This window comes from Drosophila sechellia, chromosome 2L (genome assembly GCF_004382195.2).
Source record: "Drosophila sechellia strain sech25 chromosome 2L, ASM438219v1, whole genome shotgun sequence".
In the NCBI taxonomy this organism is placed as follows: Eukaryota; Metazoa; Arthropoda; class Insecta; order Diptera; family Drosophilidae; genus Drosophila; species Drosophila sechellia.
In genome coordinates, this window is record NC_045949.1 from 4178462 (window position 1) to 4289852 (window position 111391).

The following is a 111391-nucleotide window of genomic DNA, read 5'->3' on the forward strand; positions in this document are numbered from 1 at the left end:
TGTAATCGGAGTTACGAATAAAAGTCAATTCAAACTGTATAATTTGAATTTGTGTTAGAATTTGGATTTCAATCTGCAGCTTGGTTATTATTCGAGATGATTCGACTGTGAATGGAACAGAAGGGGAGTAATCAATCGACTAATAACGCCCCTGGCTACCATTTGCTATCCATTCGAAAATCATCCCACCTGACGGACTGGCCAAGTTGCGCAGCGTGTCCTTTTGCAATATCAACGTTCGTGGCAAACAACAAAATTAGTCAGCAAAACAGGGCCGCCCTGCAATTAGCATCATGAGCACCATGCAATTTTGATGACCAAATTGCCATAAACCGGTCTCCGAAAGTCCGGAGGACACTGTACTCAACGGGGCGATAATCACGGAACACTGCACCGCACGCTGATGCCAATCAAAATTCAAAATTTCGACAGTCCGTATACGGCCGTATGCGCCGACCACGCCCCCCTGTCCACCCAAACAAAGGGGGCGGACGCAGCGGAGCGTGGCTACGTCGATAAGTCACGGACAAAATGGTCAAATGTCAGAGGAGCAACGCGGTTGAGATCATCGGACCGACCACTGGGGCGGTCTCTACACTGGCAAAACAATATGTCAGTATCTCCAAAACAATCTTTAATATCTGGAGATATTTTGGAAATGTATATTTTGCTTCTTTTAACTGCATATATAAGGCATCTCTTCAGGTATTATTGTATTGAGTATCTCACCACTTTTTTTTCAGTGCATCGTTGAATTTCAGGTCACTCGTAGTATTAAGCAGATAACACATGCAAATAGGCGTCCGGGAATATTCAGAAGTCTGTGCCGTGGTTAAAGTGCAGTTTCGGTGACTTGAAAGCGCGTAAGAGTCCGCATACATCCGCCGGTGGTGGGTGTTTTGGGGTAGAAGGTGGAGGTGGAGATGGTGCATAAAACTCCATTAGAGCCATAAAAGTTAAAAGCATTTCGCCTGGCAACTGGCAACTGGCAACTGCCAACTGCAGATTCCCGACTCGACGCTTCGGGCCCCAGACTGCAGGATTCAGACTCCAGCATCCAGTATCCAGAATCCAGACTGTCGAGTGCCAAGAGCCGGGAGCGTTCGTTCGATTGTTGCTGCTCAGTGATTGGAAATGGAGGAGGACTGGGGACTGGCAACTGGGGGACAGGGGCTGCTCGGATGGCATTCGACGGGTAATGGCAAACGCAAACGAAATACAATAAAAATAAAACGAGTAAGCGAAAAGAAAACGTTTGCCGGCGGAGTGGGTTCTATGAGTAGGAAGACGGCGCATTAACCAAACACCGTGAGTGCCAGAGGCAACAATAACCGTGCTCCTTGGCTCCTACCCAAAGTTTTCAGCCCTCCACCCCACCCGCCGGTGACATGTGCATGCGAGCGAGAAGGATCCTAGGTCCTGCACAAGTGTTGCCATCTGCCGATTTCAAAAGTCAACAGAAACAAGCTACTCCGATAAATGTAAATAGTTTTATGGGTATTATATTAAAATTGGTAGATTTCTGTATTGCTTAATTATTTCTATGGTTTTAAAATCACCTTTGAAGGTGTTTAAAACCATGTGGTTTTAAGCTCTTTAAATACCTTGTAGAATCATTGCAGATACAGGATGAAATGAAACTGGCAGCACTGCGCTCGACTTTCACTTTGACTGGCTAGGCGCTTGACACCGGCGGCAGCTGCATCTCCGGCATATCCGGATTCTGAGCACCGTATGGCCGATGACAACGGAACTGGACACTTATGCGGTCTCGCTCCGTAATTAGGAGCTGCGTGACCCGGGTTGCTTCGCATTGCTTATGTATCGATCTGGCCCGGATTTCGATGACGGTGGCCATGGCCGAGCAGAGGGGGCACCAACGCACGTGATGCCGTCCACCTAGTCGGGTCCAGGGCGATGGAGCTGCGTCTGGAGCTGCCTGGAGCTTTTCCAACCCACATAATAAACGAATCCGACACGTCCATGCAGTTGCTGGTTTCTGGTCGGTGGCATCGGGTTGTCAAAATAATTAAAGACGACAGCCGAAGGAGAATGATTATTTTTTCGATACAAGCCCGCATCCACATAGAATACTGGTCAGCAATAGGGTGAAAGTACACCCAGAAAAAATAGGGCTCACTTGCTCAACTAAAAAATGTGCAACCATTCATCGTTTCAAATCAAATGTATGAATTGGATATTATAACGATTCAATCATGAATTTGAAGCGATTATAGATTTTTTCGAGTGCCAGCACTTTATTTTCTGCAGGTGTGCGATGCCTCGTAGGTGTTCCCGACCCGACCCGACCCGGCCAAAACAATTCCCGGCAGCGAGGCCATCCATCAATAACCACATCACGTTTTTGTTATAAATTTGTTTTATATATTTTTCCATGGCAGAGAAGCTCTCTCCGCCGCCCACGAATGCCTGCCGTTGAACACTTTATGTGCAAATTTATATGGCAATTCGGGCGAGCATTCACACACGCACACATGGAGGTGTAAATCCTATTGCCGAGTGTGTGTGTGTGCCTTTAATCAAAGTTCTTGATGCGTCAAATCCTTGTCGCGATGCCTCCAAATTAACTTTTCTGCCAGCGAGTCGCGAAGTCAAGTCGAAAGTTTGAAAAAAGAAATTAGCCCGATTGCGCGCCTGTTCATTGTGCGAATGTTTTTTCACGAAATGGGGCTCCTCAATGAGCTCTTCTCGGTAAATTAGGGGAGGGATCTCCGAGCAGCACTCAAACTGCAATTATGGAACTTGAAGTAAACTTGCTGGGAAACTCAAGCTGCAGTCACAAAAGCAGCAAGATGGGGCGATGTGGCACTGCACGTTGCATACATGGTAGTAACCATTAATGCAACATCACGGGGGGAAATACATTTGCAAGGAAACTTCTTCTTCGATGCATTAAAATTTACACAGCAAGAAATAGTATTCACATGGTATGCTTAGTAATATATTTGAAGGAGTGATATTCCTCTTTTTACTGCATACTTATTTACTTTAATAGCGCCTAACTATTAGCAATGCTCAAATGATTTCTTCTCAATCTTCGAATAAACATCGAGCGGGTTTTCCATCCGTGTAGCCCACTTTAAGGTGCCTTGCTCCATCGAGGACCCTCTTTAAGCTCACGTTCATTTGGGTAATGACATTTTATTCACATCGCAGGCATAATGAAAAATCTAGCGCGCAAGAAAGAAAACATTTCCTGTTTACATTCTCAAAATTGCCAAGTTGCAATTTATGGCGCGATTTGTTTATTTTCATTTTTTGCTTTGTTTCTTTTATCAAATGTGTGTACACACGCTGTGCCAAATGCATCTGTGTCTGCGTCTATGCCGCCATGCTTGTGTTTGTGAGGGGTGTCCTGCTTTTGTTGCTGTGTGAGTGTTTGTGTGTATGTGTGTGTGTGTGTGTGGGCGTGCCAGTCTGCTACATATTTTACAGCTTTGTGCGCTTAAAACGTGCCTGCTGGACATTAGTCGCCGTTCGCATTGAGCCCGGTCCACTTGTCGAACGACGCAGGACGCTCTGTCGGAGGATGGGCAGGGGAATGGGGAGGGGGGAGGTAGTTCAGGGGTTCAGGAGGTCACACACATTGAGCAGAAGAATGCAATAATACATGGAACGCAGCAGGGAAAACAGAGCGGTCAGACAGGCATTTCTTCTCGAGAGGAGAGCGCACAATAACCAGCTTGGAATAACATTGAATTTATGTTTTGACGACTAAGGGATACTTAGCACTGATTACCAGACTTATTAATATTATATAGATTAGCCTAAGAAGTACATATATTCCATACGATATTATTTATAGCAAACTTGAAGACAGATTTATATGTTGATTTCCTAACATTACTTCGAAACGAATTAACCTATTAGTATCAACTTAATCCTTCAAACATCTTGAATGACCAGTAGCTTAGCCAGGTTTATTGACAGCTTTATACCGATTGCTTGTACAGGAGGTGTGATTGATTGGCACCCGCTTGCCGCATTGCGTATACGCCCCGTGGAGCTTCTGGTACAAACGTCACTCATTATCTCACGGTCCATGGGGCAGGCATATGCACCACCCACAAAACACATCGCACCACTTAGGTATAACAACATCCATGGCACCACCCACTGGCCATTTTCTACACTCTTAGATAACTTTTCACGCTGCGCTCTGTGGGCACGTCTTTTTGTTCTGAATACAAAAACGCGCACAATGTGCAAAAGTGTAATGAATTTTTCCGCTGTTGGTGCACATAAAAGAAATGGACAACAAGAGGAGCCAGGAGCGCCAGCCAGGACAAGAGCAAGAAAATGAGGGAGAAAGACCAAGGACCCAGAGCAGCTGCATAGAAATATACTTTTTGTTTCAGCACTCACAAAGAGCGGCTAATTAATGTCATTGTTTTTTGACGGCGCAGCGTCCGTTGCATTATTAAAAATGCATTTGCCAGCGGACGAGGAGAAGAGGAGATGCGGGGGCGAAAGGGTGGTGGGATGGTTCACTTGTGAGGCTCCTTGGAAACCCTTTTGAGATCGCCTGTAACCATGCGTGTCCTTTGCCTTCGGTTTCCTTTCCTTTCGGCTGCTTTGTCTGGCCAAACATCACATCCCATCACTTTCCTGGGCAAATAAGCGGAGACTCGCATACAAAGGACTAAAAGGCTGTTTGCATAACAATTTCTATTGATTATTTTTGTTTGTATTGAGCCGCCCTTCGTGGCAAACAATGCAGCAAAGTATGCAGGGAATTTCTATTATAGCCGCAAAACAAAGGACACACAACACAGTTTCAATGGAAGCCCCATACTCAATTGCGTGAAAAGTTCGCAAATATTATCGCTCCGAATAATTCGTGCCGCCAGCGAATTTTCAGTGCCCAGGACATTGGCTAATTGAATTAGTTCACTTGACAACCCCATCCGCCACACCATCGCCACCACCCAGCGGAATTCCTTGGAACGGACGTGCAACAAATTCATTTTGCAACTTTAGTCCTGACTGTTGTGTCTGCTGACTCGACTGCTGGTAATTATAATAAACAACAACTGTGCCCTGTTTACTTCATCATAATTAACATAATGGGACTTCAAGTACAAAGATGTTGACAGTAAACAAGAAAAATATGACAAGATTTTCATGTTGCCGTCGCCGGTTTACGATGCTCCGCTCTCATCCAGGACCAGGACCAGGACCACCACCAGGACCAAGACCGAAGGAGTAGGAGCCGTAACTCTTTGCCAAGCTTGTCCTTGCGCCGTTTTGGCCATTTTTCCCTGTTACTCGATGTTTGTATTGTCATTGTCTTCGCCTGAGCCGCCGCGTGTGAGTTTGTCAAGTGCACTGCAAAAAAAAAACTCAACTTCAAGAACTAGAGCTAAGAATAAACTTTAAGCTCCATAGATAGGCTATTTACTCATAGCTAGAATAATTCTATCAGGAACTTAAACAAACACACTAGTTAGTCCTCCCCCCGGCTCAGCTGCTCCTGGCCACTTACGCCGATGACACTGCCATGCTGGCGTCTCATCCTTCACTGCAAACTGCCTCCAACGCGGTCCAGGATTGGCTGCACGCAATCGAAAAATGGACTGCCAAATGGAATGTGGCCATTAACTCCTCAAAGTCAGCCTGTGTAACTTTTTCCCTGCGACCCGGAACCTGCACAGATCTGACCTTCAATGGAAGCCCTATCACCAATGCTAGATCGCACTGCTACCTAGGAGTTCATCTAGATCGGAGACTGACCTGGGGGGCCCACATCACGTCGGTCAAATCAAAGTCACTGGCGAAGCTAAAAAAGCTCGACTGGCTCTTCCACTCCAGCAAACTTCAAATGAGCTCTAAGGCTCTTTTAATCAAAGCCATTCTCGCTCCAACGTGGAGTTATGCCATCCAGGTGTGGGGAACTGCCGCCAAATCCCAGCTTAATAGGCTCCGTGTGGTCCAGTCAAGAGCTGCACGTCACGCATCTGGGCTCCCCTGGTACGTGACGAACATAGTCATCGAAAGAGATCTGAAAGTTACCCTTCTTGGGGATCAGATTAATTTCCACAGCAGCCGTTATGCCGACAGGCTTATGGCCCACCCGAACCGACTAGCAACTATCCTAGCTGATCCCATCTCTCTCCGAAGACTGAAGAGGGTACACCCCAGCGATCTCCTTACCCGGAGGATAACATAACATATTACATTTTCTTTTGTACTTTATAATTAAGATACCACTTGGTCTCATTTATCTTTATCACACATTAGGTTAAGTTCAGAGGAATTACTGAACGATTCCTTTTGAAATCTTAATAAATAGAATTAGTTACTCCAAAAAAAAAAAAAAAAAAAAAAAACTAGTTAGTCCTGTTTATGCTTTCAAACGCCTGTTCAGTTTTGTTCAGTGTACTCTTATGTAAGTGTGTAAAGGAGTTACTGCTGCCCTTTCTGGATCTGCCGCCTTCGCCGGTCCTTTCTGCTCCTTGTGCTTCATCTGTGACGGCTTTGTTGCGTTTCGACCGTGCTGCCGTGTCCTTCCGCGTTGTCCTGTGTAACGCACTCAAATTAATGCGACTTCATTAACACTGTTTACCCGTAAATGTGTCTCGTGGTCAGAGTGAAATGGTGGCGTAGGTCACGGAAAGGGAGCTGTTGGAATTCTAGCATGCAAATGCTTTCACTTTAAGGCGCGCATATTCAAATTACACCGCAAAGGAACAGGCACGAGGCAGTCAAAAAACCAACAAAGCACTCTGAAACAATTTACCCACCCATCTTCTGTTTTATTATTTTTTATTCCCTTACAGGAGCCTGATGCCTGAAGCCTGGAGCCTAAATTCAGAATACTGAGGCTGACGTTGACGTTGACGCAACTTTAAAATGCGACATGTCATTTCGTACTTTTCAGTATTTCCCACCGAGTTGACGGTAATTTGGTTGGGGCCACGCCCCCACCATTTCGCCCCCGTGTCCCGTGGGAGTAATTTTGCGTTTTGTATTTTGCGGTTTTTGTGTGCTCAGATCCTGTTCAGCAGCTCCTTTTTTTCGCGCTGCCTTCGGCTGGTTTTTTATATCACAATTTCACAAATTTACCAAGGACTACATGTGCCCATATGCTAGTCCATATGTGCGTTCGTGCACTGCGCAAAAATAAAAGACATTTAAAGGTATATCATATTTCGTAATACGATATAAATTAGAATAACAATTATTCAAAAATGCTTAAAATAATATTAGATTCCATCATTCAAAATGTTGGAAAAAGGTATTATCTTTTCAGTATCCATCTGTTTGCATATCTGCCTGCACTGAGCGAAAAACAGGCGTACGCAGTTGAAGCACCAGTTTGGGGAAGTCTGCTAACCGCGGCGCTGGCAGATAGGCTTTAGTCTGTCGCACTAATCAAACTTTATCTGAGCAAGTTTATGCCCATCATACTAGTCACCACCCACCCACTCGTCCTTGTTGTCCTCAGCCTCATTTTGGCAGCTCCAAAAGCCGTAGTCAAACACAAAACACACACAAAATTTTGGCCATGTAATCAAACACATGCGGACCAGGACGAGGACCAGGGGCAGGATGGGCAGGACGAAAAGGACGCGGATGCTCCGCTCTTATGTAAGAGTAAACACACAGATACAGAGAAACCGGCGCACTCGCATGTATTTGTTTTAAGATGAGTTAGAAATATTCGTGCTTGGTTTGTTTTATGGCACCATAAATGCTTGTTTCATTGCAAAGTCGCACATTTATTTCCTTTTGGCGTTTTGCGGTTACAGTTTGCGCCAGGCGCCTCCTTCCCAACATTTAGTTACTATCTACCCGATAACCCCGCCCACTCGAGCGCCCATTAAAGTCACTGTGGATTGCTTTAAAGCAGCGCATGCAGGAAATCGAATAACCTTACTTTATGCCCGATTCGAGTCCGTATATTGAAGTTGATGTGCCGAGCAATCGGAGGTTGGGCACGGCCAAGTCAGCGCGTTGTGATAATAAACGCAAATGACTGCTACGGGAATTCGGGAACAAGCGACGCCTTTGCCCCTGGACAGAAAACGGAAACAGAACTGGGAGCTGGTTGCTGGAAGCTTGGGGCAGCAACAAAGGCAAGGGTGTCCTGGCGAAAAAGCGGGAAGAAACAGGACCACAACGGTAGCCCCAAGCTAAATACACAGCGAGAGAAAAAGTTCAAAAATAAATCGAACAGAAATTTAAGAGGTAAAAACTGTAAAGAGGTGCCTCGCATTTATGCAAATAATAATTTAAATCGGAAATCACGAAGTAGCAGAGTTTTATCTCAGTGTAACACGCAGTTTCGTATTTAGAGCGCGCGGCGAAATGATTTTGAAATTACAAAACAAGAAGCTGGCGGTGGAGAAACCCGAGCCGAGGCTCATTACGCATGCCAGCGTTTTGGGAATACGGCAAGTTCAAAACATAAGATGATGCCGCCGAGGGTCGACGAGGTGGCAGGAGGCTGGAGGAGAGTGTCAAGCAGGAAGCAGCACCAAAAGGACAAGGGCTCCGACTTCTTGAGAGGCGTTCCCTGTCCGTCGCAGTCGTTTGGCCGTAATGAGCTAAAAATAAGTTGCCTAGACCACAGCAGAAGCACTGGAAGCTGTATAGAAGCAGCCCGGACTGCGACTAAAAACCCGGACCACGACGACACCGATGTGATGTGAGTTGCCTGCTGATGTCTGTGCATGGTTTATGCATTAACAGCAGCAGCAGCAGAAGCAACAAGGCAGCAGCAGAAGCAGCAGCAAAGTAAACCTCAATCAAGCGCGAGGGAAGATAGTACAAGGGGCCCACTCGTTGGGTGCCATTAACGTCTTCAACTTCCTGTTAGTGAATATTTCAATTATTAATGCCGCCGCTCACACCCACCGCTCTTTTGGCACCCGGAATACGGAATACACACACATACATAAAAATGTAAAGCAGCGACGACTACCTGAGTCCTTTATCCTGCTGCGTCTTCGTCTTTGCCGGCTGCCTAGAAAACTTTAAGCTGATGACTACGGGGGCGTTTCGAGACAACCGAGAGCACTGATGACGTCGTTACAGTCGTCGTTGGAATTCCCCCCCTTCACCGCCATAGCCCCTTTCATCCTTCTAAGCTCGGTGTGTTGATGGCACATTGTGCATTTTTCATAATATGCCTGCAATCGTAAGTGGGAAATGTCGCCCGTGCCCATTAATGCAGTGGGGCCTGAATGGGGCATCTTCGGTGCGTCCGTGGACCACACAAAAGTGGCTTAGCGCAAAGCTGGAAGAAGGAGCGCTTCCGCAGACCACTCTCCTCCACTGCTCCTGTCTCCCGGGTACGGTGTGCTCCAAGCTCTGTGGTCTGTGCGCTTTGTTAACTTATCCGTCGGGATTGAAAACAAGCTGGGTTCCTGGATATAACTGAATGACTCACTGGCTGACTGAGTGACTGACAGAGTGACTAGCTGACAGATAGAAAACAGAGCAATCCGCAGCCGGCTGGCATCTTGACTGCCGTTGACATTTGAGGCACTGGCCAACTGGGAGAGAGTACTACACTGAGGAAATGGACAAGTACGTAGTCCTTCTGAAATGTGGGCGCCTAGCTAATAAAATGGTTCAAGGATTCAAGCCCTGACTTGTGTTATGGTTTGCTTTTTTAACATTAGCAATTGCTTTCCCAGTGTATCTGAGTAATTTCTTACGATCTAAAAACTGGTAACCGCCTTGGGATGCAGCGCTTTGAATTATGCAGATGGGCAGAGTCCGAGTCGCGGGCAGTGAACTAGGAGCAGAGCGGGAACGGTGAAGATTGATGCCCTCTCTCTGGGACGGACCATTGAAAGTCGTCGAGGCGACGGAACACGGACCACGTGCTTGGAATCCAACCGAACCATCCCTCATCAGTCATTGATACGCCTTCGTAATCGTTGTCATTGCCGCAATCTACGCCCAGTTCGGCAGTTCCACCTCGATTCCGGACTGTGGCATATCCCCGGACTTCATTACGGCGTAGTGTGCACGGCGAATTCATTTACATTGGTCCTCAGGTTAATTTTGACAAATGGCTTCGATCTCCCTAATGTATTGGAGTAATTTAGCAAAATTAATGCCCTAATTAATCAGGCAGCGTCCTCGTTTCCATACCCAGTACCACCCAGCCCATTCCACTGCCCGCCCAAAGACAATCTGTCCGTTATCTCGGCCTTATCGATGTGTATTGGCTGCCTGTCTATTTAGCAATCAGTGGCGCAGCTTGTCTATGTCTTACCGGTTCTCGGATTGGGTTTGGTCATGGGCACGGGGCTGAGGATGGAGATGGGGCTGTGGATGGGAGGTCGTATAATGAGGCTTAGTTTGTAGCTTAACTCGGGCACATGATTCCACCTCACCTAGAAACTCGGAACACGGGACTACGTGAGACCGTGAAAGGAAGTGTGCGGGCGGAGTGAGCACAATACGCCAATCAGTGTGGCAAATAAATTGGTATAGTTCGACCCACCTCCTGATGAGCACCGTATGCGTGTCGGCTTGTGTGTTTCTGGGCTCATCTAATACGCAAAGTTTCTGATTTAATGCAGCCGCCGCTGGCTGGACAGCTGGATCTCGATTACGGTCCTGATTCGAGATACCACATCCTGGTGACTTAACATAGAGCTCTGAATTTCAAGGGGGTTCGGTGGAACTAAAGAAGCTGTAGCTTTAAAGTACGTGCAGCTAAAGTCCATTAATATAATGCCTAATTAAATGCACACATTTCAATGTTCAATTATAAATCTTAAAATATAAGCTCAAGTTTATTTATGTTTGAATGTGAATTCTTTAATTTGTACAATCTGCACCTAATTATATGTAGCAGCATTTGAAATTTAATCTTATATTTGGGGCACCCTGCCACCCGAGTCCCGAGTCCTTTCCTAGCCCTTAGATTGAAATCAACAGAGATGGGCCCGGTATTTTATTGCATAATTATGTCATTAATATCGGAATCATAACAGAGCGACAGAGCGAGGAGATGCTTCCTGCAAAAAACTCAATTGGTAACAAAGATATTTAGCAATTTCCGGGTGCGCGTTGTGCCGCCATGTTGATAAATTCGCCTGAAAATAATTTAATTTTGTAATTTTGGCGTTACTACGACGACGACGACAAGGACGACGACGAAGATGGGGGCGGAGGTGTTGAGGAGGACGTGGGGCAAAGGAGCCGAAAGACTTTGCCTCCTCAGCCGCGTAATTTTTCCACTTTCGCTATCGACTTTTCCGATGTCGCGTCGTCGTCGTCGCCGCCGCCGAGAGTTGTCAGCTCGCCAAAACGCAAATTGGCATAAATGTTTTCAGCATTGACAAAACGGTTTTGGCATAAACACGAGGCCCTATCGCTATCCTTGATCTAAATTGTGCACAACCGCAAGCGATCAATAAGGACCTGGACTTGGATGAGTGTATTACAGGTCTAGGCGCCATTCGTCATTCGCCGAGGTCAAGGATGAAAGGATGAGTTGGTGGCGGGTCGTGGGAATTATTTGCATGAACTGGAACTCTGGCGCCGATAAAGTTCATCCTGCGCCCCGCACCCCTCGCATTCCGTCCGCATGCCCACAATAAAAGGCGGTGTTATGAAATTAACAACTTGTAAAAGCAATTTTAATAAGCATTTGTGATAGTAATTGCCGTTGTCGCTGGCTTTTAGCTGCAATTGCACATTTCGGGCTGACAAGATAGAGGAGTCCTGGCTGTCGCACGTATTCTGCTGCGCTGGCATACTCTTTTAATTTTGCAATTAAATATTTAATGAGCTGCGCCCGGCGACAGCAGACTCAGCATTGCGGCAGTCTCATTAGGAGGCCAGAGAATCCGGCGGAATCTACAGATCTGAATAATTGTGGCGCGTAACGAGGCAGTTGTGCATCATGTCGGGCCCGCTTTAATTGCCGTCATTTAGCATTTTAGCCAACTTAGAAGGCACCGGAGGTGCTGCAGCTCCGATCCGTATCATCGACTCACCTCGAATTCAATTCGGAAGCATCGGATGGCAGAGTAGCTCACTCATTCGCCATGCAAATGGGAAGACGAGAGTTCAAAGGTTGATTAACCGGGTCTGTACGCACTGTATCAATTGCATACTAGTATTGATTTATTAACTATTTTATGGAATTTTAAAATGTGCAGAAAATGTGTATAGAAGTGAGCATTTCTAAGTCTCTCTCTGCAGTCTGAAACACAAAGAAAGAACTAATTGATACCCTTTTATACCTATTTATTTCCCGTGTATGTACCTCGGTTGGATTCGTAGAAATGAGAACTGGGCCTGGTCAGGTGCTTAATTGTTCCCGTCGTGCATATGGAATGTTACTGCGAATTCGAATGCCATCGTTTTATGTGCACTTCACATGCAATTGCAGAATTAATTGCATACTCTCAGCTGGTCTGCTGACTTTAAGGCTCTGTTCGTGCCGGTTTCCAACCGCAAAAACTGGGCTTAAATCGCCGAACGACCGCGACCACGCCCACCCGCTCCATTTGCGATCCCCGATTTGCGATTCGAGGCTGGGAGACTGGCGACAGGCAGTGCTATGTGCAATGGTCTTGCAAATCGAATGTCGATTTTCGACTCATTTCACGGAACACTTGAATTGGTTTGCAGGAACAGGAGCCGCCGAGCAGCAAGGCAGCAAAGCAAAGGCAAGCGCAGGACTTGTGTTTGTGCTCTTTTCGTTTGGCTTAATCGCAGAACTTCTGTTTTCGATGGCATCGGCGACAAGTCCACCACACCAGTCCCTGACCCACCAACCAGTTTTGTTTCCTCTCCTTTATTACAGCTGCCTAGCTCAGACGATTGTCAGGGCATATAATGGCGAGGGTGGATCGAAAAGTAGGGGTTAGTTGGGATTAAGGAAATAAATGTGGAACCATTATCGTAGAGTTAGTGGTTTCTAGGTCTGAGTGAAGTATTCCTAGTCTTAAGTGGTAATGCGTTGCAGAAAGGTGAATGTCATCCCTTACTAAGCTGTATCCACATCCGTTTAAAAACATTTGCCCATCCCTCGCATTAATACGAATACCGATTCCGGCGTAATTGCCGCGCGGTTCGCTTTGGATTCCGCTGGTCCGGCGTTCGCTAAATGCTCTCAAGTTTCAATATATCGTCGATGGGCGGCCACATACTTCAGCTGCAGATAGCGGATAGCATATTCCATACGGCGCAGTTCAAGGCCCGTCGTCCAGTGGTTAAGCCCCCTAATTGCGTGGCCCGTAACGCCGGATTCTCGGTGGAATGTGTGTGTAAGTGTCCCAAAAGTGTGTCAGATGCGGAGCATCCGAGGGGCGGTGGGTGTTGGGTGGTTCGGGGGCAGCGTGTGTTGCAATTTCTGAATCGCTTAAGTTGTTGCTGTTTCTGCGGTCGATTTTCCATTAAATCGAATCGTCCTGGCATTCGTATTGGTTTTTGCGGTCATATCACCGCCGTCCGGTGGTCATCTCCCCCATTTCTCCATGCCCACAGCTCCCCATCGAATCGAGAGCCCCCACCGCATCATCGGCTGTTGTAATGGACGTGGTCTTGGCTATCGAGTGTTTACGGTAGTCAAGGAAATGGACTGGCTCGTGTCTGTGGGGACTCGGACCCTCAGCTCTTTCGAGTTATCGCAGGATACGACAAAGTTGCATGGTAATTCCGTTCGCTGTGCATATTTTCCTTATGTCTTTTCGTTCAATAAGCGACAAAGTTCAAGGAAAAAGTGCGGAAATGGAAATGAAGTTGTGCAACAATGTTTTCACCATGCTACATAAATTATTATATCGCTTGAAGAGAAGGAGGTTGGTCACAGTTGTATTATGATGTTTAGTGTTTAGTTTCAGCACGGAGACTACGCACGACTAAGGCCCACTCTCAACCCGTTTTCGGTGGCCTTGATGTTGCCGGTGCCCCCTGCAGTCTCCACCACTCCATGTCCTTTGTGCAGCCAAGTGCAAAACTTTTCAATGGGCAGCCGAGTGGAATTGACTGCACACGTAACCGAAACGTAGGAAAAGTGCTCTCGGCAATGCCAGCAGCTGGCTGCGGGGCTTTTCCACTCCTTTGGCAGGACTTTTAACGAATTTCATTTAACAAACTGGGGCTCCCCGGACACATAAAAGGTGTCGCACCAGAAAAGACGAAACAACGACCACAAATGCGCCAATTGTGTGTGTTATTTATGTGTGAGGAGCACAGAGAAAAATGTGAGGATGAGCAATGGCAGCGCAGGAAAAATACCTGTGAAATACATAAAACATTTCCATGTGTTGGTTGGGAGAAGGGCACTCGTTTTTTTTTTACAGTGTCGAGCTCCTGGAACGCTTGTTGATTATTTATGGGCCACCGAAAACGGGAACATTCATTAAATTTGTATACACAAGCAACGAGTTTGAGGATGTTGGATATTTATGCTGCGCCTGTGCTCGAAAATTGGTACATTCTATTTAGGGTCCTGGCCAAAGAATGGGTTACGAACGACCCTAGCCTCCATGCTGGGCCAACTCCCATCATCCCGTATACATACTCGTATACTCATTAGCGCGTTGCCCGTTATCATCAATTTGCATTAAATAACGAAACGCTAAAAAAGTTTAACGACTAAACAAATTGCCAACTCCCCAACGCCCAGTAAAAGCAACAACAACTGGAGCAGAGTCGGGTGGGGGATTCCCCATTTGCCGTTGATTAACAGTTTGTGTGCAATTCTGAACCGAAGGATGAAGGGTGAGCGTAGGAGTTGGGTGGTGGGTGGTGCCTCTTGATGTATTTATTTATGCGACACGCGAAATGATAGATTCTGCCCTCCACATATTTATCAAAATGAAAAGCAGAAAGAAAAGAAGAGAAGCGAAAACAAAGCTCAAGGGAGCTGGCGATGCCGCTGCTGCACTGAGAAAAATGAGGGTTCTGCAATATAGTCCGGCTTGAGGATTTGTCCAATATTGCATGTTAGATATTCCAGTAATCCGGCTAAAAGGATCACGAACCATACTCGTGTCTTTTACCTATCTAGTTGTTCAGATAGAAACTAATTTTAAGATCTAGATTAAATCCTCCGATTGCTGTCTGTGCATTCTCTCATATATGGTTAGTGGCGTTTCACTGAGTTGGGGCAGGCCATGTGCCACTTGGGTGGCACTGTTGTTGGCCTTTCAGAGCAATGTCAGGACGCAAGCTGAATGCCAAAAATGCGCTGATAAATTATATGACATGGCATCATGTGTCACTCCGGAGTGGGAGGAGAGTAGGCAGGGATTCGGGGACACGGGATTCGGGGAACAAACACAAATAGACGTGCCAGGTTTCGAGGCGGTGACTTCGAGCTGAGGTGACTTTGGCGGGCTGTCAGATTCGAGAAGTGGCAAATAATTTGAATAATCCCCATTGCTGGAAGAATTTGTCTAGCTTCGGATTCGGGTGCGGATGGATATGGATCACACCTGATTGCTGGCAAGGAACGCGCTCAAATATTTCATCTTTATGGCTTTAATATCCTGTGTGGCTGCAAGCAGCTGCCAATATCCTGTCTGCACTTTGCTAAATTTCGAGGGATCAAAGCGGAGCCATCCCCTGCCCCACCAGATCAAACATATTAACTTAATATTTCGCTACCCCCGACATTTCCAACAAAAGGGAGCGTTATATGAGCTTGTTTGTATGAGTATGAAATGACATTTTAATGCCACGTTATATTTTCATTGTTGTTGCTGTTTGTCACCGTCGTTGTTGTCCTTGTTGTTGTTGCCATCATCGTCCTGGCGCTGCGCCCTCACGTCCTGTGACGCAAGGATTCAGTCGGCGAGCGAGCAAGGAACGCTTTGTGGCAACATGTAAAATCCATTTATTTTGACATGAAACACATAAATCTATATTTGATCCATTCCTTTCTCTCCAACTTTGCCGAGGGTTGAAGGTGTGAAGTCATTTCCTCGGCTATAGAAATTTCCCGCCCGGCTTTGTCTGTGTTCGCTGCTTTAAAAAATCAAATTTGACGTTTGTTATAGAAAATGACATTTATGCTTTTCAATTTCACGTTGCGTACACCCGTCCCTAAATGAACTTAGACCGGGATAAAACCTTGAGTGCTCCAAATCGAATGGAATCGGATCTTTATGGTTCGCCTGCCATCGATGACGCTCTTCCGACTCCTGACAGCTGCACACTGCATCATGTGGGCGAGCGTCTGGCATCGGTGGCTATCACCCATCCGGCATAATTGATTGCAAACAGTGTTGCAGTTGCAGATAGTCGGCTGCATCAGCAGTGCATCTATCTGCAAAATATACAATACTCTGCCGAGTGCCACGCCTATCTGGGCCACGCCCCCGTGCCAAAGGCAAGTGTGTCATTAGTACTCTTCATTTCGGCCAGGATCAACCAGGGTACGAATATATTTTGGGCTTATTATATCGAAACCAAGGAATGGATTTTAATTCGTGTATCTAATTTTGAGGTTTCTGTTTTTTAGCTTTAAAATTGCATTTCAATAGCTGATAGTTGAGTAGTTGCTTGAAATAATCCGGTATAGAGGACCAAGATTCATATTTCTTTCAATTTAAGTAACAAACTCCTGACATAACGATGGTATGGGTAATCATTATTTCATGAGAAATAAATGCACAACTGCAGCAGAGCATTTCCCACTCGACTCGGCAAGCTGTTAATGTGAATTATGTTGTTAGCAATGTTGCAACAATATTTGCCCCGCAAATGTCCTTCCAAGCTTTCCACGAGGGAGGGCTCTAATTCTAGATGTGATCCTGATGGCGGGATGCTGTTTCTGCTTCTGTTTCTGTTTCAGTTTCTGTGTCTGTGTCTGTTCCTACTGCTCGACTGCTGCCTCAACAGCATGCTGTTTCTGCTTGGCCTGCTCTTCGATGATTAATTATATTGCTTTTGTTCTATTTCTGCTGCGTCTTTTGCAATCCAACTGAGTGTGCCACTATTTGTTATTGTACGCGTTCGTGTGGGTGTGACAAGTTTGTGGGCCAACCAAGCAACCAACCAGCCAGCCAACCCGCCTGTATCTCGCATAATTTATACGTACATATCTGCGTACTTATGTACTGCATGTTACATCCCTGTGCTCCTGCATGTGCAATGTACATTGTTCGCAGCGCTACATTCAAACAATGCGGTTAACACTCCACACTCACACGTTTATTGTATTTGACATTGTTTCAAAAGTTAAGTTGGGCTGTGGCCACATCGACTCACAACTTATGCAAGTCTGAAACAATCGTGTGCGTGCTGGGCACTGAAATCATAAATCTGGCACGGCAATTGTAATCATGTTCCCGACATTCAGCTAACGTGAGCAGTTAAATAGTAGTTGCATCTGCCCGCAGCGGCAGGTCCTTCCAATAAATATTTAACACGCAGAAACACGCACTTATAAATCCTCAAAAACACGGAGAAAAATATTCATTTTTCTACGTATGCAGTCGGCTCTGTGTATGCTTTCTCAGTGTCAGCTTAACAAACATTAGTATCAGGCAAAATTGGTTTGTGATACAACAAAATTTTTTTAAATATAATCACAAGACCATCATGAAGTCCACACGACGAGTTCGTGCCAAAATTGTGACCAAGAGAAAGATTACTGGCCGTAAAGTGCCCAGAACAGATCCGCAGCAGCAGTTTTACCTAAAGAACAGATTCAATGCAACTAGTCCTCGTCCAAAGCAAGCCACCGTGCCTCCTAGCCAGCGGATCTGGCGCAGGACAGTGGTCCAGACCAAGCCGAAGGTAAAAGCAAAGATTCCCAAGCTATTTCGCATGGATCGGAATACAGGACTTCCTGTGGACTACGAGAGGACGGTCAACCAGGTGATGCAGTACGTGAATCCCAATTTGCGCAATCCACCCAGTGCGGAAAAGGTATTGGAGGAACTGCTGACGAAAATGCTTACTGAGGTCGTACGACAGGGTGGTCGGTGTTGTCGAGAACACTCTCAAATGAGATCCTTGCTGAAGAACAGGTGCCACTGCCACAGGTCGAGCCAGTTCCTCAGCAAGGCAGAGAAGGCGAGGCTCGAGGCGAACGAGAGTCTGAGCCAGTTCCATAGTGCTTGGTAAGTTGATGAAGGACATGCTGTAAGCCCTAACCCCATATCCTTCATCTTTTATCAGCAAACGGGGACCCTGTCGAATCCCCAGTCCCAAACTTGGTCCCACGTACACGAGTAAGTTCAACTTTAACCAGCTGAAAATCAAGAGCTCTTAAAATAAGGTGGAAAACACAATGTCAAACTGTTTAATACTATAAGAAGGTCAATTAATTCAGTTGTAAATTTGGAATAAATATTTTTGACTTTTTTATGTCCTGAATCGGATAACAAAATATAGATTATTATTTAAGCCAACTAATAACTAAATTTATCTGTATCAATATGCCATCGAGAAGAAATCCAGTGATTGGTTATTGTTATTGACATTTCAGTTTTAGCTTTAGGTAAATTTAATTAAACGTAATTTTATAGCTTCGTTTGTGCGTTTTGGGTAATCTAGTTATGAAACCTAAGTCCTTAAATTGCAAACGCTGTCTAATGAACAAACTCCTTCGCTCCAGCGCTTCATCCTCATCCTCACCTTGCACATTTAAATGGCCTCAAAGGCAAACATCAGCATTGATTTAAATGGAGATTCCAGAGCTGTGGCCCAAATTAAATTTCGAAATTGCATAGAGCACAGCTACATTTTGTGTGGAGAGGCTCTCGTAAAACTAACAACTGCCGTAAATAAATTCGTTCAAAGTGCAATGTCGAATGGTCAGTTGGGGTCATTCGGCCGGCTCATATCTATGAATTTATTTGGAGCTCACAGTGCAAAAATAAAATGAGATTTATGGCCAGGAATTGTGTAGGGGTTGGATGTGGGTGGCTCTGATCCGTCGGGGTCACCAACTGGTGGCCGCAGTTCATCCGGCAAGCCAGTCAACCGCAGAGTTTCAAACCCTGGCAATTATCGCCGCAGACAATGGCACTCGAATGCATTTAACAAATTGAATATAAATTCCTACCTTGCCTTTCACCTTGGCAAACAGCCAATCAGTGGGCAAATCTTTTAATTAAGAAGTTTGCTCGATCGGGGCACAGCTCCCCATCAACCATCGGGCATAATAAAATTCACGCTAAACTTAACTAATTTCGCGAAAACTCGATTGAACGTAAATAAAACCCAAATGAAAATTTCACAGCAAGACGCCTTCGCCTCTGAATCGCCAAGGAATCCAGCTTCCTTGGTGGTGTTGCCTTTGGCTGGCAATGCGAATCAATGTGTTTGCGAATAATTCATAAAGGAGCAAAAAATAATATCAGTCGAGCGTGCTAACAACTTGGCTGCCACGCCCACTTCCATAACCGCCACCACCTCCGCCTTGCCCCGCCCACTTTTCACCTTCGGTTCGAATGGCAGGCGAAGCTGTCGGCTTTAGTTATTGATGAGGCTGCTGTGCGTGTGCTGAAAAAAAAAAAAACAGAAATGGCAGAAATGGCGCTTTTGCGACATTACGTATACGTAATATGCAATCAATTCTCGCACAAAGAAATCTGTTCGCCTGTATGCAGATTGCATAAAGGGTTTTTGAGCCTGCTCGGACAGTAAAAGCTGCTTTCAATATGACACGGCATGACTGCCATCTGCAGAGAGAAAAATATCTTGTATTTTGTTCGAAAAACGAGCTTATCTACAGGTCAGAGGAATTGTTTTCGAATAAAAGTGTATTCAATTGGATATGCCAGTAATATCTTTTGTTTCCGCAGAGCTGGCCAATAAATCCTTAATTTAAATACTTTTAATGCATTCAAATGATAAGACTAAGGGCATATACAGTATACAGAATTGTGGAAGGCCAATGAACCAATCGTGTAATTATGCCCATTGTACGCTAAATGTAAAATGAGCAAAAAATCTGATTTTGACATGGCCTATGGTCCATGGTGCTTCTTTTGTAGGCCAGTGCTCTGGATGAAGAGGGTATCGGTGGCGGGTAGTGGTGGTACCAAATGCGCTAGCCACGCCCATTAGTTATTCGCTGGAAATTATGCCAAAGTGTTTGGCCAACACCACCCACTTCGTCCTGCGTCCTTAGTCCTTTGCCCCTCATTGCTGCTCATTGGGAGCGACAGCTAAAAAGCCAGCTGCGATGCATTGATGTCAATGATGGCGACAAGTGCACTCCGCTTCCTCGGCCGCGTCCGCGTCCGCATCCGCGTCCACATCCGCATTGTGTCGCTGTCAGAGGCGGGAATCGATCGAGTGGCTGGCGAGGAGGAGCTATTGGCCAGAGATTGGGGGGCTTTGGAGAATTGGGGGACTGGGGCCACTTGAGCCAAGTTGACAGACAGCTCGCAACGAGCGCGCATTTAACATTGTCTGAACGAGTGCCATTGTGGAGCACTTTTGCCAGCGGAGTGGAGCTGGGAGCTGGAGCAGCCGCACTGCCAATATATTTTTCCAGAGTCCCGTGCGTGCGGAAAGTCGGTTAAGCGTCTGGTAAATACGCCAAGTAGCCAACTAGACCACCCATTTTCCATTCCCCCATCCGCCGGAGCTTTGTGTGCACTAATTTGAAGGGGCAGCTCCATTCCGGAGTGGATGCCTCTCGTCCGGCATAATTTGATGCGTTTTTAAAGGCAATTCCACGCCGTTTTGCGCAATACATTTGCCGGAACATTGCCAGCTAACTTTTGACCCGAGCGAATGTACTCGTCAACGGCTACTGCCAAAGGCTTGGCCAACTTGCGCGGGGGGGCCATCGTAATCGGGAGCTCGAACGCAAAGACGACAGGGTAAATATTGGAGTGGATAATAATGAGGGGGCTCAGCTTACACTGTGCAAAAAATGTTGAACTGATTGATAAGTATTTCTAATTATTACACCACATCCACATCTTAATTTTTAGAGTTGCTTTATACACTTTGGATGGATTTCTTTTGAGAACTACATTTTTCGCCAGTGTAGACATTAATTTCACAGCGGCCAAACCATAGGCTCTCGTTCATTTAGCACTTTTGGGTTGCGCAACTTAAAAATGTATAATTTAATTTTGTGGAAAATAACGCTGCGCGTGGCCGCTGAATATTCATGGCTAATTTATCAGCTGTCCTCCGCGCTGCGACTGTGACTCTTGCTCCTTCTGCTAATTAGCATTTACAAGAGCTAATTGGCATAAATGGCCAAGGAGCTGGACGGAAAAGGATCCTCGAGAGGTTGCTCCATTTCGAGCTGGAGTGCCAGAGCCTTTTGGCCTGGGACTTGGATGACCAGTTGGATGGCCCAATCTCCAAGAGATTCGCTCGCCGTCCACTCAAAGTGTGTTTATTTTGGACAAATGTGTGTCCACTTAAAGCTTAGCTGGAGTGTTTAAAAGTAATCTTGTTTGACCAGCGAATGAGTACTGCTCATTGGGCAGGACTTACAATCCGCAATCATCCTTATCCCCCCAGCGAAACTCGCTATTTGCTCGAGTCCTTCATATGGGGCGTGTTTCAACGTTTGTTTCTTGAGAGCTGAAATCTTGTACTGTCTTTTGAGTTCTGTTTAACTTGCCCCAAAGTTGATTTCTCACCCGAGTTACTGTCTTTTATTTTTTTTTTTTTGGATTGAGAGCAATCTTGCTTTTGCAAGTAATGATTGTATCAAACATAAAATGTGCAAGCATTTGATATGATGTCCCAAACGAAGGTTTGCCAATATTCATATCTCATACTCAGATCCCCCATTTCACTCAATATTTTATATTTCTTCTGGAAGGATGACCAGATGTTTACTCTCCGCGAAGTTCTGCATGATGGAATTACTTAGACAGCTGCTAATCCCCGCTGTTTGATGGCTGATACCTGTTCCTGTTGCTCCCCGTGTTGTTTACCTTGATTTAGAGGCCTTCCTTGAGCATGAGAGCTGGGAATAAAAGGACGTGGCGCTGACTGGTGGCGACAGATGGCTCCGTGGTTGGTTATCCTGGTCACTTGTGGTGGCAGCTGCGTGTTGCCGGCTAAATAAACAAGTAGTGACCCCCACATCGCCACCGTCAGCGGCATTGTCTAGTTGTTCAGTTGTCCAGTTGTCCCTTTGTCCTGTTGTCCTGTTGCTCTCGACAGCCCAGCATCCAGTTGATTGCTTTTGTTGTCCTGTTGCTGGCGTGCAACAATATTGAGATATCGTCTCAAGTGTAAATTGTTATTGACACTCTGCGTGGCCCTCCGTTCGGCAGAAATATCATCGATGCCAACGTTACCCAGTTATTTCTCCATGGTCCATGGCTTGTTTACTCCAAGGTTTGTTTGCTTTTTGCATTTGCGAAGTGTCTTGGTCTTTGCCCTGAAGTTTTAATTAAACTGCAAAATGTATTTTCTTCTCTTTATGATGCATGCAGTTAATTAAAGTCCAACTGAATGCAGCGGGACATGATACAAGTATTTCAAATCTCTTTAAGCCTTTGAATCTGATTAAATGGATGCGAGTGTCGGGTGACTTGATTAGGGTTCAATGCCTCTAAGTCAGGATCTCGACTTGTGCTGACCTTCATGCGTCAGACTTATATACTTATATACAGACTTATGTATCTTCCCGGAGACGGAAGACGAAAATGATTGAATGGGACATCAGCTGCCAACCCTCTCGTAAGATGGGAATTTCGCAATAAAGTGAATCGTTTCCCTGTGCTCATTTCAATATTCTGTTTAAGCATTTTATAATATTATCATTGTGCCTTTTATATTAAATTCCGAGGAGCGAGCAACCAGCAGATTCATTTTTTATGTGTCACATCCCGCCCACGTCGCCGACTCCAAGTCGTCCTTTCGGCTGAGTATATGTTAATAAAGTGCGTAAACTCGACCAAAATATGTACATTGGAGGCCTCGGAAATATACATGATTGTGTTTTCCCCATAAAGCAAACACACGTACTGGCGGGAAATACTCGCATGCATACGAGGAGGACATAAACCAGGCCGAATGACAAGAAAATCGTATAAAACCCGTCCGTTCTGCCCGCTGGCAGCCGTAAAGTGCAACGCAGTCACAAAATAAAGAAATATGGAGTCAATAAAGGCAAATGTTCCTCCACGGATCCGATAAGGGAGCTGGCAAATTGCAATTGGCTTAAGATTCCAGAAGGAAGTCATCGGCGGTGGAATTAAAGCCATCTCTTGATGGTGATTTTTCGTTAATACATATAAGGTGCCCTACACGATTATATGATCGAAATTATAAGCTGGCAATGGTGCCGTGCTAATCCCCATTTTGGAATCCCTCCCACAACGGCCAACAATCCCTCATTGTGAACTTAACCTAAGCCCAAACCCTAAACCATTTCCAATCCAGCAACTTTCTATTAAGCATAATTTGTTTTCATTACGCAAAAGTTGTGCTGAAAACTTTCCCTCTATTCACATGCGCAGCTGAAAATTTAATTGGGCCCATACCGTGGAGTCGGATGAAATTTATTTGCATGGGACCTCCTCCATCATCACAGAGGCCAAAATCATGCAAAATCAGAAGCCAAAAATCAAAAAATTGCCCGGGGCCTGTTATTTGTTCTACAATAGATGTAGGAGGGCCATGGGGTTTGTTTCAGCAACCACAACAAACTTACAATCAAAGTTAAGTGCAAAACTTTGCTGGCCGAGTTCAGAGTGGAATGGAAGTCATTTTCATTACTGTCGCGGCGATTACTCAGCGAGTGATTTGTGTTTGATCTCTGGGTCACTTTTCAGGGGTTGGGGCGTTGTTAAACAAATGCTTCGGCATCCTGATGGGACGGTAACAGTTCATTTGCCTCGTCTGCGAGCCAACTTCTAGTGCTCTAATGAACGATATCCTGCCAGATATCCTGTCGCTTGCTGTTGGCCAACTGGCAACTGGTTTTCGGCCCCAAAAGCGGGGCTAATATGCAAAGGCTCTTATCTGAAGTGTGACGTGGGTAGAGGCGGCTATGCTCAATGGTAGATTCTCAATGGTCGATGGTGCTGGCTCGGTCCAGTCGAAAACAAACCCGCACAAAGCCGGAAAACGTGGCAATTGTGTGCTGTGCCAGCATCTCAAACCCATGTCCTCCTTCCACTTTGCACCTGGAGAAAAAAGGGTCTGCAAGTTTTTTGCGAGGACATTCCTTTCTGTGCTTTTAGTTCAACATCTATAAATTGAATCGAAAACCAGCAACATGCTTTTTTTAGCAGTGTAGTCCGCCCAGTGGCTAAGGCGAAAATTTCCATTGTCTTCGACTCGTTGCCAAAATACAAATATTCATTTGTGTATAAGCTGTGAAGGTCGTTTTATGAGAGCAGCCAAACCGCAACAAGCCATTTCCACCGAATCCAGCGAAGCGTGTCGTCCTGTCGTCCTGACGTCCTGACGTCCTGTAGTCCTGTGGCCCAGACCCCAAAACCCAGACTCAAGCCCAGGACCCTGCCATTCATTTGGTTCGTTGTGCTTCATTCATTAGCTTGCTTTCCGTTTCCGCTTCATTCAATTCACCCGATGCCTTCGCCGCTGCCATTCCACTGACTTAATGCCGTCGACATCGACTCCGACTTTGACTTGGACCCGTAACTGTAGCCATACCCGTACCCGTACCCGTAGCCGTAACCGTGCCCGTAGCCACAGTCGTGGTCTATATCCTGCGTTAAATGTTGGCTGAATGTTTATTTCTATGCGGCAATTTTCGACTGACTTCTCAGGCACCCAATCCCCCTCAATCCCCAATCCCCACTTCGCAATTCATTTTCAATTTATCTTGCCTAATATCGACATGCTTTTAGGTATCGCCTTGGCCAGGATGCTTGGCTCCTTCGCCTCGGAGAGCGAAAAAGGAAAAAGGAGTCCCGTTGCTGTGTGTGCACCCCGCTCGATTGTGCGGCATTTGGTGTAGCTTAGCTGCCATTTCACTACTTGGCTTATCGACTTTTATTTGAGCATTATTTCAGAATTAATAATTCAATTTCGAGTTGCCAAAAGTGGAGCAGGCCAAAGACGTCGTTGCCTGGGGGAGCCGGCTTGCTAAACTTTTCCAGTTGGCCGTTCTGCCTTCGGTTTTGACCCGCATTCCGGCCGTATCGAAATCCCAAATTCCGATTGATTCATTTGTGTGTCAACTGCACTACACTCGACCATTTGCTCGTTCCCATTGTGGACGCTGTAAATCTTTTGTTGCACTGGCGTCGCCATCTCCACGAGATCCCCCACTTTTTGTATTAACAATTCCGGCAAAGTGCTCCTCCAGCCAGCTCAGCCGGCTCTGCCCACTTTCATCTATTTTAATAAAGTTAAAAGCCACCCGAAAATGGCTTGAGCTCAGCTACACTGAAAATAATTTATGCAGTATGTATTTTCGATCAGGGAATAGTATGGAATAAGCTTAGAGAGTCATGTTCAAGTCATGTTGATTTGCTACAGATCAAACTTCGATGTATATAACTTACTCCCAATATTTTTCTGTGTAGACTGTTAGTCTGCAAGTCTCCTGTTCCTTTTGGATGCTTGACGCACTGCCAGGAGGTCCTTGCAGTGCAGGATTCAAAAATTTAAAACAGTTTTTTGGTTATATTTACCGGTTTAGTATATTAGAGAGTGGCTGCTCAGCTTGGGGAAATCCTGGCCAGGGGTGGGATAAGCGGGGAAAGCAAAAGGGAAAGCAGCACACACAGTCATTCATAAACATGGTAGCGGTAGCTCCTGCTTTCTACCGCTTCTGCCAAGTCAGCCGGTTGAGTTTTTCCAGTTGCACTTTTCAGTGCTCCTAGTTCACACTGTTTCCCAGCCAGCCACCATCTTTTCGTCCTTTCATGCTTTCGTCCTGCTGGCAAGTGGAAAGTGCTTACATTTTTCTGGCAGCGGAAATGCATATTGCTTCCGGCCTTTTATTCATTTCCCCTTTGCATTTTTTGCGCATTTGCCTCTGCTTCTGTTGGCCAACATCTATTCCAAAGCCCCGCTTGCGATCCCAGTTTTGCTTTCGTGGGGTTAGAGAATAGGATGGGGCTTCAGGTTTTTGGGAGCCCCGTCGAGGGGCTCTTTACAAATTTTTATGCTGCGGTCATGCCAAAATGCATTGTAAATGGAATGAGTGTGTATGTCCGTATGTCTGGCCCAGTGTAAATAAGTTTTGAGTTTGTCTTTCGCTGATGTCGACCGCACACGGTCCTCCTTTACCTCTCTCCATTTCGGAAGGCCAGTGCGAAGAATCAGCGGCAAAAAACTGCAGATTGTTATGGCTGTCAGGACCCGGAGCGAGCTACACCACACTGAGCCAAATGCTTTACTACATATATAACCATTTTTTTTATATATAGCACTACACTTCAATAATAGGTAAGATAGGAATGTATTTGAAAAGGATATTTGAATGTTTAAGAATTAATATATATTTAAATTTGCCAGAAATGCAATAGATTTGATTCTATAAAATTCCGCATGGTTTTCTGTTTCAAATGTCCCCCTGCCTTCACTTTATTTACCATTGCAAAATACACAACATTCTATGGCGGTTGCTATTTCCATTTAAAGGCAAGACAGAAAAAGTGAATACTCTTACATAACTTCAAAGACATTCCAATGCGCTTGGCTTCCTTTTTAACATTCCAACATCAGCATTAGCAATACCATATCCGATTCTTAAGCAACATGACCCGTACATTCCGTTTTATGGCGGTCTAATTTAAATTTTTCCAGTGCAACACGGTTTCAGTGCCAAATTTCACACACAGATACTGAGCGGTTTTTCCCGGTCTTCTTTTTTCGTTTCGTTTTTCGCCTTTTTTCCGAGTCGACTCGCTTTTCTCCTGACTGCTGATGATGTTTTTGTCGTTACGCTTTTGTGGCGTCGTTGGCTGGAGCTGATGTGTTTCTGCGGGTCAGGGGTCAGGGGTCAGGGGTCAGCTCCTCAGTCGAGTGCCGTGAGAGGGTATCGCCATGAAGCGAGGCTCCTCCTGCAGGCCATCATTCGAGAGTGCTACACTAGAATTAATCTTTGTCAAACGGCGTGGCTTTCGAGTCCAGATGAGAGGCCCCGCCACATGGCAATTGAGATACATTGACTGGGTCCGCACTGCAAATCGAAGTACTCCAATCCAATACCTATAGCAAGATGCCACGACCAGGATACGTGCACTATCTGTCGATCTGGTTGAGTTGGACAGGCCTAAGCCTCTTACACGGCCAAAAGCAACCCTTTTGCAATGCCATCCAGCCGGCTCATATGCATAACGTTCTCTGAAATTCGCCCTTGCCCGAAAGGCCCGGCAAACAAATTTGCAACCAAAGTGCTTCGCTCCGTGCACATTGGCACATTTTTAATACACTCCACTCCCTTCTGTGTGGGCGGGATGTGGGGGGCTGAAGGATGTGGGTGCGGAAGGTGCACACCAAAAAATCGTACAGGATGTTGTTTTCTGACTTTGGATTGTTATACAAGGGCTTTGCATTTGTATAAATGGTGTAAGCTGACAATTAAAGGCTGCAATAAGTACTAATAAAGTTAAGGCTTATCCTACTTTTAAATGATTCAGACGAATTCTGAATCCTTATTTCTTAGTTTATTTTATATTTAAATAGTAGTATATAAATATTTTCATTTCATTCTCAAAGACTCGTTGAGCTATAATTAATGGATTTCCAATGATTTGGCACCCCAAGCATTTTCTTTCAGGGTTAAACCCCCCGGGTAAGTAACTCTAATCTCGTTCCGCACACGGAGTCGCCTCCTCGTCGAGTAACACGTGTCTGGTAGTTTTCAAGTGCTTGCAGCTTGATTTGATGTAATTTATTGAAAATTTATACAAATTTGTGCTTGTCTTTGCACAATAGCCCTCGTGCCCAAGGCCCAGACTCCAGGACCCACCAGCCGCCCCATCCCCACCCAGTCGCCTTGTCTGAACTCGTTTGTAGTCTGTTATTGGCAAAAACTCGCAACGGCCCGAGCCGGGAGTCTTGTGCATGTGGGTCACGTAGCCATGTGACTTATACGAAATGCAAATGAAATAGTATATTCGGTGGGTGGTGGCCCGGCGAGAGGTCCTCTGTATCCTGTGTCACGGGTGCAAGTGGCAAACTGCCCACATTCGCCGGGGCCAGAGGAGTCCAACTCCTAGTCCGAGTCCGAGTCCTAGCCGTGTCCGTGGACACTTTGTGTGCCATGGCCATAGAATTCGGAATCCATGCCAGCAGCTGTAATAGAATTGGTTTTCTTTCGCTGTTTCTTCTGGCTTGCATAAGATAAATGTGCGAATTTGCGCCAAGTGAAAGTGTTTTTGATAAATGTGCGAGGGACTACAGCTCCTGCAATCGTAAATCGTGCCATCGAAGGACGCCCACTGATCCTTTGATTATTCAACAAACACCTTTAAAGAACTCGCAGCGAGTGTTTCCTGCCGATTTGCCGACTCCATGGCTACGCCGCCCAGCATCCCATTGTCCGCCGTTTGATATTTGTGCCATCCGCACTTGTCCAGTTTGGACCAGTTCCGTGGAAGGACCTTCGTCCTTTTGTCCTCCCACCCGCCTGCTTTATGATTTCGTTTGATTGTTCGGTGGCTGGCGCTACTTTGTTGCTAGTCCAACCCAGCTGACTGTCTGCAACTTTGCTGATTTCATTGCTTGATTTTCTCTCGTTGATACCCTGCCTTGGGTTCCATAAATCATTCCGAAACAGAGTTTAAAATTTACATAGCTCAAGAGCTATTTGTATATTTCAATCGGATTCCATTCCAGACGCACTGGACAGTTTTTTTGTGGCAAGCAGAGCGTTAAGAGTTCTTCTGTCCCTCCTCATCATATACACACATATGCATATTTTTGTAGAAAGTGTATATTTCATACCTTTAGTGTACACAAAACGGAAGTTGCTTTCTTAGTTCTGCGTTTTTTCCTTTTATTTTCTATTTCAATTTCGTTAAGTTTTGCGCTTCTGGTGTCTGTCTTGGCTTTTCCTTGGCAGATACGTGTGGGTTTACGCTCGGACTCCATAATAGAATTATTTGTATCAAATTGTGGCAACCGAAAAAATGAAATGAAAGCGGAGCAGCCAGGCCGCAAAAGGAAGACCGGCAGGAGCAACGCCAACGCACTCTAACACAATTGGAAACTTGCACAAAGGCATTTTTATTCGCCTATGCCCGGCAAGACCAGAAAGCAGCGCCAGGAATTGAATTAAAAGTTCCCATTTTTTTGCTGGCTGGGATAGCTGGTTGGCTGGCTTGCTGGCTTATCTGGGCCGCAAACATTCTGGGCTTTCTCCCCTTTTGGCTTTCATTGGCAAAAAGTGTTGAGCTGTGAAAGTTGGCTAGCTGGCGCTGGGCGAAAGTAATTCTCAGTCCAAAGATTCCCAGTTGCAGTTCCCGCTGCTGCTGCTGTAGCTGCAGTGACAAATGAACTCGGGTCGGGGTCACCAGGCACCCAAACCCAAACCCCAACCACCCAACCATCGAACACCAGCCCCCAGCGAATCTGGAGCATATCTGGAGCATAACTATTCGATTTTGGCACGCGAATGCAATCAGCACCTGGCCGCATTCCCTCGCCGCTCCTCAGTCGCTGTCGTTATGACACGAGCTTTTGTGATCAATATGTTTTCGAGGACCAGGGAGCCACCTGCCACGCCTTGCAATTTGTTAGCATCGCGGGGGCCCTTCCTTTTCCCACAGATAGCAACTGCTGACAGGAGTGCTGTCCTCCTTCGCGCCATATCCTTTTTTTCCCCCAGCTGCTGACAAAGACGAATGGCAAGTGCGACGTTCGCGCAATCAGCGGCGGAATAATCAAAAATGAAAATAAGCATAGCATATTTTCCAGCGCTCCGCACGAGGAACGCGCAAAGAATCGTTGCCGTGGCAAAAAGAAGCTCGGAACACTGGATATATTTGCTCGGGGATTTCCAATGAAGTGTGTATTGATTAACCTTTTTTGCGGTTAATATTTCAGGTGGTTCCGCCGCAGCATAATCCCATTTGCGTAGGCTTCATTCCGACTTCAATTCTAATAGCCAGTTATTGTGGCAAACGGGTACAATGATTTATTAATATTTAAGCATTTCTTTCTTTAGAACTCTAGCTACACGGCTAAAAACTATTGCATATAATAAAACTATTTGTCTTGTTTCTATTAATAATAAGTTGAATAGAGAACAATTATCTGAGAATCTCTTTTTTTTTTGCTGGCGACGGATTCCACTTCAGCTTGGAAATGGGATGGCCCCCACCCAGCCACAAACGACATTTTGCCCCCATTCCTCTTCGATTGATTTATTGAGAGATTAATGCCAACGATTTCCTTTACTGCTGGCGCGTTAGTTTTTTTGCACTCTGCCATATTGGTGCCATGAAAGCGGTGCTGTCACTCCAGTTGCGGCTTTCTTTTCTTCCAGTGAGTCTGGATCCTGGGAAATCCTCGGCTTGCCGGCAGCGTACACATGAGTTATTGGCTCGATAGTGCAAACACTTGCAAATGCGGATTCTCATATACATGTGTGCACAGCATATATAGGCTAACAGGGGTTAAAACAAGACTTTGTATTGCACTGAAACATTCATAAGTTTTAGCGGGTCTCAGCTACCTAGCTTCTAATCAGTTCTGGGGCCTCGAAAACGAAACGACTAACGAAGTTATGCAAATTCCAGCCCACTGTCGGCATGAATCTCAATTTAGGGGCCGCCAGCAAAACTTGGGCATCCTTTGATGTTTGCTCAATTAACATAGGCGAGAACCTCACAACCTCTGAACCTCAGAACCGCCGGGCCTGCAACACTTAAGCGGATTATGAAAGCAGGCAGAGTCTGGCAGGCGTAAATCGTGATTTTTTAATAGCTAAACTTCGGCAGCGCCGCGAAAAGCGAAATTTTGCCGTGGAACGTGACTGATTCGCTGGGGAAACTCTAACCACAATGGCTCAGACACAATGTTTGGGTCTATCTGGGCGATGCAGAAGCGCAGACCTAGCTGCAAAAATGCAGTAGAAACAAGTTTATAAGTATAAGTCAAAGTTACGGATAAGAAATTTCGAAGAGATGCATCTATAGAGTTGGCATAATTTGTGTTAATTATTGATTCGATTATGAGTAGTAAGTACAATTCCTAAAGTTGATGAAATTCACAGTACATCTTCTTGCAGTGTACTTTGGAAAACTTTCGCAGCTAGAGCTTCCCAAAAACTTTTCATCTATAGCCGCAAAAAGAGTCCTTTTTCGCCTCCTGCAGAAATGTTTATTACGCGCACATACATCGAAGTACCGGGAGCACCGCATCTTGTATCTTGCCACCGTGAACCGCACACTTGGAAATGCTTAATTTGCTGCCAAATATACATATTCCCGCTATCTGCCGCCCTCCACGGCTAACCAGAAATGAGCTTCGATGAGTCCAAATAGTTTCGTATTTCAGTCGAGCCTGCCGCTGCTAAGTGCTGCTCCTTCCACGCCCGCTCTCCAGAATGCCGCTCCTCATCGCCGCCACAAGGATGCCACGTAACTTCATCAGCGCTCCTCAATGCCTTCAGAGGAAAATATATTACTTTACTTTTACAAAAATATATCGTAATGTAGATACCATGGTTGAATGAACAATTTAAACTTAAAATGCCCATATGTTTAATATTATAATATATATAACGTAGTATATGTTGAACATTTTTAGCCGTGTATCTGAGCGTTGCGGGTGTTGCATTTCAGCGTTTCGGGCGTTAAATGCATTTCGCCTGCTCCACTTCCATTGTAAGGAGTGAGTAAGGAGTGAGTAAGCAGTGAAGTGGGTGGTGTGGCTGCCTATGGGTAATTTCCTACGAGGAGCCGCCAGCGAAAGCAAAGTTTAATTAATTTTCCTGCGGCTTTTGGCTTCGGTGGCGTGGCTCTTAAGTGGTTCTCCTCCGTCAGATGCTCCCTTTTTGGGCCGCAGGTTTTATGTCTTTGTCAAAATACTGGCGCCTCGCATTTTCCAATTTTCACTGCTCTTTATTGCCCGCCTGGGGGGAAATGGCAGTTTCGATGGTGTCGGAGCATCGGCAGTTCATTATCTACAACAGCTACGTAAATTGACCGCGCTCGGCATAGTTGCAGAACTATATTTACCACAAAATTACACAAATCAAATGCATAATTCTGCTCTAATGCCCGGGCGATGAACCAGCACAAAAAGATCAAATGTAGTGACAGCATTTGTTTTTAGATTTGCGAACCGCAACGCAATCAATTGCATCCAGACGGACGGGGTGGGCATTCCAGACAGCCACCCATCCATCCATCCACTCAGCCATTTGCTTTCGTCATGTAGAATCAATCGACCACAATAAAGCATGTAAGTGGATTAAACTCAACCACTCATTAAATTACGAGTGCGCTGCTATGAAATGGGGACCACAGCAACCGCAAAAACATCCTTTGACTACGAGCCTTGTATTGATATGTCCTAATAACACAAATTGTCAAACAACCGAAAGAGCTAAAGTATGGGCCTGGCCAAAGCGAATCAAGATTAGGCCCCTGAATTCACACGTCTCGAGCACTTACCGTCTAGTCTGAAAGTCAAAGTACCAAAGGGACTTGGCCGGAGATGAAATTCGCAAAAATATTCCATAAACTGAATGGATTTGGTGGCCATTAATGCGATTGTAGAGCACTGCCTGCAAAAAACCGCAACGGCAAGCAGCTTAAAGAACTGTCAGCTTTTCTCAAAGGCAATAACGCAGACCGACTTAAGGCGGACCACACTCTAAAATATTTTAAAGACTTGCGATATACTTTTGTTCAGGTAAAAATTATACTTTGTTCTAGAAATGTTTGCATTCGACTGTAAAGTTCTTGTTTGTTTTATAACGATCTATTCTTAAGCGGGTCAGCTTAATTTAATTTTTGCAGGAGACATCTGGAGCAGCTATTGACGATGCGATTCAGTTACTGCCTTGCGAGTCAAGTGAATGGTGCAAAGGGTCTCAGCCATCCAATGGACATGTCGCACCGCAAGAAAGTATCCAGCGGGCAGTATCGGGGAAAAACCCACAAAGGCGCATCGGGCTGCCAGATGCCACAAACGACAAGTGGGTAGCCAAAGGTACATAGAAGGTACAAGGTCTTAGCCCCCGCAGTTGGAGCTGCCAGCTTGGCATATTGATTTTAGGTTTGGTTTTTTGCTCCACTATTTGACTTCCCCGTGGCGTGTTTACCCTAACTATTTGCGTTGACCTGTTGTGCTCGTAAGGTCGCCATGAATATACATTGTTTGCATACCGTAGATGGTGTATTGAGCCACAACCAACTGAGTCTCCTCTCTCATCAATTAAAAGTGGGAAGCCGAACTCCGAAACGTTGGTCTACACATTTAGGAACATGGAGTCAGGAAATCGAACAGTTAAAAACTTTTGTCCCGAACTTGTTAGGTTATTTTGCACACAGTTCTTTAAGTTTTTAAGAACTATTTGTAACTTGCATTTTGAAATTGAAAAATTAAGTGAGTCAGCGAGACTTTTGTTTGGAAGGCTGCTTGCGACGCCAAAAAAAAAACACAAAAGGCAGCCAACATTAATTGTCAGATGCCTTAATTGCCCGTTTTCGTTGCACCAAAATTCGCAGCGGTTGCAGCAGCATAATAAAAAGTATCTGAGGCACACGAACGAACCCATGCCTAAGTAGGAATCGCGCTGCAGATTGCTGGGTCGGGTCAGTTCGGTGCAGTTCGCTTCAGGTCAGGGCAGGATCTGGGATCCGGGTGTGGGATAGCCGGTTAAGGCCAGCCGCTTGGCCAGAGGACTCCGGTGCTGCAGCGGAGCTGACACGGTGACCTAAAGGCGACAACAGGCGCATGCTGAATGGAGCTTGGAAAAAGTACACGGGTAGAAACGAAACTCCATATAAATTGTATACTTATTGCATTAATAAATTCTAGATATCATTGAGGGTAAATGTTAAATCGAAAGTGATTTCCACCCGTTTCAATCTATTTTGCTGCTTCCCGAATTAAAAGCGATGAAAATCATCTATGAATACTGTAGTTTTTTCTCCGTGTGCCCGCAGCAGCGGCACAATGAAAGCAGCCCACAAACAACAAACTGAAATTGTTTGCTTTGTGCCTTTGGCTGGCTGGCTGGTTGGCTGCGGGAAAAGCCAGCAGTGCTAATAAACAATGGGCCACGGCATGGGAAAATGGGTCCAAGAGGGGCTGGGAGCTTGGGCGGACGCATCTGAGACTTCCTGGGCGCTACGAGCGCTGTCGCTACTAGATGTTTTTAGCTGTTTTACGCTTTTAGGGCAATTTGGGGACAACGCGGCGTATGCGTGTCGTGTCTACTGTCTACGCTGCCTTTGCAGGTGTCAAGTGCCAAGTGTGTAGTTTACCGCAAAGTGGTGCCCTGCATAGTGTATAGTATGTATGCATGTTTTAGTTTTCATAACCCGGAGCGCTAAAAAATAACAACAAAGGGCATTACATTTTCCATTCGAAAGGCACTGCGGCAGCTATAACGGCCACCGCATAACAGGCGCACACATACATTCAAACACACACACACACACAGAGGGCCGAGACAGGACCTTAAATTGTTCAATTCAAAGGCTTCTGCAGAGCATTTACGAGCAACAACGGGAGCAGCAGGCGAATCCTGGGCCAGGACCAAAGGGAAACTCGTTAAATGCCATGGCTGCCTCCTGCATATATTGTTTGTGGCAGCATGTAAAGATGGGCCTCCATTCGAGGCGACTTCAAAAGGGAGTGAAAGTTTTCTTTGTCATCTATTAAGGCATTTCCTGCGAATGATTTATCCAGGCAGAAAAACCTTTGCAGGCTTCAAAGCGAGCTGTTAAAGCTGGGAAAGTTGGGCCCAAAATCTTAGGATGTATCCACTCCTTTAACGGAGACCGTAATTTTGCTAACGTTTTCCCCAACTATACGACTCGGTGTGCCCGAGCCAACAAATTAATTAGTTTTCAACACTCGAGTTACTTTAAATGGCAATTCGTATAATTAATTTCGCACACATTGGCACGAGAAGTGCAAAGCAAATCGAAATCATCAGAGTAGTCGGAAGTGCTTAGTATGCTAAGGCCGAAGTAAAAGGACCTGCTGGGCCAGGTCAGGGGTCGCACATTCAGAGACACATATCCATATTGAGACTCCGAGCCATCGGCAGCCAAAGGAAGCAATTTTCCTGCCGAATGCGTTTGCACAAAGCGAAGATATTGCAGAATACACAGATCTATTTGTGCGAGTGTGTGAGCATTGGGATGTGCTTGCAGTGGCTTGGTTGTGGCCAGTCGACCAGAACTCCCAGGACTTCAAGGACTCCCTGTGCAATCACTCAAACGGCTAAGAAATCAACTGCCAAAGTCATAAATTTTCGGTTTGCAAACTGAAAATTATTTCAGCATCATCCTTCTCCCTTCGCTGGCAAAAGTTAAATAATGCAAGGACTGCAAGGACGGCATGTGAGTTTGTGTGGGTGTCTATGGCCAGTGAAAAATTGTGCAGAAATATTTAAACTGCAATTCCAAAGCGATTTGTTTTATGGCCCCCATGCTCGGGCATTGTTTCGTCGGCAGCCAGGACCTAAGCACTCCGGATCCGGATGCGGATACGGATCGACTTCCGGATTCCACTCCGCTGCACCAGGCGGCGCGGAAAACTTAACTCGGATTTGATGTGGCCAAGCAGCTGTTAATGCTGCATGATTTATGCCCCGTTCCTCCTAGTCAGCTCATTATATGCCACTAAATCAGGGCTGCGAAGGCTGTGTGACCACGTCAATGTCGTTGGAAATTTTTGGCAGTACCAGTCCTGCGAGGAGGATGTGTGGTCAATGCACTGCCACTTCCGGTCCGCCCCACTTCCGCCCGGCGGTCGTAAATTTTATGCAGCCGCTTTGCATATCCTCCAGTTATCCCCACTTCCCACTTCAGCTTGTTATTTTATCGGAGCGCAGTCTGCACTCCGTTGGAGCTGCCGATTGTCATCGCCTGGCCATCCTGACAGACCATTGTCCGCCATTGTATCCTTTGGCCAATGATTTGTTTGGCCGCCTGCAGTTGGCTTGTTTTTCTTGGGCACCGCGATAAATCAACACGGGCAACCTCCATTTTGGCGACCCCAAGCGAAATGGCCTGAGCTTTAGGATTACTATGCATTAGTACGAAATTAGAACTATTATATTTATGGCGCAAATAGTCTGCACATCATTTATGCAGCGCCCAGGTAAAAGGCAAAAACAGGTAGAGCTACAAAAATAGAGGAAAAAAGCCTAAGCCCTTGCACTGGAAACGAATTTTGAAAGGTATTATATCAAAATAAAACCTAGTTCATAGTTCACCATTCCTCATTCGTTGAATCGAAGTCTCCGCTTACCTAACTTATATTTTATAAAGCTTTTAAAAAACTTAAGAATTCACCTTCCGGGTTTTCTCAGTGTATCCACAGAGCCATTAGACACGCCTAGCTGTCTGGCGTTGGGCTGTAATAAAAACATAAAATGTTGCACATTATGCAAACAAACCCACATGCACAGTGGCTCCCACACGCACACACAAACACATACATTTCAGCTTGGCGATGGCGCCGCATGTCTAACGGTTTCGTTTGCAAACACACACGCACGCTCACAAGGACGAGGGCGAGGACGCACACAGACACGGATGGATACCTTGTGCTGAGCAAACTTCAGGCCCTGTAAGTGTGTGTGTGTGTGGAGAACATTAAATTTATTTGAAATTATTATTATGCGCATTTACCTAACATTTGCATAACCGACAACGGTTTGCAGGATAACAGCAGGAGCCCTTCTCTGTGGGCCAATTTGCGAGTGAAATGTAGCTGGAAGTGGGGAAATGGGCCAGATCACAAGCAAATGCCAAACAGCTTATAATTTGATTGAAAAGTCCGCGTGGAGTGATCCAGAATGAATCTTTTTTGGGGGGCCACGATTTGCCGACTTTGGGCGCATTTATCACGCCGCAGATCCTGCAGTATTTAACTGAAATAGTTTGGCAATTGTTGTGGCAAACAATATTATGCATTCGCTTAATGCGCTAGTTTATGGCGTCAACTGACCGGCATAAATAAAGCAGCGATAGAAAAAATGCAAAATGGGATCCAGCAAAAAATAAATACATATGAAAATAAAAACATGGGGCATAAATTAAAAGCAGCGCGCAGTAGATTCGCTCACATAGCACACACAACGCTGCACACACACACATCGGAAAATTGTTTTAAATAATTAAATGCTGGCGCTGCACTTATTTACACCATTTGCCAACTGTGTGCACTAGGTGTGCTGCAAAGAGCAAACCAGTTGCCAAAGGGATTGTAACTTCGAGATGCCCTACGCACATATCAAATTCGAAAATTATGAGATTATATTTTTGTTTTATTTACTTCATAAGTAGAGAATAAGCATTTTTTGTTAGTGTATGCACACAAGTATATTGTTGCTTACTTTTAGTCACCTTTTTTCAAGATTCAGGGTGTTGGAAAGTTATTGAGTCCGTAGCTCTTTCCTGAATCCCTCGCATATGTATGCCACTGAATTCTTGCATAGAGATGATTTTATGTGTGCCTACACACAATAAAATTATATAAATATTGCACACTGGCAATGTGGCTGGCTTTTACTTTATTTTACTGGTCGTTCATTTTATCGTGATCCGATGATATTTCGTGTGCCACTTTTGGTGCAGGCTCAACAAAGTGTGAGGGGATCGGTGAGCACAAAGGACTGATGGACGGTAACCGGCTTCTCCCGGCCATCGAAGTTCACAAAGATGTCGAATTCCGTGTCAAAGATGCTGTCCTCGCTGGGTTTCAAGGTGAGCACGCCTTTGATGCACTCACCTGCCCTAACATGCAGTGGTGTCTCCAGGTAGAAGACCGTTTGGTTCCAGTGGGTCCACGGAGCAGAGGGCGACGTGCTGATGCTGATCCTTTGCGTGCTCTTGCTGAATCCGACATCGAAGTAGGCCACCAGGGCGTGTACCCAGCCATTTCGGGTGACCTTCAGCTCGAATAGCGAACGAAACTTGGCGGATTGGCGGGGCTCGGTGTACAGATCCAGCGATTTGACCAGGCACACCCTGCTCATCAGCTGGTCACCGGTCACGTGCTCCACCACCGCCTTGGACTCGCATCTGCGCCGGATGGCGGACAGGTCGAAGCCGTGCACATCGTGCCAGAAGCCAAGATCCTGGTCCCGTCCCTTGATGGCCGCCAGATAAAGCTGAGCCGTGTCCGGATAGATGTGGCCTGCGGAGGACAGCCACTTGTCCCGCGCAAATAACAACGACTCGAGCATATTTCCAGAAAACAGGGAGGAGCTGTGGCAAAATAGTTTTGGGCTTAAGGTTATCGATGTGAGAAATAAGAGGGCAAAATGATCACTATTTTTGTATAAATAGAATAACCCATTCACTGAGAATATAATGTTTAAATATAGATGGAAAGTACCTTCTATTTCTTTAGAACTGTCTATGATTTGCCTACTTACCCCATCCAGTCGCACACTATAATATCCACCTTTTTAATCCCATTAGGTAGTTCAATGTCCTCCACTTTTCCCTGGATCACCGTTATAACTCTGCCAAATTCATTATCCTGGGCTACCTGTTGGGCATATTCCGAAATGGTGGCCGCATCTACTGCCAGGACCCTTTTGGAACCCGCCTTGGCTGCGAATATCGAAAGGACGCCCATGCCGCAGCCCACATCCAGAACGGTCTTGGAGTGCAAGGATCTCTTAAGGGATCTGTTCATATACAGGTACTACTCTACCCACCTTGTGCTTGAAGAACTCGTTGTGCTGGATGGCCTCGCGGTAGGCCTTAATTCGGACTGAGTCCTTCAACAGCCATTCGTGTATCTCAATGCGGCCATAGAGTTTGAAATAATGCGCCTCCTGTCTTCGGCGATCCTTGGTGATCTGATTGGCATTGCTGGTGTCTACATCCATCTTCTCGTCGTCTTTTGCAAGGTTCTCTAACATTTTCCGTCGTAGAAAGCTAGCTTTGATAAATTCTTTCTATACTGAATAAGCAAAGGTATCTAAATGTCAGAAATTTACTTTTATCCAGGGCTGCATGAGCAAAATGGCTAATTTGGCACCCGCCGTACCCCGCACGAGCATTAACTAATTAAAAACCTCATTAGCGTACATAAATCAGCGTTATGCAGACATAAATTTCATTATTACATCCAGCCAGCTCCGCTGACCCACTACTTCTCCGCAACAAAAAGACCATGACGAGCTGGGGCAGCAAACAAGTTTGGTGGAGGAAGCCACCGGACGAGGGATATCATTCACTCCACCGAAGACGGCATCTTCGTCATCGCATCCCTCCGACTCCACGGAAAACAATGTCTTCGTCTAGTCGGGCTCGCAATTATGGTCACACTGCTTCCGGGCATTCCCAATTCGATTGTGCAGATGGAAACGGGAATGGGACCGAGAAAGTGAAAAGTGAAAGATGCTCCTCCCGTCCCCCGTTCCCTGTATTATTGTATCTTTTCTCCTTTTGCCTTCAGCAGCAACAATCGCTGGTTTCTTGACTTAAGCAGGGCACAGCAGAGCGTGAAAACATCATAAAGATGAGAAATTATTATCTGGCCCATATCCAGGGGACAGGAGGGGAGCATTTAGCTGCTCTGTTAGCGGCCCTGAATGAAATATCACATCCTGCAGAGGAATAAAAATCAGCGTCGGTAAAAAATACACATAAGAGAAGTAAGCAGGAAGCATCCGGAGCTCGAACAGGAAGACGAGGATACACACCCACTCCCCCAGACGAACGATAAACGCTCGCAGCGTCAAAAGACAATGATGGGGCAGGATGGACCGGGAATGCGTACACAGAAAGAAAATTGTATGTCACGCACATATATATCAACCTTTATTTGAAGAAAAATATAATAAAATGTTTATAGGCGAAATATTCTTCGACATTTGCTTACTTATTCCATTATTGATCACTCATTTAATATATATTGTATTTTTTAACGTGTATAGGTCTTTTTCAGGGCCTAAATCGGTCCAAGAATATGGTAGCAGAGAGTAAAGCCAGCATCAGAAGTGACGAAAAATTGTAAAAATAAAATACAATGGCAACGCAGGACTGACTCGCCCTGGACTTGGGCGATAATTTTTTATTTGTATGCCCGCCGTAGGCCAATAGCAGGACAAAAGGGGTGACGGGGTGGGTGGCTCACACACACACACAGACCGCTAGAGAGACACACACACACGCGCACAGGAGACAAATACAAACACAAGCACTTTGCGGCCATCGCCGTCAAGCTGCGCGTTATCCTTTGTGTAATTTCTGGTTTAATGAGGCGGCATTGGGATGGACGCACCCACCTCTACAATCCGCCCCCCCTGCAAGGCCATAGGTAAGCATTTTTACACTCATACATTTTTACGACTGGAGCATTAAGTTAAAATTTGTGTTAAATATTTTATTGTTTTTATGGCCACATGAACACCTTGAAGCGACACGAGCCGGGCAAATTATGTGGAAGCCCAGCCACTGGGGACCCGGTTTCAGAGACAATATTTCTATGTCCTTGGCTATGCACGTCGAGAAAGAAGCCACAAGGAACAGGACGTAGTTTAATTTTGATAACACTTTCCTATTCACATGAATTTCGATTCTTACAACCAAATAGTGATTAGGGTTGCTACCTTAAAGCAAGCTTGTTAAGCCTTTTCAGAAAGTATCTTATATATAATTTCAATGTGATGTAGTTTTGCTTTGACATTCAAATAAAAACTATGCCACTGCTAGGAACACAAGCAGTAATTTAGTTTTTAAACTAACTCATTTTTCTCAATGTTTGCAAAAGCATATTTTCACCCATAACACGTCCGGCTGTTTCTCTGGAGAACTGGACACTGCCTACGTGCGGTCATTAATAGTTGGCAACTGCTCCTGGATTGTCTCACTCATACACGATAATCTTGACACCTCCTGGGCTTTTCAGCCCAAACAAATCGAGATTTGGGCGATTATGACATTGGCAATTAGTTGACTGTTTTGTGACAGCTGTTCGATTTCAGGTAGCATCGACTTTGAGCCCAGCATATGGCTGGCTCTTCAGCACACTCGAGCATTCAGGGAATCGCACTTGACAGCCGTGAAGCGTCGACTCTTAGACGAACGAGCCACTTTGGGAGGCGTTCACCTGTCTGAAATCAGAAATTAGTGACTTGGTTTGCTAGGAGGGAGAGGGGTGGTGGAGAAGGAGCTATTAACGGGCCGGGTGAATTATGATTACGGGATGGCATGCATGGCTTTATAGCATGTAGCCCCCGATTATGTGCAGATTTATTGCAGCTAAAAATCAACGCTAATATAATGCATAAATCAGAGTGCCAAAATCAACATATATGTAGTAGGTACTCTGTTGTGTGTGTGCGTGTGTGTGCCAGTGCACCAGAAGGAGGTCCTGCGAAGGATTCGCCAGAGTGGTCTGTGAACCAAGTGAAATTCAGCGAAAACGAAACATTTTGGCAAAGTCGTTGGGTGGCAAAAGTGGGTGTTGCGAGTGGGTGGTGCCGAATGGGGTGGTGCTGGTTCTCAGAGAGCAAAAGAGAGAAAGAGGGCAGCATATTGAGGGCGTCTCTCGGCAGGGTTTTCTATTTGCAGATTCTCACGCAGTCGCACTGATTTGCCCACCTTCCAGTGGCGGAGTTTTCCTCTCGCTCGGTCTGCAAGGGAAATATTCCGGCACTCGGGCACGGGGAAACTGGGTTTTCTCGGCCACGGCAGCAGATGTTGGCTAATTGAAGCATTACAACGTAGGTCAGGCTCACCGTGAGTCGTGGGAACTTTATGACTGGCCAAAAGTGACGATGCAAATGGACCATCGAGACGCACAGACCACCAAATGCAGGTAGAAATCATAGATCATCGCTGATGATGTACCGCATTCTTGGGCATAATTAAAAAGCCATTTGGGCGGGGGGTTCGCTCGCATTATCCAATTATATGGCCCATGGCAGAGTGATAGGCTACGGTTCTTTGGCTACTCAAACAGAAATGTTTTGGGTGTTTGGCACTTAACACATTTCCACATGGCTTCACTCTTTCAACTTTGAGCGGGCTGCGCAGGCGCTTTTCGCCTTTTCTGAGCGCCAAACGAGTTGGGAGTTTGGCGGAGAAACTGGTTTTTGGGTCACAGTCACATCGAAGGGCCCGCCGACAGTCGAGAACAGGTAAACTCGAGATAATTATTCAATGAAGCCGAGCGGCCGCGCAGAAGGGCTTCCCACACACAAAAAAACATGGGTAGAGAGTTGACCAATGAGTTTGGTAACTGAAACTACAACAACTATTCAAGTAAGCCTTGAAAATCATGCAAATATCTGAATTTATTAGGTGTTTTCTTAGGACTCATTGCTACCATTAACAATTGCTGGCAACACATTCCTGCCCAGAAATACACCGCATTTTTTTCGAGTGCACTGCACTCCCCTGAATTCTCGGGTTCTCTGCGGTCCGGTCCGTCGCCGTCGGAAAGCCATGTCAAAGGGTTAGGACAGGTTCGCTGGCCACATTCGCTCGGCCCGAAGCTGAATCGGAATATGGCATTAGCCAGCATCAGATAGTATAAGAGAGTATAGGCCCTCTCCTTCTCGCCGAAGCAGCGCGCTCTCTCGCTCTCGCTCTCACTCTCTCTGTTCGTGCAGCAAATGCCGCCTCTTTTTCGAGTGGCAAATCGAGCACTCCTGACGCAGATTCAGTACTCAATTGTTGTTCCACCACGGCGTACGTGAACGCGGACGAAATCCGTAGAGTCCAAAGCAATCAGAAATCCCATTTCAATCGCAGCGTTCAGTGGCCGTAAGTGCTGTCTCGCTCTCGCCTTTCCCCAGTGTGTGTGTGTGAGTGTGTTTGTGTGCGACTAGGAAAATTGTTCAAGTTATGGATACGCAAATTGATGGAAAATGATGAGTGAATAAAAGAAAAACAAAGCAAAAAGCGGACGGCAATCAAGCGGAACGTCACAAATTCAAATCACCACCGGAAAAAGGGGTGGGAAAACGCTCTCCCAATTGTGCGTGTGTGCGTGCATATGTGTGTGTCTGTGCTAAAGTGGAAATTCGCTCGCGTTTTCGGCGCTTTTCACGCTCCTTTGGCCAGAATCGGAAAAACAGGACCACACCCGCGCGGGTGCAAAACTTGAAAATGTGGGGGAAAAAAAGCAGCAGAACAGCCAAGAAAAACAGCGCTGCAAGAAAAATTCCAGTTTCCCAAAGGATCGCAAAGAGAGTGACAGAGAGTTATAAGAGTCGTTTGTGAAAACTTGTACTGGCTGCAAGTTCTCAATGGGGGGGTTTTTCGGGCCAGGACAGTTGCGCAAGTGAGCAGTTCCCGTTATTGGGGAATTTTGGCCAACAAGATAGCCGTTACGCATCAGCTGATTGCTTGGAAGGGAAAATATTGGGTCAACAGAAATGCCAGCTTATAGAAACTTAAAAATATATTAACTTTTAAAAATATTTAAAGTTCCAAAAATGAGTCTGTTAAATATTTCAAAATATATATTCAAAACTCAATAACAGTATCCTTCATAGAAATATCTTATAATGTTATTCAGCGTTGAAAATATTAAAATATGTACTTTGCTAATGTTTTAGCACCAGCTTGATAACTTTTCGAGCATAGCTTGCTCAAAAATTGCCAAAAAATTAAACCCCATATTTTCCCGCTGAGCACTTTTCCCCACTGCCTTGGAAAACTGGTTCTCTCTGTTTCTGTTTTTTGGCCTGTGCAGCCGCCGCGATTTTCCAGCGAGCTGTTCGACAGGCCCGTCAGTCGGAGTTTTCAAAAAACGCCAGGCAATTGGTGTGGCGGCGACGCACAGCTGTGAGTTTCAGTTTATGGTTTCGACCTGTGATTTTGGCCCGACCAAGTGGAAAAACAGTGGGAGGATGCTAATAAAGCAGCTCGCCAAGTGACAATTATATAATGCATATGAGGCGCATAGTTCGTATAGGGCGTATAAGGCGTAGCCCCCGCATTGACCCATGATTCACGTGTTTCGAAGTGTGTGCCGCTGTGAAATCCACAAATGCCGAAGGACCTTTATTTGTTGACCAGACCCAGTGGTGACAATTGCCACAGCCCATGCTCATATTCCTGATTTTACGCCGTATTGATTTTATTTGTTGTGTGCATAAAAGGCGCGTTTATACGCGAAGTCCTCGCATCGCCATTCATTTTACGCCTTATGTCTTATGAGTTTTGCCTTTGTTCTGAAGCACTCAACCAAGCATTTCCCCCAATCAAATTGGAATAACATAAAAATCCTTTGTGCAGCCCCACGTAAAAGTCAACGGTTTCAAAGTCCTTCGTCAAACGCATACGCCCAGTGTACTCGAAGTGGAAAGTGTCATAAAGTATGCGATTATCCTGTAAACAAAGTGTAAAACGCGCCCAGTAAACGCCGAAAACGAAAGGCGAACAGCAAACAACTCCCGGATTTTACGACTTGAGTAATCAACTCGCCTGGTCACTCACCAACTTGAGGACCCCAGGACTGTAGGACTCCAGGAGTGCAGGACTCTTGGAATTGGCCAGTACACAACTATAGAATTGGATCTGGGCACGTCGTATAATGATTGCGCGAGTGAGGTGAGTCACCCATTAGGGCCCACTACGTCGATATACTCTAAATTGTAATGTAAGGGAAATCCTCGGGGAAAACTGCAGCTACAGCTGCAACTAAAACTAAAACATCGACAATTGCACACACATCGAACAGAACAATCAAATGCTCCAATGTCCGCAGGCTAGAATTTAATTAAAATTTATGAAATTTCAATTACATCGGCAAGTGTAAATAAGTGCGGGTGCGGGCATTACGGGCCCAATTCAATTACGAAATTTTCGAAAGGCCAGAAAAAAGCACTCTGGCCCGGAAAAACAAACAACCGAATCGAACTGAACTGAACTGGGCCAGAAAGCAGAAAACAAACGGCAAATGCCAGGCGGGAATCGAAGGGATCGGTTTTCGAGAGGGGATTGCAGTTTCAATGGCTCGAAACGGATGGAGGGGCTTGATTGGTTTTGTGGCTTTATATCCACATCTTGCTCGGAGGAGCTTCCAGTGGGGCTAGATTGACCATCTGCAGATCGAAATAACCAAGCAGCAAACATGTGTAACCGATGACGACAAAGACGGGGACAGATGATAAAGACAAAGGGTTATTAGTGGTTCCGGGGGCCAGGAAATTGCAATTCCCATAGAGGGACACCACCATACGGATACGGATCCATGTCTTTGCGCTTCGCTTCATTCGCTCCACTCGCCTCTTGGCAGTCATTTATTGGAATATTCGAATTTCCCCCCCGCCCACAAATGCTTAATATTGATAAATGAAGTAGTTGTTTGCCCATTTCGCTCCACACAAGATGGGCTTATTGCGCCCCCTCCAAAGAAATAGGGAGTAAATTTGGGCCTGTCTGTCGACGGGTCCTGAAATGCCAGCAATCATCGGTGGATCGATTTACCATTACATTTGGTGCATGCCAGATATTTACATGTAAATATAAAGGCTGTAAGTGGGTGCTTGCGTGACTGCCGACTAAGGTCACTTGGTAACCTATTCAAACGAGTTACGACCTCGCTTAGCGGCGATAACGATAACGATGGCGATAACTACGCTCGCACACGAATGCAGGCAAAAGCGACGCGCCATAAGTGTAAACATAAACATGAAATTGGGGTCACAGCTTCGATTATCGGAGATTTGGATACTCTTTCCCTGTTTGGCATAAACAAAATATTATTCAATGGAAGCTAAATATTTACATATTGTTCTATAAGTAAGGGGATTTCCCGTAAAGTTTGCAGTACTGTAACCTACTTTGCATTCATTGCAGATTTTTGATCTTTTTTAACATTCTAGAAAAAATTAATCTTGTCATGTCCGAACTTATGTAAGTTTAAATTCCCTCAGTTATCATATAAACTGTTTCAATGTTTTCTTGGTTTACCAAATTCTGCTAAAAAGAAAGTGTACCTATAATTTTGTTACGAAAGTAAAGCCCCCGAAAAGATCAAAACAAAAGCCATGCGGGGTACGGAAGCTGTGGTCAGTCAGTCAGTGAGTCTGCTTAGAGTTTTTCGTTTTTTCGTGTTTTCGTTGGAATTTGTTGGCTTCGGGGTCCCAGCCAGATTATCCAACAATGTGAACTAGAGTGGACGCAAACGCAACAACATCGGGCCTGAGAACTTTATTAGTCACTCTGTGTTTGGGTATACACACTCCGCACTCTCTCGATCGCCATCTCCATCTCGATCGGACAACTCCAGAGTTGGCGCCCAAAAAACTGGCGCACATAATGGGACCGAGCGAAACTCGAGCCCAAAACACAAAACACAAAAAGTTCGAGATGAAGGCGTAGAAGTTTGGATGTCGTCGGATGGCAGGGGGCAGGCTTGGGGTCTGGAGATCGGCTTACACTTGGGGCTGAGTGGTACATACGGGCTATGTACATCAACATCATCGGACTTCAGGTCTCAGCCTGGGTTCTCAGGTCCCAGGTCTTCACGTATAAGAGAGCCGGACGACTCGAACTTGTTTTTCTTTTGCCACGATAGATACACAGAATTTCCTGCAGCAGCCGTTTGTTCCTGTATTGACGTCAGATGGAAACACCGAATGCAATTCGCAGTCGAAGATCTTGGTGCAATGGCAACAACAGAGGACAGGTAGAAACACGGAAAGAAAAGTCATAGTGCAATAGGTATCGTAAAAAAGAAGTTTTACGATACCTATCCTTACAATTTTGAATAATAAACAAACCCAATTTCTTTGCTTATCGATTTGGTTTGAGGGCTGCTGAAAATGTAGTTGTTAGCTGGGTTTTTTGCCAGTGCAGGGAAACCAACTCCCAAACATTCCCACACAAGTCGCTCAGGTGAAGTTGGGCGGGAACGGTGAATGGTGGTGGCTGGCAGGAATGGCACCACATGCAGGGCTTCGCCTGTAGGTGCACCACTCAGACCCGCACTCATCGCACCTCTCGGCACCTCTCGGCACCACTCACCCACATCCTGGTGACGCTTTGTTCTGGGCTCTTGTTTTTCTGTTTTTGTTGGGACTTTACACTCCATTGGCAGTGAAGCGTTAAAATTGACCCAGTTGTTGATTTATTTTTACTACTCTTCGGGCTGGGCAATGCAAGGCGACTGAGTCGTGGCGTTTCGCCTGCAATTGGATGATGGCCCGGGCCCGGACTGGCAAAAATAATTCAAATTGAAATGCAGGAAAAAGCGGAAAACAATCCGAATTTGCGTTCCCATTTAAATGCATGAAACTCGCATTTCCGAATATTCGAGGAGTCAGCACGATCTGACTTCACTCAAATCGAATCGAATGGAGTTGAGTAGAGGCGAGTCGAGTAGAAAAAAAAACGAATGAATCGCTTTAAGGTCTCGAGCTCCGTGCACGAATGCATTTTCAATTTGCTGGCTAAAAATTCCGGAGTCGAGATGGCTGAGAGGCAGCAAGTTTGCAGTTGAAGTTGAAAATTGTTTGCATTTTTGCGCTTACGATAAAAAATAAGTACTGGTTTTATATGGTGGAAGGCCCTCGTCTTCCCAGATAAAAAACAAAACACAAAAAAAAAGAATAACGTAAGAAAACTCTGGCAGAGACAACTTGGCCGTCCCTCGTTTTGTCTCGTTGTTACTTCTCTTTTAATAACTATGCGGGCTGCTTTTTGTTTTCTTTGGGCCAAAGTTCTGGCCAAGAGAAAGGGGACTGCTGCTGGAATTGCTGAGCGGAAAGAAGCTGAAAGTTGAAGTGCAAAGCCGGGGAAATTAAAATATTTCCATACTGCAACTTAAAGTTTCTCATTTGAATAAAATGTAGCGGGATTGGGCAGCCATAAGTTGGTTAACCAATTCGAAGGACACGAAAAGGCGGAGCCCTAAATACTTTTCCCAGGCCCGTTTTGCTGTTCATTATTTCGTAGCGACCATTAAAGTAATTTGCCACACTTGTCGCCGGCCGTTAGGCGCCATTAAAGCGCAATCAGAAATCTTGTTTCCCTTCCACTCCTTGACCAATACTCGAGTATCAATTTGCAGAAGGAACCAAAAAGTTGCCAAAGTGTTGCCGCTGCACGAAACCCTTTTTATTAGTTTTGAGATATCGGCAGGACGAACAGGACGAACCAGGACGACCAGCAGGGGACTGGCTTTTAATAAGGCCATTCAGGCCACAGCGGCAAATAGTTCAATGGACTCGTCAAATCGCCCGCCTTGCTATTGGTATGTGTTTTCCCCAGCTTAGCCGGGAAAATCAATATCCTGGCAAGGTCCTGTTTGAGTTCTGAAAAAATAAGTGTCCATTCATCCGCTTTGCCTGCACAGCACAAAGATATGAAATACTTTATTTAAATGCCAAGGATTTATCTTTGCAAAGCTGAGAAGGCAGCGTTTCAAGGAAAACGCATTTCCAATTTCTTCATTCAGTTTATTTTTGAAATATTTGTGCGCACTTTTAGGACTTCGTTTCAAATTCTCTTGATCCAAATAAAAAATTAATTGATTGTAAGAAGTTTTCTATAGAAGACATTAAACTTTTATGTGGAAAACATGTATAAGTGCCTTTCAAACTACGTTTTTATGATTTAATTGGAATACATATTCAGCTGGCCGTTTACTTAGTTCGGATCTCGTTATTTCTCTCTCTGTACAAAACAAACATTTGCATCTGGTCGGGAGTGGAGGTCCTGGCTCTGGGGCGTTGTTGTTTACTTATTCAATTTGGAGCTATTTGAACTGCGCTGATATGCCCATTACAAGGTGCCCTGCCAGCCATCGAGTGTACGACGTGCTCCATGGCGTATACGTAATTACGTTTGTCGCTGCCACATCGCAGCCCCTCCCCCGCCGCGTTCCCCTCCGATTGCCACTTTAAAGCAGGGAAATTTATTTATTGCATAATGGGAAAAGTTTTGCACTTCAGTCATGATTTGCCCCGCCGTGTCCCACTCCTTGCTCGTCTCCATCTTGTGCTATTCAACTCGCAGCATTTCATTTGATGCAGCGGCCAAAAGACGTGCGTAAACAGGGTGGCCAGGATCCAGGATCCAGGGACCCTGGGATCCTTTAGCCAAGTCGAGCGTCGAGTGCTAAACTTTTTTGCCCGAATCCCGTTTGGCGTTTTTTTTTCTTCACCCGCCCGAACTCGAAATCAACTTTATGCCGAGGCAACGGCAGCAAAGTTTATGGTCATGTCCGCTGGCCGGGGGTCGGAAAAGCGAGGAAAATCGGGAGGCGGGAGTTTCCAGGGGTGGCCGTTCATTAGCGTTGCCATTACATTTATTTATTTTTCTTTATTCCGTTCTGTTTCGCTGTGCGCAGGATGTCTGATATACTGGCACTTCCCTTCCCTTCACAGTGAGTCCGAAAAGTCCTGAGCCGGGCAGAGCAGAGAGGCTAGAGACTAAAGTCCACTTTAGTTAGTGCGAAAGCTTTAGTTTCAACAAGTTTTAAAAAAGTTAAATGAGACACACGAACTTCACATAATAGTAGAGTGAAGAGAATCCAGCTCTAGGACAGTAATCAGTTTTTGAGCGGCTCAAAGTCAAAGAAAATTCCTCTGCACGCATGTCTGCAGTTATTAGACCTGCGTGTCTTCAGTTGAATTGCGGTGGAAAAGTTTTTATTTCTGGGTATCCTTACAGGATTTATGAGCCGACAGACCCGACAGAGAAAATGAATACAACGCGAAAGCCGGAGCAAACCGAGATGGAAAAGTTTGCTAAATTTTCACTTCCGCCGCCGCTTTTCTTTTGCGCCTTTGATATTCCTTTTCACTCGTCCATTCGCCGACTGCATAAATAATAACACAAACTTTTATTATTAATTTTGCTTAATCGAAATGCCGCAATTAAGCATGAAGCGTAAAAGTTTTCCCTCTTTGTCCTCGGCCACTCCTCCTTTTGCCTTAACGCCCAGCTGACCCCACGTCCTCCTCCTTTATTTTTAGTTCGCGGAATAATTTTGCACTTTTACTCCGCCGAATGTTTTCTAAGAAAAAGTTGGACGGCGATGGCGGTTTCTTTTTGCTACAGAAACAGAGCGCAAAGTTTTCTGCACTTTCCGAAATATTATTAAGAATTTAATTTCTTCAAAGCGCCAACTTTGCCCAGTCCGAGCTGGGCGTTTCCATCCAGGATAATTTCGGAAAACTGTAAAGCGCATAAGCGGCCATCGTTGCGGCCAAGAAATTGCCGAGTCACATGGCCAAATACAATGGTCAATAAGTAAGCCTCACAAGTGAAACAATCCATTACGGAATCGTTGCGCACAAAAGGGCTGATGTGAATGAAAATCTGTTGCGTAATGGGGCAGCGATAAGAAAGTGAAAACTAAATGAGAAGCACAAATAAATTGTAAAAAGTGGGCATAAACGACACACAACACCAATGCTCGACTCATTTCCTGCCCGCTTCCCTCGCATATCGTTTGAAATTAAATTTCAAAGGCCCGGGACCATTAGACGGCCCATTACTGGCCTCCTTTTTTGTCCAGAGGTCCTGTCTGTGTCCGGCGCGGCCCCTTCCAGAAGAATGCCCCACCCACCGTCCACCGCATTCGGGGGCTGGACAGGAACCCGCAAACATCCTGTTGATGTCAGCAAATTTTATTTATTTGTGGTTCGTGTTGTATTACAGCATTTTAGAGCAATTAAAATTGTACAATGGCCGGGGCATTTTGCATGGCCCATCGAAAAACTTGGCCACAGTCTATTTGGCCGCATTTTTTAGATCATTTAGCCAGCCGCACAAGTGCCTAATGATATATTGACTTTGGCCAGCGCCCGCTGTTGTTTTTCAAACTTTTATGGCCATTCTTGGTCTAATTGCCCGCGGCGGGAAGGTAAAACTCATTAGATTAACTGATAGCAGTTCTCTTTATGGCCCTATCTTGCCACGAATTAGCTGAAAAATAGCCAAGGATGTTGGACGCTGGATGGTTAGAAAAAAAAAACGTTAAAGAATAATCGAATGAAAGTGGTTTTTTTCCATAATATCTGCTCCAAATTGCCGAGCACTGTCAATGCAGCTCGGGAATTGCAACTGGTTCCATTGTGCTCTCGGGTTGTCCTACTTATTCAGGCCCTCCAGTTTTTCTACTTCGCTAACAAGCTTACGGACGGATGGCCTGCGGGTTCATTCCCCAAATGTAATCCAAACAAGCGGAGAATGTAAAGTGGCAAGGGCCGTTCCATTTCATTTAAGTTACAAGGCGTGCCACGCTGCGTATGAGTGATACTAAAAACAAAGCTACATACCAAGCAAGAAAATTAGTGGATATTACGTCTTAAAAATCACTTGTGCAGGTGCTTAATAGTATGTATATGTAAATATTTCATTAAAGTTCCTTTTCTTCCGGTGCAAGGGTGGAAAACTCGCCCATGAAATGGCCCTCTTCTTAGCAGTTTTCAACGCAGTGTGCAAAGTTGTAAAATTTGTTGTTTTGCGCCAAAGGGCACACACCCAAGATACATACACAGCACTTGGGGCGAAAACAAGAAGCCGAGGGCCTGTCGAAATTTCTTGGGGTGTGGCAGCGACAAGTCCGTGAAGAAGTCCGGACTCCTCGGTCCGGAGTCCTTACTCCCAGGTCCGGAGAGTAGGCACTCGCCTTTATTGGAGTGCAATGAGCTGTAGTCTGGTGCCCGTCCCGATGCCAAGTTGTTGCGCACAACATTCTTAATTAGTTTCTGAAACCAAAGGGGCTGCGGTCCAGGGGTTAGAGGTCGGTGGGCGGGGCGGAGCAGTTCTTGGCCATGTGTGAGTCAAGTGAAAATAATTTGCGGCTTCCAGTTTCGGTTGGCCAGCAGCGAGGGTTTTTAATTAAAAGTGCCTCTGCTGCCCGCCAACCTGGCCGACCCCATCCATCATCAGCAATCCCCAGAACGCAATGCAAATGAGCGCCAAGTAGCCCGTCGTCCGTGGACGGAAGATCCGCAACGGAGATGTGGTGGCTGTGTTTACGGCGGAATCCCGAATCCTCAATTCTGCGCCGTGTGTGCAGCCAACCAAAAAGCACCAGCAAACGGCGGCGGAAGCGGATGCCATAAAGTGCTGCCACCGCATGGGTCGAAAATAAAATGGCCGCCGTGCGAGGAGTCAGCGGACATGGAGGCGTACACTGAGCGCAAAAGTACTTGCAAAGGGCATTTATTGGGAAAATGAATTTCGAGATTTTAGCGATTTCAACGAGTGTTTGCTACATAAAAAATGGGTTGTATTATTCGTATTGGATATAAGGTTTATACGTTAAGATAAGATACATTGTATTCCGAGTGTATGGGAATGTGCAGCGGGCTTCGTGACGAATGCTGGTGCGTGGGAAAGAGGCACTCACACACACACATTTTAATGACATCGACGTGACCGACAATTCAGTTATGGGTCTCATGGCACACCAACCAGCATAGCACACAAAAACAAAAATGGGTGGAATGAGAGGGGGGCGAACCAATCAACTGATTTAGTGCACGATGGGATGGCCCCCTATCCTTCTGCTCATTCCGCTCGTCCTTTCTGGTCCTGGGGTATCAGCAAATGCAATTCATTTGCTGATTTGTCATTGTTTGGTATGCCGGCTGTCCCCACAGCTCAACTTGAGCTGATTTACAAATGAAATCATACGCCATGGCGGGCATTTCGGTAATGAAAATTCAGTCATAAGGGAAATCATTTTTCCGGCTTTTGTTCTATTTTGGCTGTGCCTGTGTGCCCATGCCCGTGCCCGTGCCCATGCCCATGCCCATGCCTGTGCATCCTTTTTTGGCGAACAGGACGAACGGGCACCGCACAATTAATGCGATTTTTGCTGCTTGCTTGTTGCCTGGGCTTTTAGTTTGGGTGTGGTTGCGCAGGATGGAGGGATATGTAGGTGGATGTGGGCCGCAGGACGAGCCCAGTGGCGCTGAGGGATTCGAGTGCGCTCTATAAATAAATTTCGTTTTAATAAACTTGTCATAATGGCGCTGGCAGCGCAAAAAGTTTTAATAATGCTCCACAAACCTTGACGTTATTAAAATTTTACATGTCATGCCAGAAAGGATTAAATTCAACGCACATGGACTCCCAGTGCGTGTGTGTATGTGTGCGGGTGTGTGTACTATTCTGTTCGCTACTCTCTCACCGGATGTATTAAGTTATGCATTAAAATGGCACTAATGACGTTTATACAGCTCTGTCAGCCACGAAACTTTCCTCGCACACACAAACACATCCTGGGGGGAAAGCTTTGCTCGAGTTACTTAATTGCAGTGACAACATTGAGTAAGGAAAAAGCAAAGGCTTTTCACCCTTCATCTTCTTTTTCCTCTGGCATCCCTCCAGGAATGAAAATCGCTACAAAAATGCTTTGCCTGCAATTTAATATGTCTGTGTGGGTGGCTGCTGTGGCTTTTTCTGTCTTTCTGTGCGGGGGAGTTTTACGGCAGCTGCTTATATCTACGTGGTCATGTAATGGCGTAGAGTCCGGGCAAACCGGAGACAGAGAGTTTCATTTTGTACGAATTGAGCGAATTCCGTTTAACGCATTCCGAATAATTTAATTAAAAGAACATTTCTGGCTTTGTTCTCCACCGAGAATGACAGGGAATTTCCTTAAAACTCACCTTTTTCATACTGCATATTTGTGTGGGCGGCGACTCATAAAACACGCTTGGCTGCCATTTCAATTAACTGGGCCCCAGATCACGATCCTGAGATAAGGTACCGGGTGGAAAACTATCGAACAAAGGCAGTAGGAATTCGTAGCCCATGTCTAGCCCACTACCCATTCCTACATCGACTTTCAACACGAGTTTTACATTAAAACGCAAAGTTTTATTGCCAAACAGCCAAACAGCCGAGGAAAAGTTTGCTCTATTTGTATAGGAGCGTTGTAAGTTTCTGGGCCGCTCTTTTGTTGGGGATAGCACCAACACCAGCACCCCCATCTCAATCTGCTAAGTGGTGTCCTTATCAGTTGTAGCTACAACATATTAGCTGCTTAATTTCACGGACGTGTGTGTGCGCCCTCGAAGTGTTGAAATGGAAAACTTTTGTTTATTAATTTGTCAACGGCGCTTTGGACGCTGTTTCAGGTTGTCCAAGATGGTCGATAAGGTCTACCTGTCGGCAGAGAAAACTTCAGAGAAAACCGCTGGAAGGACATTATAAATATTAGAAACTGATACAGCTAACATGAAACAAGTTTATAGTTGGCTTGAAAGGTTTTTAGGATAAAACTGATAAATGGGACTTCTAGATGGGGGCGGTGATCCAGATTTTGCCACTAGCGGAAAAGGGGATGGGGGTTTGTGGGTGGCTGGGGAGGATCTCTGTTGACACTTGACGTCTGACACTGACGGCTGTGATGGATGGCGGCTGAGGAACGTGACAGCTTCATCAAGTGTAGCCAGGTGCGACTGCAAGGCGTTCATTGATGGCAACATTTACCGCAATCCAGCAGCGACAATGCAATCCCACTGACAGAATCTCCTCCTTCTTTCTCCAATCCCTCTTCCAGATGACGCCACTGCCGGTGAGAAGGATACGTTAGGAGCGGCGTCGAACTATGGGAACAGAGGCATGGGCGTGTGCGCGGACCTCGGGTCTCATCGATGGTGTCGGGCATTGAGCACCCAGCACAACACCGAGAAATCGAAGGAGCAGCAGCAGCAATCCCAGTCCTTGGAGATCCCAGAGGAGCGTGCTTCCAGGTGTCGACGAGCCATTGACAGGACAACGACAACGACGATTCCCGCTAGCAAAACGCTGACGGCATCGCCAGCGAAAACGGCAGCTTTCACAGTGAAAACGACGAGGAGAAGACGAAGCCGACGAAGGGCAGAAGGCAGCTCCATCTGCGTTCCCATCCGGAGGGGTCAAGGGTCAACGCCAACGCCAACGATACTTGTGCTCCAGTTCGTTTTGGTCTCGTTGCTGGCCCTTCTAGCGAAAAATGCCCAGGCGCACAATATTCCAGGTGAGTGCAATGCAATCGAGTTGCTTAATTAAATCGCTCGAAAGCCTCGACTATTCGTGGCCAAAAATTTCATATGAAAATTTGATGGACGACGCTCCTATTGCTCTTTTCATCCATCAGCTGAGGGGCGAAAATTTCGCATGTGTGGAACTTGATTTTTATCTGGTGTTCACTGCTCTGCGCTCGGGAAAATTTAATGGCGCACAATAAGCGGCTTATGTGCGCCCAAAGCTGATTACATTTGGCAATTAGTTGACAGTTGGACGGAGCACCGGCCATCGAGCACCGAGCTCCGACCGGCAAGCCACTGGCCAAAAAAGAGAGAGTGGAGCTTTTGTTTAGGCCTCTTGATTTATTCGTTCCCTGCTCGTGGCCAGCACAATAGGTGGCCCTAAAATACAATAATTCGTGATTGTGAGCTTCAATAACTGGCTTAAACCATTTTCGATAGCCGTTTTAGAAATTGCAGAATAAAATCAAAGAGAATTTAGAATCTGCGCTTAAATGTAACTTAAAAATTACTTTTGCTACGCTTTTGGCCAAATTTAGTTACGTGACTCCGATCTTAAGGAAGGAACTTTGAAAATGTCTTTGGAATGCCTTAGGTTAACTGCCCGTCTGAGAACCTTTTGTTAACTTCCGCTTCTGACTAAACTCGATGAGCTGACCTTCAGCCGAATATTCTGCGCTATTTCCTGATAGTCCCTCCTGTCCTGACGAAGGACATTAAAAGTTGCCACTGGTTCCGTTCAATGTACCGTGACGTTCTTCGTTGCGAGCTCGTCGAGTGAATTAATTCAATTTAATTTAGTCGAAAATTGGAAAAACCGCTTGAGATTCCATTGCCATGGCAGCGCAATGGCCACTTTGCAAAACGGTCGAAAGGTCAACGGCAACTCCACGGTTTTTCAGGGAGGGGCGTTGCCTGCCCCGATGGGGAAATGGCAAAATAAGTTTCTCGAAGGCGTCTCAACTTGGCTCAAATCAATGAAAACAAAATGCGCCTCGCTGAATAACTCAAGCCAAAACTCGTGTCAAGTGCTCGGTGGCGATGGGTGGGTGGTTAGTGAAGTGGGCGAGGCTTGGGTGTGGGAAAAGTCTGCCTTTGGCTGAAGGACATTCTAAATGGAATAATGAAACCACTTTTGCATGTTAACGCCATCAAAAGGCGCGACAGAGGCGAAACACACGCGGGTACTGTGACATCCTAGCTTCCTGACTTCCTGCTACCCTCGAGTACTTCACTTGGCTCTCGGCGACATGTCTGCAACATTATCAAAGGGCAATAGACGAACAAGTGCCTTGGCAGTGCACAGAGAGAAAAAACTTGCAATTACCATTAGCTCTTTAGTCGTTCAAAAGGGTAACTTCATTGAGCAGAAGTATGGCTGCTGGTTTCAGGTACTTAAAGTAGTGACTTCTTATGGAATCCTCTATAACTTATCACTCTTTTGTCTCAGTGCAGGCATTTCAACGTAATCACCCATTGCCAACCCCATCAAGTCGTTGTCGTTATTGTTTTTGTGTCTCTCCTGATGTTTTACTCTGTATTTTTTCGGAAGCCGGAAAACGGAGGCTGAGTGGCGATGCAAATAGTCTGCCAAAGCTGGCCAAGTTAACATAAATTTATGCAAATGCCAAAGTCAACAAGCCAAGAGTGCATAAAGCGACCCAGCGAGTGAGTGAGTGATTCAGTGGATGAGTGAGTGACTGACTGGTTGAGTGTCTGGTGGAGAGCGGCTAACAATGACGTCATGTAGCTGTAGACCAAGTCCTTGACAGGCTTTTTCCCCATCTGCGAGAACGAGAGCTGGTAGGGGAATTAATGCAAAACGCATTAAGTTGATTTTTTGCCGGACAACGTCCCAATCAAGAGCGGTTTGCCTGCCCGAACAATTGCCTTCGGACATTGGTAGTTTGCTTAACCCTATTACCGACACAGATACGGATACAGATACATATACAGTTGGATCTGGACGGGCACTCGGATACAATGGAGGGGCGGGGGTGGTGATGGCATGTGCAGGCGGGTCAGAAGTTGTTTGTTAACAAGTTTAGGGTCAGAACGCCAGGGCCAGAGATTCCGGGTGCTCGGCAGCAGCTGCACTGCTGGCACCATCGCCATCTTCAAGTTGCATCATCCACACCCACCCACGACCCACATGTCCACATGTGTGTAATAGGATATGCTCCCATATTGGATTGCTCCTCAGTTTGCTGTTGTTGTCCTGCTGTTTCCGACAATTCATTTGCATTTCCGTTGCCGCTTGCCGAGCTTTGAGCTCTGCTCCAATTGTAAACGAAATTTTCAGCTTGGTTGACCATGTCAACGGCTCAGGAAAGCTCACTACTCACTCTCCAGGAGCAGAGAGAGCCCCCACCACCCGTTTCGGGGCGTTGCATACATAAATAATGCCCGGCACATTCGCACCTCGGGGGAGTTACCACAGCACAGAAATAAAGCGTCCGTCAAAGCCAGGAACAAGGAGCCTAATCAGCGCCTGTCAAGTGCCCACCGCAGTCCATCCTGCAATCCTGCCACCTTTCTCCCAGCCGCAGACAGGTGACAAACGCTAATGAAATGTCACTACTCGTTGTCAAGGCAGGAATACTCTGTTAAAATGCTAGCGGAAACTTTCGTCAAACTGATTTCTCACTCTCTGTGTGCGCTTCTGGTCAAGATGTCAACTCGCATTTGGAAAAAAAGTGTACTGGAAATGGGCCAAAGCAATTAAGTACAACGATGCAAAGTCAGAATAATATTTAAATACTTAATAAATACTCTTCTGGGGAAAAATGCCAATTCCACATTTTTAGAATATTTTTATAACTTTGTCCATCCAAGGTGGGGCCATTAAGCTGACGCTTACAATTTCTCTCAGTGACTCCTGAGTGCATTCCTTTGCATAACCATAGTTTCCGGACCGCACACATTCACCGACTTTGAATGGGATAACTGATTTGAAAACCAAAATGGAAGCCGGGTCAGCTATTGGTCCCTTGGGAGAGATGGGAGGGCAAAAACATCAGTCAATGACCAGCACTTGACATGTGACCGACATAGCCATCAACAAATCCATTTAAAAGTAACCCCTGGCATGTTGGTTTTGCCATTCCTTCTGTCAGCGGAATGGGCACGGAATGGGATTGCATGGGATGGCAGAGGATGGCACAGGATGCCATGGGTTGGCAGGCACAGGACATTTGTCGGTCCACGTAAATCGTGCTGAATGTCACGTCTAAATAGGAAGCAATAACGAGGACGGGACTGCGGCTGCGGAATTGGCCGTATTATGGGCGCATCACGTTGGGGAATCCTTGCTGCTGCGGTTGCCGCCGATCCGATCCGCATACAAAAGTTGCAAGTGGTGTGTGTATCGTGTAACTGAAAGCCGTATCCCTTTTCTTTATCCATTTCAGAAGACGCCGTGCACATCACGGCCATCCTCGGCGAGGGCGTCATCTTCAATTGCCATGTGGAGTTCCCCAACGACCATCCCGTGCCATATGTCTTGCAGTGGGACAAGAAGGTGAGCGAAACGGTACGATATCACAGTTAACATTTCTTCTCTAAACTCTCTTTTTTACATTGTTGTTCCGATACGCAAAAACAAGCAAGAAAAAGTAAGATACAGTCAGTCAGAACAGACAGACCCACGCAGTAAACGAATATAAAGAACTACCAGCCTATTCAGTGTATTCTCTCAACTAATACGTACAATACCATCTCTACTCGTATGAGCCTTGTCCCCACCAAAAATCAGTTACTCCGCCTGAGTTTCATTATTTTAAGTTCATTTAACGTGCCTCAATGCTTAAAGCCCCAACCAAATTAACCAAGTTGATCCGATAAGCGAACTAACCGAACTATTGCCAATGCTCGTGTTGTTTGTTGCTGTCCATGCGATACCGATAACTATATACAAATATAGCTTGAGATGTATGTGTTTATGTGTTTCCATATTGGTAATTTGAATTTGGACTTGATTTCCCTCAGTTTGGTTTCAGTTCGCCTTGGTTCTCATTCAACCATCAGCCCCTATATCCTCCGGCCTGAAATCTGGGGACCATCCCGATCCTGAACCCCGACCCGGACCCAAAATCACCAGCCAACCAAACACCATTTGAATTAGGCAGGCTTTCGGCTTTCCAGCGGCCGCTTCTGATCGGTTTTGGGATCGGATTCTTTGCGCCTCCTTTAAGTTCGCCCACAAGCCACACACACACGTACACAAAAGACACATCAGAATACTTGAACACTTTGAATCGAATTATTTTTGCGGCATTCGAAAACACCAAAGATGAAATTAATCAAATTATTTGTCAATTGAAGGAACGGGCTTCACAGCACCCGGACCAAAGAGAGCGAAAGAGAAGAAAGCAGTCGAAAAACGAAAATTCACAATCCACCAATGAAAGCAATCGAAAATGAAATTCCATTTGCAAATCAAATCAAATCGAATCGAAATTCGTTCGCAATCGACAGCATACACAAAAATCTAGCTTAGCTGCTCACGCTCACTCACTGCAAACAAAATGAATACAATTTCCACTACCCGTTTATTCCTAAGCCATGCAAATCCCCAACAATTAGCCACAGCCATTCATAGTCGAGCAAAAATATTGAAAACAAATTAGTCACATTGCCAAGACTTTAGTTGCGAGTGTTTCGAAGCTCGATCATACTGCCTGCACCGCCCAAAAGCCACCACAAGCCACCCACCCAACCACCCAAAGTGGCAGTTGGAGTTTGCAGAAATATGCTAATGTTTGGCAAAGTTGAGCCACAGATAAAGCGAATGCCAGCAGGATGAGTGCACAAACTTTTCAACTCTGCCGCTCGGCCAACCGATTGATGGCCGCACTGCCATATTTTTGGCACTATCAACTGCCGCTGCACATTCCCGTAGGATAAGCAAATTTAATTCCAATCAAATAAGCAAAATACGCAAAAGGCGCAACGAAACTCCCATCACATATTGAGCACCGCCACCCAGTCACGTCTTTCTCTCCATTCATCTGTTTTCATTTTGGCGTTTTTGTAATGTAATCCAATTATTTTCCCAGCCTCTTCTGCATGCTTAGTGTGTAGTGAACTAAATATTTTACCTGGCCCCAGCTACACTGATAGAAAATAGTGTTACTTTGTGTTCCATCAATAAATCTAGTGTTCAGCATGAATCTTACATTATTCATTGTTAAAAGCTTAATGTTTATTTAATATCTTGTGAGTTAAATTTTAAGTTGGCTTCGAATATTTTCATAGCAGTGTATGTTTTACTCGGCAAAGTTTGATGAAGCCAACTAACGTGGGCAACCTCAGCTAAGCGACTTCCAACTAAACCCCGACCTAAAACAACTTACTTTCCATAATTTCAAGCACGCCTAAGCCAACTTTCTTCGGGGCTTCGGCTTCGGCTTCATTTTTAGCTTGGTCTGCTGGCTGATAGGAAAAGGCAAGGAGAACCGCAACGATAATAAAGTGGAGAATGCCAGCAATGGCAGCCAGGATAAAAAGGACGACGGCGTCGTGGGCGTCAAAGTCACGACTGTCCTTCGCTTAGCGTAATGCAGCCAAAGTTATGCGACTATGTATGTGTTGTGCTGGGCAGATAACGTCTCCTGTTTTTTGTGCCAACTTAAAAGTTTTACAAGCAATTTTAATGCCAAACAAAGTTATAAGTACTGCAAAAAGTATGTTTATTATTTGTCGCGATAAAAAAACCCAGACCGCATCGGGGGGAGAGTCGGTAAATGGCCGAATTAAAGGGATTAACATGGCTTTAGCTTTTAATTTATGCGCTCGTATATATCCTGCTCGCATTGCCCCACCGCCCACCGCCCACTTTCCTTCCAAAAACACACATTGCTGGCCCATAAATGCGAAAGAATTTCGCTTTTGTCAGTTGGCATTCATTAAAGGTTGCCTACTTTTGCGGGCACTCTGTCTCTCTCTCTTTATATATATCTCGCTCTTTAAAGAGAAATCCCAGGAGGACGAAAATGAAGGGGCGTGAGACTCTGGCATTGCCTTAGTTGCAATCTAAATTAATTGCTACTGAATAAATTAAGCGGAAAAATGTTTGCCAAGCCAACTTATGACGCTTCTGCGAGTGCGAATATTAATTTTGGCCCGGGCCAAAGGACCTCGCCCGTCGGCGTCGTCCTGTGTGTCCCTGAATGTCTGCCCCCTTTTTTTGCCTCACTGTGCTGTGCTGCCAACGCAAATTATTTCATACGTCAGCCGAGAAAATTATTAAAACGTCTATAAGTTTTAATAAGCGACATACAGCAGCCCATCTTCCTGCCCTGCCGTCTAATTAGGGAAATAAATCGATTAGCTCTGCCTGGGATAACGTGGCGTATAAGCAATTTGCTTACCAATTATTTATGTATACGCAATTATGCCGCTATCTATGGCCCACATCTCGGTATTTAGTACTTGCCGCAGAGATAGGGAGCACAATCTGGTGTCCCCAAGTGTTAATGCTTGGCCAGGTCCAGACCCAGGTCCTGTTGGTCATGCGAGAGAATTCGAATCGAAAATGCACTCGGTTCAAAGCATTCGTTGGGGTCCTGTGAATAAAATAAACAAAAGGCCAAGTTGCACATGGTTTGGGTTGGGTGGGGGTAGGTGGAGGGGGAAGGGTAAAGGAGAATTTGGGGGCTAGTGCAGGTTAACCCCAATTTTTGTTGCCTGCCTGGATATATATATTTTATATGCACATTTTTTATCTGCACAAGCTAGAATTTCAAATGTATCTCTTTGGCCCTCGTCCTTTTAGTTGTTTTAGTTGCTGTGCCACACACACACACTCACACCGAGACATATGATTTATTGTTGCCAGCATGTCCCTGGCACACTACAAAAATCCTCTGTATGTGTGTGGGCGCGTGTGAGTGTGTGTGGGGCGGGCGGTGATGCCACCCACTTTCCACCGCCCCAGCACTTTTCCACTTTCCCTCCGGCCGTTGATGAGCATGCAAAAAGGACGAAGGGGCCGAGGCACAAGTGGTGAGCACAGGATCTGGGGAGTTTGTGTTGACAGTGAAAATGTGTGACCATGTCTGTACATATAGTTTGTGTATCTGCGAGAGCGCTTGTTTGTTTGCTGGCATGTTAACCATGCGGCAGCGCAATTTCTCCACGTTAACGTGATGAGTTTTTGTTTTGACTGTTTGTAGATTTTACTTTTTCAGACAGAACGCAGTGTTCCCTGTAGCCATGTATGTATGTATGTACCTATGTCGCAGCTCAATTTATTTGCGACAGTTGTTAGTTGTTTGCGTTGTCTCAGCGGGAAACTTTCGACAATTCCCGATTAGCTTTAATCTGCACCAGCACCTGCATGCCACCGACAAGACTTGAGTGTTTTAATGTAGAACATTGCATGACCCTAGCCCCAAAGCACACATTGTTTTATGTATGTATGTACATATGCCCCAAAAACTCGCGACTCATAAAACGAATCATAACCCTAGGTTAAATACTGTCTGTACCTGTAAATGTGTACCTGTTCCAAGTTGAAGCGTACCAGAAAGCAGACTCTCGTTTGTCGTATGTACAAATGCCATGGCACATTCCATGCATATAACGCATTCCAGACAGACCAATCAAGAATCAACTCTAATCACTTGCCAGCCCATAGAGTCAAACTAATGTGCGCATATATCCTCCTCTATCAAGGGCTCCGATCTGCCCATCTACATCTGGTATGAGAGCTATCCGGAGCACATCGAGGAGGGCTACAAGGGACGCGTGTCCCGCGTGTCGCAGGACTCGCCCTTCGGCTCCGCCTCGCTCAACCTGACCAACATCCGGGAATCGGACCAAGGATGGTACGAGTGCAAGGTCGTCTTCCTCAATCGGGACCCCAAGCAGCATAAGAACGGTACATGGTTCCACTTAGACGTACATGCACCGCCGCGCTTTAGTGTTACGCCAGAGGATATTATATACGTTAATTTAGGTGAGTATGAGCTAATAATGTTATACTTTAAGAGCAAACCATTCAAATCTTGAAACAATCAAATGAAAGTGATCGTGGTAATGTAAGTTATCGTATATATTGAAGTGTTAAGTTCTCCACTATCTACTTTCACTGATATCCATCGACACACTTATTGGATTTTCCTGCCATCTCTAGTGCTCAAAACCTGGCCCTTTGCTGCCTGACAAATAGCAAGGCCATAAATAAGCGCATATTCAGCTGGCCAACTTATTTGGGGCCTGTCATCTCACAGAATTAAGTGGAGTGCGACCCCCGTACGCTTTTGGCCCACTTTTCGAGTGTGTCAAATGGCCGGCCATTTGTTGCAGCGCCCGAATGAGTTTGTCACCTTGAGAACTCGTATTCCCAGGAGTCGTAAAAAGTGCCACCAGCCCCACGAAACGAGTTATGGCCGCCCATTTGTCATCTTCCGATGGAAGACGCAGCGAAAGTGGAAGAGTTTCACGAAAATCGATAGGCCCTTTATGCTTGCAATCGTATCAAATCAAATTTCCGTCGCTTAATCAAAGTTAAAATGTTTACAAGACCAAGTGGCAGGCGGCGAAACAAAAGGCAGTTGGAAGGGCCGGAAATGCGTTGAGCGAAAATGGCGCTGCAGCGCATAAATCAGACAAACACAACGGATGATTCAGAAAACAACGGGGCCAGTGAGGCGAGTAGGGAACTGCAACAAAGAGCCCGGTTTCATTGTCTGCCGCAAATGGTGGCAGGACGAAGGACAATAGATAAGGGACTGCCGAGCCGGAAGGAGGCGGGCTGTGGGCTCACCCGCCCATGCCCCTGCTCCTGCTCGTCCTCTCCTCGTTGAAACCAAAAAGCGTAACAATTGCCACCACTTACCTTATTAATTCCTCGCTCTCGTTCTTGTGCCCATTCTCATTCTCATTTCGTTCTGGCACCACATTTCCTTGCAGGTGATTCAATTATACTCAATTGCCAGGCAGATGGCACGCCCACGCCGGAAATACTCTGGTACAAGGATGCCAATCCCGTCGATCCCTCGCCCACGGTGGGCATCTTCAACGACGGCACCGAGCTGCGGATCTCCACCATTCGGCACGAGGACATCGGAGAGTACACTTGCATTGCACGCAATGGTGAGGGACAAGTCTCCCATACGGCCCGTGTTATAATCGCGGGCGGCGCTGTAATCATGGTAAAAACCTAAATACAAATCACTTAATTTTGAGATACATACGGGGCTGTCCCAGAAATCTCGTCCAGACATAATTCCATCCGATGTTTCCCAGCAATCTCCTTCAGATTTGTCACATAAGTGTTGAAATCAGAATCAGAACGTGTCTATGAGTATGCAGCATAAATACTTTAAAATTGATGCATACTCTTAAACACAGCTTATAGTGATTTCTGTGGCACCCTCTATGAAAGTATTTGAAATGTTCGACAAATTCTGGGATACCAATGAATTTTTCGCATGAACTCCAACCTACACCCCCGAAAATCATCAGAGATTTCTGGAACGCCCCCGATAGAAAACCCAACCGATTCAAAAGTAGTATTAGGAGAAAAGTTTGTGCTGGGATTATGGGAGGAGGTGATGAGCATTGGCAGAGTAAAACCAGGGTTCGATCAGGTTACTAATATGTAGTTTTATTCTCTAACCCCCATCCACGTTAAAAACCCCCTAAACCTATTCCCCCAAAAAAACCCGTAGGATAAGGCAGCGCCCGACAAACACACACGCACCAAGTCCAAATCGAATGTTGTGAATGAGAGGCTGACCAACTGAAAATCGCTCCTTGCATTTTGCATTCCGGACTCCACATTTCGCATACTGCATAAACTGTTCAACGCTTTATCATTAACTAAGCCCCCCAGCTGGCTACCGACTCCCATTCACAGCAGACCCAATCACTCCGAAACTCCGGGCTTTGGGATTTGGGATTTGGAGAGCAGCCGCCAAACGGCTTCAGAAATCACCAGACCAAACCATGTCCAGATTCCGATTCCGAATCCGTGGGACTGCAGAGCAGGCCCAAAAACGAATGAAAAAAAGCCGTAACAAGCGTGAAACTTTTTGTGCCGCCATGTGGCCTCCATCCGGCCCGTATTTTTGCATGCCAGAAAGGGCAGACCGCCACACCCCCCACAAAACAGCTAAACAGAACAGAACAGAACAACCAGCAGAAGGAGCACAGGAGCACTCAGTACACTTGACATGGTCATTCGCCTAGTCTCAGGCAGATCCCCCTATTTACAACCTGCATACAAGCATGCTCACATGCCCCGCTCACACCCACACCGGCTGTACTGCCCACCCCGCCCACTTTTCCGACCATTCTGGGAAGCCTTCGTGAATGTGTGGGTGGAAACATGGCCGTCGTCGTCGTCGTCTGTATAGCATACTTTTGTGCGCCCCGCTAATGCATTTGCATTTCGGTTATTTACAGTTAGCTGCAACTGCAAGAGGGCGGGATTAGGGGGCGGCTAAGCCTGCACAGCGAGAAAAAAGTACACTTAAAGGGTATCAAAGAAAATTTTGAAATGTTTGATCTTTTGTGACAGTTGTATTATTTATTAATCTTAATCTTTTATATATGAACTAAGATTGATCCTTGGAACTATCGAAAATCTTTCTCACTGCACCTCACAAGCAATCCTGCCTTTTGGTCTATCCTTGCTGGCCTAGGGTTTTCCGCCCTACATGCACAAGCGGTTTGCCGTCTTGGAGCGCTTGAACTTTGACCTTTTGCTGGCTTTTCAGGCCAGCCAAGGAAAGCATGCAGCAGCAGTAGAAGCAGCAGGGTGGGAAGTGTACATATAGTACAGCTCGTGCTTCAATTACAGCTCAACCGTTTTGCAGCAATCTGCGCATAAATATTGCAATAACATTTATCTGACCGCAGGCAAAGTGGACATTTTATAGATGACCCCAAGGGAAATCGAAGCCAAACCGAAAGGCAAATCCAGCCAATTCAATTTACGAGCCCATTTCGGCCACCAGCAGTCGGAGTCAACCCACATCAATTTTGGCCATAACTAAAACTAATTCAAATGAAACAGTCTGCCAGCAAATTGCCCGAAAGCAAAGCGGCAGCAAATGTGCCCATTAAATTAACCAAGCCGTACACAACGGCCCAGAATGCACTCATGCAATTACCAGGAAGGACGAAAAGGGGTTCGGATCGTAATGTTTGGCTCCTGACATTTGACTGACAAGTTGTCAATGGCAGCGAGCAGGGGAGCAGGGGAGCGGGGGTTTTGGGGATACTGGGGTACTTGAGGAGGTAGAAAGCGGGGCACATTTCATAGCTGTGACAGCAGAAATGTTATTTCTCGGGAGCGAGTGCACACAAAGGATATCGATGACGGCGACAGCCAAAAATTAGCTGTCAAGCTCCAGGCTCCAAAAAGGCAACGGCCAGGGGTGGTTCCTTTTCACGATTTGAATTAGTCAACAGTCCACAGTCAACCGTCATAAGTTTGCAGTTACTCGTTACCCGTTCGTTGGACCCTCCTTTCTAAATATGCCATCATCCCATTTTCCCATACCCAAATCAGGTGCCTCCGACCAACCAAACGAAGCTCGAGGGCGAAAAAGTGATATTCTCCTGCGAGGCTAAGGCCATGCCCGGCAACGTCACGGTGCGCTGGTACCGCGAGGGTTCCCCCGTCCGGGAGGTGGCCGCCCTGGAGACCAGGGTCACCATCCGCAAGGACGGCTCGCTCATCATCAACCCCATCAAGCCGGACGACTCGGGCCAGTATCTCTGCGAGGTGACCAACGGCATCGGCGATCCGCAGAGCGCCTCCGCCTACCTCAGCGTCGAATGTGAGTAACTCAATCAATTCTTTTAATTACACTCAAGAACCCATAAGTTACTTAATTTAAAACTCGAATATCCCTATCTAATTTGCCAACCTTTCCTGTGCAGATCCCGCCAAGGTCACCTTCACGCCCACGGTGCAATACCTGCCGTTCCGCCTAGCCGGCGTGGTCCAGTGCTACATCAAGTCGAGTCCGCAGCTGCAGTACGTGACCTGGACGAAGGACAAGCGCTTGCTGGAGCCGTACCAGATGAAGGACATCGTGGTGATGGCCAACGGTTCGCTGCTGTTCACGCGGGTCAATGAGGAGCACCAGGGCCAGTACGCCTGCACGCCGTACAATGCACAGGGCACGGCTGGAGCTTCCGGGGTCATGGACGTGCTCGTCCGGAAGCCGCCCGCCTTCACCGTAGAGCCGGAGACGCTCTACCAGCGCAAGGTGGGCGACAGCGTAGAGATGCACTGCGACGCCTTGGAGGCGGAGGGCACGGAGCGACCCACCATCAAGTGGCAGCGTCAGGAGGGCGAGCAGCTGACCGAGTCGCAGCGCAATCGCATCAAGATCTCCGGGGGCAATATCACCATTGAGAATCTGAGAAGGGAGGACTTCGGCTACTACCAGTGCGTGGTCTCCAACGAAGTGGCCACCCTGATGGCCGTAACCCAGCTGGTGATCGAGGGCACCCAGCCGCACGCGCCCTACAATATCACGGGCAAGGCCACCGAGTCTTCGATAACTCTGCAATGGCTGCCAGGATACAGTGGTGGGTCGGAGTACAAGCAGGACTACACGATCTGGTTCCGGGAAGCGGGCGTCAACGACTGGCAAACGATCTCCGTGACGCCCTCGGGCAGCACCCAGGTCACCATCAATGGCTTGGCCTCCGGAACCACCTACGAGTTCCAGGTGGTGGGCCGGAATGTCCTGGGCGACGGGATGATGAGCAAAGTGATGACCGTGCGCACACTGGGTAAGTCCTCTGGATCCTCTCCGCATATCTGTCTTTCGTTCGCTTGCTCCTTCCTTTTACTTTTGTTTTTGGGTTCTTGCTGCAGTCGCTCCCCGGCATATCCTGCACATAATCTCATGAGAAAAACCTCTGCACAAAATGAATCTGGATTGGCTCTAACATAACGCTCTTGTTTTTCTCTCGTTTTCTTCTCTTTTTCCTCACCGACCTCCATCGAAAAACAAAACCGCTACTCGATCTAACTATCTCATACTAATCATGCGCGCGATCAAATGCAAACTGTCAAATGCCAAACCGCGACCACGAATTTTTCCTGGGAACCACGGAAAATTCGGGTTCAATAGAAGACGCTCCGGCAGCGCCACGTAATGTCAAGGCTGCAACACAACCGCCCGACTCATTCTTTCAGCTAATGCCAGACGAAGCTGGTAAGAGAATAATACCCAAAAAAAAAATCAAACAAACAAAAAGAATCCCACCGTAAATCCCTAGAATTCTTAGTTGTATATAAGAATCGGATGCGAACCGTCAGCAATCGCAGCCATCGACGTACAAGGATTAAATCTCGCTGAAATCTGAAATCTTTATGTAGTTGCGCCAGCATTTTCCAAACTTTTTACTACCTAAGACTGAATGATGTATATACACAAAACTTAAAGAATCGCAAATGGGGGCTCCAAATTATAAGGTTTCTTTTATACAAATCCAATGCATGATTGAATAGCTGCTCTTGTTGACTCCCCCCAATTGTTGTGCTATCTAGAAACCAAGAAGAGAACAAATATATCTAATAGCCCACTATCAACGTTAATTAATTGAATGTATGATTTCTTTTAAATTGTTGTATTAGACTATAGTTTGTAGCAAGCAAAGGATGTGAGATGAATCCATTTGAGAGCACATTGCAAACCCAGCTGAATAGTTTCTCCGACCCATTTCATAGACTGCATGAGGCTTGAATGAAAACCCCCAGAACTGTAAATACCCACATTTATTTTTCGATATTTCACAAAGTTCTTCAAAAGTGTGAGTTCTTAACACCCAAAACAATTTTCCAGCCGACTGGAGGCTTTCCATCCACTTACTCCCTTACTGGCGACCGCAGAGCTATATCCCACCATCTCCCCAATGAATACAATATTGGGAAAAAAGATGCAACAATTAAATATTCAAACCAATTATACACGGCTCCCCATTTATTGGCTGCCAAAGCACGCCCCGAATTCGCGCCATTTCCCATGGGGCATAATTTGGCACATGTGCCGGGGACTCGGGCCACGGATCTGGGGTTTCGGGATTCTGCGTTCCCGCGTCCTTTGGCCTGGATACGAATATTACATTTGTGGGACTCACGCACACCGCGAGGACTATCTGCGTTGATCTGCGTTCGCGTGTGTGCGTAATTAAAACAGTTTGGCCCCCCATTTAATTATTTAAATTAATTGAACTGTTTTTACAACTGTTCTGCGTGTGTTTGTTGTCCGTGTCTTGCAGGTTGTGTGCGGTCGATATGACAACGCCCATTCCCCCAGCCCCCAGCCCCCAGTCCCAAGCCCAAGCCCCACTTCGAACACCACTCGCCCACTCGCTCCCACTGCCGAAAGAGCGTAATTTAAACAACCATATTACCAAATGCCGAGGCGCATTTAACAAGCACGCCTGCCACGCCCCCGCTAGATGCCACCGCCCCTTTTGCGGGGCGCCGTAGGTGCGGCAATTTGAATGCCTTTGTCGACGTTGCCGCGTGTTTTTCCAACCGCTTTGCGATAATAGTTAATTTTATCCTGGCTCTCTCTGTCCCTCTCGCTCCCCTCGGCTCGTTGTGTATGTAGTTTCCCCTCCTATTTATGTATGTGTATGTAATCCCCCCGCCCCCTTCGCTCGTTCACACACACACACACAAATAAATGCTTTCCCCCATTTAGCGTATTTAATTTACTTGTGTGTGCGTGTATTACAGTGCGTATACGTGTTGGCGCACGCGTAGGTTTGAAAAATAAGGAAGAACGCTACAAAATATCAAATAACAACAAGGACGAAACACTGGCAACGAAAAACAAAAAGGCGGCAACTCTGGCGGCAAATGTGCGCCGTGTTGTGTAATGCAACCCTGGATTTCGTGTACGTGTGTACCTTTTTTTGGCGCTTGTAACGAAACACCTACCCACTACAAGAACCATCCAATGCCACCGCCCATCTGACCGCCCATCCACCCACAAACACCGCCCACCACCCACCACCCACTGCCCACCGCCTCATTTCATCCTCAGCACCCCAGTAAACTCCAAGAAACAACAAGAACAAGAACAGTAACAGCAACTAAAACAAGAACAGCAGTTAAACCAAACGCCTCGCAGAAATTGTACTTCCTTTGGCATTTATTTTCGTTTGTGCTCCTTGGTCGCCGCTTTATTTTTCTTAAAATATTTCCTTTATTTTAAATCCTGCATAAAACATCAACGGTAAACCATTCGCCACTGCCCCACCACCCACTCACACACACACTTGTGCAGCAGACTGTGTGAGTGTGCGTTCGTGCCGCATTTGTTTATGTCGAGAAATTTTCATACGCCATGTAGACCCGCTGACGGTGGCACTTGCTCCCACTCACCATTCACCGCTCAACCACCCCCGCCAGCCCGCCATACACCACCACCCACCAATTGACGTGGGTGGTGCAGGGCGGTGCGTGCTGCTTTCCCTGCTGTTTTATCCATACGGCGCAGCGCTTAAAAATTAATAACAACAATGCGAGCAGCACGCTCCTTCAACATTTGCAACATTTCTGCCCTGACATTCGGAAAATTAAAGCACTGAAACATAAAACGGGGGATACCCTACAAAAAGGAAAGGTGTAGAATACAGACTTGCACAGTGATATATTTTTAAAAATTAAGCAGATTGGAACATCATATATGATATAAAAACAATCGGAATTTGTAATAGAAACCAAGAGTAGATTAGTATAGATTGATGGTTTTCCTTATCGAAACCTTCCAAAGCCCTGCAAATATTCTGCCTCTTTGTCAACTGCATAATCTTCTGGATCAACCTAGTACCCAACCACTTGGCATAGCCACCAGGCGAAGGATGCAAATCTAACCAGAGAAAATGCATGTCAAGGCTGATTATAAACGAAAGCCCACACATGTGCACTTATGAATATTCAATGCATTTCACTGTCATAATTACGGCAAGGTCCTGGTTGCCATGCGAGTTTTACTGTTCTAGGAGAGAATTTGAATTTGCATTCGATCAAGGTAAACTAAACGAGGACTCGTTGCGAGTGATTGAGTTTCTCTCTGAGGGAGCGGCCTCTGACCTTTGAGAACTGTGACCCCGTAGTTAGCACAACTTTCGGTACTTGGATTGCACTTTCTTTCAATTTTCCAAACACGCACCTCAACCTTTTTGCACACCTTAGCTTTAATTACTTACTGGACATGATTTGATTTGAATTTTAATTTGATTTTGAATTTTGTGTTTCGTGTTTTGTGTTTCTAATTTATTTGCAGACCTCTTAGCCTATTTTGACATTTACTTTCACACCGACTCGCGTGGCACACTAGTTTATTCGCCGCCCAAATTGAGAGTCAAAGGTACTCGTATCGTACATCATTACATAATGCGATGTGGGAGTGTTCTAGTTAAGTTTCTAGTGTGTAGAATAGCAGCGTGTAAAATAGCTAGCTAGTGGGTAAGAAAGCGAATTCTTTATCTGCAGGATCTCACGCTATTTATTGAGCACCAAATTTAGTGTTTTGCATAAACATTCGGTTATTATCTTTTAATACGACCAATAGTAATGGTTTTTAAAAATTCTTATACTACCAATGTAAGCACCTAGAACTTAACTGAACAACCCACATTACTTATCCCATATTTTTTTGTTCACTGCCAAGTGGCGCTCGAGTAATGTCTCTGTCTTGTGAAACAGCTAGTAATTCCTGCAAGCGAACTGCAGATTTACTGCGGGTCACCATGAACCTTCCCCTGAATCCCCCCACACAGCTGCAGTCATAAATAACATTTAACCGTGCGACGACGCCTCGTGCCTTTTTTACCCCGACTTTACCCTTGACATTTTTCAGTCCGTCCGTCTGCGTCTGCCCATCTCATTTAGGCCTTTTTCCCAGCCGCTTTTCCCGGGCCATTTTGCTTTTTATGTTTGTCACTTGTCTCGTTTATGTTATGTCAAATCTGCGCACATTTTTTATGCGGGCCGAGAATTAAAGGGTTGCCACTGCTGCTGCTACTGCTACTGGCACTCGCTGCTCATTTCTGCCCCATTCGCATAATCAACTTTTGATATATGCGAGTGCGAGGAGTATGCGCTTTCAAATCCCGCGAGGGCTCTTTAAATGCATTTTTAATTAACATACATACATACATAATGAGCGTGGCATTTTTCGTTAGCACCATCGTCACAATAAATGGCTTGCACTTATTTTCCACACGTGGGGGGCTGAGGTGGTGGGAAATCGTGGGGCATCGTGGGGGAAAGCGCCGAAAAACCCGAAATTTCCACCCATTCGCACCGTCAGCTCATCTGATACACACTTTCCATAAACACACATCGTTTTATGCTGTTCCCAAATTTCATAAGCGCCATTGGGAGCTACCACGAATTGGTCGCCATTTACATGACATATTGTGTATATTTCCAAGCAGTTTTAATTTGCATTTGCATGTGCGACAAGCCGAATCCAGAGTACAGAGTACGGACCCGGAATTCCATCGAGACCGGCAGTTAATTGCATCCAGCAGGAGTTCTCCAATCAGGAGGTCCTGACAAGCGTACGGGGAATTCAGGTTATCTATGCCTATAATTCGTTTGCATGCACTCAGCAGTATCCTTGTGTAGTATCCTTTTTTTTTTTGCCACTCTTGCCATTTGCAAACACGAACGGAAGTTGGGGACCCACAAGTATTCAAATGCGAGAACGAAAATGGAAAGTTTTATGTGTGTATGCTAATTAAAATGTGTTTTTGTCAATCCCCTCACAGCCGGACTCGTTGTCATGAATAAATGCATGGTGCAAAAAAGGAAAAGGTCGCAAAGAGTTGCAAAAAGCCAAATGGAATTTTCATAAAGCTTTTAAGCGTAGCCAAAAATGAAATAAATAAAATCGCCTAAAACAAAGAAGGGCGAACCATACACTGCGCAATTTTTCGTAGTTATTCTGAAAAGTAACAATGTGTAGTAAATGTTATAATTAAATTCATTTGTTTAGTTTTTTCAGGCAATATTTAAATTGTTCACATTTAAGGTAGGGGTTCTTTTTTGAGAGAAAATTGGAAAAGCTTAACGACAGAAGGTAACAAAAAGGCAGGGAAAAACCTTCGCGCAAACAAACAAAGCATAAAATGAAATGCAAATAAATCAAAAATAATGCAAACGATTTAGCACAAGTACACTGAAAATAATACGGGCTTCAAGGGGGGAAAACAAATAGTTCAAATCTAAAGGTTAAATTATTGAACCCAATTTGGCGAATAAAACAAAGAGGCCCTTCAAAACGATTATAACGATTTATGAATGAATATCTCTCTGAATTTATTTCAATGTATGCATATTTCGTTGTCGGATTTCACCTTTGTACGTTGTTGGCAATTGAAATTGGTTTAAATTGCTGACTGGAAAACAAGGCAGGACAAAACCCCGTGCTCTACCCCTTTGCAATCTCTTTTTGTGTACCTACTAATGGATCGTTTTTTCTCTACCTCCCATTCTCGTACCCCCCAAATAAAACAGGTCCCAAACCAGGACCGCCGAGGAACGTGTCCGTCACGGAGGTCTCGAACGGATTCCTCATCACGTGGCAGTCGCCGCTGGAGCGGGCGCACATCGTCAAGTTCTACACCATCAAGTACCGGACGGACGCGCAGTGGAAGACACTCAACCGGGGACAAATCCGGCCGGAGGAGACGCAGTATCTGGTCAAGAACCTGGTGGGCGGAAGGACCTACTACTTCCGGGTGCTGGCCAACTCGGAGAAGTCGTACGAGTCCAGCGACGAGGTGAAGTTCCCTGTGCCGGCACGTGTCAAGCACAAGGCGATTACCGCCGGCGTCGTTGGGGGCATCCTGTTTTTTATTGTTGCGATCATTTTATCGGTTTGTGCCGTAAAAATTTGCAATAAACGTAAACGACGAAAACAGGAAAAAGGTAACACTGAGGCTAAAGCTAACACACACACTTGAAATGGTTTTTGATGACAATCACAACTTGATATTGCTAATGATAATGCTAACGATATAGATGTACCGATACCGATACCGATCCGTGCGATACTAATATCTTTAATAATCGTAACAGTAATCGTAATACTCGATGACGATGTTCTTGTTGTTGGCGAACCCGAACCGAAACCATAATCGTTATAGATACGAGTGTAATAACTCCAACTAACTTACTAACTAACTAACAGTCACTAATTATTGATAATGTACCTACATTCCGAGTTTCCGACGGCAGAGGCCATCCAATTATCGATAACTTTGAACTGATTACCGATAATCGTTATTTGCTGTGCTTTATGAGTTTTGCTTAAAATAGCCACTTCCGTTCTCCATTCAGTTTCGAAAGATTGGTTTGTTCGGCAACAACAGCACATTGGAATTTGCATACGAAACCGTTTGTTTGCCCAAAGTAAAATATTTGACAAAATTTCTGAGCCGTTGAGGCATTTGATATGAAATTCTCCATAAATTATGCCTGTCTGAGATCTGTATGATTTGTACGTTTTCGTTGTAGTTGTGCAAGTAAAATTGAGTTACAATTTGGCAAAAGTTGCTGAAAAATCTCTGTATATATATATTTACATACTAATTGGATTTTGTTTCGCTTCTCCTTATTTGGTTATCCTTATTTTCTGAATTCTGGTTTTTGATTTCATTAGCTCTGAGTTTCTCTTTATCCGGGCCCAAAAACCCCGCCCCCTGTACCTATGCTCGCGTCCCCCCGGTTCCACTCATCCATATCCGTAGACAAAAGTGACTCCCCCAGATCTTTGTTGAAAATCGGCCACCAGACCACCGCCCCCTGAAGTTATCAGTTTTGTTTGCATTCCATTAGTTAAGCCTTCTGTTCGTATCATTGGGCCTACGTATGATTTCTGTAAACTCAATCTGGCTTCATAGCGCTTTGCAGCCTGTTTGTTTTCTAATTCATCGCATGAACATATTACTTACTAGTTGTTGACACTTTAGTTAAGCATTAAGCAAAGATGCCAAACGCAATCGATTAAGCTCTGTCCCCGCCTTTTTCCGGGGAAACCCCTTTCGCAACCAACATGAATCTGCCGGCCAAAGTTGAGCGGAAATTGAAAATGCCAGGGCCAGAGGACCAGTATATCCAGGACATCCATTATTTGACGCCCGCTGGCTTTAATGCAATCGAATCCAACCCGGACCGAATCAATCCCATCCAAACCGAACAAAACCGACCATATCGAACCTCTGTCTCTGCTTTTTGTTATGGTTTTTGCTTTAAACTGTATTTTAAGTGGATTAATTAATGTTGCGTTGTTTAAATCAATTATTTATGTATTCTTTCCGAGACCCCCCTTCCCCCACACACTTACACATCACAGAAAAAAAATGAAGAAATATACAATGAGCAGGGAAATTGCGAATTTTTAAATCAATGCAACCCATTAACTGTGAAATATGATGAACATACGAACGTATTCTATACAGAAAACATTGTTCTCAATTTTATCCTCAATTTTTTTTCATGCTGTGGTAAAAACACATTACGATAGATTAACGTAAAAGCGGTAATAATATAAATGTGACAAGCTGATAACGCTGATGGTAGAAATGCCTTTATCTATTAACCATTTACAAGCATGTTCTTGGCCAAGTCGTCGTTGTTTCTGCCCAGGGCTGAGTTCATGACAGATAAAGGCATTTTCAGCAGAGAGCATAGACCTATAGATCTATATACATGGTTAATGACCATTTATATAGCACAATACTGGGCAGACGTTTTTTGTAAACAATTCACGCACAAAGATGGTAAAATAAGGCCCACAAACCAAGTCGATAGAGCATTCGAAACTAGAAAACCGAATCCGAAGCATAAAATGATCGCGTCGCTGATCGGTTATATCCGGTACATACCCGCCCTTGTCCGCCCAACTTTCGGGACTCCAAACGGGTGCTATTACCCCATTAAAGCTATATATATTATGGAGTCCGAGTTGGGCAGTCAAAATGCGGAGCGACCGGGCCAACTAAAATATGAGTAAAGCGTATAGTAAGACCCCCTAAAACCCCAACATCGATACAAGCAAGGGTAAGTTTTTGCAATCATTTTAAGTCGATGTCGTGTACCACAGATCCTGAGTACTGACAACTAAAGGTTATTTTCAGACGAGTTCCCACCACCCCAACCAACCAACCAACAAACCAAGCAATCAATCAAGAACCAACTAACCAACACTGACATCACCACAACCATCGATTAAGCATCTGCATTCCACTAACAATCCGCAATGCTTGGGTCCCAAGTTGTCAGTGGCTCTGTTCTCGGGCAGATCGTTCAGATACTGCCGCACTTTCTCGAATATATACATATATATATCTCAAGCACCCCACACATTCCAGAGCTCACAGATTTCATAATTACCCAAAAAACACATGCACTGCCAAGCAAAACATGACAAAAAAGCCAAACAAAAACACTACTTCTCGAACACTTTTCGTTTTTTGTTTTTTGTGAATCACTTGTACTTGGGCAAAAGTTTTTTTGTCGCTTATCCTCAGTTTGTTTTTTGCATACCCATAATCCCCATATGATCAGCAATATTTGGTTTTCGATTTGCATTAAAGTTCAGTTCCAGTATCTCTCTATCTCTCTTTTCCGTTGGCACAATTCGTAACTTGACCATTTAAAAGCCATTTCACGTGTCATTGTTTTTTTCCAACCATTCGAAGCCAGATCCTAAATAAAATACTGCGAAGAGCACACGGCGGCTGTGTATACTTGCACCTCGGAGCGCGTGTATGTGCCATATGCTATATGGTGTTTGCTGTAATGCCAAGTTTCCGCATATAGCCGTATATGTATGTGGGGGTTCCCCTTCGACGGCTTAGTTTGTCATCGACCGTCAATCGCAACTGGCCGGAGGAGCATTAGGTTTCGATTTAGTTGGCATTGTTATTCCACGACCCCGTAGTCGCCGTTCAATTACCCAAACTCCGCGAAATTGGCCCACTGGTTCACTAATTGGCGCCTCTTCCTGCTCCACATGTAATTGCAATGTAACCCCAATCAAATGAAACTAACCAACAACATAGTTTAGTCGTAGTCATCTAACTGCTAACTGGTAAATGGCAACTGTTATCTGCTAACTGGCGACTGTTTAGTGTCCCCTAGTAATAGCCCAGTAACTGCTAAAATTTTAACAATCTAAACTTATTAGCCACGACAACTGAAACAACAAGCGTGTGTAATCTGACGATGCTGGCATGCAAATTGGCATAATCAACGTAACCAGGTGCACAGAGAGAAAGAGTCGGACCGAGTTTGTTAAAAACCAATTAAAAAAGTAACAACAAATTAAAGTAGCTAAATCTCCTGCTGTTTTAAAGCTATTTCTAAGGTGTGTAAAAGCAGGCAATACTATATTTTGTATGTGGCATGACGAAGATACAAAATGGTACTGCATATTAGTGATTTTGAAACCGTAGGGATTTCTGTGGCACCCCGACCGTGTTATAATCATACATATTAACCCAAAAGCCCCGTTCCAACCATATGAAAGACCTTTCTCTCTGCAGGACCTCAATTACGCCAGTTTGTCCTCGATTTAAGCAGAATTCCGAAATAGCGTAATCGCATTTATATACGTCTATATGTAGAGAGCACCGTAGTAGATATGCATATGCATAGACCTATAACCGTGAACGTCGTGTGTGTATATAGAGTTTGTGTGCTTGGTAGCTGTACGTACGGTGTACGGGTATTTTATTTACCGGATTGGACGGCTCACGCTGCACGCCAAATTAATTTTAGAAATTATACGTTTGCAGAGTTCAACATGGTAGCTTGCAGGATAACGGACGCTCGTAACATTGCCGCCAATAATCATCATTTGCACAATCGCAGTACGGGCTCAATTTCCTCTGGTCAAGTGCCTTTAAAAAAGTGAGTATGCCCTTCGGATTGCGCATCAGCATTAACTGACTCCAAATTCTGCCCGCCCACTTGCCAAACCTTATATGAATCTGTATCTGAATCTCAAACTTTATCCGTATCTGTAACGTTGTCATCTATCTGTCTACCCATTTCACTCTGATTGGCAACCGCCATACACGTTCCACCGATCTACTATTGCTCCATAGCAATACTGAACATTACCGTGATTATGAAAGCGTTTTTATAGTTCCAGGTCCATCCTGTCATAATCAAAATCGTAAGCAAACTTTTCTCAAACTAAAACAAAGTTTTCTTCTTCAGTTCAGTTAACTTCAGTTAAGTGATTTTCTTAGTTTCTCTTTCTGTTTAGTTTTGAATCCCTTATTTCTGTGTGAATTAGGGGCTTCTTTTAATTCACCTTAAAAGATGTTGAAGCAATGAGAAAGCTGCAGTTATAATGTACATTATTAGCCATATAACTGCAATATTTAGCATGCCTCTTTAATTTCATTTATTTCCTTCAACTTTTTTTCACTTAATTTCTTTGGATTGAGTTTAATAGTTCCCTTACACTTTATGTATACCAATTAAATCCCTTTTTCCTTAACCACACAGGTACAAACAAACCCGAATATCAAGTCTAACCGCCATTCTCATTGCCATACTCCACTGGATCTGGCCACCTGATCGTTGCACCAACTGCCACTCCATCTACAGTTCGCCAAATCTCGAGGATGGCGATGAGGACGACGGGTGCGGAGGACGAAGGCGGTCCGTAAGCCGCATCCAGCGGAGCCTCGATGGACGCTTTGTGCTGGATGTGGAGGGCGTCTCCAAGCTGGGATACTCGCAACAGACCCTGGAGTCCGGCAATGTGGATGTGGTGGATGGTGGTCTCTTCGAGCGGCGGAACAGCAACGTGTCCCAGAAATCCTCCAGCGATGATGGTGGATTTCTCTCGCGGCGGAACTTCATCACCGCTCGTGCTTCGTGGCGACGTCCCTTGGTGGCCTCCTCCAGTCAGTTGAGTCTCCAGTCGGCGGCGGACTCGGCCAGGGGCTTTCTTCAGGGTCTGCTGAAGATCGGGGCCAAGCAGTCTGCAGTGCCTCCCAATCCGCAATCCTACTTCGACGAGGCAGTGTCGGGTGCCCGCTACCAGAATGTCCTGCGTCCCTACACCAGCAGCAATAATTTGTATGGCAATGCGGATAGAAGTAGACCACTGCACATAAATACGATTAGTGGCAGTCTGAGTCAGCAACAGCAGCTTTACACTCCCTCGAGGATCTCCAGGATATTCTCCAGCTCCCCTCAGCATCTGCAGCCCCATCATCAGCAGCTTTTCCTTTCCAGTGGTGGCAGTGGAGCCTATCCCACCCACTTCAGCGACCTGAGCACTGTGTATCCCCCCAACTCCGCGGAACGTTCATCGCACAATCTGAGCAGCAGATACAGGTACTACTCCCAGGAGCTGCCTTCACTGAGAACCATTCAGGAGGAGACTCGCCGACAGCAGCAGCAAAAGCAGCATCCGCTGGAGGATCACTTTGTGCCACTCCAGCTGCCGTCGCCTCCGTCGTGGAGGAGCTACTACCAGTCGCAGGCCAGCTATCGCCCCCGTACGCGCTGGTATCCGCGTCATCACTCCCGCCTCTTCAGTAACCGGCAGCAGCAGCATGAGATGCTCTCTCCACTGCCGCAACTCAATCTAAACCTGCGCAACTCCATGAATCCCGGCGGACTGGAGGCCTCTCCGGAATCCCGTTCCAGTTCGAGTGGTTTTGGTTCGAAGAACACCTCGAATCACCCGGGCAGTACTAGTGAATGGCGATTGCTGCCGCCGTACAGAGCACCTCCATCGCCACCGAAGCATTCGGGCTACTTTGGAGGTCAGCAGGCGCAGGGACAGACGCCGCATGGTTCTTACTCGTATCCCAGGGCCACAACGCCACCGTACACGATGGCCCACTGGCTGGAGATGATCTCAAGACTGAATGCGGCCACGGACAGTAATCTTCCGAAGGCGCCGTGTCCCGTGGATGTGGGCAGTGTGGATGGGCACTACGAGTTCGATCCGGCCACGCCCACACCGAGTGCATCCAGCATGCTGCGCGAAGATCTCAACCTGCACATAGATACCCATCCCTACCACCATCACACGCTGGGTCCCCTCAGTGGCAGTCTGCTGCACAGCCACGCCCCCTACGGAGGGGGGGCCAGAAAGCAACGATCTCTGCCGGCCCACCTGCCACGCTATGACAACGTAGAGGTCCGTCTGCAAGCCATGAGGGAGGAGTTCTATGCCTACCGCAAGCGCCAAGCCATGCAGCAAATGGAGAGCGTTTGCTGAGCCACTGAAGCATTTAATTGAGCCGCACCCACAGCCACGCCCACAGAGAGCCAGATCCATCCGAGGCAATCAGACGCGATATGATATTGGATCAGGCCCCCCCATTCAAAGATGAACTTTAAAAGTTTGGCCCCCTGCAAACTCACACCCAGAAAAATGCAAAACAAAAACAAAATGAAAGGAGAAAACAAAACACTTAGAAGCCAGAAACAATTAGTAGATTTAAACGAGACGAAAGCTGTGTACATATATTTTGGGGCTGGAGGAGAGCGCCCAGAGTTTAAGTATAATATTTAACAACTATAGCAATTATAGCAACATATTATTACAAAATCGATAAACGTAAAATTGACATTTAACGCAAGTAAATGGAGCAAACATTGTTTGACGACATATGCAAAGAACAAATTACAATTACAATTAACTATTATTTACGAGTGTATTAGATATTGATACTTAACGTAACACAGATCGAGATATGTTAAACATTGAGCATTAAACATTAAACATTAATTAACAATCCACAAGCGTAAGCCTAAATTATGTTACATTACAACTAAACTAAATTAATACGGAATATGCTAGCTGTTAAGCATTTAGTTGTTAATAACTAGAGCAGAGATGATCAAGGAGGCGACGACTCAAAATAAATGCGCTAAAAGTAATTAAAACAACATATAGAGAAATTGTTTCATAATTAAATTATTTAACAACAAAACAAAAACCTACAAAGCAAATAAAAGCGAAAGCGAGATGAGAACAAATACAGTTTAACGAAAATTAAATGAAATATAACTGCTGCATATATGTTTACTGTTGACCTACACACGATAATTAACTCGAACAAATATTTATTAACCCAAAAGTAAAAAAAAAAAACAAACGAAAAAACGAATGAAGATGATAGGAACCCCGAAAACAAAGCGTTGATAGTCTATTCTTTCCGGTTTGACTCACAGCCCAATAATACGTCGATAAGTACGATAGATAGAGATGAGGATCGCCAATCCGAACCGAGATCCCCAATGAGAAGTAGTTTCCTGGGTTCCCGACAGCGATGATATTTGGTCTTAGGTTATAGGTCAGTTGTGTAAGAGACAGCTCCCGGATGCAGCTTAGTTTAACTTTAACAAGGCGAGGCGTTTATGTTTTTTAAGTACTTGTTAACGATAAACGATAATTGATTAACGATTACCGATAACGATAAACACGTCTAAAGATCAAATTGTATGGAATGATGGTTTGACACAACTTGACGCCAAAACACTGCCAGAGCGAGAGGTGCGAGAAGACCGCGAGTGTGTATAACTTGTGTAAATTACAGAGCATATACAGATATAATATGATACAGATAACGATAACGATAATAACGATTACGATAACACTATTCAGGGGACGGTTGGAGAGCGAAACAAATCAAGAAATCAACTACGAATCAACCGACTAATGATCTCAAGCATTTCTTTTTGCCTTCGACTGCAAAGTCCCACATTAATTTCTTTATATCCAATTTCCACCCCAAATATATGAGCCCGTCTGTCTGCCTGTCCGTCTGTCAATCCTTCAAGCGCCACCATTAAGTCCTAACCAAATCATATGGGATTATCCCAGGGAGTAGGTCTTAAAGCTCGGTGCTTATTGCATTTCAAAGCCACAGAGAAAATCGTACTTAAATTGAGATAAACTAGGATAACAGTTCTGAAATGGGAGGAAAACTCGAGTTGTGTTGCATGTATTTTGTAAATGTTGAGGGTATTCAAGTAAATAAGTTGTCTGACACGCCCACACTGAGAACACTCACACACTGAAAACACTGACACACATACACGCGAACACATTAAACGTTTAACTAGAACGAAATAAATTAATTAATTAACTGAGCATTAACGGCAAGCGAACGAAGTGAGAAAAGCGCAAACGAATAATTGCGAAATGACAGCATAAATTGAATTTTAATTGAGCGATGTTAGACGCAGGACTTTAAGGCAAATAGATACATATATGATTATTTATACGAGTGCATGTATAATGTATGTGCGGTACGTATATATGGATATAGATACTGGATTTCACGGCATGTACATTAAGTAAGAGGAATACATTAAAACTAAGTTAAGTAAATCTAACGCTTTAGTCTGCCACTTTGATTTTTGGACAAGGTGCGCCAGTTAACTTTTCGACTCAACTCGACTCGACTCAAATGATATGAAATGAAATGAACAAACATAGGAACTATCAAAAGAAAACAAAAAACAGAATTATAAGAATGGGAATCTATATTCTTTTGCACCTCCTTCCACTTCGACGACCATTTCGCAAACATTTCCGGAGAACACATCAACTTATCAACTTTCGCCTCACTTCTCCCTGCCCGCCAACACACACCTTTGACCTTTCACCTTTCACTTTCCACTTTCTAGACCTCTTCCCACTGCAATTCCAATTCAGCATATATAAATCGTACAAGGATAAATCAGTTTAGAACGAAATATATTGTAATTAATACAGACACACAATTATAAAGAGAAATTAGCAAAATGAACAAAATTTTTAAACAAATAAAACTTACAAAACAAAGCAAAAAAAACAAACAAACAAAAAACCAAACAAAAACAAATAAAAATACAAAACTTGAAATTGATCAAATAAAACCGTAAACCTGTGTTTTCATTACCCATTCCATCTCTATCCATCTAAAATATCCCGGAAGCTGCGCTTAATTGATGCCCCTTTGCCTGCACACAAATATCACTCATACGCCAGCGTGGCCAACCTGAAGACGTCGCTGGCATTGGGGCAATTAAAGTAATGAAATTCACAAAAATTCCATACAATTCGGATGCACACTGGATATATCCGACTAGGAGAAGCGATTGACCCGGTTTTTCAGTGTTCCCATAAATTCCCATAAATAGGAATCAATGGCGAAAATTGCCCACTCTTCGACTTCTGCCGCTGGGATAGTTCACTCTTGAGGCCAAATGCTATTCGCAACACTTTGGCGATCGGCTAATTACTTAAGTGGATAAACGTCTGCGAAAGCGAATTGTGGGGGAGACGCTTTCCAGACAAAGGAGACCTCATCAAAGCAGCTGGCGTGGGCGTGTGTCAAATGTCAAATGCAGTCAAACGTTTGACGGGCCAGAGAAGAGAGAAGATCGCTGCTCAGCTGCATAGAAATGGTGATCGGCTTGGCAGGTCGGTTTTTCAGTGCTCTACACAGAGAGAAAATGATGTTATGATTCAGAACAGAGCAATATTTTTAATCCCTGATATCAGATTGAAAGAATAAGCGAAGAAGGATCAGGTTGGTCTAGTACTCACTATTTCCGGCTTACACCATTATTTTGGCTTTCAATCAAACGTACCACAACATTCTTTCCGTGCAGCATACATCACCACAAAAGCTCTGCTCATCTATCACTCGTTCTGCAGTCTGATCTCGATTCGGTCTCGGTCTCGGCATTCAGTAGCGCTTCTCCAGCCGCTCGGTTCAGTTCGCGACCCTCGAAAGACCGCCACAACATAGCTGCCGCACCATATATGTACTATGCCACACAATACCTGAACGGAACTGCGCACAAAGATATAGTAAACAACGGATCCGGGTTTCGTGCGCCTCTTAGATACATTCCGAATTCCGCGAACGAGCTGCTCCTCGTCGAGGGCCCCAATTGACCTGATTTCGGGTTGGATTTTAATTTGATTTTGTGCATACTGGCCTACGCGGAAACATTATGCAAGACACCGCGCGTGTGTGACCGAGTGCAACAAGTGCAGCCTGTGAGAATCGCAAGAATACATCAAATACAACATCGAAATGCCAGCGAAACGCAGCAGAACATTCCGGCAATCCGGATCCGCGCTACTGGCTCTGCTGGCGATCATTCTCTTAATGAACATATCCTGCTCGAGCGCTGCCCGCGATCACAGGCGGCAGACCAACCTGGAGGCCAAGGTGGGCTCCCACGTGGTCTTCAACTGCTACATCGACTTCCCCTTCGATGCACCCATTCCCTACTTGGTGCACTGGACCAAGGACGTAAGTTCGGTCGAAGGAACATTGAAGAAATCAAGTGATTATTTTGTGAATATCAAATAAAGGGCATGAAATCCCCATACATATTATAATTAAATATTACTTACCCGCAAAAAGATGCGAAAAATGTAAATATAGACCAGTGTTTGTATTTTTTTTTATCTGTGCTGCCCATTCAGTTATTTATGGCTCACGCCGACGCGCACGCAGTTCTTAAATGAAATTGTCGAAATTATTAATTTATCAGACACGTAGGTGGCTCGGACCCCGGACTCCGAACCCCGAGCCCCGATCCCCGGACACCGGACTCCGGCTGACTGACTGACTGACCAGGGCCCGTCCGGAATGCTTGGTTAGCCTTAATTGCGTCTGCTGGACGTTTCTGGTGGAGCGCAGCATGGAACGCGGCTCCCACATTCATTAAAAGGGCCAGACTTTACGACCGCACTGCGAGAATCCCACTGGCCAAATAATATATAAAAAAGAATACGAATTTAAATAAGGGATTAAAATAGAAAAACGAAATCTTAATTTTCTTTCATCCTTTATATAGTTTTTTGTGGGAATTCTTAATAACTCCCGTGGACTCAAAAATTTTGTTTTATATTTTTTTTTTTTGTGGAATTTATGCATCGAAGTGTCGAATAAATTAAATAATACTTTAAGCACGCTATTTCCGAGGGCAAAATAATTTTTTGAAATATATCAGTGGCTTTGATTGGTAATTTATAAATGCTTGTTTATGCTCGAGCTGCCGCCACACTTTACATGGTTTTCCATCGCTGCAATGCAATGTTTTTGACAAGTGCATCGCAGCGCAGAAAATGCAATCGTCGTGCCAGTGGGGTGGCTCCCCATCCACCAAGCCCGTGGAGCACGGGATGGCCAAGGTGGCCGTGTAGCGGTGGCTAGTGGTGGGTCCCGCCCTTGGCTACTAATTAAAGCGCAACCACATGCAGTCGATCGGGTTGCATCCTGGCCGAGTCGCTGCCCCGTGTCCGCCAGCATTCCTGCTGCATTTAAATTTAATTTGAGGCGGAAACTGATTTGAGTATCGTCAAACACTTTAAATTACCAGCAGAGCAGCATCAGCGGGGCAAAAAACAAATCGCGAAAAGCGCGAAGAGTGTCAATGTGAAGTGTGACATCAAAGACAGCGGGGCAAGTGGACCAGTTGAAATCAATTTCAATTGCATTCAATCGAATTGAATGGCTGGCATTTTGTTGACAACTGTGAGTAATGCAATTTAATTCAATTGCAAATTCATCGCATTCGCAATGCAACCCGCCCCCCGCAGACAATCAGTGGGAATTTCAGAATGAAATATGTTCCGCGCGCGCGTTAGTATTTAAATCGAGTGAATTGCCATTCATCGCACACGCCCGTCATCAGTGGCCATCAAATGTCCACATCTGACCCCCTTAACCCATGATGCCCATGCTCATCGGTAATCGAGGGAGCGGGGGCCGACCCGCTTTTACGCCTTTCCCTACTTAGCTGGCTCACTTAATTTGCTCTTTTTCACATATTGTTCCGCTTTCCTCGGTGGTCACTCCCCTTTTTCCATTTCCCATTGTGCTCCTCCGCTTCTCTGCTTTTTGTGTCCACTCGGTCAGCGGGTCATGATGTCATTTTGATAGATACACTTTAATTGCGTTGGCAAATGGACTTCGGCATGGGTTTTCGCTCCACCACGGAATGGCGTGTAATTAAACAAATATTCGTACGCGGGATTAGAGTCCGCGGCAATATGCATAATCTGTCTCATTTATGGCAAGTCTGTACTATATTATATACTATTTATAAGACCCGTCTGCAAACGTATTCCATGTTCTATATTGTCGAGCTTTCGACTTTCACGGCCACCGCGAGGCTGGGCTGCATATTTTCGCGCCACAGCGACGGCAAAATCACCGGATAAATCAAGTTACGTTTGTAATTGGTTAGATAATGCTGATAAATGTGTGTGCGGCGGCGGCAGACGACACTTGACACACAGTTGGGTGTACTGCACATAATCATAGTCACACACACACACACACAGGCAGGACAGGCGGATCTTGAGTGCATCATAATCTAGTTCTAGTCAAGGCGGCTCGTCTCCTACGAGTGCGACGGTGATGGCGATGCCGTGTGGGTGACATTGATGCCGCACGGTGCATCTGGCCCGATCTCAATTAAAGCACAAACCTAATGTCAATAGATCAACTGACACCCACTGCATCCGATGCTGCTGGAGCCGCTCCAGCACAATTAAACGCAGCCCATATCCCATTGCACAGCTGCCTTTCTGCGGTCGTTGGCTATCAATAACCGGGAAAACTGAATCCCTAGCATGCGGTTTATGGGGTGTGACAGTCCTAGTCCGGCAAAGGCTATAGATGCTATATCCCATATAGCACCACAGCATCTATAGATATCCATGTGAGCCACATGGACGAAAGTCAAGTGCGCCAACAAAGCGAGCATAAAAATGTGTGTGGCAGAGCAATTAGAAGAGCGGCCAGCGACCGCAGCAGATTCAATTGCATTTAAATAATTTAAGCTTAACGCGGTTTTTTCCAACTCTTTGCCATATGATGCAACGCAAACACATTCTGTTTACTCGCATGCCATTATTATAATTTTGAAACGTTTTTTTTCCGTGTCGCCTATGCGCGAGCATAATTGCCCGGCCGTATATTTAATAAATATTGACAAATATATTCAGCATTAATTAAAATAAAAATAATTTAATATGCCAGCAGGCAAAAAACGGCAAAGAAGCTAAAGCTTAAACAAAAAACAGCTTTCGAATTGAATTATTATCCATTCACAAGCCCATAATCTATTGGCCAGCTTAGATCTTTTTATGCACTTTTTTTCCGGTGGTAATTTTGAGTGTGACATCCACAAGATACTTCGTGCTGCTGGATGCTTAACCGAGCTATTTCGTTTTAAATCAAAGTTGACTCGTTTTTCAGGGCATCAAAATGATTTATGGCCTGCAGTTTTTCACCCTAATGGACAGTTCGCAAATGCAGAATGCAGTGGTGTTTAAACAATAAATTAATTCATTATTTCGAGATCGACCTGTTTATTTTGATAGCTGTCTATTATACTCAACTATCGACTATATTCACATATATCGCACCTGGTGAACTAGAATCTCTTTGGTCGTGAATAGTGCGGCACACCGAATTAAATTCGAATAATCCCATTTCAGGGGCGAGCTAGCATTGAGCACTTCAAGTGCACCGCGCCACGTGAGCCCATTTAAATTTGTCAACAAAGTAGCGGCATGGGTTCCGCAATCCCCACCCCCCTCCTGCCAGCCAACCTCCCATGGTTATTGTTATATTCTTGTGGGGATTTTGGGGGCCCACCGCTGTGCTACGTCACCATCATGGTTACGGGAAAATGGGTAGCTGGGGCTGGCGGGCAAATGGGTGGCTCTGTTGTGAGGGCTCAGCGGGAGTTTGCGAAAATGATAATGGCGCATGGGGCGCAATCGGGGGGTGCACAAACAATCGCACACACGTCGGACACAAACTGTTACAGTGTGAGTGTGAGTGCAAGTGTGTGTGTGTGCGTGGGCGTACTCTCCATATAGATTCCGCATTGCTCATGATTTATAACTACAATTGCAGCCGAGATGGCGCAGCAAAATCACAGACACAAGCAGGGACATTTGTATCTAGGTGTATCGCACTTAAGAGTTGCAGTTATCATTGCAATTTTATATATATATAATTATACATTGCTTTGTCCGCAGAACAAGAAAATCTTCACTTGGTACGAGCAGGAGACCTCCACCAGTGAGCTATTTAATGGCCGACTGCACCTGGTCGAGAACCATCCGGAGTTTGGCCGCGCCTCCGTGAATCTGACCGCCATCAGGGAATCGGACCAGGGCTGGTACCACTGCCAAGTTAGCTTTCCCAATCGCTCGCCATCGGTCCGCAACAATGGCACGGCCTACCACCTGGCGGTCCAGGGTGGCTCACTCATCCGCATTCCGCCGGTGAATCAAACGATACGGGAGGGACAGACCGCCTTCTTTCACTGCACGATGAAGCATCCGGAGAACTCGAATGCCTCCTGGTACAAGGACGGCGTGCTGCTGCAGGAGGCCCCGGATCTGTGGCGCAGATCCCACATGGGTCCAGATGGCAGCCTCAGCATCGATCCCACCATGATGAGCGACCTGGGCGAGTACGAGTGCAAGGTGCGCAACAGCGAGGGCGAACTGCAGACGGCCAAGGCCTTTCTCAACATACAATGTTTGTATTTCGAAATAATTCAGTAAGACATTTATAATGATAATACCCTCCGCTGCATTTCAGATAAGGCCAAGGTGATTTACGCCCCGCCGGAGGTTTTCCTGCCGTACGGCCAGCCCGCCGTGCTCGACTGCCACTTCCGGGCGAATCCTCCGTTGAAGAATTTGCGCTGGGAAAAGGACGGCCTGCTCTTCGACTCGTACAACGTGCCCGGGGTCTTCTACAAGATGAACGGCAGCCTGTTCTTCGCCAAGGTGGACGAGAACCATGCCGGCAGCTACACTTGCACGCCCTACAACGACCTCGGCACGGACGGACCATCGCCGGTCATCAGCGTGATTGTGCTCCGACCGCCCATCTTCAGCGTCACGCCCAAGGCCATCTACATCCAGAAGCTGGGCGAGGCCGCCGAGCTGCCCTGCGAAGCCATCGACCGCGACGGAAACAATCGGCCCTCCATTGTCTGGGCCAGGGTGAGTCCATATTGTCCATATTGTCCATATTGTCCATATGCTCCGTACTGTCATTTTGCACTGCCTAAAATGGCGAAAGGCGAGTGAAAAATGGTAATGCCAAAAGGGGAGAGCGTGCAGTCTCACTTGATTGCATTTTTAATTATGCATACGGACAGTGCTACCTGTCCATGCACAGCGAGAAAAAAGATGTTACATTCCATTTGATAAAAGATAACTCGATGTACTCGTTTCACTTCCTACTTATGTTTATAGGTGCTACTATTTGCAGCTCATATATATCGTATTAACAACCTATGAGGTCTCCCACTTAATTAACTTCATATGACTTCCTTTGTTTTCTCGTGATTCTCCGATTCTCCGATTTTGCCTCCGGTGCACTGACACTCACTCCCCGCACCCAACCAATTTGCAGAAAGACGGGCAGCCGCTGCCGGCGGACAGGTTCAGTCTCAGCGGCGGCAATCTGACTATCACGGGATTGGTGGAGGGGGACCGTGGAATATACGAGTGCTCGGCGACCAACGAGGCGGCCACCATTACGGCGGAGGCCGAGCTCATGATTGAGAACATCGCGCCGCGGGCGCCGTACAATCTCACGGCCAACAGCACGGAGACCTGCATCACCATACGCTGGCAGCCAGGTGAGAAAATGGGTGTAATTGGGTGTGGAAATGGACCCAGGCCAGATGCTCCGCACTGCATTCGATATGGAATACGGAGTGTGAGGTGATTTCGTTGATGGGCTCGAACGTGTGTGCCACCTGCAATCTGATGACTTCAGTCCCAAGTCCAATTAACTCTTTAAGTAGATGATTTCTAAGTTTAGTTTATGCACCCTGCCTTAGGATACCTTCGCCCCAACTTGGAGTACACTGTGTGGTATCGACTCTTGGAAGCTCCCGAATGGCGAACGCTTCGCGTGATGGATAAGAAGGTGATGGAGGCGACGGTGCAGCACCTCCAGCCAGGAAAGGAGTACGAATTCATGGTGCTCAGCCAGGACAAGTACGGAGACGGGATGTTCAGCAAGCAATTCCGCTTTAAAACGCTACGTAAGATTAAGTTCCATACACCTGAGTTAGATATATATTTAAATACTTAATACACACATCCTTTGCAGCCTCGCCCATTAGAGCGGATGACTTTGATGCCCAGCAGCTGCAACACGATCTGGGTCAGGTCACTGCGCCTGCCGGGGGACTGGGAGCTCCCTGGAATCTCACTGCCATTAGCAACCAGCAGGGCTGGCTCCTCCACTGGGAGCATCCCGTCCAGGGATTGGAAGGCCTGCGCCTCTACGCCGTTCGTTGGTGGAAGGAGCCGGAGCACTTCCTCATTGGCCACGCAGAGACCTTTGACAACTACTACCAGCTGCGCCACCTCAAGGAGGACACCCTGTTCAAGGTGCAGGTCCTGGCGGTGGGCACCGAAACCCAGCAATCGGTGCCCAGCCACGAGCTCCTCATCGACGTGCCCTCGCAGCGTAAAGTGCGAGCCCTGATCATCGGCAGTTCCGTGGGCGTCATCTTCCTGCTCTGCGCCCTGTGCGCTTTTTTATACGTGAAGCGGAGCTGCCTAAGGCACCTGTTCGCCAAGGATAGCTCCGCCAGCGAGGATGAGGACACCGCCGAGAGCGGCGACTGCGACAGCGACGAACAGGATCATCGGGATCGGGACAGCATCAAGATACGCCAGTCCACCTGAGGATTGCTCCAGATCCGCTGGCGATTTGACAGCAACCATGTTGGCCAGTGAAACTAAGAGGCGATAGATGAGGAAAGGGGAGGTTGTTCACCGTGGACCAGTCCGTGGGAATCTGACTTTTAATATACGTCTAGCTGCTATCTGTACAATAAACTCTACTAATTGTAACGCTAAACTAACCGAATTTGAGAACCAAATAAAACAAACAGAAACATAGTTAAATGGTAATTCGCATATTAGGATCTGAATCATCTATAACTCCGACCAATTTCAAATAAACCGCCTTATGGGCACTACTTTTCGGACAAAGCTTTTTCGAAATCGTTGTGTGGTTATCTCTTTCGACAAGTTTTCGAATTGAAAGCTATTTCTTTAATGGAGCTTTCGCGCTTGTGAGCTTTTCCGTTACGGATGGCTTGATTTGAATATTAGTCACCGAGGAATTTCTGAAACCGAGTTTTTTAACAGCACCAAAAAAAAAACAGTTTGTCTGGCACGTTTTCCAACCACTGACGTTGCAATCTTTTATAGCCAGTTAGTTATCCATTACGTTTCCGAGCACTTGGTTATGCACTGACAATTGTTTTGGAAACCCATCGTTGCAATTCTAGATTTTAAGTGCGGCGAAACACCTGAAAGTACTTCGAATGCACTGCAATTTGCACCCAACTTGGCTTAATGGCCAAACGTACCTGCCAGATTACATTGGGGAAAAGTGCATCTGCACCCGTCTGGAAGCAAAAGCCATTCCATTAACTGATAAGACTCGATGACACTCCACACTAATAGGGCATTCCCATTGCCATGGAAGCCATTGAAACCGAAACTGAAATCGAGTCGCCTATCGTCCATTGGCACATTCATATATCTCGAGTTGAGACTTGCAAACAGTTCCACATATGTATCAATAGTATTACCATTGATATATAGGCTATTGATATATAGGCTTCGGTCAGAGCTGGCACTCAATTTAAATATGTAGCAGCTAAAAACAATTGGCGGCTGATATGAAAATAAACTATTATTAAGGTCGATGCGATTAAAGGTCCCCCGACTGCGCATTTTGCCCAAGTCTAAGCACTGGAAATATAGAATCACGTTTTGGCTTTGTTTGAGATATGATATGCAATCCAATAGGGGGACAAAATGTGGAAACTGGGGGGAGGATTACTCACACTGATATCAGCTCCCCTCCCCAATCGCCCCTCCACGCGATTCTTCCAAGAAATCGCAATTGTTTTTGTTTGAATTCAGTGCTTTGTTCTGCGATCGTGAGGTTCAAAGTTCGCTATCACTCAGACTAACAATGTAAGCGAAAACACTGAAACTCTTCAGGGATATCCAATTAATACAGAGTGAGAAAACAAGCGGGTCACTATGGAAAGTTCATCTGCTTATCAAGGCTTTTCCGATCTACACTTTAGACTGAAAATGGTCTTGAAACGTGCCATTTGGTAATTCTAGATTAAATAGCCCATTAAAAAATAGGGAATTGCCTAATTTAATTACGAAATAACCGCTTTTTTCGCCCCCGCTCTCCTCGGGGAGTTTCGCTCCATCAAATCCAAGTGCAGCTGAACCCGAATCGCACTGGATTTCCCACTGGGCCGTCCCCCTTTGTGTGTGTTTACAGTCAGCTGTTTTCGGAGCAGCGGGAGGCCAACGCACACTTGTGCGCCATGCGCACTACCGCTCACACACACACACACGCGGATTAATTTAAGTGTATGCCAGCATTTGAATTGAACGTTGGACAAAGCGAGAGAGCTGCGACTTCCCCATTGACGAAACAGCCGTAGTATCCGCATCCGAGTGATGGGAAGGGTACTCGCACGTTGTACCTAGTACCTAATTGAAAGTACAGGACTTATTTGAAGAAGATACTATATACATCAGATAACTAAGAGTATCAGATACAGCAGTATCTGACATTTGGACCCATAGATGCAGTAACTTCAAGAAGAAATAGATTTAAACATAAGTAAATAACTAATAACAAATTGTTGTACCCATTTTGTATCTCAGCATATTTGTACCGAACTTTATATCTCCACATGGTAAGTATCTGAAAGATGCCTTAACTATTATTTATAATTTGTATCCGAGAGTCAGGTACAAGCAGCCAGGCAGCACTGACACTATCCGGATGGCTGCGCTGGCTCGCACAGATACATTTACAGATACATATACAGATACGGGTACCAAAGTGCCAGAATGCCAGAACGGACACTCGTGAGCGAAAGCGCTCTCAGCTGGCAGCTGGTGGCTGGTTGCTTAGCAGCCGCCGCAGTTTCAGTTTCAGTTCGCGTTCAGTTCTTCGTCGTTCGCGCTGTATGAATGTTGTTGCCTTCTGCGGTCGAGCGGGATTTTCGTTTTCGGTCAGGAATCGAGTCCAATCGGAACGGATCGGATCGCGGTGAATAAAAACACGTTTCGCCTAGGCACAAGATACACTTTTGCGTATTCCTCGCTTACCATCTGGTAATGGTATTTCGGATCTGTTGCTCTCACTCACGTCGAATCGTCGAATCGTCGAATTGTGGCGCATTTAAATAGCTGGCGTTGTTTGTTTGTTTGCTGGCTGCCGCCACCATAACACAGAATACAACAAAGAAGCCAAAGGCACGAGCACGAGTATCTCGCAGTCTCAGTATCTTCTGAAAGCGCTCCGCAAAGTATCTAATGTGCGCGGGAGCGGTACAGTGAATACGGTCTCTTCTGGCAGCGGCCAAAAAAATATATAATGCTAATAAACCAAAAACACGTTTTATGCCATTTGTGTTTTGCTCTTCTCGGAAATAGGCCCCATCTTAATAGAAATCCAAAGGTGAGCACGAGTGAAGTAATTGCGTCTTTTTCGGGCTTCCTGCAGTCTGCAGTCGCAGATTTATTTAGCTACCAGCTACCCACCACCACCACCACCATAATAAACTTCGCAGCCGGAGTTATATGTAATATGCCTCCCCCTTGGGTAGACCCATATGTATCTTTAATGTTTTCCTGCCGTTTGTATCTCGATAGAGCGCCTGCGCTCTCTTTTCAGGAGCAATTATTTGCAAAATGCTCCGGCGGTGGCTGTTGTTTTCAAATGTTTATGCCCCGCCGCGCCATTTGTTAATAGCAGATGACACATCTGAGCAGGTTGAAGTCTTCAGTCGCTAACGCCACCCGAAAAAAAAGAAGAAACACAACTGAAAACCAGATCGGGCCAGCCAGATTTTCGGGGGTCAGTGGCTCGCGAGGGGGTGTACAGACTGACCTACTTCGCTTACGGTTAGGGTAGGACCTCATCTCGGGTCATCCACCCACGAAATCTGTGAGAGAAGTGCTCAGTTCCGAGAATCCTAAATTTAAAACTCCCCAGCGTCCGGCGGCCTGATTCCCAGATTACCAAATCCGCAGCTGTGCGTGGACAGTTTCGAGTGCCGGTGTTCCAAGTTCCCAGATAACGAGTCGGTGGCCGACTAACAGCTGGCCGTCCACGTCCAGTCGCATCAACTTGAATCGCACGGATAACTATAGTTCGCAGTGTGTGCGATTATACGCCTTACATCTTCGGCGATTAGCGAAGAGGAAGCCCGCGCCCAGTAGCAGGAAGCCTATCGCTCTGCCCATCTAATCGCTAGTCGAACTGCAAACAAATCTGTAATAAAAACCCGTGTACACTGAGAGAAACTCTCATTCGGCGAACTAACAAAACATTGCCACAGAATGAACATATTTATCATGCTTTGAAAATGAACTATGCATCCGGTCGAGCAATTCAATTTTTAAATAACAAACATCCTCTTAATTTGTTTACTCGCTCAATTTATAAAAGTGTGGAAACTGTTTCCTATTACACCAAAGATTTGAAAATTGACTTGGAAACAAAGAAAGAGAAATTGTTGTGTGATGAGATGATATTTTTGGGGCTTGTGCTCCGCAAAAACACGTAATATGCGAATAGGTAGTAAAATATTCTGCAGAAATTTTTGTTGATAACATAAACAATGTTTCATGAGTATTGGTTTTGCCTAAACTTTGTAAAATAAACCATAGATACTTATGAATAAAGAGGTCTCGTAGTTGGAAACTTTGTAGAGAATTTCGGACTTTCCCCATAAGAAATTCTCTAACTGATCCGATTGATAACATTTCACCCCAGTGTAGGAGTAAGTCGGAATTCTCATCGCCAAACGGCATAAGCAAGAAATCTTATCAGACGGCCACCTGCAAAATTGGTTCCCAGTGCAAGCAAACCCAGCTCGCAACTCCCGATGCAGTGGACTTTGCGAGCTAGTAGCTCTAGGAACGGAACCACTATATCCCAGTGCTGGCGCACTGTTCACTTTTTCTTGGCCGGACAGCGGGCACAGCTGTTTGTGAAGCCCCTTCCCTGAGCCCTCGAGTGTCTGGCATTGAATTCAGCGTTTATCGGTTGTTCTTGACGGTGTCGTCGTTTCTCAACTGGGTCTCTGTCTGTATTTGTATCTGTGTCTGTGTCTGTATCTGTATCTGTATATGTGTTTGTATCTGTATCTGTGCCTGGGTCTCTGGGCATTGTTCAGTAATTAGAAATTCATGCTGCTAGCTGCCATTGAGCAACTATTGAGCCGTTGACCTTTAGAACTGAGGGGGAGGGGTGGGCGCTACTTCCTGGGCTGTGATGTAATATGTGTGTGGATAGGATTGAGAGTGTTCAAGAGTGCTTGATACACACATCTGGCTGTGTGAGCTTGTCAAATCGATAGAGGCGAAACACCTCCATTTAAATTATGCTCGATTTGCATCGCTTTTCCCATTTCCCTTTCGTTGCAGAGCTGAAAGCTGAGTGGTACAATCAACATAGAACGTGTACTTCCAATGCAGATGCCAATCCCCAGCGTATTCAATTAAAAAGCAGCATTCAAGATCCGCAAATACGTATCACAAAACTATAAAGCATAAATCAATTGAGCCAAATGCTGATGCCATATGCCAATAGCGATTGAAGCAAAAACTAAACGCATTCTCAACTAAAATCACACACAAACTAGCGCCATGAACGAGCTGCAGGCCTCCAGTGTCCCGCTGGTGGACAAATGCTCCTCCCACGCCGTCATCCTGCCGGCGGCCAAGAGTCCCAACAAAGTCTCAGATTCGGCGGCCACCACGGCACCCAATGCCGTTCTCTACACGAGCGGGAACATGTCCCTATCAACGCTCTCCACGGGCAGCGGCAACGCAAATCCGAATCCCAATCCGAATCCGAGTATCAATCCCAGACAGGAGCCAGTGCCACTGCTCAGCCAACTGAAGCTACCCAACGACCTGAAGCAGAACAGTCACGGGTGAGTTGTTTAAATTATGAAAATCTATTATTTTTTTCAAAGTACCCTACTTACAATGATGTAACACACTTCCAATTACAAATCATCAAGTGAGTTTGCCCCGCTGTGCACCCAAAAGATAATTGCATTAACCGGGATTAGGCTGGAATGGGCGGGCGTTTTGGGTTACCCAGGAACCTGTCACTCCAGCTGTGGGGATTATGGGCGGCAGTGAACTGAAATGTGTCCCCTGACCCTGAACTGCTGGCTAGTATTGCAATCGTTCCTGCGGCCACTCTGCAATTTCCGCTCGTGCAAGCCAAGGACACACTTTCCTGTGGGCAAGTGGCTATGTGGGTGTGGGTGGATAGGCGGCCCAGTATCAGGCAACTAATCACGCTGTCACAAGTCACTTTTCCACTGAGGTGACACTTCTATTTTTAACACCTAACCGCATAAAACCATTACAAAAATCAAAGCGATTCGCTGGGAGTGGGATTTCGAGAGAGAGCTATTAATAAGACCGACGAGTCAAAATTAGCACGCATCTGTAATGCTCATATCTTCCTTCCGCTTGGAACATGCCACCTGCCAGGACATTTGAGGTGTGCCGGAAGTGGAAAGAGAGAAAGAAGCAGCAGCAAATGCCTGGAAAATCGATGGCTCTACTCCGTCTCACAAATCGCGTGTCAGCAGGGAAACGGTGCCAGCCACGCCTCCTCATAAATTATTCAGAGTTGTAAGAACACTTTAAAGCTACTGCTCAAGAACTTAGAACCCTGCGTCTTAAGTTGCCTTTGAATTGAAACACTGACACAGTGTCCTCACAGCAGCCTTGTAATGTTTTTTTCTAACCAATTTAATTAAAATGCAAATGAATAATCTATTGGTATTGGAACACGCCCACGTACCAATCAGTGCGGGTACACCAATGTAATTAAACTAGTGGGCAAACGGGGCCTTTTTAAGGACAGCCTCTCTGAATGCTGCACAATTCCAGCAATCAGCTTGGTTGGCTGGCCTGTCCCCAGGTCCAAGGATTCGATGGGAAGCCAACAGGAAGGCAGCCATAAAGAGCGCCTTAAATGCCAACCTATTCTACGTGTCCTTTCGACCCGGTCCAACCACCCACCCCCTCTGTCGACACTGCCATAAATAATAAGCCACAAACAGACGCACATATGTGCGGAGCGGGAAACCGAAGGAAAAAAACAAGTAACAGTGAATGAAACGCCGCCAAAAGGCAAAAAGCCGTAAAAGCCATAAGACCAAGCAAAACAATACAAGGCGGGCAGACAAAAGAGGTCCTGCGGGTCCTTACAGCAGCACCGAATGTGGGCTGCCCTCTACTCAGGGTTTTTCTTATCAAAATCACATAAATAATGCTGAATAATATTTTTGCTTCAACAGATAATTATTTAAAATAATGCAAAATACTCGACAGCTTTCAAAGTGTTCTTAAGCTTCCTCAAAATCTATATATATAAAGGATGTCAGTTTCTTATTTTTGAAAAGCTTTCAGATACGCGTGCCAAGTTTATTATAATTTTATTAGAAAACTAATATAGGTACTATTTACTCGCGCAATACCCCACACAACTGGTTAGTTCAGTCGATATACCCCTTTCGTGAGGCAGCAGGACAGCAGAAGGAACTCGCGGCGCCGCATGCCTGGAAAAATCGAACAAGCCGCCAAGCTGTCCAACGTCGTGCCGCAGTCAGCAGTTGGACTCCGCTCGGCTTTTCAGCTTTTTAGTCCTGCGGCAACATCGCGTCTGTGTGCGGCACTCCGTCAGTTTGGTTTTCGGCCTCAAATATTTATGTGCTTATTAGAAAAATGCTTCAACAGCCATTCGCCGCCCTCTATTGAGCTGCAAACGGCCCGTGCTCCACCACGTGCTGGCATTTTACGTGTGATTTCCTCTTTTTTATTTTATTTTTTGGCAAGTGAACAAGAGACTACGCGACGTGTACGCCGGCCGGTTATGTAATGTGAAGTTGCCGCAAACTTAGCAACGCCAAGAGTCCGGGCTGTAGTTTTAGACTTTGAGTCGCCACGCCGTCGCCAAGTTTTCCCCAGTCGATTGACAACCTGTGCACCCTTGAGCCGCTCGGACGACCGCAAAAGTCAGCCAGTCAGCCAACACAATACTCGAGGCATGTTGACCTTCTCCGCCGCTCCGAGGGCACGGGCAAACAGAGCAGCAGCGGTCCTGGACAGGACCTGCTCCCACGCTCGGCAAACGTCCGCCCCCACATCCATTTCCCGCCCACATATCCGTTTGCATATTTGATTGGCTTTGCCGCGTTTCCTTAATAACGTAAATGGTGCGGGAATTAAAGCCACATGATTGTTCCCATGCATAATGCTTGAATAATTGTATTCGATTTTGAGTCCACGTGTGTTTTCAGATATAGATATAGCAAATGCTGAGTAATTTCATACTCTTAAAAATTATGTTGAGCTGGTACAGAAATGTTAACGCCATATAATTGCTCCCAAAGTTCAGATCCAAGTGACCATAAAAAGTTTATTACTAAAAAAATGCTTGCTTAATCATCTTTTCGCTGCTATAACTCAAAACTTATGACTGTTACTTAGCAATCACATTTGATTGAGTTCTCCTTGAGAGCTTGTAAAGGATCTTGGACTTCGTTCTTCGCTACATATTCATAGAAATTCCACGTGAATCCGTATGATTTTATCAGCTTTAATTGGCACTTTTGTATAGGCGCAACTCCTGCCGTTCAGGATGCCATCCATCGTTGGCACACTTGCTGTTATTAATACTTTTATTAATCGCCGTGGACTCGCCGCCCCTCCGTTGCAAGCACTTATAAATCGCTTAATTGCCGTTAAGCGGGGATGATCTAACGCCAGCTAATATTTCCGGTTGTGCCGCCTAATCAGTGCGAACACAATGTAACTGGCCCCGCGGTCCCAAGGTTCACAAATTTAGAAACTATAACTAGAACTAGAGTGTGTGCAGTAGCGGGCAGATATCAACTGATTGAGTTACCAGCGGCAGCTGCTGCTTTATGACTGGCTATCAATCAATTAAGTAGGGCCGCAATCGATGCCTTCGAACCTGGCAACAATTACCACGCATTAAGATTGATAAGCAATCGAAGAACCCGGAAGGGATTGCGTGACCGACTCCATTTGAATCCAATTGAGCGGCTGAGTCGAGAAGACAACTGTCGGGAGTTGCGCACAATTGTTATTCTACCCCTCACTAAATGGATGGCAAATATATATATACAAGTATAATATCCCTGCTCTTGGAAGTGCATTTCGCAAGACAAAGTGCTTCAGACTTCGTCGAGTCTTCGTTGAGTTGAGTTGAGTTGGGTTCAGGTTGGTTCGTTAGCATTGCACTCTGGGTGCATGCGCACTCGAAATGTACTCGCTCCGGGTGCTCGTGCACCGAGATATTCGCGGCAAACGATTCGCAATACTACCACGCTCACCCATACAGCTCAGCTTGCCCGATACTGAGAGTCATATTTATCGTAGCTGAAAGAGGCCACAGCAAAGCAAAGCAAAGCAAAGCAATGTAAAAGCAAAAGCACAAGCAAAACAGCATTTGTTTATCGGAGTGTGTGCTGGTACTAGTCTCTCAATTGTATCTGTATCTGAATCCACTTAGCATGGCCCACCGCCAACAGCTGACTTTCCCCGCCGCCTAGCCACCAATTTCAATTTAATGTCTTGCCATTACGACCGCCTCGAGTTGCAGGTCGAAATTATAGAAATTATATTGAAGCGGATTCCAGAAGCTAATTGGTTGCCCCGTACATGGTTACTCCACACAAATGGGCTCCATAGTGCGTGCTAAGTTGCTAAACGAATCCGGTGGATAGTACTACCTATATGTACCTATAGGGAGGAAACAAAGGAAACTCTGTGTTGTAGTACTTCTTTATAATTTATATGCAGCTTTATCTTTATATGCAGTGAGTACTGCTCACTGAAACCTAGTTGTGTCGAACTTCTTATAGGACTTCTGCTGGTCATCATCTTGCAGGCTTCACGGTTCTGCCTTAGATTGTTAGGTTTACCCGAGTTCTCAGCACGCCAGTGATAAGTAGTTCGTTCTGCCAGATACACTGACCTTTAATCCCACCCCACCATCACTACTGATTACTGGCTGCTTCCCAATCAATCAATTTTGACCAACTAGCTCAACTAATTTGCACCCAAAAAGATGTAATGTTAATTGGCATTGGCCCGCTGCATCGGCGGCGTCGGCGGACGTATCAATCGAAGTCGGCCGACGGCATGCGAGCAATCACTAATGAAAACGCACTCGGCTCTTTGGCCCAAGGTATGACAGACGTTTCATGAATGAAATAAAAACGGTGTGAACTTTGGTCTTTCCAACGTGGGAGATGGAAATGAATGGATGAGGGCGGATGACGGCTGTGACACAATGTGCAAATCGTTGAGGGGACACGAATGGGTCACTAAATGACTGACGCTGCTGATTGATCCATTGATTGACGATTTAGGTCGTTTCGGGGCGGCATCATGAGCCGCTGAGGAGTGTGGTTCTGGGTGCTAGCGAATAATTATGGAACTGACGCTGACCCGATGCGTCAGCGCGGAAAGTGGTGGCATTCAGAACTCCAGTTTCGAGACCGCCGCCTCTCAATCCCAATCCCAGGAGGATGTCAGTCGCCGGAGGTCCGCCGCCTATGCTGCGGCCTATGCGGAAATGCTGCGCGATGCAGGACACCAGCGCTCCATGTCCTTGGTGCAGACCAAGCTGACCAAGAACGGCAGCTGTGTCAGTGCCCTGAAAAAAAGGCCCAAGTAGGAATCAACACAATGCACAGGAGATGCAATACTAAATATACTCACAACTAAAGATGACTCATCTCTGATTCCTTTCAGGTCCCAGAACAATTTGTGCAATGGCGGCTTGGGCAGCAACAACCATGCTTTGGCCCCCAAGGTGGCCAACAACAGCGGTGGAAGTCCGAATGGCCAGAAGAAGGGTACCATCGCCTTGTCCCATCTGCCCCAACGGCCGCCGGTGGACATCGAGTTCTGTGATATATCCTACTCAGTTACCGATAGCCATCGGCGCGGATTCAAGACCATCCTGAAGAGCGTCTCGGGCAAGTTCCGGAATGGGGAGATCACAGCTATCATGGGACCCTCAGGAGCCGGAAAGAGCACGCTGATGAATATCCTGGCGGGCTACAAGTGAGTACTTTTATCGGCTTAAGTTTGATATAGGCACACATCCCTTAAGCCAGATGCTTGTCTTAAAGAAAGATTATAAATCATGTAGTAGTGCCTCAATCAAATTGACTTTAAACTGATAATAAAACCCTACCTTTTAATGATCAACTAATGATGCATCTCACCTTTTACAGAACTGCCCAACTCAGCGGCTCCGTACTGATCAACAGCAAGGAGCGGAATCTGCGGCGCTTCCGCAAGCTCTCCTGCTACATCATGCAGGACGATGTGCTGATCGCCAATCTGACCGTTCGCGAGGCCATGATGGTGGCCGCCAACCTCAAGCTGGGCAAGAACATGATCAGCTACGCCAAGGTGGTGGTGGTCGAAGAGATCCTCGAGACGATTGGCCTGAAGGAGTCGGTGAACACGCTGACGTGCAATCTGTCTGGTGGCCAAAGGAAGCGACTGTCCATTGCCCTCGAACTGGTCAACAATCCACCAGTGATGTTCTTCGACGAACCCACCTCCGGACTGGACAGCTCCACCTGCTTCCAGCTCATATCGCTGCTGAGATCGTTGGCCAGAGGTGGCCGCACCATAGTGTGTACAATCCATCAGCCGTCGGCGCGTCTCTTCGAGAAGTTCGATCATCTGTATCTGCTGGCCCAGGGCCAGTGCGTTTACGAGGGCAGAGTGAAGGGACTGGTGCCGTACCTATCATCACTGGGCTACGAATGCCCCTCATATCACAATCCTGCTGACTATGTCCTGGAGGTGGCGTCCGGGGAGTACGGAGACGCTGTTCCCAAGCTGGTGGATGCGGTGAAGAGCGGAGCTTGCAAGAAATACGCGCACAAGGATTATGTACTGACGCTGACCCAAAAGGGCTGCAACAATGACATTATCAAGGGCAGTGGCAGCGGAGCGGAGAACGCGATGGCCATTTTGACCCTGGAGAATGAGAAGCCGCCGTTGGAGGACAGGCAACTGGAGCCCTCTATTCCCGTCGAGGATCCTGCGGAGCTGAAACCACCGAAGCTAGAGACGCAGCAGTCCCAAAACTCCGATTGCAGCGTGGTCAATATGCCGACTAATGCCGTGGACGACAGTTGCAGCTTTAGCTCCTCGAAGGGCACCCAAAATGCTGTGGGTGGTTCGGGATCGGGAGGACCCAGTGCCGTTGTGGGCTGCATGACCTCGCTGCTGGATTCGCACGAGAGCGTGGTCACCCTGCCAAACAAGACGGGATTCCCCACCAGCGGCTGGACGCAGTTCTGGATCCTGCTCAAACGCTCATTCCGCACCATCCTGCGCGACAAAATGCTGACCCACATGCGACTCTTCTCCCACGTGATCGTTGGAGCCATCATCGGTATGATCTACTACGATGTAGGCAACGAGGCCAGCAAGATCATGAGCAACGCGGGATGCATCTTCTTCGTCTCCCTGTTCACCACCTTCACGGCCATGATGCCCACCATTCTGACCTGTGAGTTGATCGATTTCGAGGTTTTGGCACACAAATGTAATCTGGAATCTTTAATTCGCAGTTCCCACCGAAATGTCAGTGTTCGTGAGGGAGCATCTCAACTACTGGTACTCCCTGAAGGCCTTCTACTTTGCCAAGACCATAGCGGACATGCCATTTCAGGTGATTATTATTGAATAGCTTAATGGGCTGAACACTTATTTAATCCGATATATTCTCTTGCAGATCGTCTTCTCCAGCGTCTATGTCCTGGTGGTGTACTACCTAACCTCACAGCCAATGGAATTGGAGCGGGTCTCGATGTTCGTGCTGATCTGCGTGCTGAACTCTCTGGTGGCACAGTCGCTGGGACTGCTGATCGGGGCGGGGATGAACATCGAGACGGGCGTATTCCTCGGCCCCGTGACGACCATACCCACGATATTGTTCTCCGGGTTCTTTGTGAACTTTGACACCATTCCGGGCTACCTGCAGTGGGTGACCTACGTCAGCTATGTGCGCTATGGCTTCGAAGGTGAGTTGGGATATATCTACCTTTAGATATGCTTAACTCACATTACTCTTTATAATTTAGGTGCCATGGTAGCCATCTATGGAATGGATCGGGCCAAGATGCAGTGCAATCAAATGTACTGCCACTATCGAGTGCCCAAGAAGTTTCTGGAGGAGATGTCCATGGATAACGCTCTGTTTTGGGTGGACGCCGTCGCCCTGATCGGAATCTTCTTTGCCCTGCGCATCATCGCCTACTTCGTGTTGCGATGGAAACTGCACATGATTCGCTAAGCGGACAGCTTGTGGGCTTTGTTCATAGCTTTACCGCATTCTTAAACTTCTCCCGTCGCGCTTTGTACGTTTATACAGACAGACAGACATACACACGCATCGCATCGGTATCTAGAAAACGATTCTAAATATATATCCATGGATATATATAAACCCGTACAGTAGCTGTTCTGCATACCACAAAATAATGGAATTTACATAGAACTATATATAGATATTAACTAGGAGTACCCACGTAGAGCCCCACTTCAACACACACTTCAATTGAGGTACATATAATTCTTGTGACCAAGCAGAAAAGAGTCTGAACTTAAGTAGGTTGAAAACATAACAAATTGTAGACAAGATCCTTTAGAGCGGAAACCGAATCGGTGCAGAGTTTAGGACACGACTTTCTCCCAACGTTCTTCACTCCGTCCCTAAGTTGTACTCTCAAAAACACCACCTCTCTATACTCATCTTTTGGCAATCGATTTCGAAACCAGAAAGGACGCAGCGTGCAATCAAACGGAAGTTAGGGCGAGCGTGGAAAGCGGAAACGGAAACAGAAATCATTCCCTTGTGATAGAAAGCGGTGCAGTCCGGGCTGGGGAATCCACATCCCGGACGGGAAAGGTAGAACCAAAAAAATCGTAGAAGGGAACCTGGCCAACTGGTGATATAAAGCAATTACTATTTTTACGGTGGGATGCAATCGGATTTGTGTTAGCTGCGCGTATTTGTGATTATTACATTTTTATTTAGTACATGTTTAGTTTAATTTTATACGTCTACATTTGTCATGCCAAAATAAATGCAATTTTCATTTAAACAGCACGCTCTCCTTCCTTCGGAAGCCCCTCCCAAAGTAAATTATTTAGTATTAGTCTTGGATCTAAAACACATTGGAGTGATACACAAACTAAGTTTAACTACAGAAATTGGTGGCAACATATTCAAGCTCCTTTCAAAAGGACGGTATAGAATTGTAATTATTTATTAAGCAATCTGTTGCAGACGCCCCTGGAAATATTCGTTTGAGTATGGTGTGTTGTATATTTCGGTAGTTCGTAGCCCATGTTACACTGAACATTAACGTTAAAGAATGGCCATTGCTGTACACAAAACCCATATTAATTACTGTCAAAATCTGGTAGAGTATTTTTAATAAAGAACCCAAAACATCATCGATACCTTAAGAAGCTAATGATAAATATAATAAGTGTCGTATTTTAATAGGAAATTTAAATGTGGCGCACTCGATAGATGGCGCTATACGCCAAAGCCGAAAAGTATGCAAGGGCTTGCAATCTTTTTTCAATTCGCTGTGATACAGTCAAATTTCTTTCGAATACGTCGAATGTATATTATTTTACATTTATTCTACACAAGTGTAGAGCAGCGAGTTCGATAGATAAGAGCGAATTTGGGTCATGAACCATTAAGCATATATTTTGGCGCAATGTGTTTAAATTTATTTAATTTAAATAAATAATTATTTAAAACAAACTCAAAATTATTAAAAAATTTTGATTAAGCAGGCATTAGGCATATATGAACATATTTAAAAAAATGCAAACAAAAATAGAGCTTTATTTATTTATCGCCGCAAAATGATAAAATTTAAACTTATCTAGATCAATTAATCTTAAAACAAAGGGTCCACCCTTTGATATATATGATAAATTATTAAAATATATATTTAATATAATATATAATAATATATATATATTAATCGTGTAAGGATGCATTTGAAGTTTTAAGTTATATGCTGTGAAAACCTAAAAATATAATCTTGTTAGAAGCTATTTGTGTGTTAATTAAATGATCCTATTTCCAAACTGAATTGTATTAACTGATCATGGCTACTTAATAATAGTATCGAAACTGCTAAAATAAAATATCTCACTTTGTGCGTTATTTTAAACCGCGTGCCTTTAAAATGAATGCCGAAGTGTACATCCAGATAGCGGGCAATTGACGTGTGTGAAAAGAAAAATTAAATTAATTCTCAAAATTGAATAAATTACGCGAATTATGTAACAGGCGAACAGGAATGGCCATCGAGCAGCAGCAGAAGCAGGAGCAAAACCGATGGCAGCTGGGAAAACCGCTTAGGAGCACTCACATCCACATTCTCTGCCACTCTCACTCTGGCACACACACATTCGCCGCGGGAAATGCTTTTCCCCCAAAAAGTCAAATAGTATTAAGTACGTGGAAGAAGCAGCAGCAGCAGCAGCCGAGACACTCGAGAAAAGCGGAAAAGCGGCGGTACAGCGAGAGAGAGAGGAAGAGAGCTGGCGAGCGGGCCATAAAAGATTTTCTCATTTTCCACCGCCACGACCGAAGAGGGGTGGCTTCTTAAGGGGGTTGTCACACTATCGGAAAATGCCAGAGGAAGAGCCAGCGAGTCAGAGAGGGATGGAGAGATGTGTGGAGAATCATCAAAGGTTTGCCGCAGCGGCTTTTCCGCCTTTGTGGCAAATCCTCAAAGGAATTTTCCGATATTTGTAGCAGGCAACCAGCAGTCAGCAGCAGGAAAACTTGACCGAAGAAAAACCAAGCACACACACTCAACCCCGACATCGAATTTTCCGACATTTTCGTTTACGTTTTTCTTTTTTTTATTTGCTCTTTTTTTGCGCTCGGCCAGAGAAAATTCGTTTTTCATATGTGGCTGGCAAACACAGCCAAACACACACACATCGACAGTAAAATGCTGGCTGACGTCGATCCATTTGGCGAGCGATTTATGTGAGCTTTTCTCCGCCGTCATGTGCTTTTCCCGTTGTCGCCGCGAGATTGGTAATGGTTTTGGCCCGGTCATAAAGCAATAGCCGCCGCTTGATGGGCTGGCAAAAAAGCCTTCGCCAACGCGCCGCTACCAAATTTGGCCGACCATTAAAAACCTCATTATTGTGGCAAACAAAAAAGGCCCGACATAAACATAAAATTTGATGACATGAAAAAACGCGTTGCCTCGCATAAATTTAGCGAATCAATGAAATCGATTATCAGGCTTTGTAATGATGAATTCGAATTGAGATTGAAAGAGTTTTCTGGGGAAGTGAGAGTGAGTGAGACTGCACGTGCCAAGGGGATACAGGGATCCCCATTTTAAATGCAGGGTATACTTGTATGCTACAAATAATTTGAGTAGTGCAACTATTTTAAGTAACTTCAATACACTATGACTATGCTCTTTTTTTGCTGTGGCCTTTAAAGTGAGTAAATGCCAATATCAACAGCTGGTCCATAACGTAACCCGGACCAACTATATTTGGCACACACGCGTGTCTGCATCTCAATCCGCAGTGTTAGGGGATTATATGGGGGATTCAAGGGGCTATCATCATCATTCAGCTTGCTGAACCATTTGGCGCGTGCTCAAACACTGCGAGTTGGAAAAAAAAAAGAAAACATTTGGCCGAATTTTGCATTGTTTAGTCTGTAGATCCCCTCTTCCTTTTTGGCATCTAAACAAATATAGCAATCTGTGTTTTTCTTTCGATCTTTGCAGACGGCAAGGCGTCGAACATGTCTGCACAAAAGTGCCAGAAATGTATTCATTATGAGTCTCTCTATAGTAAACCCAACTTAAGTATTTTTTATTATTTTCTCACAGAACTGCGTTTAATGGAGAGCTGTTAACATCCTTAACTGGGTCTCAAAATAAACTCCCCGCAAATTGGCACTTGTTTTAAGCCCCCAGCGAAATTCAATAAATATTAATAAAAATATTTACAGAGTAGAGAGCAAGATCATCAAAAGCTGTGGAGCCGCCCCAGAAGAATTCTGGTTTCAAGATGCAAGCTCCAGCGGAGTGAGAATTAACGGTAATCATATTAACTAAGCGAGCGACAAGTTAATTGAATTGCCAAAAAAAAAAAACAACAAAGGGAACCAGTTGCGGATGCACTGAGATGATTATAAAATATGCCAACTGCTCGACGACAATGGGAAACGCCAAAAAGGAATTTCGCTTAATGACAACGACCACCACAAGTACAAGAGGAACTTCAGCAATAACAATAACTACACTGAGAAAAATAATAAATATTTAAAGAAATTTATTTTCAGGCAAGATTTTTGTATGTCACGACTTGAGCAAACTGAGTACTATCATCTATCTGCCTATGAAGCCAAATCAAACAAGCATCAGTATAGCTTCCTTACTCCTTATAAGACTGCCAATATATTTTTCTCAGTGCAATGACAATGCTGGCAATTATCGGGCATGAATGGCAGGAAGTTAGGGGAGCATCAGTAGAAGTTGCAACGGCGACCTTGCAATGTCGCAATCACGATGACGAGCCATGCCGCTGGATGTTGATGTCTGTTAACTTTGCCGCCATTTGTCTGCAGTTGGTAAGATGGTAGCTTAGTCACTTGGCAGTGCGGCAACTGCCAACTGGCAACAACTAACTGTTAACTGGGACCTCGGCCAGGTACGCCCCCAACATGCATTCCGACATGCCATGCGAAAGTCAAACCTAACTGCATGTTGCATGCCACTCCAAGACAAAATCCACCGCCGCACAGCCGCCCATAAGATAATGGCTAATCATAATGCAATTTTAGTCGGGCTAACTTAGCCTTAGTGTCTGCTGTCTGAGGATTTGGGTAATGTGTCGAGCACTAATTACCGGTACTTTTATAAGACCCTGCTATTTGGGATGACCCGCAGAACAATGGATTTTATTAGAACGGTCTTAATTGGAAACTGTGTACGGGAAAAATGTTAGCAAACGAGGCTGGAATGGCTAAGTAAGGAGAAAATTTTGTAGCATTACCCATGCGCATTAAAGTCATGAAAAATGCATAGAGTAAGTGAAAAGTAGCTTTTTGATTTATATATTTAATTTTAATAGTTAGAAACTATTTAATTCTAGTTGACATCGTGGGAACTTTTGCAAAACAGTGCAATCTGTAACCAGATGGTGGCCCAGATGGTCGGAAACTTAAACCAAAATATGTGTATTTTTCGCATATGCTGCCAATTGGATTATTTGAATAAATCAATTTGCGCAGGCGCATCGTTTCGGATCTGATGGGTTAGCAATCCGAAAATAGGAACAGTTGGGTGGGATGCGATCTGCGATGCAACCCTCGTATCTTCACAGGAAAAACGCCCCCTGAGCAACTGGTAGAGATCCTTTTCCTCCCTTTTCGAAAGATAATAACAGTTGGTCAGCCACAGTATAGTATTCTGTACAGAAGGGGATCTGCTGCTCGATTGTATCTAGCCTTCTAATGAATTACGGCACACTTTTCAATTAGTTGCATGTTTATACAATAATTTTGATGATTCTCGGGAACTTATGGCGGTGTACACCCTATGATAGAACAACAGATAAAAGGCGTCAGCTGCTGAGTTCTAAAGAGTTTCTCGACGAGTCTGCGCAGGGTGTTAGCAATGATGAGCTACCCCGTGGTGGTGTTTAATTGTTTGGAATATTGGAGAAACAGATCTTCATTATCATAACAACAATTGTTGCATTAGAAATTTACACTTTCAAACTCATGTGGAGTCTTATCGAGTACTCCTTGACTAGATTTATTACTAAGCTCAAATAAAATATGATTTGAAATCGATCTGCTCGCTTTTGTGAATATTTAATGAGTTTTAAAATAGCATGCACTCGTTCGGCTAATCATGGAATGCAAATAAATTGGCGCCGCACTTTGTCTATGTGTCAAGGCAATCGGAACCACATCTAAGAGCTGGACCCACAATTGGACAACTAGTTTGCCTACGCATAGTGCTCAATCCAGATTACTTTTTCCAATGCAATGCCAATTTTATGATTATGAGGGGGGCAAAAAACGCAAATCACAAATGTATCTGCAGCTGCAGCAGTTTTTGTCACACTTTTTCCGCTAAACTTGTCATTGTGGAAAGAGTTTAGCTTTTTTTTTATATTTATTTATTTGCAGCCTCTGGGGGACGACGACGACGATGCTGGCACTCAAGTGCACACTTCCTGTCATTTACATTAACAAAGTATTTTTCTGCTAGTTTTTATTTATTTTCAGAACGCACTCAATGGGTTCTCAAAAGCATAAGCCATTGTTCGATTCGTAACGGGGCCTCTGAATCGGAACGGGGTTGGAGTCTGGATCCGGAGATCGAGATCCATTCGGGGTTCCTGCAAGTGCACTTAAAGAAAATATAGCTCGATATATGATTCAACGAAAAAAAAATAAACAGGAACTCTATTTTTATATTGGCATTATACAAGAAACCAAGTATGATTGCACATTTATTAAAAATTTTACAAAAAATTAGATTAATTTCATGTTTTTTTTCGCTCGTATAACAACTTTTTTAGTATCCTTTTTGTTTTGTTTGTTTTTTGCCGTGTCAGCGGTTGCGACTGCGCGTGACGCACGTGGTTCATCATGCTTTGGTGGTGCGTAGGGGTTGGGACCTCGCTTGGGGTTGATTTTAACCCGCAGCACTTCCAGCTTCGATGGCTAATGGGACTCGCCTGCATTGTGCCCCTCGCTTGTGCCTGCCACACGCATTCTTGACCCAAAATCCGAGAGAGAGAAAGGGGCAGCTGCAGCTGCACCAGCAACTCCTTGGCCACAGACCGAAGATCAAGGCTGCCAGCAGTGGCGTGTCAAATGGCCAACCAACCAGCTGTTGCCATCCCACTAAATCAAAACCAGTCGGCGAGCAAACAATTGGGAAATGGGAAACCCATCCTAGAGCCATTGTCCTTCCTTCGTCGACATATGTGCAGCTTCACAGTTGACTTGGGTGCAATTAGCAGGACTCGCACCCTCGCTTTTCACAGTTTCTAGTTTTCACCCATGCAAATGAGCTGAGTGCATGTTGATTACAATTCAACCCACTATCGAGCCGTATTTTCTTATGGGTCACCACCAAACTGGCAGCTGGTTTTCAGGACATGGCTATTTTTAACATTTTGTAGCCCCTTTTGTGGGCTACATTCGTCAACAATTTGTTGTTTCTACGGGGTGTTGCACATGGTTAAGGTGTGTTAACTTAAGGTAAAGCTTGAGGTACTTTAAACAAACTCCAAAAATGTTTCACACATCATCCATTCAGTCGATTCTCCGTCTATCTTCCCCTATATTATACAATGTTGTGGCTTGCGTGATTAATAGCCATGTTTGCGGCTGTTATTGTGAGTCCTGCTGTTGCCATTTGTCTGGTTTGTGTGGCATTGGCAAAAAGGATGCAGCTTTCTCGGCGCAAGGCCAGTCCCAATTCCGATCCCAAAATAATTGCCGACTGATGGTGTCTGCGGCCATCCACCAACAGCTGCTGCAATCACGCAGTCTGCTGACTTGCAACAGAAAGAAAGCAAATATTAAAAACCACTTAGGGCGACGCGTGGCGAGCAATTAAAGTAAACACCCAGCATCGGTAAATCCTTTTAGCACTATGCCCTATAATTGCAATATGAGATGCCACTCGACTATGGCCTCTCCTCGGTAGCCACCGCATCCCCTTGCCACCATGTTCTGTGTGTTTGGGCCAACTGGGAGTTGCCATGGCAAATCCCTCGAATTCTGTGCCTGCGCATGCGCGACGCAAAGCGGCAGCTGCGAGCTGTGCGCCTTGGACTAACTAAATGACCTCCAGGTCGGCGACTTTGTAATCCTGCGGAAGTTGATTTTATCACGTGTGTCCATTAGTTACCTTTTGGTAACGTGGAGTCCGGTCGACGGGTTCAAAGTTCAGACTCAAACAGAAAGGAAACTGAAACCATTCGGCGGAATGAAAAGGGTTTTATTGGTATAGTTTTGAATGTTGCTCAGACAAACCCTTTTTCAAACAGCTGCTGCTAGAAGAACTTTGTTCCTTTTTAAATGCCAAATAAATTAATTTAAGTTGAATTGAAAAGCGCTTTCAATAACTGTCAAGCTAAACATATTGAAAAA

General features: G+C 45.5%; 5 protein-coding genes and 1 long non-coding RNA gene across 14 annotated transcripts; 5 read left to right on the forward strand and 1 right to left on the reverse strand.

Moving 5' to 3' along the window:
* Positions 1 to 17451: 17451 nt before the first annotated feature.
* On the forward strand, positions 17452 to 18319 carry LOC6613323. Its single transcript, XM_002037763.2, has 2 exons — positions 17452 to 18074; positions 18133 to 18319. Exons 1-2 carry the CDS (start codon positions 17551 to 17553, stop codon positions 18224 to 18226), a joined length of 618 nt encoding a protein of 205 aa, XP_002037799.1. The 5' UTR covers positions 17452 to 17550; the 3' UTR covers positions 18227 to 18319.
* A 19069-nt stretch (positions 18320 to 37388) lies between these two features.
* Positions 37389 to 39815, reverse strand: LOC6613324 (protein arginine N-methyltransferase 8). The gene is made up of 3 exons (XM_002037764.2): positions 38741 to 39815; positions 38453 to 38682; positions 37389 to 38282 (listed from the first exon to the last, which is right to left on the reverse strand). Exons 1-3 carry the CDS (start codon positions 38945 to 38947, stop codon positions 37652 to 37654), a joined length of 1068 nt encoding a protein of 355 aa, XP_002037800.1. The 5' UTR covers positions 38948 to 39815; the 3' UTR covers positions 37389 to 37651.
* A 2881-nt stretch (positions 39816 to 42696) lies between these two features.
* LOC6613325 (protein turtle) lies at positions 42697 to 81141 on the forward strand. Of its 8 annotated transcripts, none has more exons than XM_032713944.1 (13): positions 42697 to 42803; positions 44283 to 44597; positions 54523 to 54981; positions 58402 to 58523; positions 62669 to 62951; positions 63908 to 64149; positions 66516 to 66786; positions 66890 to 67753; positions 71269 to 71352; positions 73509 to 73922; positions 77795 to 77909; positions 78107 to 78177; positions 78516 to 78644. In XM_032713944.1, exons 3-13 carry the CDS (start codon positions 54585 to 54587, stop codon positions 78542 to 78544), a joined length of 2892 nt encoding a protein of 963 aa, XP_032569835.1. In that variant the 5' UTR covers positions 42697 to 42803; positions 44283 to 44597; positions 54523 to 54584; the 3' UTR covers positions 78545 to 78644. The 8 variants fall into 8 exon arrangements, with proteins under 8 accessions (XP_032569835.1, XP_032569836.1, XP_032569838.1 ...); XM_032713945.1 differs by lacking the exon at positions 71269 to 71352 and adding an exon at positions 68098 to 68181 and having other exon boundaries at positions 78148 to 78177; positions 78516 to 78608; XM_032713947.1 differs by lacking the exon at positions 78107 to 78177 and adding an exon at positions 68098 to 68181 and having other exon boundaries at positions 42700 to 42803; positions 78516 to 81141.
* Positions 81142 to 83713: 2572 nt separating this feature from the next.
* Positions 83714 to 90948, forward strand: LOC6613326 (protein borderless). The gene is made up of 6 exons (XM_002037766.2): positions 83714 to 84292; positions 88045 to 88552; positions 88616 to 89025; positions 89441 to 89669; positions 89874 to 90080; positions 90149 to 90948. Exons 1-6 carry the CDS (start codon positions 84071 to 84073, stop codon positions 90730 to 90732), a joined length of 2160 nt encoding a protein of 719 aa, XP_002037802.1. The 5' UTR covers positions 83714 to 84070; the 3' UTR covers positions 90733 to 90948.
* A 2097-nt stretch (positions 90949 to 93045) lies between these two features.
* Positions 93046 to 104670, forward strand: LOC6613327 (ATP-binding cassette sub-family G member 4). 2 transcript variants are annotated; one of them, XM_002037767.2, is made up of 7 exons: positions 93046 to 93559; positions 95533 to 96044; positions 100921 to 101235; positions 101409 to 102706; positions 102768 to 102868; positions 102932 to 103220; positions 103281 to 104670. In XM_002037767.2, exons 2-7 carry the CDS (start codon positions 95755 to 95757, stop codon positions 103490 to 103492), a joined length of 2505 nt encoding a protein of 834 aa, XP_002037803.2. In that variant the 5' UTR covers positions 93046 to 93559; positions 95533 to 95754; the 3' UTR covers positions 103493 to 104670. The 2 variants fall into 2 exon arrangements, with proteins under 2 accessions (XP_002037803.2, XP_032574204.1); XM_032718313.1 differs by lacking the exons at positions 93046 to 93559; positions 95533 to 96044 and adding exons at positions 97540 to 98180; positions 100536 to 100839.
* A 2255-nt stretch (positions 104671 to 106925) lies between these two features.
* On the forward strand, positions 106926 to 109069 carry LOC116801823. Its single transcript, XR_004362256.1, has 2 exons — positions 106926 to 108300; positions 108367 to 109069. It is a non-coding gene; the product is annotated as an uncharacterized LOC116801823 (long non-coding RNA).
* Positions 109070 to 111391: the final 2322 nt, after the last annotated feature.

Coding starts and splice junctions, on each gene's coding strand:
- LOC6613323 (XM_002037763.2), top strand. CDS start 17,551: ATGAAGTCCACACGACGAGTTCGTGCCAAAATTGTGACCAAGAGAAAG. Junction 18,075..18,132: donor AGCCAGTTCCATAGTGCTTG/GTAAGTTGATGA, acceptor ATCTTTTATCAG/CAAACGGGGACCCTGTCGAA.
- LOC6613324 (XM_002037764.2), bottom strand. CDS start 38,947: ATGTTAGAGAACCTTGCAAAAGACGACGAGAAGATGGATGTAGACACC. Junction 38,683..38,740: donor ACGAGTTCTTCAAGCACAAG/GTGGGTAGAGTA, acceptor TTGCACTCCAAG/ACCGTTCTGGATGTGGGCTG. Junction 38,283..38,452: donor ATAGTGTGCGACTGGATGGG/GTAAGTAGGCAA, acceptor ATTTTGCCACAG/CTCCTCCCTGTTTTCTGGAA.
- LOC6613325 (XM_032713947.1), top strand. CDS start 54,585: ATGGGCGTGTGCGCGGACCTCGGGTCTCATCGATGGTGTCGGGCATTG. Junction 62,952..63,907: donor TATTATATACGTTAATTTAG/GTGAGTATGAGC, acceptor ATTTCCTTGCAG/GTGATTCAATTATACTCAAT. Junction 77,910..78,515: donor GGTCAAGTGCCTTTAAAAAA/GTGAGTATGCCC, acceptor TTAACCACACAG/GTACAAACAAACCCGAATAT.
- LOC6613326 (XM_002037766.2), top strand. CDS start 84,071: ATGCCAGCGAAACGCAGCAGAACATTCCGGCAATCCGGATCCGCGCTA. Junction 89,026..89,440: donor CCTCCATTGTCTGGGCCAGG/GTGAGTCCATAT, acceptor ACCAATTTGCAG/AAAGACGGGCAGCCGCTGCC. Junction 90,081..90,148: donor ATTCCGCTTTAAAACGCTAC/GTAAGATTAAGT, acceptor CATCCTTTGCAG/CCTCGCCCATTAGAGCGGAT.
- LOC6613327 (XM_002037767.2), top strand. CDS start 95,755: ATGAACGAGCTGCAGGCCTCCAGTGTCCCGCTGGTGGACAAATGCTCC. Junction 101,236..101,408: donor AATATCCTGGCGGGCTACAA/GTGAGTACTTTT, acceptor CACCTTTTACAG/AACTGCCCAACTCAGCGGCT. Junction 103,221..103,280: donor TGTGCGCTATGGCTTCGAAG/GTGAGTTGGGAT, acceptor TTTATAATTTAG/GTGCCATGGTAGCCATCTAT.